Genomic DNA, 144179 nt, shown 5'->3' with positions numbered 1-144179 from the left:
AGAGGATGAAAAGCTAACAAATGCAACTCAGAATACTTCCTCACATCTCAAATGAAAAACTATCTAGACAATTCCATAAACTCCTTCTTCCTCATACCTGCTAATGTATAAAACTCAGGAAGTGTTATCACACTATCACACAGACTTGTATGGTCTTGAAACATTTACCTAGAAAAGTACCACCCACTTCCACCAACTCTCGCCTCACACCATATCTCACTTAAGGATTTTCCTCTAAAGGTGTCATTAATGCCAGATCACAACCTCACAGGAATTTCAACTGTGCTTTTAAGAACACAGAGCTACACAGCTGAGAAAGAAAAAAGACCCATAGTGTATTTTACAAATCTTCCGATTCTTAAAAATCAAAGAAAACTCAAAGTAGCAAGGCTGTCTACAACAAACTTACTGTATATCTAAATCTCCTTGGCAGAGTATCTCCCAGAGAGGACTGAAACTATCCTGCTAGCTTTGGTGGGTGGACGGGTAGACAGCCGACCCTGGGATCTGCTTATTCTTGCTTACCTGGCCTTGCTTCCAACACTCCCGGAATATCTTCCAATTGTTTTTGTTGCTGGGGTCATGAAGACACAAAAGTCTTCCATCACAGAGCCAGGAATGAGAGGTATGGGGGTCCAGCACATTTAACCCCATCACCATCTCCTTCACTTCCTTTTGGGTATCAGTCAAGTTACAGGCCCGCTTTGCAGCATCTGAGGTTTTCTTATTTTCTACCACTGAGGCAATGATGTGGTCAAGGAAGTTGGGTAGGCTGGCCTTGTTCTTCACTCCCTGCCAGACACAAATCCATCAGGTTAGTATGACTAAGGCACCATCAGTAGAGTATTAAAAAACAGTCTCACAGTTTTATTCACATGGAGTTCTGATCTACCTGATTCAATTTCATAGAAGTTACTATGAAGTCTTTTGTGGTTGGAAGGGGAATCTATTAAGTCAGTATCTTACATTTTCCTAGCCTTCATATTCTGCTTTTTATTTGTGAAAGAAAAGGACAGAAAGATCCCCTCTATTGCAAGAGATTTAAGAAATATCTCTGGGGACTTCCCTGATAGTCCAGTGGTTAAGATTCTGTGCTCCCAATGAGGGGGCATAAGTTCAATCCCTGGTCAGGGAAGATTCCACATGCTGCATGGTACAGCCGAAAAAAAAAAAAAAAGAAATATCTTTGGCATTGAGGCCCATTTTAAGTATATGCACGTAGACGTCAGGGATCACAAAATGCTATAGCTGAGTGAAAAAGAAAGATCATTTACTTTGAGGGTTATACATTTTTCTCTGGCCAGCATGTTCAAGGGATATAATACTTCAATTAAGTAACTGAGGTGACTTACCAAGGCAGTGACTTTTTACTAGGGAGTGTACCCAATAAATATTTGTATCCAAGAGAACTGTATATTCTGAAAGTAGTCTCCCACTCCTCAGTTTGTCCCCTACCAAGAATCTCTCATTTGTTTTGGCTGGTGGGAAAGCTCAGGCCCAGAGGTGAAAGTGACAAACCTAAGATCACAGATGTGAAGGAAGGGGAGGGCTTCTGTAAACTGGAAAGCCCAATGACTTAAGTATCACTAATTATTATCTCTATAAAGTATATGTAACCATATACTTTATAAAATCTTTGGAGAATTTAAAAAGAAAAAGGAGAACTGGGAGTCCAAGCCAAGTACAAATAAAACAGAGCTCAACGTAATTTTGGAGGTCATTTATCCAAAAGAGAAACAAATAACCCACACTGTACAGGGCTCAACCATCATCAAATTTCAGTCAGTCATAAAATACAATGAGAAACATGTTTATGTTTTTGTTTGAAATGATCTCTGAAATACATAAACTGAAAATAAAGAAGCAATGTATAAAAATATCTGTGTAAAAAGAAGAGGAAAAAACTATATACTGAATGTATTTTAATATCACAGAAAGGACAATCATGAAACAGTGGTCACCTAAAGAAAGGGAGGCAACAGCAAGAAGAAGCCTTTTCACTGTATCTTGTAAATTTAAATTTTATATCTTTGAATTTATTTGTTCAGTAAATGCTTACTAAATACCTATGTATCAAACATTGTGGTACTATGGCTATTGGGGGAATAAAACAGACGGAAATGGGGGAATTTCTAGCAGTTTAGTGATTATGACTTTGTGCTTCCACTGCTAGGGACCCGGTTCTATCCCTGGTTGGGGAACTAAGATCCCAAAAGCTGCACAGCATGGAGAAAAAAAAAAAGACAAAAATGCCTTTAAGTGGTGATAGAAAATAAATAAAACACAGTAAGTCAGATGATAATAGGTGCAGAAGAAACAGATATAATGGAGGATGGGAGTGTAATGGACTTTAAAAAAAGGGTGACCTAAAAAGAAGCCTTGATAAAGAGGTAACATTTCAGAAAGGAGGAGAGGATGCTGATGATGAAGCAGGCCATGTGGTGACATGGAAAAGACAGCTCTCGGCGGAGAAAAGGACACATGTAAAGGCTCTGAAGAGAGCATGCCTAGCCATGTCCAAGGAAAAGCAAGAAGGTGGGTGGGGCCAGAGCAGAATGGACAATGAGAGTGGAAGTTGAGGTCAGGGAAGTGAGGAGAAGCTAGGGCTGGAACATTATAGTCCACTGAAAGGACTCTGTTTTTATTATGAAATTGGAAGCCCTTGAAAGATTTTAGGCAGCAGTGATATGATTTGATTTATATCTTAAAAGGATCATACTAACTGCTCTGTTGAAACTGACTGTGGAGTGGAAAGGGAAGAAATGGAGATTACTATAAGAATTCAGGCAACAGAGGATGTTATCTCAGACTAGAATGGGGAAGCAGGGGAGCTGATGAGAAATGGGTGTGCTGCGAATACATTTTACAATCGAACTGAAAAGATATGCTAACAGATTAGACACAAAGTGTGAGAGGGGAGTCCCAAATGACTCTTTAAGATTTTTGGCCAAGCAACTGGAAACCAGTGATCAAGAGAGGCAAAAAAAAGGAAATGCAAGTTTATAGGTAAAAGATTAGGAGTGTGGTCTTAGACACTCCTAATGTTATGTTTGAGGTATCTATTAGATATCTAAGAGGATGCCACATAAATGTATCGCCTATGTTAAAAAAAATTAGCTATCTGTTATCATCAAGAAAATAAAGTGACTCCTGATGATGACTGAAAAATTCCAATGTCTCAGTTTCTACTGATTTCCTAACATGGCACAAAAGCTTTACTACTTAAAAGGATCTCAAACATTCCCCAAACTTGATATAAAGAAAGATCTTATCAGTTGGGACTGATAATGTAGAGAACACAAGTCACTCTATACCCTCCAACCTAGTTATCAGATCTCTTTCTGATGGTTCTTCCATGGAAAAGCAGCAAAGGCTAGAGTTTTAGGGAGGACACTTACTGCTGAGGATGTAGAGAAGACCGGGGGAAAGGGTATGCCTGTGTCCAAGGGGGTTTGAGGAAGCTTTCCTGGCCCGGAGTGGAGGAGGTCTCGAAGGCTAGAGCCTTCAGTTTTGTTGTTGGAGGCAGTGGGACCCAGTAACAGACTGTTAAAAAGCTTTGGAGTCAACGGAGAGACCTTTGCAGTGGAGTTGAACGAGTCCAGCCCAAAGGGTGAATGAGACTCTTTATTGAGCACCGACCTCAGGGACCCTGCTTCTGTAAGAACATAACCGGGAATAGCATTAGGCACAAGGAATACCCAGCAGGCAACTGCCTCCTAAAAATCAGCCAAGTAGGAAAGAAGAAACTCTCCCCTCCCCTGCCCCCCAAACTACGTACAGCCTGTCTGGGCCAAGCCTGTTGAGCTATGACTATGGCAGGTCTCATGGCCAAGGAGAAGCTCTCCTACTTCTTCCTTTCTTTTCCAGATCTGTATTTCAAACTTCCTTTTGTTCCCATTCATCTTTCGTCTCCCTCACTTTCTAAGTCAGTGTTTCTTCAAGTAAGTCTCCAGAATACTTGTATTGCAATCACCTGGAGTGCTTGTTAAAAATGGAGATTCTCATTTGATAGTTCTTGTGGGGCACAGGAATCTTCATTTTTAACGATTCCCCAGGTGATTCTTGTGCCCATCAAAAGACAAGTCTAGCCCTCCTGGCTAGCAATACTGGCTTAATAATAGGGCAATCTGGGAAGATTGTTAAAAACCAAATTCTGACTAAAGAGATTTGGGGTAGAGCCCAGGCATGTGCCTTTTTAAAAAAGCTCCACTTCTAGAAAGAAGTTGAAAGAGAGTCCCTCATTTTATGTGATTGGCCAGAGAAAGCAAGCAGCATGTTTCAAAAATGTGGATGGTAATGTGTGAGTTTGAAGGATTCCAGAATAACTCAAGTGTTCCACCCACAGGCAGGGCAGAGACTTGTGTTAATCTCACCTTTTGTTTCTTCTTTAGCCTTCTGAGTTGCTAAATCCGCCAACCAGTGCAGGGCAGAGGAGGGTGGGGCTGTGTCAGGGCAAGGGGGCCTGATGGCTTTTAGCTCACTATTGCTATTTGATGTCGAACTGTCTGCTTTCAGAGGCTCATCTGATCTGCTGTCAGTACTGTCGGCTTTGGGAACATGGTCTGTCTCTGGTTGTGTTCCCGGTGCAGTTCCTCCTCCGCTTGAGAAGGTGGTTTCATTTCCAGAAGAGGCACTAGGGTTTATGCTAGGAAGCTATAGCACAGAACGCCAAAATTATTAAAGTGCTGTCCTTGTGTAGAAAAAATACATTGCAAATAGTAAGGACTGCTGACGCTAAATAAGTCTGGGAAAGCAATTTGGAATTGTCCCATAAACTGCTATTTCACTCACTCATTAATTTAACATATATTTATTGATTCCTACATGTGATAGAATCTATGCTAGGTTCTATGGCAAGAGCAATGAACAAGACAGGGTTTTTGTTTGGCATGCCTGAGGCTCAATTTCTACAATGACAAACTGGTGATCAGAACCTGACTGCACAAAGCTGCTCTGAGGATCAAATGAGATAGTATATGCAAAGAGCTCAGCACAGTGTCTGGCATACATAAATGCTCAATAAAAAGGTCATTTTTCTATTGTTAAATTTTCCAGATGATGTGTTCTAATATATCAATTCTACTGAAAATATATCTTGAGATTTCTCAGGGTTAATCCTTGTACCTCTTATTGATCACATGTAGCATGCCTGCAAAGTCCTCTGAAAGTAAGCAGTGTGTTTTTTGTTTTTAAATAATGTCTTCTTCTTAGTGGTCACCATCAAACTAGAATGACCTCCACCTCTGGCAGAAGATGGGAAAATCACTGCTGCTCTATGATCACTGCTTAGGATGGTTTCAGGTGGAATGATCCCAGATCAACGGGCCAATATTCATGTTTCTTTCCTCAGTACCTAACATGACAAGGCAGGGTCCATGCACACAGATAAGACTGTATTGCTAGCGACCTTTTCTATACTCTTTATCTACATAAAGACCCTGAGGTAGAAATCCTGACAGGATGCAAAGAATCTCTTTGTGCTACTTATCAACCAAGCCTGAATTGACAAATGAAGAGAAACTCACACGAGTTAGGGGGAATTTAAATCCCTCCAGTAAACCCTACGGGCTCTCTCTAGACAGGCTTCCCTATCCCCTAGTTGCCCAGGAATCCAAGAGTAGCCTGGGACAACAGAGGTGAAAATGGGACATTTCCTGGAACAAAGAACTTAAGTTTCTCTCAGTTTACCTGTGAGAAACACCACTTTTTCACACCATTTTACCTGTGACATCCCATTAGTGACAGCAGGTCTCAACACAGATTTGTTCTGCCGACTAATACAAGGGCAGTTTGCTTTAATTCCCCACTTGCCCCGGGCAGCATGTACCATGTCTCCAATATTGTAAAGAGCTGGAAAAAAGATAATTATAATAATAATCAACCTTGGAATACTTTACATTATCTCTCTCAAGTCTTACAACATTTCAGTGAGGTAGCAGTTTGTACCCTTGATTTCTGATGATGAAACTGAGACTCAGGGAAGTTAGGTTATTTGCTTAAGTACATAAAGTTGGTAAATGAAAGTACTAAGACTTTAACCCAAGTCTATCTAGCACTAATGTTCTGTACACATTTAACCACTAAGCTACACTCCCACCCTCCTCTAGTAAACATTAACAAGGTGTCCTTCAGCAGAAACTCTAAGGGTAGATTCCTCAAGCGTATATAAACGTTTTGAATTGTATACTTGAGATTTAGGTACTTTACTATAAGTTATACCAATGTATACTTTACAGAAACATTTAACCAATGCTTAGATCAGCAGGGAGCAGGCATCTGACCACTGCACTCAGGGAGCTCTTCTGCTTGCATACACTGGGGTATAAAAGGGGGTGGCTCCCCAAAGTGAAGGAGACTATAGGCAGGGGATTCACCAGCTTCAGTGTGTGTGTGTTAGTGCAAGTATGGAAGCTGGAAATAGACTTTCTGGAGGAAATCGCTGAAGTAAGTTGCCATGAGACCATTGATCCCTACTGGTAAGCTGCCTTCTTCATGGTTTCAAGAGCTTTGATTAGCTTCAGTTGGATTTTTTTTTTTGGCTGCACCATGGGGTATGTGGGATCTTAGTTTCCTGACCAAGGATCGAACCCAGGGCCCCTGCACTGGAAGCATAGAGTCTTAACCACTGGACCATCAGGGAAGTCCCTCAGCTGGATTTTTATAAGCCTAAAATCAAAGGTCTTTCTGGAAGCCAGGGGACTAGCTTTATCTTTCCTTTTTTTCTTTTTGCCATGTTACACAGTTTGCAGGATCTTAGTTCCCCAACCAGGCTTAAACCCAGGCTCTCAGCAGTGAGAGCACAGTCTTAATCACTGGACCACCACAGAATTCCAAGACAGGCTTTTTCTATTCTGGCCCTGCTGACCATAAGAATGTAAAATGACATCTGAAAAGCAACCAACCCCTACTCCCAGGAAAGTGAGGCAAAGTATGTGCCCTGACTGCATACAATCAATCTAACATTTCTGAAGATTCAAAGTCTCAGAGAAATCTTATGAAGCTTAAAAACAGTCAAGCTGACATAAACCATTTTACCAAATTTTATAGTGTATAAATTATAACTTAAAAATATTTTTCTCCCACCAAATCTAAAAAAGGAATTCCTTTTACCTGTGCCAGGGATTATCTGTGTGGGCATGAGATTCTCTGGTTCATGGGACTGCCCCTTTGCACACTTCAACCAGGAGAAAACCTCTTCATCACCCATCTCTTCTGTCTCTGAAACGGAAATGAATGACTTTCCTATATATGAGGGTCACAAGATGTATCTCTCTCAGTGAGTGAGAGTTTCAGACTCTAAAGGCCAGTTTTCTCACGGGTCAAAGAAGATCACAGCTAATTTTATTTATTTTTGGTTATACAGTTTGTGGGACCTTAGTTCCCCAACCAGGGATCAAAGCCATGCCCCCTACCATGAAAGCAGAGTCTTAACCACTGGACCACCAGGAAGTCCTTAACTTTTAAAAATACTGCTTCACTAAGGTATAATTTACATAAAATTAGTTCAACAATTTAAAGTGTACACTTCAAATTCAAATATGTTTGAATTTCGACAAAGATATCTAGTTGTGGAAAACAGTGAGACATTCAGAATTTAGAACATTACTATTCCTTCCCAAAGTTTCCTTTAGCCCTTTGCAGTCAATACCCTTTCCTCAACCCCTGGCCACTACTGATCAAATTTCTAACGTTAAAGTTTTACTTCTAGAATTTCATATTACTGGAAACATATGGTATGTCATCTGTCATTTGTGTTGAGATATTTTCATTCGGCATAATGATTTTAAGATTCATCCATACTGTTCCATGTATAAGTAATTCATTCCTTTTCATGTCTGAGTGCTGTTCCATAGTTTGGATGTACCACATTTTGTTTACCCACTCATGAATAGTTGGACTGCTTTCAATTACTGGTGAACAGTTGGATTGTTTCCAGTTATTGGCTATTATGAATAAAGTGCTATACACATTCAAGCACAAGCCTTTGTGTGGACATATTTTCATTTCCCTTATACATACTAGTAGAATGCTAGTTGATGTTTAAACTTATAAAGAAATAGATATACTGTTTTCCAAAGTGATGGTACCAAATTGCATCCCTATCAGCAATGTTTAATAAGTTTTAGTTGCTCCATATCCCTGACAGCACTTTGCACCCTCAGTTTTAAAAATGTTATCCAACATTTTTGGATAGTGCGGACAGTGGTTTCTCATTATGGTTTTAATTTGCATTTCCCTAGTAAGTAATGACAGTTTTTTCCATGTGTTTATTTCTCATTGACCTATCTTCTTTGATGACGTATCTGTTCAAATATTTTTCCCATTTAAAGACTGGGTTGTGGGGATTTCCCTGGTGGCACACTTCCAGTGCAAGGAACTTGGGTTTGATCCTTGGTCCAGGAAGATTCCAGATGTTTTTCCTTGTCTTTTTAATGTTCTAATTTTTTGGCTGTGCTGGGTCTTAGTTGCTGTGTCGGCTTTTCTCTAGTTGCAGACAGTGGAGGCTACTCTCTAGTTGCAGTGTGTGGGCTTCTCACTGCATTGGTTTCTCTTGTTGCAGAGCATGGGCTTTAGGGCACTCGGGCTTCAGTAGCTGTGGCACACAGGCTCGATACTTGTGGCTCCCAGGCTCTAGAGCACAGGCTCAGTAGCTGCGGCGCACGGGCTTAGTTGCTCCACAGTATGGGGGATCTTCCCTGACCAGAGATTGAACCCATGTGTCCTGCACTGGCTGGCAGATTCTTTCTAACTGAGCCACCAGGGAAGCCCTCCCTTGTCTTTTTTTGAAATTATTTATCTATCTAGTCAGTTATTTTTGGCTGTACTGGGTCTGCTGTAGCAGGGGCTGGTCTTCCTTGTGGTATGTAGGCTTCTCACTGCAGTGGGGTTTCCAGTCGCAGAGCACAGGTTCTACACACGTGGGCTTCAGCAGTTGTAGCACCTGGGCTCAGTAGTTGAGGCTCACAGGCTCTAGAGTGTGGGTTCAGTATTTGTGGCGTATGGGCTTAGCGGCTCCACAGCATGTAGAATCTTCCCGGACCAGGGATTGAGCCCATGTCCCCTGTGTTGGTAGGTGGATTCCTATCTACTGTACCACCAAGTAAGTCCTAAAATAAGAAAAAAGTCTTTTATATGTACCCACATATTTACCATGTAGCACATTCTTCATTCCTTTGCATAAATCCAAGTTTCCACATTGTATCATTTTCTTTTGCCTGAGTCACTACCTTTAACTTTGCAGCATGGGTCTGCTGGTGATAGAATGATGAATTCTATCACTTTTTCCATTCCTGGAAAACGATTTCACCCTAGAAAGATATTTCCACTAGGTATGAATTCTAGGCTAATAGGTTTATTTTCAGCACTTTAAAATCCTGTACCATTGTCTCTAGAGTATAGTTTTCTGACAAGTTAGCTATCATTCTTATCTTTGTTACATCATGTGCATCTTTTTCCTCTTGTGCTTTTCAGCTTTTCTCTTTATACAGTGTTTTTCAGTAAGTAATTAGGACGTGCTTTGGTGTGTTTTTCTTAATGTCTTTTTTATTTGAGGATTATTGTTGGACTTGTAACGTTATAGCTTTTTCATCAAATTTGGAAAAATTTTGGCTTTATTTTTTTCAATATTTTTTCTATCTCTGTTCTCCTACCCTTTCTCTTTCTGGAACTCCACTTACTTGTTTGGGAGACTACCTAATGTATCTGGTAGTTCAACAAGGCACTCTTCAACTTATAAATTTAAGTCCTCTGTCTGTACTTAGTTTTTTATACTTTTTATTCTATGTCCTCAAGTTCACTGTTTCTTCTGCAGTATCTAATATGCCATTAATCCTACCTAGTGTTTTTTTTTAGTTACTTTTCATCTCTAGAAGCTTCATCTGGGTCTTTTACATGTCTTCTATGTTACTCATTATGTTTTCCTTTATGTCCAAGCATATTGCTGCTGCTGCTAAGTCGCTTCAGTCGTGTCCGACTCTGTGCGACCCCATAGACGGCAGCCCACCAGGCTCCCCCGTCCCTCGGACTCTCCAGGCAAGAACACTGGAGTGGGTTGCCATTTCCTTCTCCAATGCATGAAAGTGAAAAATGAAAGTGAAGTCACTCCGTCGTGTCCGACTGCTAGCGAACCCATGGACTGCAGCCTTCCAGGCTCCTCCATCCATGGGATTTGCTAGGCAAGATTTGTTGGAGTGGGGTGCCATTGCCTTCTCCGGTCCAAACATATTAAAAGTATTTTGATAGCTGTTTTAAGGTCCTTTTACAATAACTCCCTCATCACTGTCATTTCTGTACTTGTTCTATCGGTTGTTTTCTTCCTCCCAGATTACTGGTTGTATTATACTGGTTGCATTATTCTTTTCTGTACACCAGATCTTTCTTCACCGAATGCAGAGCTTTGTGAGTTTTATGTTTCAGAGTACTGGATTTTGTGTAATCCTTTAAAGAATGTTTGGTTTTACTGTAGTGTATAACTAAGCAATTTGCAGATGAATTTGATCCTTCCGAGTCGTGCTCTACACTTCATTATGGCAGCTCCAGAGCAACTTTATTCTGGGACTACGTTAGTCCTACTACAAAGGGTGTGACCCCTTTGGACTCTATCCAATGTCTCTCCACTCTGGCTGGTGGGAATACAAATTGTGAGTTCTGTATACAATTCAGTTGATTGGCTTGAGGACAGTTTCCTCTGATGCATGTGCAGACCACTATATAATAATTAAAAAAAAAAATTGAGATGATTTCTCTAGATCTGGTGTTCTTTCTGTAGCACTTCAGTACACTGCCTTACTCTTCTCAGATTTTAATCTCGGTCTGAACTTGTGAGATTGCCAAACTCTATTTTAATTGCCTTTCCCTGTGGTACAGGCTAGAAACTGCCTCCAGGCAGTAAACTGGGGCAATTGTAGGACTCACCTTGTTTCTTCATTTTTCTGAGGGAGTACAGACTCAAGCTGCCTGTTGTCCAATATCTGAAACTGTGAAAGTGAAAGTCGCTCAGTTGTATCTGACTCTTTGAGACCCCAGTCCATGGAATTTTCCAGGCCAGAATACTGGAGTAGGTAGCCTTTTCCTTCTCCAGGGGATCTTCCCAACCCAGGGATCGAACCCAGGTCTCCCACACTGCAGGCAGATTCTTTACCAGCTGAGCCACAAGGGAAGCCCAAGAATACTGGAGTGGGGAGCCTATCCCTTTTCCAGTGGATCTTCCCAACCCAGGAATGAACTGGGGTCTCCTGCATTGCACTGCAGGCGGATTCTTTACCAACTGAGCTATCAGGGAAGCCCTCTGAAACTGTGGTTTTGTATATTTTGTCTGATTTTCTTACTTTTTATGATAGGAGGGCAACTTCTTCGGAAGTTTATCTTTCATGGGCAAAAGTGGAAGATCTTAGCTATGTAACATGTAGTACCTAGTGAATGTGTTAACCACTGGACATACATTATCTCATTTAATCCTTAAAACAATGCTGTGAGGGACATACTTGTATTATCTTTGTTTTATAGACAAGGAAATGAGTCTGAGGGGCTAAGTAACTAGCCCAAGACACCATAGTTGGTATGATAAGATACAGAAGTAGGATTCAGATCCCAGTAGTCTAAGCTCTAAATCAGTTACAATGGTTACACTGTATCATAGAAGAGGGAAGAATGATGAAGTCAAGGGGCAAGGAAGATTCTTGGCAGGTAATAAGATAAAGCAAAAAGAAAAGTGAAGCAAAGGATTTGAACAGACATTTTTCCAGGGAAGATAGGGCCAAAAAACACATGAAAATATTCTCAACATTAGTAGTCATCTGGGAAATGCAAATTAAAATCACACTATATACTACTTCACAGTCACTATGATGGCTATAATCAGACAGATAATAACAAGCATTGACAAGGATGTGGAAAATTTGCAATCCTCATACATTGCTGGTGGAATTATAAAATGGTGCAGCTACTTTGGAATACAGTTTGGCAGTTTCTGAAAGGGTTAAACACAGAACTGCCATATGCCCCATCAATTCTACTACAAGGTATATATTCTCAAAAAAATAAAAACATACATCCACACAAAAACTTGTAACAAATGTTCCACTATTCATAACAGCCAAAAGTAGAAACAACGCAAATGTCCATCAACTAAAGACTGGATGAAGAAAATGTAGTGTATCTATACAATGGAATATTACCTGGCAATACAAGGAATGAATTATGTGCTATAACATGGATAAAACTTTGAAAGAGTATGCTAAGTTTAAGAGGCCAGTCACAGAAGGCCATATATTGTATGATTCCATTTATATGACATGTACAGAATAGGCAAGTTGATAGAGACAGTAAGTGGACTGATGGTTACCAAGGTTTAAGGGGGGAAGGAATAGGGAGTGACTGCTACTGAATGCAAGATTCATTTTTGGAGCAATGAAAATGAAATTAGATAGTGGTGATAACTATATAAACTTGAGAATATACTAAAAACATTTGAAGTGTATACTTTAAAAGTTTTAACCTTCTCAGTTAGGCTGGAGTATTGGCACTTTTAAGACCTCACAACGTGACAAAATATAAGCTAAAGAAGGAGCCCAAAGCCATTTCTGCTTCAGTTTCCAAGTCCACACCTCCACTGACATTTTACCTGCAGCTGTATAGGACAACATTTGCTCACCACTGCGTGGTCGGCTTTTCCTGAGCCTGTAACAGTCAAGGCAGACCCCAAATCCGCATTTGCGACAAACCCAGTGGATGTTGAAGAGGGTTGTTTCACATACATCACACATCTCCCGTACACCTCGGACCGCTCGCTTCCATGCCACTTTCTCTGGTGGAAAAAGGAAGAGGAATACTGTTGGCACTGAGCATCCTGAGCGAGAGCATAAGATCCCAGATCCACTGATTCCCATTCAAGCATTTTGTCTAGCAATTAAACTCAAAGATTCATGCAGTTCGTATTTGTATAATTGTAAGAGAAACAAAATACATGGAATTTCTAATATTTCTGAGCAAGTGTTAGTGAGAATGAATGCCATATGTTGTCACTTAAGATACTATAAAATTTTCAAATTGGGGAAGCTTTAAATAAGAAGATTTTCTCTTAAAGTATAGTACAATATTCCTTGGTCTAGAAATAGGGTATAATATCTCACAGACATGGAAATACCATAAATGTGTGAATAACATGGGTTTAAGGTATGAAACACAACAACCAGTAGCACTTAATCTATTCACAAACCATAAAGTATTACTACTTACTGACACAAATTAGTTCAAAGTGAAGAAAATATTCAGAGTGAACCAAACCCAAATAGGGATCAAAATGCAAATTATGGCAACTGTGCTACAAAAATGAAAGACAAATAGGGAAGGAAATTTTAGTCTGTTAAATGCCAAAGACAGAAAGACTGAGGACTGCTAGACACAGGTATTGCTTTAGCTATTCAATTTAGCTCATATACAAGTTTTAGCAGGCTTAATTCATCCATAGAGAATGCTATCTGCCACTCATTCCACACTTCACTTTAAGCAAAAGAAAATGAGTTTCCAACTAGAACTGCCTAGAAGATAAGCAAGAGCGGGCCTTACGGTGTGGCTCCACCATCATCATGGCCTCCTTCTCAGACATCACAAGTTGGCAGAACTGGTCTCCAACATTGGCCAGAATGTATTTTGAGGTTTCTAGGTCTATTCCTTCTGCTAGGGAAGAAGAGGGAATCCACAGGTTCATGGCATCAGGGTCACTTTGCTGGGGACTCAGAAACCCTTCCACTCGGAGTACCCCTTTTCGAGTGAAGATCAACCTGAGATAGGAAGATACACAGTCAAATACACAGTAAATAGCAGCACCCATGGAAACCAACACCCACTTAAAAATCCTACGACCTAAAAGAAATTAAGTGAGACTTAATAGGAATCAGGCGGAGTTAAGAACTTGCACCATATTCGACCAACACAGTATGCACTAATAGAAAGGCTTATTGTTAATACTTATTAGGTCCAGGTTCTTTAAAGAGCTGTCTACCAGTTTCTCTAACCACTTATTCCATACCAGCAACCACACCAGTAAATATGACCAGAGAAAAACACAGATCTGTGCTCACTGTCACACTTGAAATGCCTGTCGACTTACATCAGGTGAGCCTTTAATGCTTGTTTAATATCTTCTTTTCAAAACTTCAGTATTATTTTCCTCACGAGGACCTTGCTAATTATTTCATTCAAAAATTCCTGCAAGGAGCCAGAAGAGAGAATTCCCACAAGCTCCCACCACACTATCACACATTGCTATACCTTCCCCCAGGTACTCCATCTCATCTTCTGCTACTGTGGATGAACTAGCTCCCAGTAAAGACCAATCTCTCCACTTTTGCTCTACACCTTATCCTCTTGCATAGGCATCCCTTCACTAATTCTCTGTTCTACATCTATTTTCCTCTCTTTTTGTCATTGTTCAGTTGCTCAGGCATGTCTGACTCTTTGTGACCCGATGGACTGCAGCATGCCAGGCTTCCCTGTCCTTCACTGTCTTCCTGGAGTTTGCTCAAAGTCATGTGCATTGAATCGGGGATTTTCCTCTCTACTGAATCACTCTAGTCAGTATTTGAATGTGCTATCTCAGTCCCTTTGATCCCACATCCTCCTTCATTTATCTGTTCATAAGAGCAAAGTTTCTTAGGAGATTTGTCTATACTGATAGTTACCAGTTCCTTTCTCCTTTATTTTCTTTTTCTAAATTTTTATTTTTACTTTATTTCACTTTACAATACTGTATTGGTTTTGCCATACATTAACATGAATCCACCACAGGTGTACTTGAGTTCCCAAACATGAACCCCCCTCCCACCTCCCACCCCTATTTTCTCTTAAACCACAACATTCAGACGTTCTCTCATCAATCTACCAAAACTTTATTTTGGCTGTGCTGTGTGGCATATGACGTCTTGAGTTCCCGACCAGGGATGGAACCCACATCCCCTGCAGTGGAAGCACTGGACAGTGAGGGAAGTCCTAAAACTGTTTTCGACAAGGTCATTCCCCACTGTTAAATCCAAAGGTCATTTTTTGTCCTTAACTGACCACACCCAATCACCAGCATTTGCCAGAGTTCATTATTCCTTCCTAGAAACACATTCTTCAGTTGTCTTCCAGAATACCTCACTGGCGGTTTCTTCTCAGTCTCCTTTACTAGTTCCTCCTCATCCTGATTTCCCTGGTAGCTCAGACGGTAAAGATTCTGCCTGCAATGCAGGAGACCTGGGTTCGATGCCGGGATCGGGAAGATCCCCTGGAGAAGGAAATGGCAACCCACTCCAGGATTCTTGCCTGGAGAATTCCATGGACAGAGGAGCCTGGTAGGCTACAGTCCATGGGATCGCAAAGAGTCAGACATGACTGAGTGACTTCACTTCACTTCACTTCCTCATCCTGAAACAGGAGGGAAGAGGGAGGGCACAGACTTTAAAAGAATGACAACAGTCCAAGGACACGACGTAAACTGATGAGAACAAACAGGTCCAAGATGTCAGAGTGACTTCCACTAGAAGTTTGAGCCTCAGTATACACTCATCATTCAGCTATGACCTAAATCAAATCCCTTATGATTATACAGTGGAAGTGAGAAATAGATTTAAGGGACTAGATCTGATAGATAGAGTGCCTGATGAACTATGGACAGAGGTTCGCGACATTGCACAGCAGACAGGGATCAAGACCATCCCCATGGAAAAGACATGCAAAAAAGCAAAATGGCTGTCTGGGGAGGCCTTACAAATAGCTGTGAAAAGAAAAGGTGAAAAGCAAAGGAGAAAAGGAAAGATATAAGCATTTGAATGCAGAGTTCCAGAGAATAGCAAGAAGAGATAAGAAAGCCTTCTTCAGCAATCAATGCAAAGATACAGAGGAAAAGAACAGAATGGGAAAGACGAGATCTCTTCAAGAAAACTAGAGATACCAAGGTAACATTTCATGCAAAGATGGGCTCGATAAAGGACAGAAATGGTATGGACCTAACAGAAGCAGAAGATATTAAGAAAAGGTGGCAAGAATACACAGAAGAACTATACAAAAAAGATCTTCATGACCCAGATAATCATGATGGTGTGATGACTCATCTAGAGCCAGACATCCTGGAATGTGAAGTCAAGTGGACCTTAGAAAGCATCACTACGAACAAAGCTAGTGGAGGTGATGGAATTCCAGCTGAGCTGTTTCAAATCCTGAAAGATAATGTTGTGAAAGTGCTGCACTCAATATGCCAGCAAATTTGGAAAACTCAGCAGTGGCCACAGGACTGGAAAAGGCCAGTTTTCATCCCAATTCCAAAGAAAGGCAATGCCAAAGAATGCTCAAACTACCGCACAATTGCACTCATCTCACATGCTAGTAAAGTAATCCTCAAAATTCTCCAAGCCAGGCTTCAGCAATACGTGAACCGTGAACTTCCTGATCTTCAAGCTGGTTTTGGAAAAGGCAGAGGAACCAGAGATCAAATTGCCAACATCTGCTGGATCATGGAAAAAGCAAAACAGTTCCAGAAAAACATCTATTTCTGCTTTATTGACTATGCCAAAGCCTTTCACTGTGTGGATCACAATAAACTGTGGAAGATTCTGAGAGAGATGGGAATACCAGACCATCTGACCTGCCTCTTAAGAAATCTGTATGCAGGTCAGGAAGCAACAATTAGAACTGGACATGGAACAGACTGGTTCCAAATTGGGAAAGGAGTACATCAAGGCTGTATATTATCACCCTGCTTATTTAACTTATATGCAGAGTACATCATGAGAAACGCTGGACTGGAAGAAACACAGGCTGGAATCAAGATTGCCAGGAGAAATATCAATAACCTCAGATATGCAGATGATACCACCCTTATGGCAGAAAGTGAAGAGGAACTAAAAAGCCTCTTGATGAAAGTGAAAGTGGAGAGTGAAAGAGTTCCAGCTTAAAGCTCAGCATTCAGAAAACGAAGATCATGGCATCTGGTCCCATCACTTCATGGGAAATAGATGGGGAAACAGTGGAAACAGTGTCAGACTTTATTTTTGGGGGCTCCAAAATCACTGCAGATGGTGACTGCAGCCATGAAATTAAAAGATGCTTACTCCTTGGAAGAAAAGTTATGACCAACCTAGATAGCATATTCAAAAGCAGAGACATTACTTTGCCAACAAAGGTCTGTCTAGTCAAGGCTATGGTTTCTCCTGTGGTCATGTATGGATGTGAGAGTTGGACTGTGAAGAAGGCTGAGCACCGAAGAATTGATGCTTTTGAACTGTGGTGTTGGAGAAGACTCTTGAGAGTCCCTTGGACTGCAAGGAGATCCAACCAATCCATTCTGAAGGAGATCAGCCCTGGGATTTCTTTGGAAGGAATGATGCTAAAGCTGAAACTCCAGTACTTTGGCCACCTCATGCGAAGAGTTGACTCGTTGGAAAAGACTCTGATGCTGGGAGGGATTGGGGGCAGAAGGAGAAGGGGATGACGGAGGATGAGATGGCTGGATGGCATCACTGACTCGATGGACGTAAGTCTGAGTGAACTCTGGGAGTTGGTGATGGACAGGGAGGCCTGGCGTGCTGCGATTCATGGGGTCGCCAAGAGTCGGACACGACTGAGCGACTGAACTGAACTAAACTGATACACTCATCATAACACATCAGCAAAGTGAACTGACACAACCACCAGTGCCATCACAGTTCTGAGGCCAACCATCAAAGACCAAAAAGAGGGCACTGGCCCAACTCCTGGAAATCCTTGCCCTTTCCTAGGATGACAGAGGATGAGATGGTTATATGGCATCACAGACTCAATGGACATGAATTTGAGCAAGCTCTGGGAGTTGGTGATGGACAGGAAAGCCTGGCATGCTGTAGTCCATGGGGTCGCAAAGAGTCAGACACGACTGAGTGACTGAATTGAACTGAATTTCCCAAAATAGTTGGAATAATCCCCCCATTCATTGTTGTTGGTCAGTTGCTAAGTCATGTCCAACTCTTTAGGACCCCATGGCGTCACCACATGTGGGATCTTAGTTCCCCAACCAGGGACTGAACCTGTGCCCCCTGCAGGGGAAGTGCAGAGTCGTAAACACTGGACTGCCAAGGAAGTCCCCCATCAAGTCATCCTATTTAAATTGTAGCCTCTCTAGCCTCTCCACATATCAATCCTCTTTCCCTTTTTTATCTTCCTCATAGTTAAACTTGTTTTTCTATTATCTGCATCCCTTACAAGCCTCTGGAGGGCTGGAATTAGATGGTTTTGTGTACTGTTTAATCCTCAATGCCCACAACAATGGCTGGCACATATTAAATTTTCAATACACATTTGCTGAATAAGCGAATCCATGCCACATGGATAAACCACTTGGATTTCTTTATTTAAAAAACTAAGGACTCTTGAATGATTTATTAGAAGAAATTCCTCTTCTAAGTTTATCAAGCAGAAGCAAAGTAAGTAAATAGGTATTATTTGGTAAAAGCAAGGGACATGTCAAGGATTTTCAACAGTTACCCCTATTTTAAAGAAGGTTCACATTATCTCCTAATCTTACTTCCCCTTCTTTCTTAGGGGACTTAAATTACTCTAGCACTAAAGAGGAGTAACTGGTTAAGCAAATCTATAATACACAATGGCATCCTTCTGCTCACATCACTGGTTTCAAATGGAATTCAAGTTAGGAATAAGAACACAGTTCAGGGGGCAGCAGGTGAGACTGTTAATTTAAATTCTCTTAAGGACGAAGTCATGTATCATTTCACAACCTAAATAACTAATGGGATGGCAGAAACTTAGCACAGACTCTAAGAGCAACAAAGTTTAGGAAAATAAGAAAAAGATGCTGAAATATGTTTACCAATTCAGAGAAAGAGTGGAAGTTATGTATCACTAAGGAAACTGGGAAGGAGATGAAGAGAGGAGTTTGGGTACCTCCGGAAGTGAAAGAAGCGGCAGGCCACAGTGGAATCATCTTGTTCCTGTTCCTTAAACTTCCGATACCGCTCCAGGCGGCACTCACGGCACTTGTGCAGGTGAGGGGCTACATTGATGCATGACCCATCCTGTAGGAAGGGCTCTCCGGACTGCTTCAGCTTCTTTACTTTGCTCACATCTTTCAGCACTGACTGGCCCACTGTGAGAAGGCAGAGACAGAAATGGTTGGTCATAAAAGGTTTAAAAGAGATGCAAAAACATAATTCTCCTGAGGACAGACATTGTCCTGACCTGAGTCACTCCTCCTTGCACTGGATGGGCATGAGCCCATCAGGTCCATCCTTGGCAGAAAAGGGGCAGAGGAAACAAAGAGGCTTCAACTGGGAAATAAAAACCATGGAGAATTTGTGGGAAGTACCCCATGACAATGAAACAACTCTGAGTATGGGTGAGGAAAACTCAAGAAGGCAGAAGGTAGCTTCTTGCCACCAGCCCCTCAGGATATGACTGTTCTACTAATCAAGAACTCTTGGGGCTTCTATGGGAAACCAAATCCTAATGAGAATGGTGACTTGCCATTTTCTTAGACACTTGTCTTTACACAATTTCAGGCGATAACCTTACTCCACAGGAGTTAACGGCTTTTGAAAGAGATTTAAAACCATAAATATGTGACAGACAGGAGCAAACTGAGGAGCGGTTCTCTTGCTTCATCAACTCTACTAAAGGCTGCTATGTGAGAATAAAGACTAGCACTGAGTAACTCCCCTAAGTTCATTAAAGGGGAAGGACGAAAGGCAGGAGAAATATACTAAGGGAGGAAAGAGTTCCTGACCAAAATTAACAGACTATCAAGACTTTGTGGGATTATCATTAACAGGACAGATATCCCTCTTACAGAGCTGGTTTAGATCAACCCTAAGTTGAACCAGATGATCTGATGAGGGATCCCTACTGCACCCTTTGGACTATGTAATTCTATGAGATTATAGGACTTTCCATCAAAAAGAGGGCCTCTGCTGCCCAAGAGCACAGCAAGCATTTGAAGCAAGTGCCAGAGCCAGGCCCATGGATAATCTCAGCAGGATCACCTTTCAAGGGAGCAGTCCGAGGCCGGCCCTTGGGGGCCTGCTTCCCTTTGCCTTTTCCCAGCAACAGCTCAGCACTGCGTTCCCCATTGGGGCCCAGCTTCCCCATCAGGTGTTCTGGAATCCCCTTCAGGCCGGTCTTGGCTTGGAGCTGCTCCTCAGAGTCGCTTAAATCTGACAGGTCACTATTGGTACTGGAGTCTGAGTCCTGTCTGCAAGCCAAGCTTCGCTCATCCAGTGAGAACCTTTTCACAGCTTCAAAAGGAGCTTTGTTCTCCTGTGAAAAATCTGCTGGGGAGGACAGAAAGCTGCCTGAGTGCCTGCCAAAGACGTTACTGAAGGTTTTAAGGAGAGGATTGTCCTGCTGCCCAGGCCCCACAGTTGGCCTCTCCTCTGTGGGGCTAGAGGAGAGAGTAGGCATCTCAATGGGCTGGGTGAGGCCGCTGGTGGGTGAACTGGAGCGGCCATTCCCCATGGCAGAGAGGCTTGGGCCCCCAGTGGTAAGAGCTGAGCCCAGAACACCAGACACCAGTTTGGAGGAGTCAGTTGTGATGAAGAGGGTTTTCTTCTTTGCTAAAGATGCTGAATCTGTAGAGGAGTGAGACTCGGGCCAGCTGGGTGCTGCCTTGGAGGTGACAGTGGTAGCAGAGGAAGAGCTACCTGATGCCGGAGATGCAAAGCTGCTGAAAGGGCTATGTTCAACTTTCTCCACAAATGCCAAGAAAGGGTTAGAAGGCTCTTCTCGGGACAGTTTAGGGGGCTGTAAAAATAGATTTTCATGACTGTCTGGGGTGCGGGCATGTAGGAGGCTCCGTGGGAAGGCTGGCGTGAGGGTGGGCATGGACTCTGCAGGCACTTTCCGATCCACAGAGCTGCCAGCCTTAGAGCCTGATTTAGTGTCTGCTCCAAGAGTGGATCTTCCTTTACAGAGGCTCTCAAGGCTTTGTTTAAATGAGTCTCGACTGGAGGAATCATCAGCCAAATTCTCTGAAACGGTAGTGAAGTAGTTACTGGTGGGTAAAGTTTGGGACATGCATTGAAAAAACAAGTTTTTGGAGAGATCAGAGTCTTTCTGAGACTCTGGTGCTGGGCTACAGCCAAAAGAGAAGCCCAAAGGTTTGTTCTCTGTGGCAAGAACTCCATTGGACTGGCTCCTTCCACTTGCAAAAGTCAAAGCTTGTGATGAACCCGGGAGAGATGCTCCAAATCCAGAAGAGGCCAGGACAGAATTCCTTGAATTCTGAAAAGAAGATAGCCAGAGTTAGTGATGTTGGCTTCCTTGACAATCTTTTGATACCTTCTTGGACCTAGGCCAACATTTCTTATGGGTCAATCAATTTTTCTCCCCTACAATTCCGGGAAAACTGCTCTTATAACTGTTACTTCACCAGGAAAGAAAACTGCCACAGACAACACAGAGGGGTCTTTAGCAAGGTGAGACGGAGATGGCAGGATGAAATGATACCCTTGGTTGTTAGCCAACTGACTGTCAAAGCACCAGGAGGCTGTGTAGGCTTCTAAGTTATCTACTTAGGAATGAAGACTCTATCAGGGAACTGAAGAAAAGGGTTCCCGAATGTAAATGAGCTTTTAGTCTGAAATAGAGTGAAATATTACTAGTGACCCTATAATATTAATCTACCTCAAAGACCTTAGGGGCTATGGTTAAAGTTTTGGTTGATTTAAGTCATTGCAAATCGCCCACTCTTACAAAAGTGACTTCAGCCCTATGAAAAGCTCATCGTACATTAAGGAAAAAAATCTTTGTCGAAAATTGCTAAGATGGACTCAAATCAACTTAAAAGCTGAATTATCTGTTTTTCTTAAAGTTAGACCTAAAGGTGCTAAATTTAAGAGGCATACCAGTTACTGAACACTTCTGTTATCATTAGGATTTAACAAGTCTCCAAAGCGGAAAACTGTAGATACTGATAATACCCACCAACAAAAGCACTCAGCGTAACAAACTGGAGAATCAAAAAAAAAATCGCTTTTTTATACCTTAAAAATGCTAACTTCCGCATTTAGATAAACAAGGATGTGTATATAAAAGGGGTTAGAATCACTTTCATATAGTATATCACATACTCATATACAGAGAAATATCCATAGGTAGGTACAAGTACTTACATAACACTTATATTCACTTTAAAGTATTAGAAATAAAAATTATTTCATGACTGCTTAATAGATACGGAGTTTCTCTTGGAGAAGAAGAAAATTTCTTTATGTAGTAGTGATGCATAACATTGTGAATATATAAATGCCATGATACTGTACACCGCAAATTGTATAAATGGTAAATTTTATGCATTAACTTAATTTTTAGAAATGTAACATATACCAGATAAATGAAAGGGTGGTATTAAAAAAAAGCGAGATAGGGGGAGAGTTTCTTCAACTATGTAAGAGGAGTCTACATTAGGACTTTCTCTGAGGGTGGCAAAGAGGCATGAGAACCAGGCAGGCCTTTTAATGGCTTGCCTCCAGGTGACATCAGCTACAGAGACCAGTTCAGGGCATTTCAATAACTTAGTTCATTCTCCTTTTTTCTTTTCCTTCCCACTAACCAAAAACCACTGACTTAAAACTCCTCCAAAGAAAAAGAAGAGAATAGACAGACACAGCACTGACGCTATGCTGTTGTTTCACTGGCTGGGTCTGCCCAGGTCCCTTGACACCTGTGTGACTGCAAGGAATGAGCATAAGGATCTCTGGTTTCACTACTAAAGTTACCCTCTAAAAATAAACACACATATGGACTTCCCTGGTGGCTGAGTGGTAAAGAATCCGCCTGCCAGTGCAGGAGACATGGCTTCCATCTCTAATCCAGGAGGATCCCACATGGCCGTGGAGCAACTAAGCCTGTGCATCACAACAACTGAGCCTGTACTCTAGACCCCAGGAGCAGAAACTACTGAGCCCATGTGCCTCAACTACTGAAGTCTGAGCATCTAGAACCCATACTCTGCAACCAGAGAAGTCACCACAGTAAGAAGCCCTTGCACTGCAACTAAAGGAAAAGACAGGGCAGCAATGAAGACCCAGCACAGCCAAAAATATTAAATAATAAACAAAATTATATAAAAAATACACACATGAATGAAAAATAATTGGATGCTCTTTCATTTTCCTATAACTGATTAAATTTCAAATCTTTTTCTTCTAAGAAAATGATGACAAACTGATTTCAACACAATTTTTAGGGCAGGAAGTTTCCTGGGGGGCTGTGCCCCTGGTTCATGATGGAAATATCCATTTCTGTACTTTTAAATCATATCCCAAGAGAATACCTAGGCTAACCCACTAGTAAAGTTACTGATACAGTCACAGAAATTTCTCAGACCTGTTTGGAAAATGCCCTCTGAATCCGCACTTCATCTATTCAGCTTTGCTACTCCAAGAACAACAGTATTCAGTGGATCTCTTCGTGAAGCATGTAATATTTGCTCTGTTTTGTAATCCCCATTTACATCTATTCTGCCTTTGACATGGACTTAATTTTAATCAATTTGGGCAATATGATGACTTAAACAGAGGAGAAATCCACATAAGATCTCCACCTAGTTCTCTTGGGAATGCTGGTAAACTAACAGAGGACAAATCGTGAAGAGTGTAAACTTTGCATTTACAGGCCTTCTCTTCTGCCTTGGCACTTCACTTCCCTCCCCATCCCTGCACACTAGAGATTAACAAACTGGATCTTCTACGAAGGGAAGAAGTCAGATGAAATGTATATGCCATGTTTTATATGACACTGTTATAAAACAATTCCATTTTAGGACGTGAGCTCCTTCAAATAGCATTTCAATTCTGTTTATAATATACAGTACTTAGCACACAGTAGTTTCTTATACATAATTTATAAAAGTCATTTAGTATTTTATTTTTATTTCATATTCCAGTTTGAATTAATAGCCAATTTGGAAAGAAAATATGACCCGCATCATTAATCATACTTTGGTGACCAAAATAAGAGCCAAAAGACTGTAAGAACTGATTTGATACTGTTTCAAATTTGACTGGGGAGCCAACTTGATGTTAACTTTATTTAATAAACGTTGCATTTCAGCAACAATATATGTATATCAGATAAAGAACCTAGCAAGCTGGATACTACCACAATTAATTCCATCAAAATTTCCAGGTAAGGCTTAAAAGATTAAGTTAAGAGGGGAAAAAAAAAAACCTTCTATGGTCATATCAAAGTGGCCCAGCCTCAAAGGAAAATATAGAAAATGATGAACTGAAAATGTGTTGGTAATAGTAGCTTTCACATAGCCCTAATTATAGTGTTCACTGTTTCCAACACTATAATTCATTAACCTTGCCTCTCAAAGGCCTGGTGGAGGCTAAACCACTACACGAACTAAATAGATAACTGAGTTTAAAAGATTCCCCATTGGATCTATTTTAATGACACATTAAATTGGATTGTATAATCAAGTTTTGATTAGCCCAACTGTTCAGGTGACTTTTAAGAGCTGAGAAAGTTTTAAGAATATACACATTTCTCCAATAAGCAGTGAAGGACTACCCACAGAATACAATTTAAACACATCTCAGAAATACTCCTTCCCTATGGCATCTGAGATGCTTTTTAATGTGCTAAGAACAAAGTAGGGTGAAAGTGTGAACCCACATCTTGCAAATCTGCCCCTGAAACAACTCACCTCTCCTGGGGCCTGCGACCAGCTGCCTTTCTGTTTTTCCGGCCCAGTCCCTGTTGCAAGGCCAGTGTCTGAGATCCTCACCGTGGTTGGGGTGGAGCTGGCGGTAGTGACCACAGCTGCTGAAGCCACCATACACTGGCCAACTTGTTCCAGTGTTTTTCCTGCCTCTTTATTTTCGGCTCCACCCACCTCTGGGGCCAAAGGTGTCTGACCTGTGGCTGTAGAATACGGAGTGAAAGGCAGAGGTGTGTCCCCACCCACAGGCTCATCCTGCACCACCAGAGTCCTGCCGTTTTCTTTGGTGTAAGTGGCAAAGCGAATGTTGCGGTTAATCTGGGGGACAAATGTAGTCGGTGGCTGCTTGGTTCTCTGATCCAGCCCTGGCTCTCCACTGGCATTCCCACCTTTCCAGGGCCCTCGGCTTGCCTCGCCTCCATCGCTCCCATTACTGTCTACTTCACCCCTGTCTCCTTTCAATTTCTTTGATGCAGGGTCACACCCAGAGTCCGAAGCACTTTTCCTCCTCCGGCCATCTTTCCCCTCTATGCTCTCTCTCTTCTTCTTTCCTTTGGAAGATTTTACTGCTTTTAACGTACCCCCCTACAAAACAAAATTCAAAAAAGATTTATTACAAGGGACTTTCCATCCTGTGAAAACCATAAACCATTAGCTCTTTCCCATCTCTAGAAGCAGACAATCAAAGCTGGGACAGATTGCCAAATTCCAATGCCAGCTCTAAGACATACCCTTTGTTAAAAAGCTCCAATCTTCCTGTGATTCAATTTACACACACATTTTCAAGGTAATAGTTACTAGAGGTTAACTCACTTTGCAAAACTTCCCTTAAATGAAATGTACTCCTTTCTTAAATGGACTTTTTTCAGGATTTTAAAAATTTATGGAATATCTTTTATAAAATGGACTGATGAAGCTAGTCTGGGAACTTATTTGCCCCTTAGTGAAAAAAAAATCTGCTTTATTTTATATTTATCTCCTTGTTTGATAGAAACTGGCAAGTATTGAAATATAAAATCTCCTCTATCCAGCAGTCACTAAAAACTGGTGACAACTTAACAATAGGAAAAGGAACATTTATGAGTCTGTGACCAGAGGAAAAGTGAGCCCAACAGAGACAGGTTTGAGTTGCTGTTATGGACACTATAAAGAACACAAATAATTTCTAGGTCTTATTTCAAAGCATTAGATACAAACAGGGGGGAAAACTAAAAAGGCAGGCTACCATAACCAAAAACTCAAATCTCTTAGCTCTTTTAGTAATTTCATCCTATCTCAGGAAATCTTAAAATTTAGCCTTATTTGAAAGGTGAAGTGAAGAAGTGAAGTCGCTCCAGCATGTCCGACTCTGTGACCCCATGGACTGTAGCCTATCAGGCTCCTCCGTCTATGGGATTTTACAGGCAAGAGTGCCGGAGTGGATTGCCATTTCCTTCTCTAGGGGATCTTCCCGAGCCAGGAATCAAACCCGGGTCTCCCACATTGCAGGCAGACGCTTTACCGTCTGAGCCACTAGGGAAGATTTGCAAGGTCAGTAACCTTAAAAGACACAGAATTAAAAGGGGACAATTCCTATCTCTGAGTGAAAACTCTTTCCCTGAGAAGGACAAGAGGACAGGGGCTTGGGACACAGTTAACACTCTCTCAGGCAACTTATACCTGGAAATTCTTAGATTGATATCCTATTATTTCTTTTTAGCTGCATTTAGCTAACTTTCAGATAGTTTCATTTAGATAATGTGCTGGGGTGGCAATAAGCTAGTGACATAGTTATGTGGCTGTTGTTATTTACCAGCTTGATTAACCGATTCTTGATTAATCTTGATTAATCTACCCTTGAATACATATAGATTCTTTGTAAAGATCTGTATCTTTGCTGTAATCAATCATTATTATACCTCTTATAACTGAATTTTTTTCAAATTTTTCATTTCTTCTTGCCAGTTTTCTCTTCATTTTTTTCTGCCTTCCTTTTTTCCCCCTTAATTTCCTTCTGAAAACCTTAACCAAAGCTCAAGATTTACTTTTTTCTCCCATACTTTTGGTAATATTAATCTAAGTTCCTAAATCTTTCATTTAAGAACTGTTTCTGTTTGTTAAGAATTATTTTCATTTGATCAGTTAAAAATCTTTTTACCCCTTCTTCAACCTCTATCATCACTCAGTCTTCAGTGCTGTGAAATATTTAAGTACGATCACTGAAATCTCTCCTTTCTTGCTCATTCTTTCCAAGGAAATGAGGTGACCATGGATCTCTAAGAAGCGTTACTGTGAAACTTGGCAGATCTGTCAATAATTGTATTTTGCTAGCCAAGACGACAGTCACATCATGGCAAAGCTAAAAAGAGAAGAATCAATGTCTGTTGCTGAAAACCAAAGATCTCACCTGTAACTCCTTCAGCCAACTTACAGAGCCTGGCTCACAGCAATTTCCCTGAGCAACAACGTATATGTATGTCCTACTTATGGTGAGCTACTCACATGTGAGTAGATTAGAACACTGAGACCAGTACTCTCTAGCTATATATGGCACAATCTAAATGTACCTAGCATATAATAGGTGCTTAAAGAACAAATGAAATTAGGAAGGAAATAAAAAAGGGACCCAATACAGCATCAAAGTAACAAGTGTTTTTCAGCCATGTAAACACAGTCAAAAGACTTATCCTATTTGTAATAATATAATATGTAGTAAAGAACTATTAAATTTTACCCTGATTCTTCTTTTCCTACCCTAATCTTGTTTTATCAAGCCAAAATGACTGGATAGAGAAGAGGAAGAATTGTATACCCAGCAGGAGCAGCCAAGAGAGCAATACAAACACAGGTGCTAAGAAAACTATGAAGAATATATGGACAGATGGCTGTCCAAGTCAATGTCCTACTGAAGGAAATTCATACAGGATTCCTTAATTGGTTCAGGCACTGATTTATAATATGTCTTTTGATGGGTTACGATAATTCTGAATGAACCAAGAGTCGGTCTGATTCACAGAAACTATGGAGTAATCCACTGTGTGCTGAGCACTGAACTAGGCACTAGTTTAGTTTGAACTCTTCTTGGGATACGAAATTTCAGATTTCCTTGGAGCTCACTACCACCTGATGGAAAGAAAAAGAGGATGTAGTTTCTTCTCCATTTCTTATTACTGGGTAGGTCATGAATATTACTACTACTTATTATAGCTTTGTCTATTGCACCTTTTAAATATACCTGTCCTAAAAAAATGTAAGAAAAAAGTAGGCCATTTTAGAACAGTTAGGCAACATAGCCATGATGAAAAGGGTTTGCTCAGACTAGGTCTCTTTCTCAACATTACCCTCCCTCAACTAGACAAGACTGTGGTGAGAGCAAGAAATGTACAGTGGTCAGAGCTTGAAACCCAAAGCTATTAACATGGATAACACACACATAATGAAGTCTATGTAACAAGATAATGCAAGCTCATGAGTCTGCTCAGAGACTCACTCCATTACTGTACCTCGCTCTGAGGCGCCGAGTTATCCACGAGCATCACATGGATCAATCTGGGATCTACGGACTTGATCTCACCACTCTACAGAAGGAGGGGGATAGAAATTAGAAAAAAGAAGAAAGATTTAATGCCTGCCCACCAAAGACATAATTATGTAATTTTTCTTATGTAATCTATGCAATTTTCTCTATTTATTTCTACTTCCCTGCTAGAATGAAAGCTCCATGAATAGGGATCTCTATTATTTAATTCACTGCTGGAATAACAACATTTGAAACAAGGTCTAAAATATGGTAAGCACTCAAATATTTGTTAAATGAATGAATGAAAAAATTGAGTTCAATGCCCAAGTGTCTCTTTTAGGGCTACTAATTTCAAATTCTGCATCTCTAAAACCTTCCTATTCTGTAATCAAAAAAAAAAAGAACTTCCCTGGTGGCTCAGTGGTGAAGAATCCACCTGCCAATGCAGGAGACATGGGTTTTATCCCTGGTCCAGGAAGATCCTATATGCTGTGGTAACTAAGTCTGTAAGCTACAACTGCTGAGCCTGTGCTCTAGAGGCCAGGAGCCACAACTACTGAGCCCATGTGCTTAAATTATTGAAGCCCTGCCAGTGTCAGAGCCAGAGCTCTGCAACAAGAGAAGCCACCACAATGAGAAGACTGCATACTGCAATCAGATAGTAGCCCAAAGACCCTGCAGCCACGAAGACCCAGAATAGCCAAACTAAATACAAACAAATAATAAAATATAAAAGAAAAAAGAAACCTTCAGAAAAAAAGCTAAAGGTTTCGGCAGGGGCCTATTTGACAGATACTGTCAGATTTAATGTGTACATCCTTTGACCTGGCAATTACACACTTGGGAATTTATTTCAATAAATAAATAATGTGAAAAATGTATAATGATATATGCTCAAGGATAGTCACTGAGGCATTATTTGTATTAGTAAAATACTGGAAATGATTTTTAAATGTCCATCAATTTTAAATTAAATTAGCTATACTACATCAATTCAGTGGATAGTATGCATCTGATTTTAAAGGATGAAGTAGATTTCTATATATATTTATAGAGAATGATGCTAAAAAGTTAAAAACATAAATCAAAGAACTATGTGTATCATATGATCCCATTGTTAGTACAGTATGATTTATGCAGTTCTTACCTAAATAGACAGTATAAAAATATCATATACACACATAGAGAGAAGGTATTTGGAAGCATACGGAATATATACCAAACTGTTAATGGTGGTTACCACTGTCAGGAGTAATATTTGCCTATGAGAAGGGATGGCTTTCACTAGCTATTTTATATATATGCGTATCACTTGAAATTTATAAATGAAGATTGAATAATTTAATAAATTAAATAAAGAAATGACTAAAATCATTATGCTCATATTACATGTGACTGTAGAGGGCAAGTCTGAAACCAATTCAAAGGTGTTATAAATACATATGTGTTTGCCTCAAAATACTCTTGTTTTTGATAGATAATTCTCCAGGTAGTTATAGATGCTATGTTTTTTCTAATTATTTCCTTAGAAAACAATTCATTTTATCAGCATGTAGGGGAGAGTGGCATAAGTATTATAGAAGCAAATGCTAACTGATTAGATTTTTAAATAATAAACATTATAAATATGATAAAATAAGAATAGCACTTCACATCTGTATACTGTTCTATAGATTTCAAAGCACTTTTGAATACATCATCTCAGTTCCCAAAACACATACTGTGAGGCCAAGGGTGGTTACCTAATTACCTCTAATTTACAGATGAGAACACTGAGGTTGAAAAAGTAGAACAACCTTTCTCAAGGTGATAGAATCAAAAGTGATAAAGCCAGAGATGGAACCCAGCTCTTCTCACATGTAATGAAGTGCTCCCTTTCTCCATGGCACCCTTGGTAAGGGGATGGATGGACCTCAGACAAAATAACACAGAGCCTCACCTCAGTTACAGACACCTCCATAAGACGGGTGATGGAGTCTTGATGGCTTACAACACCACAGAGCCAACTTTCTTCTCCCTCTGGCTGGTATACTTTGACCCTGTGACCCTGAACACTGTAGGGACCTAAAGAAGAGATCAGTCAGTACTGATTATTTTTGGCTAAGCTGTATTTCATGACTGTTCCTTAAAAAACAGAAACAGAAAGAAGACTTATTGGCACTTTTAATCCTCTTGTATGGAGTTGAATAAATGAGCAATTTCAGATTTACTATACACAGCAGTTTAAAAATAAAACATAGCTTTTCCCAGTGATTTTGGTAAATTTTATTTGGAGATTTCCTAAAATATCCTAGGTTCTGACACCTTATCTCAATATTTCAATTCTAGAAGTAATACAGGAAAGAGAAAGGCAACTTACAAGTCAAAAACTATAGATAATATGAAAATCCACTCAGATCTATCTGACATATACATAAAAAAAGTAGGCCAATAAGTTGAATGTACTATTTTGTTATGTTAGCATAGGAATGATACATAACCATTTGCCCTTTGCTATCTTACTTTCAGTACAGTAGGTGGAGAATTCAATACATGAGGTTTGCAGCCTCTGCTCTAATAACAATCTGAACAAATATAGCACCTGTCTTCCTAAGAACATAGAGTTTCAAAGATATTACTTTATCAGCAGGTAATATTACCTTACAATTTCAGCTGGCCCTCCAAGAACAAGAGTTTCTCTCTCCTACATATCTTATACATTTGAGACCATATAGTTAAATCACTGCTTATTTTAATTATCTTTCAGAGCTATAATTAAGCTTAATTTTTCTATACACATTCATATATATCTCTACATCTTATCCTGTCCCTTGATTTCCTTCTCACTGCTATCTATTTTTCCTCACTTTCTTTCCTCTCTCATATCTTTCCTTGATTATTAAACATCATTTCACACTGATACTTCCCTTCTCCAAAGAGGCCAGTTTTCCTACTTTTACCTATTTAGATTTAGTTTGACAAAAGAGAACTAAGAGCCCTACTTCACTGAAAATCATTATTATCATGAGGTCAGGAAGGACAAAGAGCAAATGTACAACATGAAGGGAAGGATAAATGAAGCCAGAGTCTCCCCTTTGTGTAGAATCTTGGGCAAAATCTGTATGTAAAATGAAAAAGTTAATAAATCTCTTTTGTTTTCATTCTCAAAAGTTAACATGCTCTTAATGTGAATGAGTCTGTGGACACCTTCCTTTATGAACATACCTTACACTCTAAGTTGTTATTTGTTGGTGTTAACAGTCTTTGGTCTGCTGAACCTTACAAGACAGTATGCTCAACAAGGGCAGAGATTTTCTAGCTTGTGGTTATATCCCCAGTACCTTAACACTGTGTCGACTGCAAGGTTAGTCCTTAATAAATATTTAAGAAATAAAGACATTTTTAAAAAGACAAAATTGCATATTATGAAAGATAATACAAAAAGGAAATTGGTTTGAGGGAGATCCTATTTTTCCAATCCATTCTAGAGATCCAGCTAACTGTTACCTGTGACACTACCCACAAAAAGAAGATAAGCACAGATGTTTAAGAGTTGCATGGTGTTTTCACCATTCTATCACTTTCAACATTGGCCATACACCCGATTCAGAATTTAAGGACAGAAGACAATCTATTCTTACCTCGGCTGAATATCTCTTGTAGCTTTTGGTCACTGATCAAAGCATTAACTGTGTCTCTCAGAGCAGCATGTTCCAAAAGAATCTGGTTTTGGCTATCTGTTCCCATCTAGTAAAGATAAAAAAAAGAAAAAACTGAATACTGAAATAAAGAGCAATAATATCTAACCAGAAGAGAAAAGGTATACTCCTGAGGAGCTCTACATCAGCATATATCAAAATGTTCCAAAGAACCCTAGTCTGACTATAAGATGCTCTACAAAAGTTAAAGATGCTACGATCATTTAGGTTTAGGAAATATTATACCTCCCTTGAACAAGGTGGGAAGAGGGCAGGACATCAACTGCTTCCCCAGCCCATCCAGTCAAAAATCTGTGTATGTTTGACTCATCCAAAACTTAACTCCTAATAGCTTACTGTTGATTGGAAGCCTTACTGATACATAAATAGTTGACTGACATATATTGTGTATATCATACATATTTTTCTGTATTCTTATAAAGTAAGCAAGAGAAAATATTAAGATCTTGAGGAAGAGAAAATACATTTACAGTACTATGCTATATTTATTGATACCCTATGTTCATGACGTCTGTTTACAAGATGAATTATCTGTCAGTGCACTACATCGAGACTGCCTTATTCAGGGCTTCCCTGGTAGCTCAGTGGTAAAGAATCTACCTGCCAATGCAGGAGACATGGGTTCGGCCCTTGATCTGGAAATATCCTACATGTCACCACAACGATTGAGCCTGTGCTCTAGAGCCTGTGGTCTGCAACTACTGAGGCCTGGGGGCCCTGGAGCCCATGCTCCGCAACAAGAGAAGCCACCACAATGAGAAGCCTGCACACAGCAACTAGAGAGTAGCCCCCACTTGCTGCAATTAAAGAAAAGCCTGTACAGCAGCGAAGACCCAGCATAGCCGGAAGAAAAAAAAGACTGCCTTATATAAAACAAAGCACTACAGATGTTAAAAGTATTACTAACACTAGACATCTAAATGAAAAGACAGTGAAAAAAGTTCATATTAATTTACAGGTACTATATTTATTGACAAAAATCCATACACTAAGTGGACCGATGTAGTTAAAACCTGTGTTGTTCAAGGGACAACAGCATACTGTATCTTTCTACACACAACAGTACGTCTAAAGGCTCTGAGAAGACATGCAGAAAAAAACATGTTTAGGTAAATGTTCTTCATACTTATTTGACCATAAAACATTTTATTCCCTGTAAATCTTGTTATTTTGATACTTATCCACAATGCACTGAGTGCCTATTCATACAAGCACTAGGATTACAAAGATGAATAAAACAAGACTGATGAGAGGGAGTGAGGCCCAATGAGTCAGGAAGACATTTCAACAACAAAGAAATCATCATTAATATTTCACAAAACACAGTTTAGTAAACATTGCTCTTGGCTGCCTCAATAAGACAGCAAAACTCTTGGAAGTCTCTAAATTTTAATGTTCAGACAATAACTCTTATGAGAAATAAATATTATCATCCATAAATTCTGAAACTCTAACTCAGATACTAGCTTGTTTAAACTACTAACCTATCCCTTTTTTGTAAATAAAAATATACCTAAGCTCTTCAATATTTAATGTTGGTTGGAACCAGCCCAAATTCCCAGCCTCCCTGCCACTGGCAAAGGTATAGGCCCTTCTCAGACAAGTTACAGAAGCAACCATCTCTGGGAAGTCAGTACTTCTGAGGAACTGTGGTCTTAAGTGTGAAGTGGTTTCAGGGTGAGGTGGGGGTGTGTAGGGGAGAAAAGAACCCTCAGTCACCAAATGTACTTTTCAAGGGAGCAAAGAAACTTTAAAAGCCACATGGATTTTAAAAAAAAAAGGCACATGGAATTACTGGGAGAAAGTACTTGCTTCAACATTAAAAGAGAAGAAGAAACACTCTATTTATAATCAACAGAGAAATTAGCAGGGAGAGAAATAAATTCAGGACCAGACCAACTGATAAGTACCTGGAACAAATGCAACCCATTAGCATCTGACAGGAAACGAAGCTCTCGATCCAGAAGGTACTCAACCGGAACCACAGAACCCAAACCGAGTTTATCTACCAGGGGAGTGAAAGTCTGTGAAATACAATGACAAGAAATAGATTAGTACTTGGTAGAGAAAATAAATAACAATTAAACTGAATATCTAATTGCAGAGAAAATATCCATTATTAACATATATCTTTCACCTCAGTAAATACAGATAAGCTAAAGCATAAGTTCTGAGAGTCATTCCTAACCCACCATCTGCCCTCAAATAATCATATGAAGCAAACTAGAGCATAAAGGCAGCTCAATAGCCTTATTAACAGCTAAAAAGGATAAGAAGAATAAGAAATTCCTCATTCTCTTTTGCAATCTAACTAATCTTGTCAGGCTTCAAGAGGGTTACATTACAGTAAGCTCTCAGAAAAAAGAGTTACACCATTATCATCTCTAGAACTCTTGAAACCTTTGTGAGATTTCTAAAATGATGAGTGATATAAAAATGCATGGGTAAATTCATATTTAGTGTTTCATAAATAATCTGCCTACAAAAGTCACCCAGGGACCAAGATCAATTTGAGCTGCTTCTAAAAGTTCAACTGGAAAGTGGCCTTAAAAACAAATGAAAAGAGCTCAGTAAGTGATGATATGTATAATCAATGGGTTAAAAATGTTTGTTTTGAGCATTATTTAATTTGGTTAGTCATAGGAGAACTAGATTTTTGCCTTGTGAGAGTCTGAGCTAAGAAGTAGTACACAAAGTGTCTATGCTTCTAACTTATCCAACTAATAAATGGGTGATTTAAAATGCTAAAAACAAAAAACTCATCATAAATAGTTTGATTTAAAAATGGGCATATCACCTGAATAGATATTTTTCCAAAAACAGACAAATGGGCAACAGGTACATGAAAAGGGGCTCAACCTCACTAAATTCAGGGAAATGCAGATCGAAACCACAATGAGTAATCACCTCACACCTAAAAATGAAAGACAAAGAGGAGGGGACCCTTGCACCATCAGTGGGGATATGAAAAGACAAACACACCAAGTACTGGAGAGGACATAGAGAGGGGGACCCTTGCACCATGAGTGGAATGTAAACTGGCACAGCCACTACGGAGAACAGTACAGAGGTTCCTCAAAAAAATTAAAAACAGAAACTACCATGTGATTCAACATCCTACTTCTGAGTATTTATCCAAAAGAAATGAAATCACTATCTTCAAGAGATATCTGCATCCTCATGTTCACTGCAGCAATATTTACAATAGCCAAGACAAGGAAATGACCTAAGTGTCCAGTGATGAATGAATGGATAAAGAAAATGTGGTGCACACACACACACATAAATATTATACACAAACAAATATTGTTCAGCCATAAAAAAGGAGGAAATTCTGCCACTTACAACAACACAGCTGAATCTCCAGGGCACTATGCTAAGTCAAATAAGTCAGACAGAGAAAGACAGATATGGTATGATTTCAATTACATGTGGAATATAAAACAACTGAACTCATAGACACAGAATATATCGGTGGCTGCCAGGGGTAGGAGGAGTGTGGGAAATGGGTAAAAGTGGTCAAAGGGTATAAGCTACAGTAATAAGAAGAGTAGATTCTGAGGATCTAACATACAGCACGGGGACTATAGTTAAAATGCTGTATTGTATACTTGAAAGTTGCTAAGAGAGCAAATCTTAAAAGTTCTTACCATGTATGTGTTGTGAGAAGCAAATTAGATAATATGTAGGAAGGTACTCTATAAAACAATGAGATTATTATACTTTATTGAGATTTTTAGAATGTTCTTGTTCTGCAAAGCTAAAAAAGAAAAGTTCTTACCACACACACAAAAATGTAACTATGTGAGACATAGAACTTTTAACCTTACTGTAATTATTTTTTCACTATAAATATAAAATCATCACATGTACACAGACTTATACAATGTTATATGTCAATTCTATCTCACTAAAGCTGGAAAAAAAAGTTTCTATGGGAAAAAACAGACTTTAAGAATTACATTGTTTCATAATATTATTATGAGAAAAGAAAGGTAAAAAATTATTTAGAAACAAAGTATCAAATATTACTTAATATAAAACATTTCAGAAGGCATAGGAGAAGAGATCTCTCCCAATTTTTGCTTTAGTAACTTCAGAATAAAAGCCTGTTAAGAACAAAGCATTAGAGTCTGGGGAATTCTAAAGAGTTCAGCTATTGCATAAATACCATGTTGAATAGGAATAAAGCCCAAATATGCTTCTAGCCAATAAAAGTCACTCACCAGGGCTGGCCACTGTGCAATTGAGACTCGAGTGCCCTGGATAAGGACTGGGTCCTTCCGAGGTGCCCATACTAGAGACCCTTCCAGCAAAAGTACAATAACTTCTTCAGCGTGAACTTTAACCCAGGAGTGCTGCTTCCAGTTACAGCCATCAAATTCTACAAAAATCTGGAAAAAGAGACAAAAAGTCATCTTAAGGTTACATTGGAAAAATCCCACACTATAATATAAAAACAAACACAAACTTCCTGTTTTGAAAACTTTTAACTTGTTTTTAACTTCTTTTAATGGATTTCAATAAAAACCAATCTTACTTCAGAGCCAGGAAGTTGGTCTCATCCTCACTCTGAGAAGAGGCTACAGAGTTAAGGGGGCATTAGTTATTTACAGTTATTAATTTCTAGCCATGATCCTACTGAGATTTATAACTCTTAGTTTCCAATTTACATCTAAGTACACTAACTGGGGGCTTACTATGTATAAGGCCCCTATGCTAGGTTCAGGAATACAGAAAGGAATCTAGAACACTGGTCTCCAGGAGCTCATAGTCTAATAGGTAGAAAGACAAATTTTTTACACTTCTATTGTGAACTTTTAAAATTAATAAAGGCTAGAGTACTTATAGCCCACTTCAAAGAATTTTAGTTGGCTTTTGGGAAAGATGCAAGAAAATGATAAAATATAAATTTGCAAATCAGGACTAAGCAAACTACAACAGGAAGTCACTATTAGAGTATAAAAAGAGGGAAAACTTATGAAGAGAATAAGGATCTATACAGCTCTATGACTGAGGGATATATGATGAATGATGGATTACTGATTTGGCTCTGAGCTTCCTAAAGGCCAATCTGAAAATGGAGAGGTCAGTTGCATTGTCTTCACTGTCTAAAAGGAGAACACAAAGCAATGTCTCATGGAAGCAACACTTTCCCAACCACTTGGCTCTACAAGAAATTTCTCCTATCATACTTCCAAAGGTAACAATGTAGGGCAATTAAATTCATTACACAAAGTTCTAGGTTTATTACTTGTAATATGCTAAGTAAGTTTCACATCTACTTAAAAAAAAAAATCATGGGAAAATAAGGCTCAAAAGGGGAAGCATGATTTTTACAGAGAAAGAACATTAAACTGCATGATTTTTACAGAGAAAGAACATTAAACTACATTACATTTAATATATGAAGGGGCTCATTCACATATTAATATGTGTTCTGCGGGAATCATATACAACTTTAGGTAACTTGCTGACAACTGTAAAGAGTTGTATTCAAACTTGCATTTAAGTACAGACTCAGGAAACAAGAAAGGGAGTAATGAACAAAGCTTGGGGCTTATGTTCCTGAAGGCTTGGATTTCCGTCTTAACCTTAAGGTGTTAGTTTTAACTGAAAACTTGAGCAAGTCACTCTTCGCTTCTCAAGTCTTGGTTTCTTCCTTTGTGATAAGACATACCTCATGGACTGGTTGTGAAGACTAAATCAAGTAATAGATTCAAAAGTACTTTGGTCAACTGTAAAGCACTATTTGGGCAATAACATGCCATAAGATAAAACAAATAAGGTATAGGGAGTGTTCAGAAGCAGGAGAGATCACTTCAGGTATGCAAGGGAGTGATATGGGATGAGGTTAAAAAAAAAGTCCCAATCAAGTTCTAGGATGGGCAGGAGCTACAGCACACTGTGGGGAAGGAGTGGGCAATGAGACTAAAAAGATTAATAGTCAATGTGGAAGACACCAAATGTTGGGATAAAACTTGGGTTCATCCATCTGCCAATGGGAGATACGTATATGTGTGGGTGAATGTGTATACATGCAACTGCCAGTAAAAGGTTTCTGAGGTCAAAACATAAGCAGAACAGTTTGTTTCAGGACAATCCAGCTCAGTGGATGAAGATGGCTTAGAGTGGGAGTGGGGTGGGGAACAGGGGGTGTTCTTACATGACCTAGAGTGGGAGCCGTGAGACGAGGAAGGAAGTGACCAGGGCTCATGAGAGTTGATGATTCATATCAATAAGCACGATGACTGGCTGGAATAAGAGTAAGGGAAAACTCAAAAATGACTTGGATTTTGAACCAAAGACTAGGAGAACAGCAGTCCCATTACTGTTCAGTGGTGTCATAACTGATGTCCAGAGGAGGCAATGGCTGAAGGCCTTCCAAGTCATGAAAAGGAACAGAGGCTGTCGAAACCCTAGGTCGAATCTGACCTTGAGTGACACAGTGCTTTCCTGGGCATAGCTTAGAAAACCAGAGGTTGAGGCTCTCTGGTGCCTGACAGCTAGGTGCCGTGTACAGTGGTAATCTGCCAACTACTTTAAAAATCAACATGGTGCTGGTGCTGAATCGCTTCAGTCGTGTCTGACTCTGCACGATCCCATGGACTGTAGTCTGCCAGGCTCCTCTGCCCATGGGATTCTCCAGGCAAGGATACTAGAGTGGGTTGCCATTTCGTCCTCCAGGGGATCTTCCCAACCTGGGGATCAAACCAGTGGCTCTTATGTCTCCTGCATTGGCAGGCAGGTTCTTTATCATTAGTGCCACCTGGGAAGCCAACATATGAGTCACAAAATTCTAAGTCATACCAACATCCAAATACAGAGACAACACTAAAAGAAGTCATTGTATCAAAGCTGTAATGATTGTAATTCTTTATATAGTAATTTGAACATTTTAAAAGTTAGTATTCAGGAATTCTATCATAACACATCTGAAAACACCATGGGAGAGCTGAAATATTTGAAAGCCATATTTCACCTAATTTAAGGGCAATTATTTCCTAACCTGCCTGGGCAAAGGAATGAAGTATTGAACTTGGCAACCACAGTGCTATATGTTCTGGGATCAAACAACTGCTCTAGGCTAGCAATACAAATTTGTTTTGAGAGCAATATGGAATGTGGATATATGTAAACATGCTCTACCAGTATTCTGGCTTATTTCTGGCCCTAGCACTCTGTTCCATCTCCTAGCTAGAGATGGAAGGAGTTAGAATATATAAGGTGACGAATCATTTCAGGTCAAAGTACACAGAACATGAACTCTTTAAATGGTAATGGCCAGGGACTTCTCTGGTGGTCCAGTGTGGTTAAGATTCCACGCTCAGAATGCAGGATGCCCAGGTTCTATCCCTGATCAGGGAACTAGATCCGACATGCCAAACAAACATTTTTTTTTTAATGGCAGTGGCTAGGTCACAAAACGGGAAGAAGGGATATAAGCTAATGAAAATCAATGGTAGTGCTTGGACTGAGTTAGAGATGGCCAAGGCAGGCTGATAATCTGAACAGAACAGAACTAAAACAGTTTATTTTTTTTCAAGTATTTCAAAAATTTCTACTATTAGAGTAAAAGTAGCAAAAAGTATTATTGTACAGCTAGAGCCTAAGGACTAGATGTGTAAAATATTTCCTTAGTTAAGGAGAGTTAGTGGTAAAATGCTTACTTTCATTTCAAAATCCCTTTCATGGTCTATATGTAATGCACATTCATTCAGTGACATTAAAATGAAATAAATTTTTTAAAAAATCAAGTAAGTTAACCTAAGTTTGATAAAACCAGACAGTAGTAGTCTGAGTAATACAAACTTTCATGCTAACCACATAATTATGTAATAATCAGTTTGGATTCTGGTCCTAAGGCCATTCTTACTACAATTAATAAAGGTATTAATTTATTCACTCACTCAACAAAAACAGAATGCCTCAGAAATATGCGTGTGTGTGTGTGTGTGTGTGTGTGTGTGTGTGTGTGTGTGTGTGCATGTGCACAGAACACTTGCCAGGGCCAAGAAGATCAAGGTGAATAAGGTAGCACTTGGCAGGAAGCAATCAAACCCCAGATGAGTGAGCCAACAGAGAGGTACAGAAATTATTACAGAGGCATGTAGTAAGAGCAGTAACGAAGACTGAACATATTAGAGAAGGTATATGCTTTGGGAAACAAGAAAGGATTCATGGAAGAGGTAGTGGTACACAAACTGGATCTCAAAGGACAAACTGTATTCTTCTGGCAGAGAAGGGAGAGAAAGACTGCAGCAGGTGCCAAAGCAGAGAAACCTAAGAGCAGATTCGGTGTTCTAGGAGGAGGATGTAGCAGCTAGTAAGTTAGCTGTAAAGTGTTCTGTTGGCATGTTAACGGATGATAAATTGAAACCTGATGGCAAAGGTTCTTGTTTGGTCAGCAGAGTGGGGGTTCTGTTGGTATGTCTGAACTCTCCAGTAGTCAATCCCCTCTATACCCTTCAGTCTGTCGCCCAGCTATTTCTCACAAGCCTGGCCCTGGACACATGAGAGTTTATGTTGTCTTCTATAGGCCTTGGGGGAGCGTTTGACTGTTTTAAGCGGGGTAGGGGAAATGATGATGATATACACAGACATCTTTCACGTGCATTTTAGAAGGATAATGCCATCTGAGGGGAAAATTTTCTCAATACTCAGTTTAAATAGGAAATCAAAATAGAAATTACAAAGTATTAAACATCCTTTATTCAAATTATGGGATAAGGACGTTTTAAAAATGAGATGTATCTAATAGATGAACATAGAACTCTAAGATATACGGAAAAAAGCAAGCTGCAGATTTTTTAGGGAGTTGGGAGGACAGGAGGAGGGTTGGGATAGGAGGAGTAATAGTATTATCTGATAATAAGGTAATACCTTATCAATAAATGTTCCTTTTTTGTCCTTAGACATATTATTTATATAATTAACTTTTTTTTTTTAAGGAAAGAATTAACTTTGGGATCAGGTTTGAAAGGAACTCATAGAGGCAAGAAACTGGAGATGAGGAGACTAATTATAAAGTGATGAAAACCCAGGTTAAGAGATGTAAAAGGCCTAAACCAAGGTCTAGATCAAGACTGTATGAAAGAAAAGTATATTTGAGAAATTAGAGATAAAAGCAACAGGATATGGTAATGACTATGAGAAGGTAAGGAAAATGGAAACTTCCAAGGTTCCTAACTTTTCTTTTCCAGTTTTCCTAACTACATTCTAAATGAAATACGAACTGTTACAAATGATATTAGAATTCCAGGTGGCACAGTGGTAAAGAATCTGCCTGCCAATGTAGGAGGTGCAAGAGACAAGGGTTAGATCCCTGGGTCCAAAAGATCCCCTAGAGTAGGAAATGGCAACCTGCTCCAATATTCTTTCCTGGAAAATTCCATGGATAGAGGAGCCTGGTGGGCTACAGTTCATGGGGTTGCAAACAGTCACATGCAACTGAGCACAGAAATAACCTGAATACAAACTCAAGTGTGTGTGTGTGTGTGTGTGTATATATATATGTAAATGGTTTTAGGTGCAGCGGAATCAAAAAGATGTGGATTTGCATCCCAACTTCCTCATTTCTTAGCTGTGGGAGCAAGTTACTTTAGCCTCTTTGAGCCTTACTTCCTTTGTCTATTAATAGGGACAGTAAATACCTCACAGAACTGTGGTAGAATTAAATAAAATAATGTGAAATGCCTAGTGGATCTTGGGCTTCTGATAAATATGCATTTCTTAAGCGAATTCATAACTGGTCAGAATATAAACTGGAATGGCTTAAAAGGAAAAAAAACTGTCATATATTAAGAATCTTAAGTATGTGTATATCCTGTATTTCCATAATAGCATTTCTGGCAATAATCCTAAGAAGTCATAGTAAACACAGAACAGGCTTTATTCACAAAAACGTTCATCACAGAAATATTAATAAAGCATAAAATCTGAAACAATTTCAGTATCCAATGAAAGAGGAGCAGTTAAATAAATTAGCCAGTCAATAAAAACTATAAGATTTCTTTGAGAGCATTTATTGTTTCTTTCAGTTACGAAAGCAACACATGTTACTATGGAAAATACAAAAAATGACAAAAAATTAAAATCACCTAAAATACAAAATTTTTTGGTAATACATGAAAATAACTGACATATTCAGTTAAAAGAAAAACTCAAAACTGAAAATACAGTATGAATTCAACTTAAAAAAAGATTAGACTATGTACCAAACATAGCAGTTTTTAATAGGTTGTGATTCTACAGGGGCTTTATTAAAATAACTTCTACATTTTGTATACCAGACATGTTATTACTTGAGAATCAGAAAAACAAAACACATCTAATAACTCTGATGTAAATCACAAAAACCAACTGACAATGCACCTTGGATGGGGGTCCCAAATATAAATCCAATCATATAACGAAGAAAATCAGTCGTGAGTCAGTATCAGTAAAAATATACAAAAGAGAAAACCTTAAAGATCAAGTTAAATACAGGGGGCCACCGAGTAGAAAATTCATAATAAAATAAAAAATCAGAAATAAAAGTTAACATAATACTGGCTTCTAAATATTCTACTTAAAGTGAATAGTTCCCTGTTCTTGATGAACTTACAATCTAGAAGGGCAGATAAGCTATATATCTTGTTATGTATCTATACCAAGAAAAATTAATAAATATTACAAAAGAAGTATCTCAACAAGTGATAAAGGAAAAACACTGGGATTTAGAAAGACTTGGAAGAGGTGTTCATTTCTCTTTATAGGATTTCAATGGACGACAAAATCAAAAGCAAAGGGTAAAGGGGGTATAAAACACGGAAGCCAGAAAGCACTAGGAAAGCAGAGGATCAGCAAGAGTGCATGTTGTAAATATCCATTTGGCAACGCCCAGCTTTCCTTGTCTGATTCTTTGCACGACAAGGATCCCTCTTATCTGTAATTTGGTCTCCTGAGTAGACCAGGAGGGGGCTCTGTGCAGATCTCTGGATAGGTTTATCTCCCATTGTAAATTAATAACCTTACATGTGGATTTACAAATCAGTCTCAAGAGTTTGGTTAGTGAGAATCAGTTCCCTAGAGCCTGATTACCCCTGAAGACACAACCCCCACTCCACCCAGAGCTCCTGCCCTTGCAAAACTAAGCGAGGTCACTGTTCAATCAGGCAGGTTTTATCCAACTGCAGAACAAGGGTAAAAGACACTTTAGCAGTAGGAACAGTGGGATGAGGAGGGCTTAAAAACCACCAACCTGTCAAAAACAGTGGAAAACTGAGAAACAGCAACAGGTGTTGTGTCCCCCAGGCCTTGAGGAAGCAAAGCCTACTGGAACCCACTCCAGCTGTTGCTGAGAAAATCACTAACAGAAAATGCCATGTTAGTTACCCGTGATTTAGGCAGGTGGAGGGGAAACTAAATCAACAAGAAGGTGGAGAACAGAACTAGGCAAGTGAGTTCTAAAGAAGGGAATGAGTCCTTGACAGATGGAGAGTTAGTGAAACAACTCTTAGAAATAAATGCATAATAAACAAGAAAAAAATCTGACTGTACAGTGAAGGGAGAGGATGCTGGACAAAATGACCAGTGTACAGTGTGACCACTGGCGGACATACTGTAGTCTTGAAATAAATAGAATGCAAAGACAGTAAGATAGAAGTATCAAAAATGACATACACACATAAATGAAGACAAACTTTAAAAAGCAACTTACACAAAGCACTTGAGTGCCTAAAAAATTCAATAGTGGCTCAATGTTTCAAAAACAGACCTCCTGCTGTAAGGGGAGAGTTAGGATGAAAAGTGTGTGTAGATGGCCTCACACTTAACCATTATATATTCTTTTGGACCATCTCATTTTTATTTAAAGTTCTCTAAACCATACACTGATCCACAAAACATATTCTACTGACTTTAATAAACAGCATACTACAATATTATTCAGATTTTTATTTAGCTTAGGGATTATAAGCAAGAAAAGAACACTTATGGATAATCATTAAAGGCTGATCTCCTAATTCAGTTAGGGCTGAAGTTCTATGTGTGAACTTAGGTTGAGAATAAATAATATTAAATTGTACACTGGAAATTATTACATTATCTAGAAACAAATTAGACAGCTATTTTAAAGTCCACCTACCCTGACGCAAAGAGGAGAGTTTGCAGGAAGAGTTTTTTCTTTTTTTAACAAAAAGCAGATATGCTTTCACCCCTCTTGGAAGATTACCAGACGGAAGAAATATGGTACTAGCCTGGACACTCCCACATCTATTACATCAACTCAAATCAAAGAAAAGGAGTACTTTAGAGCCCACCTTTCCTCTAGATAAAGATGAAAAAATTAAAGGGTTAAAAAAATTAAGGCAGATATGCTTTTACTCCTGTTGCAAGTTCTGGATAGCTGAGATAGGTAAGATATACATTCAAAACAATTCATGACTACTAAAAGCATAATTGAATTCTATCATATAGAAAGAAAAGGATGGTTTAGTTAATAAAATTGGTGGTGTCAAAGTGGTTCCTACTCAGTAGGAAAAGTTACATTGTCCACCACACATGCCACTTATAAAAATATTCCAGATGGACTAAAGATCTAAAGATAAATAAATGAAACATTAGAAAGAAAATTTGAAGAATATTTATACAGGCTCAAGGTGGCAGCGGTGAGGGTGGGTGTCTTCTTCCCAAGCAATTAAACCCAGAAGCCATTAAGAAAGGTCTAACAGACCTGACGATATGAACATTTTATTTTTCTATATGGCAAAGCAACCCTTAAACAAAGTTAAAAGACAAATGAGAGAAATGATACTCTTGACAGGTAAAGGGATTAATATGCCAAATACAGAACTTGAACAGAATAAGAAAATTTCCATTTTTTCAAACAGGCAAAAACTTGGCATAAATAACTCATAAAAGAAATGTAAGAGACTAATAAACACAGAAAAAGATCAGTGGTCATGAAAATGCTAGATACTATTTTTCACTCATCAGATTGCAAAAAATGACAAAGACTGATGACACCAGAGATGTCAAGGATGAAAAGAAACAAGCACTGCCTGCATGTGGGTGAGAGTATGAAATGCTATAATCTCGTAGGAAAATAAACTGGCATTACCTAATAAAATAAAAACATATACATGTACTCCTTAACCCAACAATTTCACTCCTGGATGGCTAAACTAGAAATAAAACCATGATTATATAAAGACGTATGTACAAAGATACTAACTGCATTGTAAGTGCTAAAAAATTTAAAATACCTTGAATGTCCATCATAAAGGGAAATGATTGAATAAATCATTGTACATCCATTCTATAACGTAGTTATCTAAAATGATGAGTAAGGTCATGGGTACCGATGCCCATGGTCTAATGTTAAATGGAAAGAAAAAAAAGACACAGGCTACAGATACTGCACAGTACGATAGCATTTGCTTAAAAAAAAAAGAAAAAAAACCCACCTTTTGTGTAGAAAGAAATGTTTTTATATTTTTGTACCAGTATTAAGACACACAAGGCTTCTTCAACAAGTGGAAGCTGCTAAAGGATGCAGATTGTTGACCTTCCTGTGTATACTCTTGGCATTCTAACATTCTGCAAAATGCAAGTTTTGCTTTTATTATTCCAAAAAAGAAAAATCTATGTTTTTGTATGTCTGTGTATTTACCATGCCTACATATGTGAAGGTCCCAAGGTCTCTGTCACTTCTATGGACCAATAACGATCCAGAACACAAAGAGGACATAGTGTTAGAAAGGCATAAGAATCCATAATACTAATTTTGCAACTAGATTTTTTTTCAAATATAACAAGCCTATTTTGAAATACAAATAAAGTTACCATTACAAGGAAGAGTGAAAGGAAAAAAGATGTTTAACTACTTAATTCAAAATCTCAGTAGTTATTTCTCAGCATAGCTTTGGTGAGGAAAATGCCCAGCTATCAAATTCTTTTCAACAAAACTCTTGATCAAGATCCTGACTTATGGCTTTAATAATGCTTTCAAAAAAAGGGGGGGAGGGTTCATTAATGAATCAGGACTGTATTTTGAAAGATTTCTGGATCAAAATTATTTAGAAAGAGGATATTAATGGAGCCTAAAATTGCAAAGTGTTTGCAATCACTTCAAAAACTCATTCATTCAACCCTCAATTACTCATCCTTAACAGGGGGCGCCCTGCCATGCATTTCTCAAAACCAGGCATGCCTGAAAACATCTTAAACATAAGTGAATGAAAATCTGTCCAATCACAGGCCAGCTGCTTGCAAACTCCACCCTTGAGTACAGGAAGAACACTTTTGATTGGGAGACAGTTGTGTTTACTACGGTTGTGTGGTGCAAAATTGGAAAGGCACACATGCCAAGGGTCCAAAGGAAGTCTCTTTAATGAAAAAGGAAAACAAACGGACAGTTCTGATTCTATAATAGTTGTTGTCATTAACTGAACCTCATCATCACAGCAGCAATTCTTGAGCAACTTTGCAAGCTAGTAAAATATTTTAAAGGCTGAGTTTTGTTGTCGCTTTTTTCTCATCTATGTTCCTTGATTATACATAAGCCTATTCTTAAAACCCCAAACTGCCTTTGCTTCTAAATGGATACAGCTCCATCCAAGACCTCAACACAGTTGTAACACTTTGTTTTGAATCACTGAAACTTTTTACTTGGTTTGAGAAACCAGTTCCATGGGCCCAGTGGCACAATTCTTCAGTATTTAGCTTAGTAGGTGTCCAGCATCTCCGTGAGCTTCAAAAACCACGGCCCTTTGGGAGCTCAGCAAACAACAAAGTGAATGGGTAGCCATTTCAGGTGCAGAGCTCATTAGCAATTCATCTGATGGAGGAAACAACTAGAACAGAAAACTTCGACTGAAAGGCTAGGACAGACTAAGTTTTTAGGTCAAAATATGCATTTAATGGTGGATCTTAACCTAAGTTTTGCATTCAAGGTGGTAAATTACTGGATCTAAGCGGGACACCTCTCCCCCAGTCTTAACCTAAAAAGCAGTCTTCTAAAGAAATCGCAAAGGAATTTAACTCCAAATCTCCTTGCTTAATCATCCTCTTCACCTCATTATATTCCTGATATCTCTTTAAAAATTCGCCCCACTAAAGCCTCATAACTGTCCAAGCAGCCTTTTTGTTAAAGCCAAAGCCAGCCACAAGCAAAACAACCCAGAAGACCTATATGGGGCGAGGCGGGGAGTCTAAAACCACTGATCGATAGGTAGAAAATGAGTATCAGAAACCTGCAATGTTAACATCAAATCTTACAAAATGAATTCCCGTTTACAGCGAAAAAAATATCTGCAAAAGCAAGTTCATCAAGAAAATTTTCCTTCTGGCTGCGATCTATTACAATCTAAAAGAATCCCCCTATTCTTCACAGCCTTATCTCAACACAGAACCTAGGGCCGCTATCAGAATGAGGAACTAAAGAGGCTTGCCAAAGTTCAAAGACAACATTTTGTCGCTACATTAACAAAAATAACGCATCACGGACACGAATGCTAGTTAAGTTCTATTACTGAACAACTTTAATCACAAAATACACCAAGACAAGTATTCAAAAGTGGCCATGCCCCAACACAAAGTTTCAAAACAAAATCTCTCCCAAGGTTTGGGGGAGTTGCCCAGCTCGGAGATAAAAAGCACCACCCAACAGCCCCATTTGGCTGCTAAGACAGATCTCAAACTTATCAAAAGCAGCCACTACGGCAGCTCCTGTCACCCAGAAGCGCAGAGAGAGAGGAGCCTGAAGAGAGCTGGCCTTTCTGGAGACAGCCTGGTCGAGTCTGGCTCAGACAAGGAGGAAGTAACTGCCAGATAAAAAAGCCCTGAGCAGCTTCAACTGCAGCCTCTCGATCTCCCACAAGTGCCCACATTCCCGCCCCATTCGGGGCTCGGGGAAGAAGGGAACAGGGCGCAGGTCTCTCACGAGAGGCTGGAGACTACAGGTCCGCTTCTTCCAGGGGGCAGCGGCACACGGGCAAACTCTAAGGGGCCCCGGAACCCAGGGTGCTAGAGCCTGCTCGGTATGAGTGTTGGGGGGGGACGCTGAGAAAGGGGTCGCTCCGGAGGCGGGGCCTGCCGGGTGGAGGCAGCATTTCCTAGAGCCCTGGCTGTCCCCCGGGGTAAACCAGGGCGCGCACCCCGACGCGGAAGCCATGCTGGCCAGAGCTCGGGGTGCCGAGGAGCCGGCGGGGGGCGCTGAGGAGATCTGGGGGCGCGGAACTGGGTCACCTCCACCCCACCGCCCCCTCACAAAGGCCCCCGGGGAGGCCGCCCGCAGGCCGTGCAACCCCGGCCTCGAGTGCCCGCCTCGGCCGCCACTCACCGCTAGGTCCTGGGGCACCGCCCCGCTCATGGCCCGCACCGTGCCGGCCCGCCAGGCCCGAGTGCGCAGCGCAGGCCCCGGATCTCCGCCCGCCGCCGCCGCCGCCGCCGCCGCCGCCGCGGGGACCGAGGCCGAGGACGAGCCCGCGGTGTCCGCGAACAGAAGCAGCAGCCGCTTGCCCACCGGGGAGGCTGCCGCGTCCGCCATCGCCAGGGCCGGCCGGACCCGTGCTCCCGCCCGCCGCCTCCCACCACCTCCGCCGCCGATCTCCCGATCCGCCCGCAAGGCCTCCCTCCGCACCACCCGCGGCCGCGGCTCCCCCCCACCCCCCCCAACAGCCACCACCAACCACCGGCGCCGCGCAGCGCCCCCCGTGGCCGGGAGCGGAGCCGCAGCCCGGGCCCCGCACAGCGCCCCCCGCGCTTCGGAGCGGGGCGGCAGCTCCGGGCCCCTCGCAGCGCTCCGCCCCAACCTCCCCGGGGCCTGCAGTGCCCCCTGCGGCAGGGAGGGGAATTGCAGTTTCGGCCGGGGTGGGGAAGTGGGCGGGTCCTTCAGTCTCCTTTGGCACCATCCTGGTGCCATATTGCCCTTAGGGGGCCCCTTTATTTGAGAATGTTTTAGCTTACCCTCCTTGTATACCAAAGACTTTAACTGGGGTGGGTGGCTGAGGGGCAAGTTACCTAAAGAATTGATATTCTGAGATAAGAAGTTAGTGCCCCAGTACCTGATTGATTTCCAAGACTGAAAATAGCCACTACCCTCCTGTCCTTATCTTTTGGGAAACTTCCCATTGGTCCATGGGACACAATCTCTTTCTTCTCACTGATCCATAACATGGTACCATTTCATTATATATTACCAATACTTCATAGGTCCCTTTCCAACTGACCAACGTTTTATACCCATTGTATGTGATAATGCCATTTTATACTGGCTGAAGGCCAACGTGCTTCCAACATCTCAATAGTCTGACATATCCCAGGGGAGCTTCTTCCTGCTTCCAAATCAGCCAATGTTATTAAGTCCAGGTGTTTCTCAATTCAACTTTTAAGGGAACTGGAAAGAAACCAAAGTACATCTTACCATGGAAATAAGTGGAGCTGGGGACAAAGAAAACCCCACCACTCCTATCTGAGTTCACAGGCATGGAAGATTGATACTCTTGTCAGAAAAGTGGCTGTAGAGAAGGGGAGATAGTGAGATATTTTTTGCCTAGATTTTTGTTTAGACTGGGCAATGAGAAATCTCAATCATTGACATTGGTCACATTAGAGACTAGCACAAGTTCCATAATCTTATGGATGCAGAGTATACATGAAAGTAGATACAAACCAGGAAAAGGTATGGTATGGTATTAATCCATGATTACTACCCTAAAAGTACCCATTTCTTTCACTGATCTGATCCACAGACAATTAAGAGCAGTAGCATTCTTTCCAGACTTATGTGCCTACCCAGAAATCTGTCCATAATCTTCTGTACCTTTGACCTACTTGCCTTGTAGCAAAGGTTGGGGGCCAGAGGGAAATACCAGTTATTGGCTCCAGTCAAAGTACAACATCCAGTGAAGCCATTCTAGAACTAACTCTATGGAGCACCGAGGAAACATTTCTTTGGATTTTTTCCTCTCCTTATTCCTTATAATGTCCATTTCCCATAGCCAACCTGAGGCCTGATTCAGTTTTTCTGGGCCGAGACACCTCTTAAAGCACACTCCTCACAAACTAGTTGGTAGGAGAGAAAGAGGGATGATCCATACATGACCTAGCTGCCTTGTAGATTTTCCATTAAAATTCACTGCTGGGATTTTCTCCCTCGTGGAGCTCTAATTACTGTCCCACTGTCCAAAGCTGGCTTCTCACAGCACCAGACACAAGTGGTGTCTTTGTGTGTAAGCTCAGGAATGGGAAAGCAAAGATTAAAAAAAAATTAATTCACAAATATGGCAACACTTTTCATAAGCCAGTAAGTTTTCAAAGTATTGGGGTTACAACACTGAATAAAACAAAACCCTCATAAAGTTTATATTCTTTCTTATGCTTCAGCAATGGAAAATGAAATCACACTAGCCTTCAGAGAAAATAAACAGTAGAAAAACCCAAAGAAGAAACTGAACAGAAAGGAAAAAAAGGAGAGGGAAGTAAGTTTAGATGTTCAGGCCTTAACCCTGCTCAAACAGTAGGTGAAACATAGCAGCAGTTTTATACAAAGAACGAACCTCTAATTCTGAGATTCTTTAACCACATGCTATAGCCCTACCCCCTCAAAGCCCTTCTTACTTTGTTTCCAGGATAGGTGACAACTCCCACTCTTTTCAGGGTGTATTTTCATCCCCTCAAAGTTCCTCCTCCAGGTAGTCAAGCCAATCCTGTCTTCTTGCACACTTCATTGGTATTCAGTGATGAGTGTCACCAATTTGAAGCAGGAAACTGGGTCGGAGGCTAAGCAACTTGACTCTTCTTGCTGCCTGGCAAGTCAGTGCTACAACTGGTAAAGAAAGGCTATGCCTTAGGGACAAGAGGCTCCTGCCTAGCTCTAAGCAACTACACTTCACCCACACACATTGGAAGAATGCTAACGGAGGGAGAAGAAAGGGTGGAATAGAAAGGTCTAAAGAGAGAGAGTGAACCACACAGCTTCTTTCAGCAAATGAACATTCCAAATTGAAGCATTAGGGAAAATACCACCTTCTAGAGCAAAAAAGCAGCTCTGCTGCTAGGGTAATTTTCCAAAATCAGTATTTTCAGGATGGAGAAATTGCTGAGGTCTTTAGACTTTGAATTCTGACAACTTTATCTCCAGCTCTCCACAACATAATGTATGAAAACTCTGAAAAGACACTCCTGGACAAGGTCCGTATCATGCCTTCTCCATACTTCCCAAAGCCTACAAACCATTCTAGACAAGTTTCTAATTGTACCATCTAGCATTTCTCAGGGAGGAAGAATGGATTAATACTTGACTTCACCCGGCTGGAAGTGAGAGTGACAGGAGGTAAGAAGAGATGGGTGTAAGTACCAGGGAAACAGGAGACCAAATCAGACTGCCAGAAATAACTGAGGTCTTAACAGAAGCTGGGTCACAGGATATAACTACTGTGGCTGCAAAGGGCCCAGGGACCAAATACTGTCCTCAAGGGGCAAAAGTTCAGCCATGTCATAGAAGAAGCAGCTGGAAGAGTTGGGCAGCCTTCTCCCCACTTCCTCCTTGCCTTTCTTTGTGAAGAAAGGAAGACAACACTGTAGTACACAAGGTTGCTTGGGAAAATGGATTATTCTAATAAAACTTTATTTTTTCAAACACAGCCACAGAGGCAGGACCTCATGTTTAACACACACAGACTTACGGATTTTTTTTTTAATATAAAACAAAGTTTACGAAAAATTTTTTTCCACTTTTTGTATTTGTAATCCCATTAGCACAGGGACTTTGGCAGCAGGTGGGAGTGAAGGGCAGCTGGAGCTGCCAGTGGGCAGTCACCGGGCACAGGAGGAGAGCACCAGCCTGGGAGTGGCTTCACTCACACACGCAGGAATACTCACCTACTGATCAGCCACACCACACACACAACACAGATGCAGATGTCTACCCAGGGTCAACCACTGCAGAGGTGTGTTCCACTCTGGGTAAGCCCAATATGTGAAAATCCAAATTGTCAAAACAGCTAAAGTAGAGGGAGGTTGCTTGCTTTACAAAAGAAGCAATCACAGGCTGCTTTTAAATGGTCAGCAGTCCAAATGCTTTGAAAAATAGCATTTGGTTTATACAGAACTGTTGGAACAGATCTACCATGTAAAGCAAAATAAACCACTTCTTGAAAAGGCTTGTCCAAGGGCCACAGGTACTTAGATTAGGAAGCAAAACAATAGCTCCAGCTAGTTTAACTTTCCTGATCTCAAAGTAATGGAATTCAAATATGGCATCTATACACCTTCTCCCTTAGGGATGGTGCCCTAGGGCTTTGAGGAAGCCAGGGTGGAGGCAGAAATTATTGCCCTCACTTCTTCAGCTTTGGGCCTGCAGAGAACCCCCTCACATTACCAGTGGCCTACTGTAAGCTGGCACAATCTGCAGCAGAGAGCCCAGGGATGAGGATGGCCCAGGAGGAAAAGAAGCTGGCACCAGGGAATTTATGGCCTAAAGAGGGAGAACAGAAAGGGGAGGGATAAAACCAAGGAGGGGCAACTCCTGGGCTCACAGTTTTCTTGGATTCTCCAGAGAACCTCTCTCAGGCCCCTACAGACCTGGTAGCTCACTGGTAACTCGTGCTAACTAGCAGGTGATGGGCAGGAGTCCTGGAGGGGTAGACCTCTAAAGGCAGGAGGCTGAAGAAGACATAGACATCTCCTCGGGAGTGGAGGCAAGGATGCTAGGGCCTCACTGATGCTCCTATCCAACATGTGGGAGACCCAGAAAACCACAGATTCAAATCCATAAGGAAGAAAACACATGAGCAACTGGTCCTACAAAACCCTGGGAAAATGCCCTTCTTCCAATAAACAGCAAGGGCAGGTCTAATTTGGTCCTGCAGGGTCTAAGCAAAGCTGGACAAAGCCTCAAAAGCCATTATGGCGGTAGCTTCAGTATGCATCTCCCCTGGAGCCAGCCCTATAGAGCTTCTGAAATCCTTAAACCCATCAGTGTGGCCACTGAGACCTGTTGCCAGGCCCAACTTGTGGGTGTGAAACAATAAAAGAAATTCAATCCAGCAACAGCAAACTCCCAGCTGCTTCTCACAAGTCTGCTTTACACATTCTCAGCCAATCCCTCAGTGAGCCTCAACCTCCCTGAGGTCTCTAAGGGCCAATTAGAGGCAAATAAACATTTCCTGGCAGGAGTGGAAGACAAGCAAACTAGTAAATGCTGACATCCCCTTCCTCTTTCTCAGCCAACTCAGAAAAAATGGCTAGGCCTGGATCTTATAACGAGTTTCTCTACAGTCTGCTTCCAAAGGGCAGTGCTGGGGTGCACTCACCTATGCCTGCTGGGGACTGAATACTACTTCTGCTGGTCAGCCTCCATACAGGGGCTTCCTTCCTTCCTTCTTCACCCTCAAAGGGCAGAAAGAGGGAAAAGAGGTCCCATCAGTAGGGAGGGAAAGAAAGAGATGGAGCCCTTCAGCCCTGCCTTAATTGCCCACATGTGCTTGCATCTACTGAGTGAGTGAGACAGGCAACTTGTATCCACCCTTGGCAATCTGATAACAAAAAAAAAAAGCCAGCTCAGAATCAATATGCAGCACCCTCTCTAGCCAATACTAGATCTATCTAGGGGAGATGTGGGCCTGAGGAAAAGACCATTAGTTGAGGACCCCCAAATAGAATCCTCTGCAGAGCCACTGTTGCTAACAGATTACAAGCTTGCTTCCAGAGCTCCTTAGAACCCCAACTCCTAGAACAAGCCTGCTGTCCCGTGAAAACCCAAGATCCTGGGAGTACTGTGGTGCTCTGCTGTTAGGGAGCAACTGCCTTCCTTCCCTAAAGCTACCCAAACACACCTTTCCTCGAGCACTCTCATGCACTCACACACTCTCACACAATTTCTCCAAGGAGGCTGAATGAACCCCCGACCCTGGCCAAATTCTAAGACACAAGTGCCCTTTGAAGCAAAGGGGCTAGTGAAATTCCCCGAGCTGGGGTCAGCAGACCCCTTCCGTCCCTGCCCATTGCTTTCTCGGTGGCAGGGATACTCACACTCAGGGCCGCCATGGGAAGGGTCTGCTCTGGGGCTGTCCCTCCCGCCACCAGCTCCGTTTATCTTGTCCCGGCCAGTCTCTCGGCATGGTCGAGCTTCCTGGAGCGAGAAGATTTCCGGCTGCCCTGAGTCGGAGCCCTCCATTCACCCCCATTCCCAGGCTGGGCCCCCGGCCTTGGGACCTCGACACTTGTTAGTAGCCATAAGAGAGTCAGTCTGTGTGGCCCCAGGAAGTAGCCTCTCAGTTTTAGTTCTCCTCAATCAGATTCAAGTCCAGGTCCCCAAAGTCCTGCTGGCACAGTGTCCGCTTGCTTAGCGCCTGCCGCCCCCACCGCACGGCCCCCTCCTCTTCCTCTTCACTTTCACTCAGCACCTGGGAGGAACCCCCAACGGGGCTGCAGGAAGCAGAGAGGGGTGGGGGGCTGCAGGCCATGAACCATGGTGGAGAGATACTGCTGCCTTCCCGGGCTGTTTCTTGGAGACAGAGACCTCCTGAGTATGGTTTCTGTCAAACAAACAAACAAACAAAATTAAGGCAAAGAAAGATGTTAACTTCCCAGAGAACCCTGCCCAAGCTGTATTTCAAAGTACCCCTCTTGGTTACCCTTGAAAGCAGGAGTCCTATGTGTTAAGGTGAGGTCATGAACTCCCAGATAAAATTTTGAAAGTTTAGTGTACATGCATATTTTTTTGAGGAAAAGAGCCCATAGTTTCTATCAGATTCAAGATTAGAAGCCTGTTTATAAACTTCCAACTAGCAATATAGCTAGTGCCTAGTCGGAGTCTGTTACGTATATTCAATAACATTTGTTGATTGATTGAACGAATGACTATGAATAAGTAAGTTCTCAAAGCGGTTTATGACCCAGTGGTCTAGAAGGAAGAATATGAAGAGTGGGCAAGTGCCTACAACAACTGTACTCACATTGGGAAGACAAAAAACACTTGTTGAGTGAATAAGTGACGCAGCAGCCTATTCTGCTTAAGCCCTCACAGGCCCACGTGAAGCAGTGAAGGGCAAGGGACAAAACCAGCCTTGCATGAGAAGGGGCAGGGCACTAATGATGGGGCTTTTCTGACCCATGCATAAAGAGGGAAGATGCCTCCGGTAGGACAATCTGGGATCTCTGTTGGAAGGTTTAACATGGGTCCAATAAGTTTCTCTGGAACTCCCAGAACAGGAATTTCACAGGACACAGGACTTTCAATGCTAACACAAGGATAATCCTGGGCAAACCGAGATGGTAGACAACCCTTAGCCAAGGCTCAGGCAGACAGGAGTGCCAGGGGAGGCCATGTCAGGAGGGCCTGGAGCTAGAGGACACCTTACAAGTGAAAATGGAACAGTCTTCGCTACTCCCATCCTAGCTTCCCTGGTCTCGCCGGTCCCACCTGATTCATCTTGTCGAAGTCCAAGGAAGGCCGCAGCCGCCGAGGGTCCTCCTCATGGCGCCGCTTGACCCCAGCTTTGCGGGCATCAAGATCACAAGGCTGTGAGCGGCTTCGGGGAAGATTGCGCAGGCCTCGAGGTCGCCAGGGCAGCTCTGGGGAGGATGCAGGGGAGCTCCGGGCAGAGGGCAAGAAGCGGCTTGCCTGTGGGCCCAGGCTGGGTGACAGGGAGAAGCGGCGTTGGGGTGGGCAAGGTGACAGGGACTCAGCATCACTCTCCCAGGAGCCACTTTGTGGGGAGGCGGCAGAGGGATGAGAAGAATCTTGGGCTAGGGCCAGGCTGAAGAAAGGGGGGCTGTATGGTCTGTGGGCTGGGGCACATTGAGACGAGGCACTGGGAGCTTGGAGGAACCTGAGGCTGGAGACCCGCTTCGGGGGGCTCTGGTGAGGCACCTGTGGCCCACCCCCTCCACCACTGCCCCGGTGCTTGATGGGAGTCCACAGCTTGGAGGGGGCGGGCCGCCACACTGGCTGCCAGCGAGACAGGTCCACGGGCACTGAGAGTGAGCGGCAGTGCCTCTTAGATGGAGGGGCAGGGGGCACAGGAAGCTTTTCTGGGTCTGGGGGCTCAGGGCTTAGGACTTGGGAGAGGGACTGCTCCTGTGGGGAACTTCCTGGGCTGGGTGGTCTGAGGTGCAGGCTCAAGCCTGAGGGGTGGTAGCTGAGGTTGAGGCTATCCTGGAACTCGGCACAGGAACAGTGGGGCAGGCCCCTCCAGGAAGCACCTTCTGGAAGGCATTCATAATAAAGACAGAATTAATGATAGCTAATATATTTTCAAGAGCTTACTATGTGCTACAAAACATAGTGAGCTTTATGTGAGGTTTCCCCTAAACTTCATGAGTTAGGTACTATCACTACCCCCATTTCACAGATGAGAGAAGTTCCGTAACTTGCCAACAGTTATGCAGGAATCAAATGACCAAAGCAGGGTTCAGAACCAGATTTGTCCGATGCTAAAGCTAGGTCTTTTACCCAGCAGACTATAGTGCCTCCGTTACGAGGAACCACCTGAAACTAAAAATATAGAATCATAAACTGCCTGTGAATCCATGTCAAAGGTAGAATGAGTCAAGAGAAGCAAAGGTGTGTGTGCCACGCTCATCTTTCACTCCACTCCACCAAGCTCTACTTTGCTCCCCCAACCCCCAAGCCCTGAGTTGCGGAAAGCTGGCCTACACTCTCCGTCCTTAGCCTTTACCTTTCCTATGTGTCAAAGCACCAAGACAGGGTGATCAAGCAGGTAAGAGATCATTTGTATTCTTAGTGAAGGCAAGGGTGGGGAGGGTACAGTGGGAAAGGCCTTTGATGGTGCTTGTGTTCCTCTGGGTCTGGCCACCCACAAGGAAACACTCAACATACTTACATGGAAAGATCTTCTAGTCTTATTATGATTAGTTTAAAAAGAAAGTTCCAAATATACAGAATCCAACCTTTTGTATTAAAAGAGTGTGAATTAAAAAAATTTACATTTATATTTGATTCTATTTGTAAAAAAACAAAAACAAAAACTCTGGTTGAATAGACAAGAAACTAATAACAGGAATTACTTTTAGGGAGGTGATAGAAGCTCGGTAGATAGAAAAGGAAGGGGCACTTTTTTCATATTAACACTTTTCCTATTTAAAAAAATTTGAAATGTGACTGTATTGCCTACTCAAAAAATTAGATTACAAAAGTTCCTACAAGGCTAGAATAAGAGCAAGGTAAACAGATAACTCCCATACTGGTGCAATAAAATGGAGACAAGCACCAATCTCAGAAGCTGACCCTGGTAAGAAAATTGTGGAGGCAGGCTAGCTAGACCTGGTTATGGAAAACCAATAAAAGAAACATGTGGATGGAGGCATGGGCATACACACACATAAACACATCATGTCTTACCAGACACAAGCTGGAAAGGGTTCCCACAGTTGGAGATGTCTGCATGATCAGGCAAAGGCTAAGAGACACAGAATATCCATCATGATTCAAGATAGGACAGAGTTCCAGGAAGCCCTTTCAGCTCACCCCGGCAATTCATGGGCTATAGGGATATTAGGGACATCTAAGTGTTCTCTTCTTATCCTCCCAAAGTTAGTAAGTAAAATAATTCACATCTTCCAGTATCTCAAACCCTTCTCCACCCAAATTTTAGTGGCCCTTCTCTTAACAGTAAGAAAAACCCTGCCCCCTTCCTTTTGGGCTAGGTTTTGAGCCTTTAGCGGGCACATCCAGTACAAGTACCATGATTCATACAACACAGGACAAGGGTGAAGTAGTAACAACAAATAGCCTCAGAAAAAAGGGCAAGGGGGTCTTAGAGAAGTGGGAAGACTGTCTTTTACCAGACTGATGCTGAAGCGTGTGCATTTCAGCTCATCCAGAGTTTGCTTCTGTAGCTGCTCAGTGATCAGGGTTATCATGATTCTCCCCAGGATTTGACTTGCACACTTTGGAGCAAATGATGGATGTCTTCCCTGTTGTTCTTCCAGACCTCACTCATGAGCTGTCTTCTGCCACTGCAGCACCATTCTAGCACCATTGGGACTTCCCTCTCCAGTCATGCCTGCTGAGTCTGCCAATTACAGATGGATCAGCCCCAAGTGATATTAGAGATGTACCTACTCCAGAGATGGAAAATGCATAGCACACATACCCCAGCATCCCTATGTCAGGCCTCTGGCACACATCATTAACTGATCACAGCTCTTTCCGGCTAAGCCTAAACATAGCCTCGGAAACAGTCTCAACTTGGCACTCCGGATAACCAGTATAATAAAATGGAGTTAGCAAGCAAGTTGAAACCTATTTGCCACTCCTAACCTGGTTCGTGCTCTGCTCTGCCTACCCAAAATACCAGCACCACTTAAAAAACAGCTCAAATGAGAGAAATGCCCACATTGTTATCTCCTTCTTGATTAGTCCAATATTTTATCTTCCAGTCAAAAGCAAGGAGAGGTAGCCTTTTCCTAAACTACAGAAATAGTAACAGTGCAGTGGCTGCAGGAATGACTTTCTACTTCAAAGCAGAGTAAACAAGGTATTATATTCTCCTTCACCCTCAACAGCGGATATTACATTATTGTTCTCCAACAGATACTGTACATATTCTCTTATATGAAGACAAGAAAATGCTACCAGGGTAATTCCATTCACATTTCAACTCTATAGATGTTAAAAACAACAACTCTAACTTCATTCAACTAAGTTTTTAGCCTGATTTGACTCAAAGACCATGAATACAATTAATCAAGACTCTTTCTCATGGTCAATTACAGTAGAAGCAAACTAATTCTATCAGAAAACAGGCTTCAAGCCCACACAATTGCCTGAGGGACCTCAATCAACGGAGGAGGGGAAGTTAATCTAACATTTCCATACTGTTCTGCCTATTCCCAGAAATGACCAGCAGGCAGACAGCAATCAGACAGTGTAAGTAGCATTTGCTAGCAGAGAGAACAAACTATCAAGACATCAAATCTGGATCCGATTTGCTGTGATGGTCTTGGCAAATCATTAAACTTTTCTTTCCCTCAGTTTACCCATATGAAAAATGGGCAGAATAATCTTAATCTGTCACAGGGATAATGTAATGCAAAATATCAAAACATAAGAAGTATACCACTTGGCCTGAACAAATCAGAAGTCCACACAGACTGCCGTTTCTCACCCTTCCTATTTGTTGCTCTACAAAGCCTCAGGGTGCTACAAGTGATAATATTAAGATGAAGAAGGCAATTGGGTTGATTTATTTGGCTGGGTATCAACCTCCCTCACTCACATGCCAAGAAAAGCCCAAAAGGCTTGACCTTGAGGGCAGATAACTTTCAACCCTGGCCAAAAAAAAAAGGTGGAGGGGGGGAATCCTCTCTACTAGATTTCCACCTCAGAGGGAGGCAGACCACAAAGAAAAGCAAAGAAACACACTTCGATGTACTTGGAGTTTAGGCAAAAAGGAGGCAGGAGAAGTCAACCACCACGATAGTCAAATAACGTTTTCATGCATAATTATTATTACCACCCTGAAGTCCCAGTTTCCTGAGCGCTCCTGAGCGCTCCCTTCGGCTGCTTCCCCCATTCTTGTAGAAGCTAAAGCTTGTATCACTTCTGCTCTTGGTTTCTTAACTCTGGCCTCAAAGACCAACCAGAGAGGAAACCTAAGGCAGGCTTTTACCCCCAGAGACCCCAGGCCTCAGGCTGACCAGCCATGAGAAGCACGGAATGAAGCAAACTCTTTCAAGGTTTTCATGAGGCATTTGGCCAAACAGCAAACTTCCAGCCCTCTCTGGGATCAAGAGAGTGATTTTGTGTTTTTCTGCATTTTAATTGTTGGGATGTGGCCACACACGGCGGTAATTAGAACAATGCAACTACCACCACGCAACTGATACTTTCAGTCTGAGTTTCCTAAAACAGGCCAGGCTGAGAGGGGGAACAGAACGGAAGCCATAAGGAATCAAACCAGGACACAAAAGAAGGCAAACCAGCTCCGCGAGGGGCCTCCTCTTTCTCAGGCAGGCAGAGAAAAAAAGAGTAAGAAGCCCTCTCTTGCCGTCTTCCTTCCCCTTCCATTTTGTGTATCTGAGGGGCACAGACAGCCCTGAACGTTCACTAAACAAGTTAAAACTTCTCAGCTTAACAACTGGCATGGGGCTGAGCCCAACACAGAGCAGCAGGCCGCTAGGCCCTCCCTCAAACCCCACCAGGCCCAACTCCCAATCCAGGCTTTCTCTGCACCATCACCTGTCCCTCAAATAAAGGTTGGACCCCCACCCCACTGGGTGGCAGTAACCCCTGACATAAGGGTTTCAGGGATGCTGAGGTTGTTCTGAAACCTGGATAACCTAGGATCAAGTCAGGCCAAGGAAGAAGAGAGTCAAAAGCCCCTGGAGACCTTCCCCCTAGGTCCCAGTCCCACACTCTGGGGGAGACTGAAGAAAAACATGAGGCAGGGAGGCACACGAACAGGTATGTGGGGACCTGAGTGCTTTTTCTCCATATGGCACCGGTGGGCATAGGAGTGACAAGTGGGAGCACCCCTCCCCCCACCCCAATGAAGAAGCAAAAGGCTAGGCCCCCCTCTCCAATCTTCAACCTCTCCATCGGTTGCTCTGCCTGTCCCCGCGGGGTGGGGCATGGGGCGTCCGCTAGCCCCTTGGGGTCGGGGGGGGGGGGGGAGAGGGCGCCACGGCACGCTCAGGGGGGCTGTCGCTCGCCTGTTCCCAATCAGCTCCCATCATCTGGCCGCGGGGAAGCGAACTCAGGACACAGGGGACGAGAGGGTCTGGGACTTAACACTCCGCCACCCCCTCCCCCACCGGGTCCCGTGCTCTCCCCGCGGAGGCGGCCAGCGAGGCCCTGCCTCGCGGGCGGACGGGCTGGGGGAGGGGAAAGAGGGAAGGAGGGAGGGACGGTCTAGGTGCCCGCCCCGAGGCCCCAGCGCCACCTGCCCTCCGCCACCTACCGCGGCTCCTCCAGTTCCCAGGGCCGCGGCCGGAGCAGCTCTGAGCGCTCGGTTCGCCCCACGGTGCCCTTAAAAGGCGCCGGCGTGAACCAACGGGCCCCTGAGGAGAGTGGAGCGATCGCTCGGGTTGGGAGAACCCCCCCTGAACCGTCCGCGGAGGCTTGAGCCCCGCGTCGTTTTTCTCGCAAAGTCTCTCTTGGATAGCGCCGTCGGAAAGAGGCCGGGCTCTTTACTTTAGCGATGAGGGTGGTTTCCTCCCTAGGAAGTCACCCCCTGCAAAATATTGCAGAAGGTGGACTGGGCCAGTCGAACGCAAATCTCGAAACCCGCGGGGGAGGCCGTGTTGGTCGAAGGTAAACAAAGCCATTGCTCCTGCCCTCTGTTACTACATCAGCCCACGTACAGCCCCCAACTCGATTCCGGCAGCGTAATGGAATTAGCCAGGGTTCCTCTCACCTGTTCTCCTGCCCCCACTCTCTACGGCCTCCGCTCTGAAGGAATTCCCCTTCCCCCAGCAGAGGACCCGTCCGCGTCGTGAAGGCTTCTGGGAGGCGTAGTCCAAGCTCCGATTAGGGCCTGCTCTGAGTCTCAGGAGCCCCTCTTCCAGCTGCCGGATCAACCTTATAAACCCAGGACCTGTAACGGTTGCGGGCCGTTCCCACTTGTTTGTGTAGTTAGCTGTCACTCAAAATACTGTAAATCCGACGAGGGCCCAGGGCTGTTCACTCCTTCTCCTCTCTTTATGCCCCCACCCCCAGCAGGATGAGGTAATGGGATTGTGATTATGACATCATAGGCGGTTCAGTTGCTTGCGTGGGGGAGGGGGGAGAAGGGAAAGTACGGTGGTTACAGCTGGACCACTTTCTTTAAACCTTTCTGGGAGGGAGGAAACAGGTCGCTGGGGGAAAAGATATTGATAGTGCTATATTTCCTCTTCAGGAAGAGAAAACCACCTTTTATTAAATCTCCATCGCTACCACTACCTCCTACTCAGCCAAAGTTTAAGTCCTTTTTGAAGAGACTGAATGTAGCAGTTGGTAGGTGAAGAGGTTGTGAAACAGCTAGGTGGTTTCTGGCTCTTAAGTAAATTTGAGTATCAGCTACCAAAGAAGGTTTAGACAGAGGGTAAAACATGGGAAAAGGAGAGGTTTTAAACAATGCCTTCGTATTATGATCTTTTTGTGGGACAGAGTTTTAGATTTTTAATCAATTGGAAAGTAGAAGTACTGCAAGTAATCTTCACTATTACATTCAGCAAGAAGTCCCCCGAAAGACACGTTTTCCCTAAATATTTTATGCACCACTGAAGTCTGGGACAGATAAGTAATCGTGACCAGCTCAAAGGTAGAGCCAATGGTGGGGATCTTCCTCAGAAAGACAGGGAAGGCAGGAAGCAGGAGTGACCAAATCTGCAAACTGAAAAAGAAGAGTAAAGGAAAAGTGAAGTATTTATCAAGAAAATACGCAGAGCAGGGGGTTGTGCACATTTGCTTGCCCTGCACATTTCTCCTTGGCAAAAGAAGGGGCAGGGACCATGAATTGTAGAGGAAATGATTTCCAGTAATTGCTGCTATGGAGCGCTTATGTGCCAGGCACCGTGCTGCATACTTAAAATATGTATTCTCATTTTTGTTTACAATCATCAAATGAGAGAAATTTCCTTGTTTGACAGATGAAACAGCAAGAGAGGTTACGTAGCTACCCATGTGGTGGACAACGGTCATATTAAAAAGCTGTCTGAGACTCTAAAGCCCTTGGTCTTCACCACTAGGTAAATCTCCCTTTTTATTTAATAATAAAATATCATGCTTACTAAAGCTAAGTGATTGACACCATTTCATCAAGTATAAAACAGTGTCCCCAGTGCAGCCCAGCCTCTTCCCCATTTCTAACAACTAGATCTCTTTATCCCGCTTTTGGTTCAAGGTTGTTTTTTTTTTTTTAACTCACGTTCTGCATATCTTTCCCCCTGTTGTTCCATTTTCTTTCTTTTGTTCTTGGGCTACTACCTTGAACCCTATCATAATTGTGACCTCCTGGGCTAGACCCCATCTCTGACCCTGCTCCAGTGGGTTTCAACAGAGGACACTACCTGGGCTCCCTCCTACTCTTCATCCTGATTCTCTGAGGGTTCCAGGGCCTGGAGCCAGTCATCCAAAGGGGTGGAATCCATTGGCTCTAAGAGATTGTCCATTCCGCACCTAGGAAGGCAGCAGAGTCAGAGAAATGTGCACTTCAGTCAGACTCTCCCTTTTCAGCCAGTGAAAGTGAAACCTCTGCAAAGTGGAGAGAGATAAGGCTTAGTCCACCACTCAAGGAAGGAACAAGGAATAGTGCACACACCCCTCAGCCTGCAGAGGCTGGCTGGGAGGGTCCCAGGAATGTAAGGCTCTTCTCCACTTCCTGATCTGGGCATCCCAGGAGCGACGGCTGTACCTCCTGTTCTTGTTCGGTGTTTGAGGGTGAAGTCCTGGCTGTCGCTGTGCCCTGGCAATGACAAATGTGTCAGACTAAGGTCAAAGCCAAGGGGCACAGCTTATTGCTTATTATGGTGAATTAGGAGACTCATTAGGGATTTCCTGAAAATGAGGTAAGATCAATGTCCTCAACCCAAAGAAAATGTTTAAGTTAGATTAAATAGCAAACTTCCCAACTCTCTAATATTCTTTCTTCTGGGTAAGCTAAATTAGATATTCCAAGTCCCTCACTAGTCAAGGTAGATACGGAAGAAACTACTTGATATCTCTTTAAAACATATTCTACCTTTTCATTCATTAATTTGTATATATGCTTGTAAGCTTACATGTAATTAGGCAGGTATGTTGTAATTAACAGTCAGATGGAGGCATGGGCCTCCCAGGTGGCACTAGTGGTAAAGAACCCTCCTGCCAATGCAGGAGATGTAAGAAATGCAGGTTCGATCCCTGGGTTGGGAAGATCGGAGGGCATGGCAACCCACTCCAATATTCATGTTTAGAGAATCCCATGGACAGAGGGAATCCCCTGGGGCTGGGGTCCATAGGGTCGGAAAGAGTCGGACACAACTGAAGTAACTTATCATGCACACATATGCATGAGGTGAAAATGGAAGAAAAAAAATTTATTAGCAAACACGAATAGAGCTTTGAGAGGTCTTATGGGCCAAGTATAACTTATTCCATTTGAAAAAAAAAATCTTGGAAATTTATTTGGGGGACTAGATTACAGGATAATTTAGTAATGTTGCAACTTTGTGGGAGCGTTCAGATTTTAGTATCTTTCCATCACCTGACATTTAACAAAAACCATGTGTTTGACACTCTTGTGACTACCCACAACTGCACTCACTTGGGGACCTGCTGCAGAAAGCACTGGTAACCAGGTGTGCGCTTGCCATAATCTATCTGCTTTTGCCGCCGCTGTAGGACAGCTGCATCTGTCTCTAGCTCCCACCTATAAAGACGTAGACAGTGGTCCCATGAAGTGTTATGATAGTCATCAAAGCAGAAACCAGCTCTTCCCACATTCCCTTAATCTCCAGCCTGATTGTCAAACTTACCTGGCATGGCAGGGCTCTGTACTGACTCCCACATTCATCATCTCTATCCTGGAGGATAAAGTCTCTTCACACACCTTCTTTCTGGGGAGGCAGATTCTACAGATGAAAAGGATATTAGGATAAAACCCAGCTAACTATACTATACCTCTCAGCCACTACACTACCAAGATCCTGGCACCAGATAAAGGTTGTATTCCTGACTCACTGTCTCTCAAAATTAAAGGTTGCATTTCTAATTTGTTTCTCAAAGTGTGGTCTGTAAGCCATTTCTATGGGTAGCTTTATGGGTGCCTTGATAATTCCTCAGCCCCACTCTCAGTTCAGTTCAGTTCAGTCGCTCAGTCGTGTCCGACTCTTGGCGACCCCATGAATCGCAGCACGCCAGGACTCCCTGTCCATCACCAAATCCCGGAGTTCACTCAGACTCATGTCCATCGAGTCAGTGATGCCATCCAGCCATCTCATCCTCTGTCGTCCCCTTCTCCTGCTGCCCCCAATCCCTCCCAGCATCAGTCTTTTCCAATGAATCAACTCTTCGCATGAGGTGGCCAAAGTACTGGAGTTTCAGCTTTAGCATCATTCCTTCCAAAGAAATCCCAGGGCTGATCTCCAGAATGGACTGGTTGGATCTCCTTGCAGTCCAAGGGAGTCTCAAGAGTCTTCTCCAACACCACAGTTCAAAAGCATCAATTCTTCAGCGCTCAGCCTTCTTCACAGTCCAACTCTCACATCCATACATGACTACTGGAAAAACCATAGCCTTGACTAGACGGACCTTAGTCGGACAAGTAACAGCCCCACTCTAGACCTATTGAATTATCATTTTGATAAGTTATATTTTAAAGAGCTTCCAAGGTTATTTTAAACATTTTTTACTATGGAAAATAAATACTCAATAGCATAATTCTCTGCTACTCAAAGTTTGATCCCCGGACCAGCTGCATTAGCATCAGCATCAGCTGAGAACTTGTTAGAAGTGTAGAATCTTGGTAACCAGATCTACTGAACCAGAGTATGCATTTTAGCAAGATCCACAGGTGATTAGTATAAAGATTAAACTTTGAGATCACTGGATATCATGGACCTCCTAGTTACCCGTGACCCAGTACTCATGGCCAATCTTGTTTCATCTATACTCACCACCACTCCCACAGGATTATTTAAAAGCAAATCCCCAACATTAATAATAAATTCTTAATACCATCTAGACAGAGGATGAGAGCGATGGTTGGATAGCATCACTGACTCAAGGAACATGAGTTTGAGCAAACTGCAGAAGATGGTGAAGGACAGGGAAGCCTGGCGTGCGGCAGTTCATGGAGTCCCAAAGAGTCAGACACAACTGAACGACTTAACAATAATAACCACCTAGTCAATGTTCAGATATCCATAAACAACCAAAGTTTGGGATCCTTTGGACTCTGATAAGGATTATGCCATGACATGATTCTACTTTCCTTGAAAAGAAATTTCTTTTACCTCACAAACCTAGTGTCTCAGATGCTGCCCGCTTAAAAGGGTCACGGGCCCAGGAAAGCTCTTGGAAGGGGCCAGTGCTACTCATCATAAATACACACACCTGTCTTGCCGCAACATCTGCCACACTGGCTGCTTATGTTCCATCTATAGAGGAAGGCTAGCAAAAATAAGGAAAGGTCCACGTAACGGCACGAGAAAGAAGCAAGGGAAAAAAACACAACCCATTTAAAACACCCTCTCACATAAATGAATTCCTCCAGGTATTATCCTAGGGAGTGGTCGTCGCTAGCAAGGTGCAATTTAAATGTCCCGGGGTAGAAGGGGCTGAGGGGGCAGAAGGAAAGGAGAGCTCAGAAAGGTTGTGGTGATTGGCCAGAGGAAGAGCCAATGAGGCGCCAAGCTCCCTATGGGGTGGGGCTTAGCTAGGGGCTGGCCCAAAACTGGTGGTCTAATCGGAAGCCTGCTGGCCTGGGGGGCGGGGCAAACCTCCTTCCGAACAGCTCACGCCCCCGGTGATGTAGGAGGCAAACGATTGGCTCAGCGGGTATAGGCGGGTACGCGGAGGTAGGCGGACGCAGTTCTGAGGAGAGCGTGATAGGTTTTTGGGAAGGCGGAAGGTTTGAATGGTCAAGGCTTTTGGCTGTTAATCTTACTCTTAGGCTGTAACTTCAACCTTCTGCTGAGAGAAGCGGCGAGACCAGACCCTGGCCTATCTGGTCAAGAGGCATAGGTGTCTGGTTAAATCGCCTCCTTTACCTCAGATTTTTCTTTAATTCTTCTAGAATCTTCGCTTGTGTCTGATTTCCCTGCTTACTTTCGTTCCTCCTGAAGGCAAGTCTCGGACTCAAACCTGCGGTAAGCCGGGAGCTGTGTCCTCCACAGAATCACGGGCCTCGCGAACGGTGTTTAGGGAACAAAACAGGCATTATCGCGAGTTAGGAGACCTGAGTTCCTTCCTGTCAGGAGTCATGAACTGTGTGGCCCCTAACAAGTCAAAGGCCTCTTTTAATTTCATCTTCAAAACCCTGAGGTTGCCTTTCGGTAAGTTAAGATTCCAATGGAAAGGCTAAGCCGCTTCCGGCAAGTGCTATTTCACCTTCAGGCCAATCTGTAATTCACCGTTTGGGAATGCCCCCTTCTCCAGTACTGGTTCACTGGTCGCAACTGTAAAGGATGGAGGAGGTTGTGTAGGTGACGTTTTTCCCTCTCTTATGGTTGTTTAGTAGAGTCCGACTCTTGCGACCCTATGACTTCAGTCCACCAGGCTCCTCTGTCCATGGGATTTCCCAGACAAGAATACTAGAGACGGTTGCCATTTCCTCCTCCAAGGGATCTTACCCACTCGGATCCAACCCACGTGTCCTGCATTGGTAGGCGGATTATTTTACCGCTGAGCCATTTGGGAAGCCTCGTCTCTTAGCTAGGTTTTATTTTTTCTTAGAACTCGGAGACCATGTCTGCAGAATTCTCATCCAAAAGAGAGGAGGGAAGCCTTGCCTCAGGACCTAGTTTTAGGTCCAATCAGAGGAAGATATTAAACCTGCTCCTTGAGAGAGATGCCTCCTTTTCCATCAGTTCAGATCTCCCTACAACTCCAGTGGAGAAGAAACTTTTTGGTGACTCTGCAAACCTAAGCATTTTGTCTGGGTAAATCTACTTTTTCTTTTCACATCTCCTTTGCTCTTCTAAACAGTTTTTGGGCTTTTTAAAAATTATCCTAGTTCAGAGATAAGGGTTAAGCTACTGCCCTTGACTAACCATTTGACAGTTTTGAGTCTAAGGCTTCTTTTCTGTGACACAGAAGTAATAATCTCTTACTATCTTACTGGGATCATATAGAATCAAATGATGAGGAAAGTCTTTGAAAACTATTGCATCATATAAGTTGTCACTTTATAAGTACTACAGTTAACATTACTTTTGTTGTTGTTTAGTTGCTAGTGCCCAATTCTTTTGCAACTACATGGGCTGTAGCCCACCAGGCTCCTCTGTCCATGGTATTTCCCAGGCAGTAATACTGGAGTGGGTTGCCATTTTCTTCTCCAGGGGATCTTCCCAACCCAAGGATTTAACCCACATCTCCTGCATTGACAGATGGAGTCTTTACCAGCGATCCACCAGGGAAGCCCCTATTGTACTTTAAATTCTGGTAATGCCATACTCTGATGCCTCAACTAGCCAACAAAGTTGGAAGTCAGAGAAGTACTGAAGACTCCAAGGAGAAATAAAATCTGTGTGCTCATGGTGCTCAGGGCAAGAGATGAGGAGTCAAGACCCACCTCAGCCATTTTCTTAAATTATCTTGATTTAACATGTTGTTGAGAAAATGAGGTATTATTGAAGTAGAGAAAAGGTGGGCTGTTTTTCTTAGGCTAGTCTGACGTGTTTTCAGAAATCAATTAGATTTATTTGAAGACTGTTTTATGTGGTAGTCAGGGACGGGTATTTCAAATGAAGAGGATAATGTAATCTTTGCCTTTTAGGATATTATAACCCAGTGGGAATCTTGATGTACTATTATGTCTCAACAGAGGAACCCCAAAACGTCGCCTTGATCTTTCGAATCTTAGCAGCGGGGAGATGTCTGCCACTCAGCTTACTGCTTTTGCAGACCTTGATGAAACTGGTAGGGAAAAGGGAGGTAAAGGCCTCAAGGGAAAGAATAATTGTTAGGGGAGAGGACAGTAGTATGATAGAGATGGAAGGTGGTAAAAGTAGATAGAGGGCCTTGAGGATGGAATTCTTCAAGTACCTAGAGGATTTTTGAGAAGAATAATTCAGCCAATGGGAAGAGAATTGACCCGAATAGGAGTCACTTTGCATTGAGAAAGTTAGACAAGAAGGAATATTTTGTTGATTGATTGTGTGAATGAAAGTGATAGTTAAAGATAAAAAGTTTTATGCCTCAGTCTAATTTCAGCAGAGACAAAGAAGCCAACATAAAGAAATGCTTTGTCAACTAATTCTTATGTGTTTTTATAGGGTGTGTACCCCAAAGGAATGTGTTTTACTAGTCAACCATTTTAGTATTTGTTCTAATTTCATATTTCCTGAGTGATAAATTTTCCTTTCTACTGATGAAAAAAAATCTCTGTAGGTTAGCGTAATGCACTATTTCCGAGAAATTTTCCTTTATGTGACATATGCAGATTTTCAAGTTTCCATGAACTTGTACCATGGTACCTTGTATCATGAAGCTGGTATTTATCAAGAGCCTTTGTATTTAAAAGCTCAGCTTTTGAAATTAATATGGCTCACTAGTAATGAAAACTAGAAGGAAAGACAAAATACATGAACAAGAATAACTCTTTACATCTGATTGCAGGTCATTTGGAGTCTACAGGACCTGAGCAAGTACAGTTAGCTGGAATGTAAGTTCTTTTGCTAAATGAATCCCATACTAAAGTATTAAAGCCTTCTCAGCACTGGCCTAGGGATTTTATCCTATGCAGACTCTATAGCGAATGTCTCACCTTAAGTGTAAGGGGGCTTGAAGGCATAGGTTCTTCCCTTGAAAGATATTTTAAGTTTCCAAAATCGAAATTGTGTTGGAGGGACTTCCCTGGTGGCACAGTGGATGGAAATCCGCCTACCAATGCAGGAGACTTAGATTTGATCCCTGGTCTGGGGCAATTCCACATACTGTGGAGCAACTAAGCCCATGTGCCACAACTTGTGAGCCTGTGCTCTAGAGCCCATGAGTCACACCTACTGAGCCTGCATGCCGCAACCACTGATGCCTATGTGCCTAGAGCCTGTGCTCTGCAAGAAGAGAAGGCACTGCAATGAGAAGCCTGAGCATTGCAATGAAGAGTAGCCCCTGCTTGTTGCAATTAGAGAAAGCCTGCAGGCAGCAACAAAGACCCAATGCAACCAAAAAATAAAATAAATAAAAAATAGTAGATTACTTATGTAAAAAAAATAGTGCTGTGAAAAGGAAGGCTATTTATTTTAACCCTCACATACAATCAGTATGGTCTTTAAAATGGAAGAGAATGGTATACTGAACTTAGATGGAGGCTATCATCTGCATGTGAGTAGTACTAAATCTTAGTGGTCAAATGTGCAGCAGAGGGCAGGCTCTGGAATCAGAGTGTTTGGATTCCAGTATCTTACTGCTTCATGAACTTATTTTGACAAGTTTCTTAACCTCAAGGGACCTCAGTTTATTTGTAATAAAGAAATAATAATAATGGAGATAATAGCACTTTACATAAATGACTCCTGTGAGGATTAAATGAAGATGTATACCTAATACATATGCTGCATTTTACAATGTTTTTTATTACTATTGAAGATTCTTTATTGAAGATCTTAGAAAAATATTCAGTTAGAGAGTACTCAAGGAATGAAAAGTAGTTTTAATTCTTAAATTTATCATGAATTTTCCATTTGATTGTTTTAATATTTTTATAACTTTATTCTTCAAAGTTTAGATGAATTAGCTGCCTCTTTGTGCACTAGGGAAGACTCTCCATGAGTATTTTTAATCAATACATGTGAAAATTTTACTTTATATTGCTTTTATTTTCTTTGAATTGCTTATATGTCCTAACTCAGACTGTATGAAGTCTGGGGAGGGAAGATGGAAATTCCTAAAAAATAAATATTAACTCCCAGTAGTCCATGCTGAAAAATTAGCAAATTGTAAATTGTGTCTACATAAGATATAGGACAAAGTCATCATCTTTGATGCATAGCTATATATATAGTTATGCCAGTGAGGTCCTCATCCCCAGGATGTCATTCGATGTGTTGTTATTTACCACAGAGAACACCCTATATATTGGTATTGGAAGAGACATCAATTAGGTACAGGTCTCCTAGAATGCAAGAAAAGAAAAGTGGGATGTCCTGAGTCACTGAAGAATAACCAAATCGTGTTTGGGGTTTGAATGACTGGCAGTTTTTCTTTTTTTTGATCTACAGGAATTACCGCCAACATCTTATAAAATGTAGCCCAGTGAGTAACTCATCTTTCTTGGGTTTGGGTTTGTCAGGTGGGAGGCAGAGGATTTCCAGCTTAGCTTGAAGATGCCGGATGTTCTTTGAAAACAATCTCTTGTAGGCACAGCTGTTTTGTAGCACTCCGAATGCCTTGGACCATGGCCGCAGGAAGAAAGATACAATATGTGGCTCATCTGCAAATAAGGAAAATGTGAGTGTTTAATGGAATCCTAGGTCCATTAGTAGTTTTATTCCTTTGAGTAGAGCAACTCATCAGTATCCCTATGAGACCTAGAGCTGTCTGTGCTTCAGTGTGCTCACAAGGAAATTGCAACACTAGAGGAAAAAAACAGTTCTTTATAGTTTGTTTGTTTTTTTCTATTTAAGGTTTGATCCTAGGATGGAAACCTGGCTTCCAGTCTTCCACAGCAGGTCATCATTATTACTCTTGTTCAGTTGATTGTAATGTAAAAAGTTTAGGACTTAAAAAAAAAAACACAGGGATAATTTACATAACTTGTTCACATATTTATTGCATGGCTTCACATACGAGTCTAGGTTTCTTCATTTCTTCTTATTTCCCCCTTAGTCTAGCTTCTTAGCCCCTATTCTGAGGAAGTCATTGTCCTTTTTTATCTGAGTCTTAGATCATCCTTCAGTTCCAAGTTGAAACTAGCTTCTCCAAAGCTACATAGTAGCTAAGATAATTCTCTAACTAATCCCTTCACTAATCCCCTTTTCTAACCATCTTTTTGCGTTTTATGTCCTCGCATCCTTTCTTCCAGGTCAGTATGTATAAAAGATAGCTGCTGTTCTTCTTTGCTCACATTGCCTAAGTTATGCCCATGTTTTTTGGCTGTCCTAATCAGCTTTTTCTTGAATTAGTACAGTTCTACTCTCTGTTTATAATCGCTATTTAAAAATTTCATCATTCCTTCCCCTGTCAGGCTCCCTTTTTCCTCCCTTCCTTTGGCTTGTGATCATAAAATCAGTACCCTCCAGAGCGATTCTACACACCATACATCAAATCCAAACCATAATTTGTATTTTCAGGATATGTGGTCAACCTTGATTACATGTACTATGTTTTGTGAGGGTTATCCATGGCTTCATCAGATGAAATGTTTTTTGGCAGAGTCTACTGACACCTCTTCTTTCAGCCAGTGTAGTTTTTCTTATGCAGGAAAACAGCACTTAAAAGCCCCTGGAGTGGTGGGTACCCAGGTACCTGAGGTCTCCTCTTTCTATACTGGTGAGTCACTGGACATCATCCTCAACAATCAGCTGAGGTGTTGTGGAGTAGAGGATTGCAGATCTGGATTTAAATGGCCCTTTGAATTTTCTAAGCTGACTTGAGTGAGAAAAGGGGTTGGAGAAGTAACCTTTGAACAAGGAAAGAGAGGAGATATGTCCTCTAATCTTTTTATGTTAAATTTTAAGAAGAATAAATTCTTAGGCCTTTTAAAGCATTTCTCCTTTATTCTTTAAGTGTTTCCCTACTCTTTCTCATGGCTTGCAGGTGGCTCATTGGGTAAAGAATCTGTCTGGAATGCAGGAGATGTGGTTTCAATCTCTAGTTGAGAAGATCCCCTGGAGGAGGGCATGGCAACCCACTCCAGTATTCTTGCCTGGAGAATCCCATGGACAGAGGAGCCTGGCTGGCTATAGTCCTTGGGGTTCTCAAGAGTCAGACACGACTGAAGCAACTGAGCATGCATGTACCCCTCTTTGTCAATTTTAAAAGCACTGCATGCCCATGTGAAAACTGTGTAAAAATATAGTAAAATAAAAAAGAAAATAGCTACCTCATAGAGAAAAACCACTATTAACGTTTACCTCATTGCTTTCGATCTTTTAACCATGTGTATAGTTTTACAAAGTTGAGGTCATATTGTATATATAACTTTATATTCTATTATTTTAAATAAATATTAAAACTCTTAGTAAACAGTTCTTAATGGATACTTTTATTCTAATAATTGAACTGTAATTTATATAAGTACTTCCTGATTGTTGGGCACTTATGGGTATATATATTTTGCTTTTATAGATGATGCTATCGTAAATTCCTGAGCACAAATTTTGCCTGTTAACAATTTTTTTATTGAGGATTAGTACAAAATATTATAATTACTAGATTAAAGGGTTTAAATACTTTTAAGATTTTTGATACATATTGCCAAATTCCTTTCCAAATAAAGTTCTAAGAATTTACATTTTCATGAGCAATCCATAGCTCATTTGGATAAATGATTTGTTATCACTTTAAAAAATGTGCTAATTAGATGGGTAAGATGTTTTATTTTGTGTTAAAAGTAATTAATAATGATTTCATGTCCCTTAGCCATGCCTATTTTCTCTAATGAATGATTGTGTCCTTTGTTCATTTAGCTACTGGAGTTTTAAGTTACACAGGTGCTCACTTGTTATTGTGTTTGTTTAATTGAAGTATATTTGATTTACAAGGTTGTGTTAGTTTTGGGTATATAACATCACTTGTTTTTAATAAACTATGGACTTGATATACTCCAAAGATTTGGATCCTAATCTCAGCACTCTGGGAAAGGCATTTTAATATGCCTCATACTAAGGAGATAAAGTTGAGCATGTTTCAGATTTTTCATATCTGGGAGTAAGGCAAGACTTAGAGCATAGTAAATTGCTAGATAGCTGTTAGTATATGTATGTGTAATTTTTTTTAATATAGTAAAATATATATAACATTTATCATCTGAACCATTTTTGTGTACAATCCAGTGGCATTATGTTCACAACATTAAGTATGTTCACTATCCATTTCAGAATTTTTTTATCATTAAAAACAGAAGCTCTCTGCTCACTAAATAATGGTGGTGGTGCTTTAGTCTCTGAATTGTATCTGACTCTTGTGACCCGCCATGGACTGTACCCCACCAGGCTCCTCTGTCCATGGGATTTCCCAGGAAATCCTGGAAATACTGGAGTGAGTTGCCATTTCATTCTCTAGGGGATCTTCCTGACCCAGGGATTGAACCTGTGTCTTCTCTGTTGTAGGTGGATTCTTTACCACTGAGCCACAGGGAAGTCGCCCATTAAACAATAACTCCCCCTTTTCTCCCTCTGGTAACCTTTAGTCTACTTTCTGTCTCTGTGAATTTGACTACTCTAGGTACTGCTTTATGTAAGTAGAATAATATATTATTTGGCCTTTTCTGTCTGGCTTATCTCACTTAGCATAATATCTTCAAGGTTCATTCATACTGTAGCATGCTTTAGAATTTCATTTCTTTTTATGGCTGGATAATATTCCATTATATGGATATACCACATTTTGTTTATGCATTAATCTGTTGATGGACATTTCGTTTGTTTCTAGCTTTTAGCTATTGTGAATAATGCTGCTATGAACATTAATATAAAAATATCTGTTTAAATCCCTACTTTCAATTCTTTGGAGTATATACCAAAAAATGGAATTGCTGGATCATACATTGTATGTTTAATTTTTTGGTAGAACCACCATACCAGTATCCATAGCAGCTACATCATTTGACGTTTCCCACAACAATGTACATGGTTCCAACTTCTCCATATCCTTGCTGACACTCATTATTTTCTGTTTTTTTGTTTGCTTATAGCTATCCTAATAAGTACAAAGTAGTATCTCTGTGGTTTTGATTTGCATTTCCGTTCAGTTCAGTTCAGTCGCTCAGTCGTGTCTGATTCTTTTTGACCCCATGAATCGCAGCACGCCAGGACTCCCTGTCCATCATCAACTCCCGGAGTTCACTCAGACTCACGTCCATTGAGTCAGTGATGCCATCCAGCCATCTCATCCTCTGTCGTCCCTTTCTCCTCCTGCCCCCAATCCCTCCCAGCATCAGAGTCTTTTGCAATGAATCAACTCTTCGCATGAGGTGGCCAAAGTACTGGAGTTTCAGCTTTAGCATCATTCCTTCCAAAGAAATCCCAGGGCTGATCTCCTTCAGAATGACTGGTTGGATCTCCTTGCAGTCCAAGGGAGTCTCAAGAGTCTTCTCCAACACCACAGTTCAAAAGCATCAATTCTTCGGCGCTCAGCCTTCTTCACAGTCCAACTCTCACATCCATACATGACTACAGGAAAAACCATAGCCTTGACTAGATGGACCCGGCAAAGTAATGTCTCTGCTTTTGAATATGCTATCTAGGTTGGTCATAACTTTTCTTCCAAGGAGTAAGTGTCTTTTAATTTCATGGCTGCAGTCACCATCTGCAGTGATTTTGGAGCCCCCAAAAATAAAGTCTGACACTGTTTCCACTGTCTCCCCATCTATTTCCCATGAAGGGATGGGACCAGATGCCATGATCTTCGTTTTCTGAATGTTGAGCTTTAAGCCAACTTTTTCACTCTCCTCTTTCACTTTCATCAAGAGGCTTTTTAGATCTTCTTCACTTTCTGCCATAAGGGTGGTGTCATTTGCATATCTAAGGTTATTGATATTTCTCCCCCAATCTTGATTCCAGCTTGTGCTTCTTCCAGCCCAGCATTTCTCATGATGTACTCTGCATATAAGTTAAATAAGCAAGGTGACAATATACAGCCTTGACGTACTCCTTTTCCTATTTGGAACCAGTCTGTTGTTCCATGTCCAGTTCTAAGTGTTGCTTCCTGATCTGCATACAGATTTCTCAAGAGACAGGTCAGGTGGTCTGGTATTCCCATATCTTTCAGAATTTTCCACAGTTTGTTGTGATCCACACAGTCAAAGGCTTTGGCATAGACAATAAAGCAGAAATAGATGTTTTTTTTGGAACTCTCTTGCTTTTTCCATGATCCAGCAGATGTTGGCAATTTGATCTCTGGTTCCTCTGCCTTTTCTAAAACCAGCTTGAACATCAGGAAGTTCACGTTATGACTAGTTATGTTGTGCATCTTTTCATATGGTAGTTGGTCATTTGTATATCTTCTTTCAATAAATGTCTGTTCAAGTCCTATTTGTTCCTGTTGTTATTGTTGCTATTGTTTTTGTTGAGTTTTGGAAGTTCTTTATGTATCTTGAATATTAATCTCTTATCAGTTATGTGATTTGCAAAAATTTTCTCCTATAGGTTACCTTTTCAGTTTCTTAATAATCTTTGATGCACAAAGGTTTTTAATTTTGATGAAGTCCAGTATATCCTATTTTTCTTTTGTTGCTTGTGCTTTTATATAATATTCAAGGAATAGTTGCCAAATCCAATGTCATAAAGCTTACCTCACCCTATTTTCTTCTAAGAGTTTTATAGTTTTGGCTCTTGCATTTAGGTCTTTGATTCATTCTGAGTTAATATTTTTATATTGTTATAAGGGAAGAGTCCTAGATAGTTTTTAATATTGTCAATATACTTTGTAGGACAATGGAAACTTGGTGGAAAGTGAAATGAAACATCTGGGCAGTCCCATTACTACAGTTTCAAAATTACATAAAAATCCAGAGCTAGCAGAATATCAGGTAGAAGAGGTACCAGATGAATTGATGGAGTTTTCACTGGAAGATCAAGAAAAGACCAAGGTAAAATACTCTCTGATGGTATCTTTGTGTTTTTCAAGTTCCTTCATTCTTGGATAAATAAAATTGTGTCTCTAATATGTTGCAGCCACTGGACTATGTGGTAGGTCTGAAGAGATGAAGATATGGTCTCTATACTCTAAGGGTTACCTGACTGATAGAGTGTCAGGTCATCATGGGAATATTACTGCTGGTGAGAAGGTTTGTTAGCAGTTTGAGTAAATCACCATCAGTGTAACCTGGTGTAAAAGATAGCTCCAGAATAATAGTAATAGATGAAATATGTTTAGGATGATGTTTCAAATATTTTAGAGTATACCTTTTTGTCTTTTATCCTCTCCATATCACTAAGAGGAATATATCAAGCCTGTTATTAGCAATATGCTAATATGTCAAAGATGCTTTCTTAGGCATTTAGATTTTCTGAGTCAACTTCCTTTCTTTGAAACAAATATGTACAGAGTTTTGCTTTTTTAGGTGGGATCCAACATTCTCCTGTCAATGGTTGTTCAGCAGTGAGTTGCAATTTTGGAGTTCTTGCAGGAGAAGATGAGCATACATCCTTCTACTCCGCCATCTTTTCATGTAGGCTGTTAAGAAAGTTCTAGGACCCACAACAGATTTCCCAACTTGTGGATCTGGCAAAGGGACTGAGAACCTCCAGGAAATTTGACTTTAGAGGCCAGTGGGATTTGATTACAGAACTTCCACAGGAGTGGAAACAGACTCTTGGAGGGCACAGACAAAACCTTGTGTGTACCAGGACCCAGGAGAAAGGAGCAGTTTCTCTACAAGAGACTGAGCCAGACTTGCTGTGAGTGTCCAGGAGTCTCTGGCAGAGGTGTAGATCGACAGTGGCCTGCTGCATGGTCAGGGGCAATGAATACAACAGTGCAGGCATAAATCCTTTTGAAGGAGATCACCATTATCTTCATTACCCTTATAATAGTTTGGTCTCAGGTCAAACAACAGGGAGGGAACACAGCCCCATCCATCAACAGAAAATTGGATTAAAGATTTACTGAGCATAGCCCTTATAAAGAAGCTGAGCACTGAAGAATTGATGCTTTTGAACGATGGTGTAGGAAAAAACTCTTAAAAGTCCCTTGGGCTGCAAGGAGATCAAACCAGTCAATTCTAAAGGAAATCAGTCCTGAATATTCATTGGAAGGACTGATACTGAAGCTGAGACTCCAATACTTTGGCCACCTGATGTGAAGAACTGACTCACTGGAAAAGACCCTGATGCTAGAAAAGATTGAAGGTGGGAGGAAAAATGGAAGACAGAGGATGAGATGGTGGGATGGCATCACTGACTCGATGGACATGAATTTGAGTAAGCTCTGGGAATTGATGATGGACAGGGGAGCCTGGTGAGCCACAGTCCATGGGGTCACAAAGAGTCGAACGCGACTGAACTGCACTGAGCATAGCCCGACCCTTCAGAACAAGACCCATATTCTCCCACAGTCAGTCTCTCCCATCAGTAAATTTCCACAAGCCTCTTGTCCTTATCCATCTGAGGTCATAAGAATGAAAACCACAATCACAGAAAACTAACCAAATTGATCACATGGATCACAGCCTTGTCTAACTCAATGAAACTATGAGCCATTGCCGTGTAGGGCAACCCAAGACAGACGGGTCATGCTGGAGAGTTCTGACAAAACAAGGACCACTGGAGAAGGGAATGGCAAACCACTTCAGTATTCTTGCCTTGAGAACCATGTTATCAGTATGAAAAAGAAAAAAGATAGGACACTGAAAGATGAACTTCCCAGGTCAGTGGATGCCCAATATGCTACTGGAGAAGAGTGGAGAAAAACTCCAGAAAGAATGAAGAGATGGAGCCAAAGTGAAAACAACGTCCAGTTGTAGATGTGACTGATGATGGAAGCAAAGTCCAATGCTGTAAAGAACAATAATGCATAGGAACCTAGAGTGTTAGATCCATGAATCAACGTAAATTGGAAGTAAGGGGTCAAACAGGAGATGGCGAGCGTGACATTTTAGGGATCAATGAACCAAAATGGACCAGAATGGATGAATTTAATTCAGATGACCATTATATCTACTACTGTGGGTAGAATCCCTTAGAAGAAATGGAGTAGCCCTCAGAGTCAACAAAAAAGTCTGAAATGCAGTACTTGGGTGCAATCTCAAAAATGACAGAATGATCTCTGTTCATTTCCAAGGCAAACCATTCAATATGACAGTCATCCAAGTCTATGCCCCAACCACTAATGCTGAAGAAGCTGAAGTTGAATGGTTCTGTGATGACCTACAAGACCTTCTGTGGGCAGGAATCCCTTAGAAGAAATGGAGTAGCCATCATAGTCAACAAAAGAGTCTGAAATGCAGTACTTGGATGCAATCTCAAAAACAACAGAATGATCTCTGTTCGTTTCCAAGGGAAACCATTAGATATCACGATAATCCAAGTCTATGCCCCGACCAATAACGCTGAAGAAGCTGAAGTTGAATGGTTCTATGTAGATCTACAAGACCTTTTAGAACTAACACTCGAGAAAGATGTCCTTTTCATTATAGGGGACTGGAATGCAAAAGTAGGAAGTGAAAAAACACAGGCAAATTTGGCCTTGGAATATAGAATGAAGCAGGGCAAAGGCTAATAGAGTTTTGCCAAGAGAATGCACTGGTCATAGCAAATACCCTCTTCCAACAACGCAAGAGAAGACTACACATGGACATCACCAGCTGACCAACACTGAAATCAGATTGATTATATTCTTTGCACCCAAAGATGGAGAAGCTCTATACACTCAGCAAAAACAACACCAGGAGCTGACTGTGGCTCAGATCATGAACTCCTTAATTGCCAAATTCAGACTTAAATTGAAGAAAGTAGGGAAAACCACTTGACCATTCAGGTATGACCTAAATCAAGTCCCTTATGATTATACAGTGGAAGTGAGAAATAGATTTAAGGAACTAGATCTGATAGACAGAGTGCCTGATGAACTATGGATGGAGGTTCGTGACATTGTACAGGAGACAGGGATCAAGACCATTCCCAAGAAAAAGAAATGCAAAAAGGCAAAATGGCTGTCTGAGGAGGCCTTACAAATAGCTGTGAAAAGAAGAGAAGCAAAAAGCAAAAGAGAGAAGGAAAGATACAAGCATCGGAATGCAGAGTTCCAAAGAATAGCAAGGAGAGATAAGAAAGCCTTCTTCAGTGATCAATGCAAAGAAATAGAGGAAAACAATAGAATGGGAAAAACTAGAGATCTCTTCAAGAAAATTAGAGATACCAAGGGAACATTTCATGCAAAGATGGACTCAATAAAGGACAGAAATGGTATGGATCTAACAGAAGCAGAGGATATTAAGAAGAGGTGGCAAGAATACACAGAAGAACTGTACAAAAAAGATGTTCATGACCCAGATAATCACGATGGTTTGATCACTCACCTAGAGCCAGACATCCTGGAATGTGAAGTCAAGTGGGCCTTAGGGAACATCACTACGAACAAAGCTAGTGGAGCTGATGGAATTCCAGTTGAGCTATTTCAAATCCTGAAAGATGATGCTGTGAAAGTGCTGCAGTCAATATGTCAGGAAATTTGGAAAAGTCAGCAGTGGCCACAGGACCGGAAAAGGACAGTTTTCATTCCAATCCCAAAGAAAGGCAATGCCAAAGAATGCTCAAACTACCACACAATTGCACTCATCTCACATGCTGGTAAAGTAATGCTCAACATTCTCCAAGCCAGGCTTCAGCAATATATGAACCGTGAACTTCCAGATGTTCAAGCTGGTTTTGGAAAAGGCAGAGGAACCAGAGATCAAATTGCCAACATCTGCTGGATCATTGAAAATGTAAGAGAGTTCCAGAAAACCATCTATTTCTGCTTTATTGACTATGCCAAAGCCTCTGACTGTGTGGATCACAATAAACTGGAAAATTCTGAAAGAAATGGGAGTACCAGACCACCTGACCTGCCTCTTGAGAAACCTGTATGCAGGTCAGGAAGCAACAGTTAGAACTGGACATGGAACAACAGACTGGTTCCAAATAGGAAAAGGAGTACGTCAAGGCTGTATATTGTCACCCTGCTTATTTAACTTATATGCAGAGTACATCATGAGAAATGCTGGGCTGGAAGAAGCACAAGCTGGAATCAAGATTGCTGGGAGAAATATCAATAACTTCAGATATGCAAATGACACCACCCTTATGGCAGAAAGTGAAGAGGAACTAAAGAGCCTCTTGATGAAAGTGAAAGAGGAGAGTGAAAAAGTTGGCTTAAAGCTCAACATTCAGAAAACTAAGATGGCATCCGATCTCATCACTTCATGGGAAATAGATGGGGAAACAGTGGAAACAGTGAGAGACTTTATTTTCTTGGGCTCCAAAATCACAGCAGATGGTGACTACAGTCATGAAATTAAAAGACGTTTACTCTTTGGAAGGAAAGTTATGACCAACCTAGACAGCACGTTGAAAAGCAGAGACCTTACTTTGTCAACAAAGGTCCATCTAGTCAAGGCTATCGTTTTCCAGTAGTCATGTCTGGATGTGAGAGTTGGACTATAAAGAAAGCTGAGTGCCGAAGAATTGATGCATTTGAAGTGTGGCATTGGAAAAGACTCTTGAGAGTCCTTTGGACTGCACGGAGATCAAACCAGCCCATTCTAAAGGAGATCAGTCTTGGGTGTTCATTGAAAGGACTGATATTGAAGCTGAAACTCCAATACTTTTGCCACCTGATGTGAAGAACTGACTTATTTGAAAAGACCCTGATGCTGGGAAAGATTGAGGGCTGGAGGAGAAGGGGACGACAGAGGATGAGATGGTTGGATGGCACCACCGAGTCAATGGACATGAGTTTGGGTAGACTCCAGGAGTTGGTGATGGACAGGGAGGCCTGGCATGCTGCAATTCATGGGGTTGCAAAGAGTCGGACACGACTGAGCGACTGAACTGAACTGAACTATGGTGTCTCCTGCTGAAGATACCTGGGAGGTAAAAATCATACAAAGGGGAATTCCCTGGCAGTCTAATGGTTAGGACTCTATGTTCTCACTGCCAAGGGCAGTGTTAAATACCTGGTAGGGAAAATAAGATCCCAGAATCCTTGTGGCATGGCTGGAAAAAAAAAATAATTTGCACCTGGAAAGGAAAAAAAAAGAAATCTTACTACTAGGGACTTAGAAAAATGATCGTTGCTTGTTCAGCAGGCTTGGTAAGCTGAATATACAGAGTCTGAATGAGCTAAAGTGTTAAGAAAGATGGTTAAGCAATTATCTAAAGTGATGCTGTTCAGTATAACTTTCAGAGATGATGGAAATATTTAATATTTGATACAGTATCCACTAGCTACTAGCCACATGAGGCATTGAGAACTTAAAATGTGGGTAGTGCCACTGGGAGTTGGTGATGGACTGGGAGGCCTGGCGTGCTGCAGTTCATGGGGTCGCAAAGAGTCAGACACGACTGAGCGACTGAACTGAACTGAGTGCCACTGAGGAACTGAATTTTTTTTCTTAGTTTTAATTCATTCAAATAGCCATGTGTGGTTTATGTTTCTATAATGAAGAGCACAGATCTAGAACTCCCTATAAAGTATGGTCCCTGGAGCAGGAGCCTAAGTATCAGGTAGGAACTTCTTAGCCAAACAAATACATGGGCCCCACCCCAGATCCTAAAAGATGATACTGTGAAAGTGCTGCACTCAATGTGCCAGCAAATTTGGAAAGCACAGCAGTAGCCACAGGACTGGAAAAGGTCAGTTTTCATTCCCGTCCCAAAGAATGTTCAAACTAGTGCACAGTTGCACTCATCTCACAGGCTAAGAAAGTAATGCTCAAAATTCTCCAAACTAGGCTTCAGCAGTACGTGAACCGAGAACTTCCAGATGTTCAAGCTGGGTTTAGAAGAGGCAGATAAACCATAGATCAAATGGCCAACATCCATTGGATCATAGAAAAAGCAAGACAATTCCTGAAAAATAGCTACTTCTGCTTCATTGACTATGATAAAGCCTTATCAACTGTGTGGATAGCAACAAACTGGAAAATTCTTCAAGAGATGGGAATACCAGACCACTGACCACCTTACCCACCTCCTGAGAAATCTGTATGCAGGTCAAGAAGCAGCAGTTAGAACTGGACATGAAACAACAGACTGCTTCCGGATTGAGAAAGGAGTACATCAAGGCTGTATATTGTCACCCTGCTTATTTAACTTAGGTGCAGAGTACATCGTGTGAAATAACTAGGCTGGATGAAGCAGAAGCTGGCATCCAGTCCCATCACTTCATGGCAAATAGATGGAGAAACAGTGGAAACAGTGAGAATTTAGTTTCTTGGGCTCCAAAATCACTGCAGATGGTGGCTGCAGCCGTGAAATTAAAAGACACTTGCTCCTTGGAAGAAAAGCTGTGACAAACCTAGATGGCATATTAAAAAGCAGAGACGTTACTTTGCTGACAAAGATCAGTCTAGTCAAAGCTATGGTTTTTCCAGTAGTCCTGGATGGATGTGAGAGTTGGATCATAAAGAAAGCTGAGCGCCAAAGAATTGATGTTTTTGAACTGTGGTGTTTGAGAAGACTCTTCAGAGTCCTTTGAATTTCAAGGAGATCAAACCAGTCAATCCTAAAGGAAATCAGTCCTGAATATTTATTGTAAGGGCTGATGCTGAAGCTGAAGCTCCATTACTTGGCCACCTGATGTAAAGAACTGACTCATTGGAAAAGACCTTGATGCTGGGAAAGATTGAAGGCAAGAGAAGGGGAAGACACAGGATGAGGTGGTTGGATGACATCATTGACTGGATGGACATGAGTTTGAGCAAGCTCTGGGAATTGATGGACAGGGAAGCCTGGCATGCTGCGGTCCATGGGATCACAAAGAGCTGGATATGAGTGAGAAACTGAACTGAACTGACCCCAGATCTGAATCAGAATCTTTGTGAGTGGGGCCCAACAATCTAGTTCAATAGTTCCTCCAGGTGATTTTGATACACACTTAAGTCTGCGAGCCACTGCAGTATAAATTGAAGTTTAAAAATGTATTTTTTATTTTTTAAAAATTAATTAATTTTAGTTGGAAGATAATTACTTTACAGTATTATGGTTTTTACCTTACGTTGACATGGATCAGCCATGGATGCACATATGTCCCCCCATTCTGAACCCCCTCCACTAAATTAAATCCTGTTTTCTTTCAATTTCCTTGGTTTATGGGAAAACAACAGAACCAAGATAACAATCCAAAAGGGGCAGACTAGGTATTGGGAGAATTGACAGTGACCTTCCTAAATTAAACATTTTTGAGGACTTGCTGATTATGGAGAGTAGATCTGTGGAAAAAGCAAGTTAAGGATAGTTAGCATGGGGAAAATGCTACTAGGCCTTTTGGAAAAAAAACAAAAAAGCCCATTGTGAAATGAACCTTAGTGTTGCTCTTGAAATACAAGTTAGTCTTCATATTTGTAAAATGTTGGCATTAATACAGACAAGTCTCAATAGTTATTAACATAATAAAGTTGAATTTAATGTTGATTAAAAAGAAATTTCTTTTGTTTTCAACTTTATTGTTTTAAATTTTTCTGAAGTGTTTAAACTGCTTTTGTGAAATTATAAGTACAATAACAGTGGACAAAATTGAATCCTGCTTTGCTGATTGATGATCTTTCACAGTCTTAGAAACACTGTTCATTTTGAATTGTATGATATAAACATTATATGACAGTGAATTTAAAATAGACTCACCCCAATAAACACTCTGAAATTTTGTTTGTTTACATGGAAGAATAACATGTGGCTGTTAGGTATTTATTTTGTTGATCTTTAATAAATATTAAATCTCTTTATTGGCTTGTTTTCTTGGATTATTACTCTTATAAAGTAATTTTTTATTGAGAGCCTACTGTTTAAGACTGTGCATTGCAGTAGATTTTAGGTTAGAAAAAGTGTAGGGATTTTCTGTTACTGGTTTATCTCTTTGATGCTAAATGGAATGGGATACCTTATAAAGCAAGGACATTGGTATAACCTTTGTGATTTTTGATTCATTTCTTTAAAAAAAACCCTGTTGACACTTGTTAAGGGTCAGGCACTGTGATACAATAGTGAACAAAACAGACTAGGTTTATGCCCTCTTGGGGTTTATATTCCTGACATAAAGACACGAAAACCCAAAACCAAAAAACATGTTCATCAACTTACTAGATGAACTTAGGTCGAGTTCTTGGTTGCAAATAACAGAAATATATTCTAGTACCTCAGGCAGAAAAAAGATTTTTCCGGAAGATATTGAGGAACTTGGAAAATTACCAGGAAGTTTGGAAAATAAGATGAGGCCCAGCCAAAGTGCTACTATAGGAACGTTGTGCTCTGGATGCCACCACTTGCTGGCTAAATGCTAAGTGCCACTATTACTGGCCCCCTGCCACAGAACATAACCCACCTTGCTGCTGGACTCTTGATCAGGGACATTGCTGCCACCCAGTATATTGTCCATTGTGATGCAGCATAAAAACATCTTAACCAATGTGGTGCTTTTGTATTGTTCCTCAAGGTTCAAAATCCAGTCAAGAATATGAAGTTGACTATAAGAGAACGGAAAAGGGATTATCTGTCCCCTTTTGTCTTCTTATCAGGAGGCAAGGCTGCGTTCTGTCTAATTTGAGATTTTACTAAAATAGGATGGTTAGTAGCCAAATTGCAAATGACTGTGATAGAGACAAAATAATTTAACTATTGCAAATTGTCTAAGTGTAATGTAGGAAACAAAATGAGGACCAATATAGCGTCTTGACAGAAGACGCTATTACCTCCTTTAAATGGAAAGGCCTTAGGAAAGGCCTCCTCAAACAGGAGATACTTAGTTGAGAACAGATTCATGAACTGTCCCAGTTTCCCTGAAACTGAGGAAGTTCTCAGGACATGGGACTTTCATTCTAAAAGTGAGAAAGTCCTGAATCAATTAGGATGAGTTGATAAGGAACTATCGACTCCTTCCAATCCCAAAGAGAAGCAATGCCAAAGAATGTTCAAACTACTGCACAATTGTACTCATCTCACACACTAGCAAAGTAATGTTCAAAATTCTCCAAGCTAGGCTTCAACAGTACATGAACCAAGAACTTTAAGATGTTCAAGATAGATTTAGAAAAAGGAAGAGGAACCAGAGATCCAATGGCCAACATCCATTGGATCACAGAAAAAGCAAGAGAATTCCAGAAAAACATCTGCTTCATTGACTATGAGAAAGCTTTTGACTGTGTGGATCACAATAAACTGTGGAAAATTCTTAAAGAGATGGGAATACCAAACCACCTTACCTGCCTCCTGAGAAATCTCTATTCAGGTCAAGAAGCAATAGTTAGAACTGGATATGGAACAACAGACTGGTTCCAAATAGGAAAAGGAGTACATCAAGGCTGTATGTTGTTATTCTGCTTATTTAACTTATATGCAGAGTACATCATGTGAAATGCCAGACTGGATGAAGCACAAGCTGGAATCAAGATTGGGGGAGAAATATCAATAACCTCAGATATGCAGATGACACCACCCTAATGCAGAAAGCGAAGAGGAATTAAAGAGCCTCTTGATGAAAGTGAAAGGGGAGAGTGAAAAAGCTGGCTTAAAACTCAACATTCAAAAAATGAAGATCATGGCCTCCAGTCCCATCACTTCATGGCAAATAGATGGGGAAACAGTGAGAGACTTTATTTTCTTGGGCTCCCAAATCACAGCAGATGGTGACTACAGTCATGAAATTAAAAGACACTTGGTCCTTGGAAGAAAGGCTATGACCAACCAAGACAGCATATTAAAAAACAGAGACATTACTTTGCCAATAAAGATCTGTCTAGTCAAAGCTATGGTTTTTACCAGTAGTCATGTATAGGTGTGAGAGTTGGACCATAAAGAAAGCTGAGCACTGAAGAATGGATGCTTTTGAACTGGAGAAGACCCTTGAGAGTCCCTTGGACAGCAAGGAGATCAAACCAGTCAATCCTAAAGGAAGTCAGTCCTGAATATTCATTGGAAGGACTGATGCTGACGCTGAAGCTCCAATACTTTGGCCACCTGATGTGAAGAACTGACTCATTGGAAAATACCTTGATGCTGGGAAAGATTGAAAGCAGGAGGAGAAGGGGATGACAGAGGATGAGATGGTTGGATGGCATCACCAACTCGATGGACATAAGTTTGAGCAAGTTCTAGGAGTTAGTGATGGACAGGGATGCCTGGTATGCCGCAGTTCATTGAGTTGCAAGTTCAGACACGACTGAGTGACTGAACTGAACTGATAAGGAACTGTACGTGACAGGAGTTGATAAGGTACCATACATAACTAGATTGTTCCATGACAAGGGAATATTGTTAACTGCCAGAGTCCCAAGGTGAAAAGATCCTGGTGTGTTCAAGGAGCTGAGAAACCAGTGTGAGTGAGGGAAAAATTTCCCTAGGTAGGAAAGGAGAGGTAGGTAGGAGACAAAAAGTGCAGAGCCTCTAGGCTATGGCAAGTTTTTCAATTTTATTCTAAATAAATAAAGTGGGAAGTTATTGAAGGGTTTTAAGCAAGGCACTAGTATAATCTGATTTATAAAGACCACACTTGTTGCTGGAAGAGGAAATGGATAAGAGTTGGGGGAGGGGAGAGGAAGGAGTTGGAAGTAGGTAAGAGTAGGAAGCAATTGCAACAATCCCAGGGAGATTGTTGGTAGCCTGAACTAAGGTGGTGGCTGTGGGACAGAGAGAAGTGGATGAATTCCAAATACACTTTGGATATAGAATTAACAGGACCTGGTGGGTTGGATATAGGCTATGAAGGAAGGATGGGTCAAGGATGACTCTAGATATATGAAGTTTGAAGTGTCTGGTTTCAAAGAAAAACAGAAGCAAGCAGTAGAAAACTACCTTTTCTCACCAAATATAGCAACCCATCTTCTATGGTATTCATATGATCTGCCTTTCCTCTAGTTACATGAAACAAAATGTCCTTGCTCAGATCTAAACTCAGCCCTTTCACCCATTTACACTGCACCCTTTGCATTCGTTCATTCAATGATCCTGGGGTTACAGTAGTGAACATAGCAGAAGTCCCTGCTCTTGTGGAGCTTACATTCTAGTCAAGAGGTAATAGACAAATCCCAAATATATTTATAATTGGCTGGTAGTAAAAATACTATGGTAAAAAAAAAAAGTGGAGTAAGAAGAATGGAGAGTGCTTGGATTACAATGTGGTAGAATGGGAGTTTATATATATATATATATATTTGGCTGCACTGCATGGCATGTGGAACTTTCTTAACTAAGAGTTGAACCTGTGCCCCTTGCAGTGGAAGCATGGAGTCTTGACCGCTGCACCACCAGGGAAGTCTGGGAGTTGATCTTTTTGGTAGGTTGCATAGGTTAGAGAATATCTCTCTGAGAATGACCAGACTTCTGAAGCAGCAATGGAGCCAAGCAGCAGCTATCAGGAGGAATGAGTTCTTCCAGGCTGAAGGAAAAGAAAGTGAGTGCCTCTGAGGTGGCAGAATGCCTGGCATATTCATGGAAGAGCAAGAAAGCTGGAGCAGTGAGCACATGCAGAGTGGTAGATAAGGGCAGAAGGCAGGTACCTGGACAGATCATATAGGGCCTTATGGTCTGTTGTAAAAACTTTGCAAAACCTCTGAGTCAGATGGAAGCATCTCTTCTTGTTTGCTCCTACAGTACTTCTCTCTCTTCCTCTCTCCTATATTATCTATTTTCCTCTTTCTCTTAGATTGATAGTTATCAATTTTTTTTTTTTTTGTATCAGGATTCCTTTACAATTGTAATTATTGAGAACCCCTTGCCTGTACCTGATCTTACAGGAAAAGCATCCTGACTTTCTCTATTGAGTATAATGTTAGCTGTAAGTTTCTCAAGATGTCCCTTACCAGATGAGGAAGTTTCCTTCTTTTCCCTAGTTCACTGAGATATTTTAGCAGGAACAAGTACTAGATTTTGTCATGTGCTTCCTGTGTATCTACTGAGATGATCATATGAGTTCTTTTTCTAACCTACTAATACTGTGAATTACATTTATTGATCTTTGTTAAAACAACCTTGCATTCCTTTGATTAATCATTAATGATATATTATTCTTTTTATGTATTGTTGGATTTAATTTACTAAAATTTTGTTGAGAATTTTAACATCCATGTTTGTGAGCAATATTGATCTTCATTGTTTTGTTTTCCTTATAATGTCTTTGGTATTGGTATCAGTGAAATGTCATCAATTGGAAAGAATTCTCTCTTTTTCAGTTTTCTGAAAGAGTTTGTATAGGATTGGTTTTCATTTTTTAAAATGTTAGGCAGAATTCACCTGTGAAGGTGTCTGGACCTGAGTTTTTCTTTGAGAATTTTTTTTTTTTTTAAGTTATTGTATTGTATTTTTTGGCCATGCCATATGGCTTGCAGGATCTTAGTTTCCCAACCAGGGATTGAACCTGCATCCCCTGCATTGGAAAGTGGATTCTTCATCACTGGACCACCAGGAAAGCCCCTCTCTATTGTTTTTCTATTCTCTACTTCTATTCTCTAATTTTGCTCTAATCCATTATTTCCTTCCTCCTGCTTGGATTTAGTTATTTCTAGGTCATTGACTTGAATTCTTTCTTCTTTTTTAATAGGTACTTAGAGCTATAAATTTCATCTAATCACTGGTTTAGCTGAATTTTTACCCAAGTTTTTGTATGTTATATCTTCATTCTTGTTCATCTCAAAATATTTTCTGATTTCTTTCATGATCATTGTTGACCCATTGGTTATTTAGGAGTGTGTTAATTTCTACATTTGTGAATTTTCCAGATTTTTTTCTGTTATAAATTTCTAATTTTCTATTGTGTTCAAAGAGCATACTTTGTATCACTTCAATTCTTAGAATTTATTGAGTTCTTTTATCAATATCCTAGTATATAGTCTATCCTGGAGGCTGTTCCATGTTTATTTGAGTAGAATGTGTATTTGAGAATACTGTTGTTGGGTACAGTATTCTATAGTTGTCCTTTATATCTAGTTGGTTTATAGTATTACTTCAGTTTTCTTTTTCTTAATATTTATTTATTTTTGGTGGTGCTAGGTCTTCATTGTACTGTGTGGGCTTCTCCTTGTGGTGGCTTGTGTTGTAGAGTACAGGCTCTAGGGTTCTTGGACTTCAGTAGTTGTGGTACATGGACTTAGCTGCTCTATGGCATGTGAAATCTTCCCCAAGATGTGCAGGTTTATGAGATCAAGCCTGCATCCACTGCACTGGCAGGCAGATTCTTAACCACTGGACAACCAGGGAAGTCCAGTATTGCTTCAGGTTTTTGAGCTTTCTAAAAATGAAAGTGAAGTCGCTCAGTCATGTCTGACTCTTTGCGACACTATGGACTGTAGCTCACAAGGCTCCTCCATCCATTGGATTCTCCAGGCAAGAATACTGGAGTGGGTTGCCATTTCCTTCTCCAGGGGATCTTCCTGACCCAGGGATCAAACCCAGGTCTCCTGCATTGCAGGCATACACTTTAATCTCTGAGCCACCAGGGAAGCTGGAACCATCCTAAATTCTGCCATCACTGGTTTTGCCATTCTCACCAGAGCATTTGTTGTTCCTGCAGCCTAGAACACTTCCCCTGGGCAAACATGATTTTCTCCCTCATTTCAGTCTCAGATCTCCACATTTGTCAGAAAGCCTTTCCCGACAAGCTTCTAACCCCAGTATTTTTCCTATCTTTTATCTTTTCTTTTTCACTTTATGGCACTTATCAGTATATGAAAGTACGGATTATGTTTATTTGTCTCTTCCACCCTCTTATTCACTGCTATGTCACCTGGTATGTACTTGAAAATTGTCTAACAGGTATGTAAATATGGAAGTCTGGAAGTAAGAACAGAGGTCTTGAGATAGAAATTTGAGGATCATCATCATAGAGGGAAAAATCTAAATTAATGAGTAGGAAAAAATCACCTAGAAAAAAGGCCAGGTCCTAGCTCTGAATCCAACATCTATTCAAGGTTTGATAGGTGGGGAAACTTGACAAAGAAGACAGGAGTCGGAGAGTTAGAAGAATCACAGTTTTTTCAGTAAATGGTTGCCTATACAAGGACTAAACTCAGAAACTAGGTAGTGCCACTGAAGCTAAAGAAGAAGGAAGTAGCCAAGTCAATGGAAGCCACTGTGTGATTCAGGATGATACAGGGCTAAAGAAGTGACTGATGTTACAAGAAGATTATTGATAACCTTGATAAGAGCAGTAGAGTGGTACAGACAGAAGCCAAGTCTATGTGTGTTAAAGAGCATATAAGCTATGAAGAAATGGTGATGCCTCTTCAGTTTATGAAATAATTATCCAGTTTAAAAATCTATAGATAGAATTGAGCTTTTTTCTTTCTGGTCTTTTCAGTGCTTAAAAATTCCCAGATTTGGAAAGTGTTCATTAATTCCTTAAACAATGAAAGCCGTTAGTTGGTAGATCTAAGACAGCTGGTCCTGGGATCTGCCCTCACCAGCTTCTGGACGCTGGGAAACTCCTGACTAGCTAGACAAAGCTAAAGTATCATTATTGTTCCTCTATGACTTAGCACTTATACTCTTTGCAGTCATTTGCCATTTGTTTTTATGTAAATGTATTGGAAATAACCTATCAAAGCACTAGTAGCTGTTTCTGTTTGTTGAAATAGTTTTCTGTGAACGTTTATTTCTGGCTTCTTGTCCTTGGACTATATGAAACCCAAAAAGATGTTTATCACCCTCATTATTGCCATCATAATAGCTACCAAAAACCTAAAGCTTCAGTGCAACAGAATAGAGATTTGAGAAATAGACCTATGCATGTATGGTCAATTGATAATAGATGAAGATACAAAACCAATTAAATGCAGAAAGCATAGTCTCTTCAACAAATTGTGCTGGAGCAATGGAAAATCCATGTGTAAAACAAAAACTTCAATCTATACTTCTTATCTGGAGAAGGAAATGGCAACCCACTCCAGTATTCTTGCCTGGAGAATCCCAGGGACGGGGAGCCTGGTGGGCTGCTGTCTATGGGGTCGCACAGAGTCGGACACAACTGAAGCGACTTAGCAGCAGCAGCAGCATACTTCATATCATATATATAACTTTACACAAAATGAATCATGGGCCTAAACATAAGAGTGTAGAACAGCTGAATAAAGAAACAGGAGAAGAATGCTTATGACCCTATGTTAGGCAAAGATTTCTTAGATGTAATGCTAATAAATGGATACATTTCACTTAGTAGATAGTTAATTCAAACTCTTTAAAATAAACTCTTTGCTTAATAATTACAGTGTGTTCTAGAGAGGCTCCTTTGGTTAAAGAAATAAAGATTGACTAAGGCCAGCAAATTTGAAATTTTGATCTAGCTTTCTCCTGCATTCTTCTCAGGGCAAAACTGAAGTAATACGAAGGGAAGTCATTCATGGAGGCTGGGTAGCCTGCTTCTCAGTTCTTTACCACATCTCCTCAACCACTATACCTTTGGTTCATCCATCCATTCATCACTGGTGTCATGATCTTGACTGTATCTCTTGGCTCCTTTTAATAAAACTTCGGCTTTTACTGCTGCCTAATTATTTTGACATTTTCCAAGTTCGACTCTCAGAGAGGGAACCTGATTGACCCAGATTATGTTTACGTATTTTTGACCACTAAATAGGAGTGTTCAGTCAGCAATATGGCCCAGTCACCAGTGGCTTGCAGTAGGATTGTGGAGACTATAGGGTGTTGACTGGCAGGGGTCCAAGGGAAAAAGTAGGTATAGAATGTTGGTATATCACATGTGATCTGTACCTTTATCTGGTACCATGAACAATCAAGTTTTCTTTAGACAGGACCATGGGTGTGACAAATACTGTTGTGTAGATGTAGTTATTGTGTTGTTGTACAGTAAATTACTGATGTTCTTACTTTCTTCTCCCAGAAACCATTGACTATCAATATGTTTTCCAATTTTGACTCTCTTATGGCCTAGCCTGCTTCAAAATCAATCCATGGCAGTTAGTGAGATAAGTATATAAAGAAGGAAAACAGAGGATAAGAATCTTGGATTAGTTTAAAGTTGCTATCAGAGATCTTTTAATATATCCCCCTGCATCTGGATATATAACACCCATATCATATCTTTCAAAGAGACAATTAGTCTATACTTCTGTACTTAGTCTATTCCTGGGTGAGCAGCTCCCATGGTATTTAATCCATTTTTTTCTTCCTGATAGGCTTCATAGTATCAATCCTATAATGGTCATCCTGATTTTTTTTTCAATTTATTTATTTTAGTTGGAGGCTAATTACTTTACAATATTGTAGTGGTTTTGCCATACATTGACATGAATCAGCCATGGGTGTACATATGTTCCCCATCCTGAACCCTCCTCCGACCTCCCTCCCCATCCCATCCCTCTGAGTCATCCCAGTGCACCAGCCCTGGGTACCCTTTCTCATGCATCGAACCTGGACTGGTGATCTGTTTCACATATGATAATATACATATTTCAATGCTATTCTCTCAAATCATTCCACCCTCACCTTCTCCCACAGAGTCCAAAAGACTGTTCTATACATCTGTGTCTCTTTTGCTGTCTTGCATATAGGGTTATCATTACCATCTTTCTAAATTCCATATATATGCATTAGTATACTGTATTGGTGTTTTTCTTTCTGGCTTCACTCTGTATAATAGGCTCCAGTTTCATCCACCTCTTTAGAACTGATTCAAATGTATTCTTTTTAATGGCTGAGTAATATTCCATTGTGTATATGTACCATAGCTTTCTTATCCATTCATCTGCTGATGGACATCTAGGTTGCTTCCATGTCCTGGCTATTATAAACAGTGCTGTGATGAACATTGGGGTACACGTGTCTCTTTCAATTCTGATTTCCTTGATGTCTATGCCCAGTAGTGGGATTGCTGGGTCATATGGCAATTTTAGTTCCAGTTTTTTAAGGAATCGCCACACTGTTCTCCATAGTGGCTGTACTAGTTGCATTCCCACCAACAGTGTAAGAGGGTTCCCTTTTCTCCACACTCTCTCTAGCATTTATCGTTAGTAGACTTTTGGATAGCAGCCATTCTGACTGGTGTGAAATGGTACCTCATTGTGGTTTTGATTTGCATTTCTCTGATAATGGGTGATGTTGAGTACCTTTTCATGTGTTTGTTAGCCATCTGTATGTCTTCTGTGGAGAAATGTCTGTTTAGTTCTTTGGCCCACTTTTTGATTAGGTCTTTTATTTTTCTGGAATTGAGCTGCAGGTGTTGCTTGTATATTTTTGAGATTAATTCTTTGTCCGTTGCTTCATTTGCTATTATCTTCTCCCATTCTGAAAGCCGTCTTTTCACCTTGTTTATAGTTTCCTTCATTGTACAAATCTTTTAAGTTTAATTAGGTCCCATTTGTTTATTTTTGCTTTTATTTCCATTACTCTGGGAGGTAGGTCATAGAGGATCCTGCTGTGATTTATGTCGGAGAGTGTTTTGCCTATGTTTTCCTCTAGGAGTTTTATAGTTTCTGGTCTTATGTTTAGATCTTTAATCCAGTCTGAGTTTATTTTTTTGTATGGTGTTAGAAAGTGTTCTAGTTTCATTCTTTTACAAGTGGTTGACTTTTACAAGTTTTACAAGTTGACTTTTACAAGTTTTCCCACCACCGCTTGTTAAAGAGATTGTCTTTTCTCCATTGCATATTCTTGCCTTTTTTGTCAAAGATAAGGTGTCTATAGGTGTGTGGATTTAGCTCTGGGCTTTCTCTTTTGTTCCATAGATCTATATTTCTGTCTTTGTGCCAGTAGCATACTGTCTTGATGACTGTGGCTTTGTAGTAGAGCCTGAAGTCAGGAAGGTTGATTCCTCCAGTTCCATTCTTCTTTCTCAAGATTGCTTTGGCTATTTGAGGTTTTTTGTATTTCCATACAAATTGTGAAATTATTTGTTCTAGTTCTGTATTTCCATACAAATTGTGAAATTATTTGTTCTAGTTCTGTGAAAAATACCATTGGTGGCTTGATAGAAATTACATTGAATCTATAGATTGCTTTGCGTAGTATACTCATTTTCACTATATTGATTCTTCCAATCCATGAACATGGTATATTTTTCCATCTGTTTGTGTCCTCTTTGATTTCTTTCATCAGTGTTTTATAGTTTTCTATATATAGGTCTTTTGTTTCTTTAGGTAGATATATTCCTAAGTATTTTATTCTTTTCATTGCAATGGTGAATGGAATTGTTTCCTTAATTTCTCTTTCTGTTTTCTCATTGTTAGTGTATAAGAATGCAAGGGATTTCTGTGTGTTAATTTTATATACTACAACTTTACTATATTCATTGATTAGCTCTAGTAATTTTCTGGTGGAGTCTTTAGGGTTTTCTATGTAGAGGATCATGTCATCTGCAAATAGTGAGAGTTTTACTTCTTCTTTTCCAAATTGGATTCCTTTTATTTCTTCTTCTGCTCTGATTGCTGTGGCCAAAACTTCCAAAACTATATTGAATAGTAGTGGTGAGAGTGGGCACCCTTTTCTTTTTCCTGACTTTAGGGGAAATGCTTTCAATTTCTCACCATTGAGGGTAATGTTTGCTGTGGGCTTGTCATATATAGCTTTTATTATGTTGAGGTATGTTCCTTCTATTACTGCTTTCTGGAGAGTTTTTATCATAAATGGATGTTGAATTTTGTCAAAGGCTTTCTCTGCATCTATTGAGATAATCATATGGTTTTTATCTTTCAATTTGTTAATGTGGTATATTACATTGATTGATTTGCAGATATTGAAGAATCCTTGCATCCCTGGGATAAAGCCCACTTGGTCATGATGAATGATCTTTTTAATATGTTGTTGGATTCTGTTTGCTAGAATTTTGTTAAGGATTTTTGCATCTATGTTCATCAGTGATATTGACCTGTAGTTTTCTTTTTTTGTGGCATCTTTGTCAGATTTTGGTATTAGGGTGATGGTGGCCTCATAGAATGAGCTTGGAAGTTTACCTTCCTTTGCAATTTTCTGGAAGAATTTGAGTAGGATAGGTGTTAGCTCTTCTCTAAATTTTTGGTAGAATTCAGCTGTAAAGCCATCTGGTCCTCATCCTGATATTAGATTCTATTATTTCCTTTTCCCTTGCATTCTGCTTATTTTGCTGTTTTTCTCCCCCCATTAACCTCTTTTAAGCCTGAATGATAGTTTTCCTCTTTCACTCCACAGATTGAAAAAAAAACTTTTTTTAAGTTTTCCTTTTTTTCCCCGTGAAGGGAGTTCCAAAAAGCAAGCTTGAATTTGCCTACATGGGAAACTATTTACATAGCATTTACATTGTATTAGGTATTATAAGCAGGCTTCCAAGGTAGCATAGTGGTAAAATGTCCACCTGCCAATGCAGGAGATGCAGGAGATGTGGGTTCGACCCTGGGTCAGGAAGATCCCCTGGAGGAGGGCATGACAATCCACTCCAGTATTCTTGCCTGGAAAACCCATGGACAGAGGAACCTGTCAGACTACAGTCCACAGGGTTGCAAAGAGTCAGAAACGACTGAAGTGATTTAGCATGCATGCATGAGTGTGTGTGTGCATGCACACACATGCACACCCACATATTATAAGCAATCTGGAAATGATTTAAAATATACAAGAGGGAATTCCCTGGGTTAACCACTCTGCAGTTCAACTGCATGGGGCATAGGTTTGATCTCTGGTCAGGAAACTAAGATTTCACATGCTGTGCAGCATGGTCAATAAATAAATAAATAAAATAAATGTACAGAAGGATGTTCATAGAATATACTACATGATTTTAAATAAGGGACTTGAGCACCCCCAGATTTTGGTATCTGTGGGGGTCCTGGAACCAGCCTCTCACAGATACCTCACAGTTGTCTCAAGGGACAACTATACACTCTTGCTTCTTAGTACTTTTCACCTAGGCTAACTTTTTTGGCTTGTTATCTTCAGCTTTGTTGGGATTCTTAAATCTTGATAGTCAGGGTCTTAGGATCCCATAGAGAAGCTATCATATGACTAGAGGAATTAAGCTTGCATTTGCTTTTTTCTACAAGTATTGTCATGTATGATGATCAGGTTGAGAATTTGGCTGGAGTTAAAACATCTTAGAGATGGAACATCATGGAGTCTGAGGAGAAGGTGTTAATGAGGAAGGGAGGACAGGTTCCTTACCTGGGGCATTGTTTCTCAAACTTAAGTGTTTCTAGGAATCACCTGGGCATCTTGTTAGAGTGCAAATTTTAATTCATCAGGTTTGGGAAGAAGCCTAACATCTGGGATTCTGCATTTCTAACAATCTCCCAGGGGAGGTTCACAGTGCTGGCCTGCAGACACACTTCAAGGAATAAGAACTATGGGGTTTCATGTTTCCAAACAGCCACCTCTGAACTGGAGCTCCCTGTATCGCTCCTCGTCATTGCCAGACAGCTTGAACAGTCCAAGTCTGAAGCAGGTGGTAAAATTCAAGGACAGCACAATACCAGATAAAGTAAAAAAGAAGTATTGTTCAAACCACAAAGAGCTCGGAAAGGTAAGACTTTTTTTTTCTTTTTTTTTTTTGTCAGAAACTTTTTAAAAAGACAGTCTCTTTAATCTTTATCTCATCTTCTCCACCTTTCTGGATTGGGGGGTTGCTTTGGCATAGCTTTTGGCCTTGTACTTTTACCTTTATCTCCTCTTTCCATTTTCCTTTTCTACATCTACACCCATATATAAAGTATTTAATAATAAATATGTTATATTATAATTTTGGAAATGATATCATTGTATTGTCTTCCCAACCACCTTTTTTAAGATCTGAGAGAATACAAGGGAACTCTGATTAAGAAGGACATTTATTGCTGTTTTATAGGCATTTGGACAAAAATAACATCATAGAGCACACTGGTTTGCTGGAAAGCAAATTCTGAAAAACTTAGCCCTCATCCTGTATCTCTCTTTTAAAAAAGAAATCTCAATACATTTGGCTATTTTATAAAATCAGTGTATGACATTATAGAAAAATAGAAAATTCAAATAAGCAAAAAGAAGCCATTGCAAAATGTGCGTAATCACATAGGCCAGAGTTAATTACTGTTAATAATGTATAGCCTTTCAGACTTTTTTAAATGCAAATATATTTTTTCTTTTATTAAAGAGGCATTACAAAATACATGTTTCGGTGATGACCCAGAGAGATGTTATGGGGAGGGAGGTGGGAGGGGGGTTCAAGTTTGGGAATGCATGTACACCCGTGGTGGATTCATGTCAATGTATGGCAAAACCAATACAGTATTGTAAAGTAAAATAAGGTAAAAATAAAAATAAAAAAAAATAAAAAAGCTTATCAAAAAAAAAAACCAAAATACATGTTTTCTAACCTACTTAATGATGTCTTATTTTCAAGTTAATGAAGTTAATTTACAGCTTACTTTTTATTCCTTCAGTTCAGTTCAGTTGCTCCGTTGTGTCCAACTCTCTGCAACTCCATGAATCGCAGCACGCCAGGCCTCCTTAATAGTAATCAATAATGTGTGGATATGATTTGTTTAACCAAGATCCTGTTACTGATCATTTAATTTATTAGTAATTTTTCTCTATTGTAAACATCCTTAATAGCCAAATCTTTCTACATATCTTTATTTTCTTAGTAAAACAAGTAGAATTATTAGATCAAAGAGTATGCATATTTTAATGAATCTCCCAACATTCCTTCCTTCCCTTGGTTTTTAAACCTTTAACATGAGGATTGGGGTGGGGGGAATCTTGTCTTTAGGGCTTAGGTCTAAAGAAAATAGTCTCCCTCTGTGACATCAATATGACTCAGATGCTGGAGGAAGATTCAAACCAGGGGCCTCTGATTGGTGATTTCTCCAAGGTGAGTTTGGTTGCACCAGTCTTATATTTCATCCTGTATTTTGGATCTGAATCTTATCTGCTTCCAGAGGACACTAAGTTTAATTAATATGCGTCTTTAGCAAGTACTCACTGATAACCTGAAGGTGCTATAGTAGTAGATCTAGGCCCTAAGCCTTTCATGAGAAAGTGTCCCTTATTCACTCTGGAAATATCTACAGAAGTGGAAAAAGTATGAGGCTTTCTTTTTTTTCTGTTTTTTGGTGGTGCCCTATGGCATGTGGAACCTTAGTTCCCTAACCAGGGGTTGAACCTGTGTCCCCTGCAGTGGAAGCACAGAGTCTTAATCACTGGACTGCCAGGGAAGTCCCAAGTATGAAGCTTTCTACTCTTTTAAAAAACATATTTAAAAATTATATGAATCATATTTGGTGACTACAGAAAAGATAGAAAATGGAATCTACCTCAGATCTTACCAGAGTATTATTGTTTGTTTACTATTTTTTTGGTGTATATTTCTGGTGTATATTTTGGTGTATATCTCTATTTATTTTCACAAAGACACATGTGTGTACACAAATACACTTTTTGTTTTTCCATGTTTGTTTTTAGGTTTTTATTCCATCTCCTTTGATATATCGGGAACATCTTTTCATGTCAATAAATAGTTCTTCATCATTTCATCACTTTTAATAGCAGCACACTATTTTTTTTTTTTGGCTGCCCGTAATTTCCTGATAAATCCTTTCTTGTTATTTACTTCTACAAATTTTCCTTATGAACTGTACCAAGATGGACATATTTGCAGCTAAATCTAAGAAATTTTAAACATTCGTAATTAGCTCTTTAGGTTCAGTTCTTAGAAATGGGATCGTTGCATATGCATATTGAGACCATTGATTTCTGAAGGCATGTGGGGTTTTAAATGTCATTTGGATAGGACAATATACGGGTCATGATTTCAAATTTGGATATAGAGAACTTGCTGTTTTTTTAGCTCTTGGGTATTTCTAGGTATGTGCACTGCCAACCGTGTCAGGGAAACACCAAGATCTGAAGTACGTCAACCCAGAAACAGTAAGCAGATTTCTGGAGATGGTAACTGGTTACATAAGCTGCCATCTGGTCTGTTCTGTCCCTAAAATCCCCACTTCCATTTGTATTTCTTTCACTTTGTTCACTCATGTGGGCTCTGTATTCAGCTGAAGCTATGTTAAAAAACTCTCTTATATGTCATCTTTGTTTGTAATTAAGCAAATGATATATAATTGCTACCTAAGAAAGGAAGGAGGAAGGGGAAGGGAGAAAAGTAAAAATCACCCAATTAAGCTGGCCTTACATCCTGGTTTACATGTTGCAATTCCATTTATGCCTATTGCTGCATATTGTGCTCTCTGTCACTCTCAAAAGTATTCTAGTTTGTGCAATAATTATTTTGTCACTTTACCCATAGGTCTCACCATCAGAGATAAGCACTAGTAAGACTTTCCTTATGGCCTTACAGATTTTATTCTGATATAATAAGTTTTATAAAAATAGTATCATAATCATGTAATTTTATAGTTAGCTTAGTAAGTCATTGTAAACATCTTTCTATATCATTTTTTAAAAAATCTGTATTATCCCTTTGATGGCTATGTAATATTCTGTTATATTGATAATATATAACTTTTTAAACTAAACCTCTTTTATTATTTAAGTTATTTATAATATTTTGATAATCTAAAGCAATGGTGAGATCAACATTATTGTGCCCTATCTTTATGTATTTCTGTTTACTTAAGATGCTAGAAAAGAACTTGCTGAAAATGTAATTACATTTGTTTTTTTTGTAAGTATTTACAAAGTTTCCTCTGGAAAGTTTGAACCAATTTATATAACCACATGTAGCTCAAGTTTCCTCCTCTGGATATCAACCCTTTCCTTCCATATCCCTTTTGAGAAACTTGCTTTCTAATCTTACAGTGGAGAGTGGGGAATCATTTCTCATTTCTTCTTATAAAATTGAGACCTCTAGCTGCTACCTGTGCCCTTACAGAAATCCTTGGGTGTCTTCTCAGAGATTGATTGCAGCTGTGTCTTCCTCCAAATAAATAGCTTGAATCTTCTCCCTTGTGTCCTGGCAATACCGACTGTTTTGGTTCTCCAAAAGGCCATTGCCTGTTTTATTCTCTTACTTGCAGAGGGTTGATGGGGGGCGGTTGCATCATTGCTATGTTTCAAATATAGGGGGACTTTGGAGGCTAGGCGTACAGTGGGATCCTGAGTGACTAAAAGGAGTACACATCAGGAACTGGGTGACTGGCTCTTCTCTCCTTCCAAAGAGGCAGGGTATTCAGTCATAGTTTCTGTACAGGTGGCTGCCTTACTATCAGGGGAGTTCCAGGGTCTGATTGAGAAGTTTTATATCATCGATTGCCGCTATCCATATGAGTACCTGGGAGGACACATTCAGGTAAGGTTATATTGAGGACTTAGCAGGGGAGGGACTGGAGATACCACTTATTAAGAAGTCTAGGCAAAGGGTCTTGCAACCTCTGGAACCAGGGCAGACATTATACATTTGGAATACATCAAGGTTGTTAGCCCTCATTCCTGTTGTAATTCTGTGAACCTTGAGCAATTTACTTTCCCTTTCCCTCCTAGACCAATCTGCTTCTTTGCTATAGGAGCCAAAAGCTCCTACCTGGAAATAAAAACATTAATCCAGGGACTGAGCAGCACTTTGCAAACACTTAATGCTTACAGACAGTTCTCACGATAATCCCTACACTTCAGGCAGTTCCGTTCTATAAATGTTTATTGAGCACCTAGTATATAACCAAGCTCCATGCCAGGCCCTGGAGGTTGATACAGGTAGATTTCCACTCTGAAAGTACTTAATAGTCTAGTCTTCCTGAACTAAATATTTCAAGATGGTATTCCAGTTATTTCTAAGTGTTGGCCCCATTCTCTCACCCTTAAGGAAATACTTAATAAAATTATTTTACAGGGAGCATTAAATTTGTACAGTCAAGAAGAACTGTATAACTTCTTTCTGAAGAAACCCATTGTCCCTTTGGATAACCAGAAAAGAATAGTCATCGTTTTCCATTGTGAATTCTCCTCTGAGAGGGGTCCCCGAATGTGAGTGTCTACACACGGAGAGGGCATGGAGAGGGTGATGGATCTTGAGTTGGGACTTACAGCCAGGGAACCTTCCCAGCCCAGTTCAGAGACTAAATGAATGAACGATTTCCACTGTAGTTTAAAGAATGTTAAGGAGGTGGAAGGAAGAAGTTTCTACAATTCAAAGGTTTGAAGTAGTGAAGGAAAAGGGATTTGGAATTAGGTACCAATGGAGGAAAGGAGAAAGAGCGGTCTTACTTGCACCTTGTTTTGCAAAAATAAGATCTGGAGCTCCTTTTGAGGGTTACGAAAGTCTATTCTTCCTCCCCTTCCCCAGTGAGTGACCCATGGAATCCTGAACTTGCTTTTTCCCATCTCACCCATCTCTGGATTTTCTCTAAAGGTGCCATTCTCTGAGAGAAGAGGACAGGGCTCTGAACCAGTATCCTGCACTATACTACCCAGAACTGTACATCCTCAAAGGGGGCTACAGAGACTTCTTTCCAGAATATATGGTAAATCTTGGATGGGGCATGTGGGGCAATGGGGGAGCCCAGACTTGGGGGAGCCAACTTTAACATGCAGCTCCCAGGGCCTGCAAAGCCCTCTGAGAAGAAAGTGCTGTTCCTTCTAAGCCACTCCCTATAGCATCTCTATTATACCTCGTGGGTAGACTGTAGGCATCAAGAGGATTCCTTACTCTGTCCCTTGCCTTTCAGGAGCTGTGTGAACCACAGAGCTACTGCCCAATGCATCACCAGGACCATAAGGCTGAGCTGCTGAGGTGTCGAAACCAGAGCAAAGCATGGGAAGGAGAGCGGCAGCTGCAGGCACAGATTGCCTTACTGGTGAAGGATGTGAGCCCATGATATCAGGTCATCTACTGGCTGCCTGGGACTCACCAAAAGGCACTGTAGAAACCCTGAGCAGAAAGAGGCCATCTTCTATGCAGCCTCTTTTCATTCTAAGATGTTAAAAGATGTCAGCAAACCAACAGGCTGCCAAACTAATGAAATCCCAGGCGTGGGGATTGGTTACATTTTAGTAGAGCTGCTGGCTAGTGAGGAAGTCCTTGAGCTAGTTCTCTAAGGTTGGAGCCTTGGGTTGCATGGAGATTTATGTTGCTTCAGGGGGCTGTTGCATTCCTCTTCCTAACTACTCGCGTCTTCTCAGAGGTCAGCCAGATCTTTCTCCTGGGCTCTGGCTATGCAAGAGAGAGTTGAGAGAATTGTCCATCTTCTTTCTCTATATTTTCCTTCTTTGTCTCCCTCTCTCTTCTTTTTTTAAAAATGGAAATATAAACATTGATGAATGAGAAAAAATCCTAGAAGATGTATGTGAGGAAGTAATCACCACATTTAAACTCCTTCAGACAAAGATGTAGCCATCTCTATTCATAGCTGAGGCCAAAGTGCTTTTCTCCAGACCATGGTTCTCAAAGTTTGGGCCCTGGTCCATCAGCATTATCTGAACTTTGCTTGAAATGCAGATTTTCACAGCCCACTCCAGACCTGCTAAAGCAGAATGTCTGAGGTTAGGGCACAGAAATCTGGGTTTTAAAAATCTCCCTTTCAGGTGATTGTGATGCATGTCAAGGCTTGAGAACTGCAGCTCTGGAATTAAAGAAAACCTTTTAAATGGAATTCTTCAGCGGTGTTCCAGACTTTCCTTTCCTATACCATTCCATGGTATGAATTGGCTAAAAGTGTGCCCCAGACTCAATTCTTTGTGGTATCAAGACTCATAAAACCAAAATAATTGCCATTCTGTAAGACCAAGTAATAGGTCTGAGTTGCATTCCAAAGGTTCCTTATCTACAGCCTCAATAGAATTTTTTAAAATATTTATTTATTTATTTTTGGCTGCACTGGACCTTTGCTGCTGCTCGGGCTTTCTTCTAGTTGCAGAGACTGCGGGCAGTGTGTGTGGGGGCTACTCTATAGTTGTGGTGCTTCTCATTACAGTGGCTTCTCGTTGGAGAGTACAGGGTCAGTATTTGTGGCGCACAGGCCCAGTTGCCCTGCAGCATGTGGAGTCTCCCAGACCAGGGGTTGAACCTATGTCCCCTGCACTGGAAGGCAGATTCTCAACCACTGGACCACCAGGAAAGTGTGCCTCAGTGGAGTTTTGACTTTTCCCATTTTCCAAAGTTTTTTTTTTTCCACTCCACTTCATGTTTCACAGAGACAGATTTAGGATGGTTGGAAGTAGATGTCTGTGCCATATGAAGATAAGAATGAAAGAAAAGAAAAGTACCAAGCAAGATCAGTTAGACTTCAGAAAGATATTTAATTAATCAATTAAAAAAAAATATGGCCATGCCGTCTGGCATGTGATATCTTAGTTCCCCAACCAGGGAATGAACTTGCATCCACAGAAAGATATTTTTAAGTTACACTCTTCAGCATTACCCCAGGCTTTCCTTTTTTTAGAGCTCTTTAAGGTGAGTAGGTTTTTGTCTGTGTAGTCAGATACAGCCCTTGGCCTGGACGGCAGTGGAATTGCACATTGTCATTCTGTGGCATTAACCTGGTAAGTAGTGATAGCTCAGGACTAGAAATGGACAAAAGGTTGTGAAGCCTAGCCTGAGATAGAATGGAGACAAAAATGACACCTTCCCAGATCTGGAGTAGGGAGACTTTAAAAAATGATTGGGAGGGAAGAGTGTGCCTGAGTAACTGATTTTTGCAAGGTTCAAGAACGCTCTTCTCACAGAGTGCTGCATGCTTGCCTCACAGCAGAGGGCACTGCTGTATTCTCTAAGGCAGCCACTGCAGCCTGCAGTCTCTACTCCTAGCTTGAACCTGCCTGTCCTGAGCCCTTGAGCTCAGAGCTCAGAAGGGCCGGGGGGAAATGGAGAGAAGAGCTGCTGCTTCAATAGGTGGAGGGAAAGATGCTGTTCTTTTGTCCCATTCCACACACTTCCTCACAACAGGCAGGAGCTTAGTCACCTGAGCAGGAAACTGCTTGAAGCACCTCCGCTTCCAAGTGTGAGGAGGGGTCCCTGACTCACTGCCTACCCTAGTGGGTCATTTCCTATAATTCTTCCCAGAAAGGGAGAAGCAAGCCCCTACCTGGGAAGAGACTGGTGCACAAGTATTCACATTTCAGTGATCTTAAATGGAAGTTCTGAGTTGTAAAACATAAAACTAGGGCTTAATCAGCTATCTACTTTGTGGAAAATTATATTTGCCTGAAAAGCTACATTTTCCCATATAGTTTCTTGTAATATCTTCCCACTGTATAGGTACCATGTCACGTGATTCATGTTATTTTCAGAAACAATAATAAATAGTAGCTAACAACCTTTCAGTTGTTTACTGCTTGCAAGTAAACATTTATTCATTTTATATAAATAAACTAATTTTCACAACAATCCTGTGAGGCAAGTAAGTAGTCACTATTATACATGTTTTACCAATAAAGAAACTGAGGAACAGAGAGACTGAATAACTTGTTTAAGGTCCCACAGCTAATGAATGGCAGAGTTGGGATATGAACCCAGGCAGTATGGCTCCAGAGTCTGTAATGCTAATGGATTTTGCTGTTACCAAATCCTCATCGGTGGAATGATGTGTCTTTCTAAATTGGCATTGTATTAGGTGTTAAATGTGTAAGTGCCTCAGTTATAGGTTCTTGAGAAGTCAGGGCCATAGGGTTGCTTCAGCTTGGGAACTGAAGCTAAGGGCAGATACTAAGACCCCAATCTAGAAACTTTTGCATGAGGCTATGAAGGGGTTAGCTCTGTGCTGGTGTCCTTGTACTGACTGGTATTCATTCAGCATGAAGTCAAGTGATAAAGAATGGAAACCTTTTGGTCTGAAAACACTTCTGGTTACAATCTCAGCCCCAGTACCTGGCTGACCTTTGCTACAGAGAGGGAAGCATTTCCCTTTCCTTACCAGCCATATATAAAGTGAGAGGCATGGAGGATCTTCTTTCCCCATTCAGTTCAGAAAAATGTGAGAGACTCACTAGTTTCTTTCTAAGGATGTCAATTCTAAGTACCACAAGCATTCAAACATGTCACAGTTCCTGCCCTTAGGGTAGAAATGAGTCTCTTCATTCCCATCCCTACAAGTACTCTGGCCCACTAGCATATTCAGCAAAAGGAAGATCTAGCCTCCAACTCCAAATCTGTAGGTTGACTGGTAAGGGTTGGCTGAGTTCATAGAATAATTAACTCCTGCTGTGATATCATTCCGTGTGTGCTATGTGCCTGGCACTAAGCTAAACCCTTTACTCACTATATACTTGTTTAATCCTCAAAACTGTTATACAGAGTAAATACTGCTATTAATTTTTCAGATGAAGAAACTGAAGCACAGAAAAATTGAGTGACATGCCCAAGGTCACACAGCATGTGTTGACAATGTCAATTGAAACCAGGTAGTCTGTAAAACTTGTTCTCTTAACTGTTTTTCACTGAACTGCTAACACCCTGGATTAGCTAAGGATAGCAGCAGAGCAGGAATTAAAGCCCAACAGTGAGAGAGGGCTTGATAGAAGGCAGAAAACCAAGATTACAAATGAAAGTGGAGTAAGATATAGAGCTTTGAGCCCCAATCAGTGGCTTGCAAAGCCCTCCCAGGGCAGTTTGTGTCTTAATCATTTTTGCACCTGGCACAAAGCTGGGCTCATAATCAGCCTCAAAAGACATTATTGAATTGAATGATGGTTGAGTAACATCTTTGTAGAAAGGATTGGCTCATTTGTCATTATCCACAAGGTTCCCAACAGCAATGCTGCTTATCTAGCAGGTGTTGGCAGCCACAAAGGACATGGTTGGTGGGGAGAGAGTGTGCTGGAGGAGCTGTCAATATTAGTCTTGGAGTCATATTTATTTGCAGAGGCTTCCTCAACCCTCCACTAGCCTTGGTTACCAATCCTCATTAAAGGCCTGATGATGTCAAGCTCTTTACCACAGTGCCCAGACAGAATTATGCTCCAAGCATCTCATTTACTCTCAAACAGAGGCTGGTCTTTTATGGGTGGCTTTGGATATTGCTTTCAGCCCATCAAGTTGACCTTGTTCCTTTGGCTTTCCTGGTTCCTTTTGTGGGGAGAACATTGCATAGACCCACTGAGTAGGTACCCTGAGCAAATGCCTTTTCTAAGTCTACCATCCTGTCCCAAACTGATTTGCCTTGGTTGCTGAAGGAGAGAGCAGAGGTGACACCCCTTGATCACCTCCCACATCTTTGTTGATTCATAGCACCCTTTCCTAGCATCCCAATCACCTGATATTGTTACATTTTGCCTTGTAAATCCCATTTTGGAACTATTGCCAGAGTGAAGCGGAGAGTGGGGTCTATCAGCTCCCCAGCCAGAAGTTTCCTAATCTTACTGGAGGGAAGGACTTGGGAAAGGTACACAGAGGTAGGGTGGGACTGGTGGGGGTTGGGGGGAATAGGCCCTGTATAAAAGCTCAGTAGCCAGATGTTCACTTTCACAGCTCTCCTGTAAGACTGGCAGGGCAGATATAGATTAAAATGAAGCACAAACTCCATTTAAAGTGCATTACAGCCCAGGAATCAGCTCCCCCTGGGCAGGAGAAGGGAGGAAAGGGCACAGGAGGCCACATAAGTCTCTCTCCTTATCTAGCACCACATGTCTCTCTCCTAGCTTTGTGAAGGGTGATTTACACCCTGGCTGGAATGACTCTCTTTCTGAGCTGATTACATTGGCAAATGCCCCCCAGAGGCCACAGCAGGATGGCCATACTCAGAAGCAGCAGCCAATAAATCTCAGAGGTATATATTGCACTTCTCAGTACCCTCCCTCCTGGCCCTCTGCCAGGTGGGCTGTGGAAGTAGGAGAGAGCTTGGTTGGAGGAATTGGGGGAGGACACCCTTCAATACCTTTCATTACCATCTTCCCTAAGTACTGTTTAGTTCTCAGTCTTACAAGCCATTCTGCCTCTGTCTTTATCCAGGGAGCAGGTGGGAACCAGCCCAGTAAATTGATCTAATAAATAACCCTTATCTTTATGGGTAGAAGTCCTGGGTTTCTTCTAGGTATTTGCTCTTGATAGAGTAGCTTGCTCTCCTAACCCTCCTCTAAAAATGATAAGGCTCCTAAATGATCTCTCCAACCACCTTTCTTAATGATCTTTCGTCCAGGGAAATCTCTGCAGTTTAGTCTGAGGGAGGTTTGATCCTTCCATCCTTCCTCATGACACTGAAGGGGCTGAATTTTGGAGGAGTCTAGTCTGGCAAAGGTCCTGGGATCTGGCCCCAGGTCTGTCCCCAGCAAGGTCATTTCACCTGTCTGCAGAATCTTGGGGTTAATAATACAACGGAATCCCACCCCTGAAGATACTGATGCGGGGAAATGATATCAGAGATGTGCAAATTCTAAGGGGAAAAAACCCCCAAAACTTGAAATGCAAGTGCCCTCGTGCGTTTGTTACAAGATCTCATTTGGGGTGGTTGTTTCTTGGTGGTAGAGCGGATTCCGGAAAGTGAGATAGGATGCTTTTTAAAAAAAAACCAAATATTTGGACCCCCGAGATGGCGAGTTTCCAGTGGCAGCTCCTACAATGACTTGGTTGCTCCACGGCGCGTACCCTGCCTGGCTCGCCCCAACCCCCGCAGCCCTCTAGGCCTAGTAGGAGAGGCTGCGTGGTGCGTCCGTTGGCTTTGGAGTTGGAGGGCGGCGCCCGGGACCCTGGTGGGAGAGTGTCGGCTCCGCCCTCCCTGCGAGGAGGGGCGGGAGAAGTGGTGGGAGGTGCCGGTGGAGGAGCCCGGCTCACAGAGCTCCTGTGCTAGGAGAGAGGGTAACGCCGAGTCGGGTGCAGGCAGAGCACCCGACGTCGACAGCCAGCGCGCGCACCCCACCATGGCGCGCCCGCGGAACCCGCGACCTTTGCCGCCTGCGCTCCTGCTCGTGCTGCCGCTGCTGCTCCGAGCTGGTGAGTGTCGTTGGAGCCGCCCCGGCTGGGGAGCGAGGGGATGGGGCTGGTGGTTACAGTAAGTGGGGTGCTGGCACCAGAGCCCAAAGAGGTCTCAGACTGCACACTGCTACCTGGTGCCGGGCGTCCGTCTGTCCTAGCCTGGAGAACTGGAGAAGGAAGCCTAGGGTGTCAGGAAGGGCTCGGTTCTACGCCTAGTCCAAGCGTCTGAACTTGTAGATTGAGTGTCAACCGTGGCCAGGGCACCCAGGCATCTCCTCACTGCCGGTTCCCCCTCTTCCCTCTTTTGATGTGCTCCTATACAGTCACGGAACAAGCTGCAGCCAGGCCACTACCAAGACAGCATTGCTAGGAGGCGGGTAGAATCAGAAGCAGGACGCCTTTTGCTCCACATGGGCTTTACGACTTCCACCCTGTGTGAAGACTGGGAAAGTGGCCACTAGGTACAGATGACAATATTGAAGTTTTTGTTAGAACTAACTTGTCACTGTGAACTCCCTGGTGGTCCAGTGGTTAGGACTCTGAACTTTCACCCCCCAAAAAAGAAAGAAAGAACTGACTTGTCACAAATTAGGGTTGAAAACTGCTGCCCAGAAATCGCCAACACTATTACTGAGTGGTTGAGAATATTGCTCACCATCAACAAACCCCCTCTTCAGGATGAACTTTATTATTATTTTAATTGGAGCAGAAAACTCACTGTTGGGTAAGATGGCCTTTCTGTATAGGCTGCCCAGCACAGTGCCTTGCCCTGTTATAGATCCACAATAAGTGTTTGTGTAGTACATGGTGCGAGGCCTGATTTTAGAACTATGCCATTCCCCTAAGAAATCTCACTGTGGGGCTCCCGTCCAGAGCCTGGCTGGAGGGACTCATGAGGCAGAGACCAGGTACTTATCTGCACATGACCTCTTCCACAAAGTAGGACTGCAGAAGTGCAATCTTGGCTGAGAGACAGATAAGGAAGGAAGGAGGGAAAGTACTGACCTGTTCAGACTGACTGTCAGTAAATCAGAGCAACAAGACATCACTGATCTGATTGAGCTGCCCAGGAAATTTCACTACCCTAACAGTATGGCTGTATGTCAGGATCTGGGTAAATTTTCAACACCTTCATCATGACCAATTTAGTGGAACAAGTTACCCTCTGTTAGTGATGAAATTTAACATGACCCGCACCTTCTTTTGTGCAGCTGCAATGCCCCCAGATCTACCACTGCTCAGACTTGGTGAACTGTATCAGCTAAGAAATTAGAGAGGTTTACTTTTGAAAATTGTTATGACTCAATATTTAATATTTAGTCTAGTTAGAGCAATGAGACTTGAACCTGCTACATTTCTTTCAGCAAGCACTTTCTGGGTACCTACTAGAAGTAACATCTTAAACATGCAGCATTTTTCAAACTGTTTAAATCCATGTCCCTTTTTTGATAAAGATAAAAATCTTATGTCTTCCTTAAATAAATTTTGAAATTTCAAAAGTCCTTTTGTTCATCTTTCACATATAAAATTGTTATATATGCTTTTTTGTTTTTGTTTGTTATCATTGTTGTTTTGGCCATGCCATGATCCTAGTTCATGTTTTGGCCATGCAAGATCCTAGTTCCTTGATTAGGGATTGAACTTGGGCCATCAGCAGTAAAGGCACAAAGTTTTAACCACTGAACTACAGGGAATTCCTGTCACACATGCCTTTCTGAACCACAGGTTCCCTTTGGAAATTCTGATACGTCCCTAAAAGGGTCCCATCCTCTCTCTTTCTTATCCCCTGCATTGAGAAATTCTGGTTTAGTCCAATCCCCTTTTTAAAAATCAAAATTATGGACTTCCGTGGTGGTCCAGTGGCTGAGACTCCATGCTACAAATGGAGGGGGACCAGGTTTGATCCCTGGTTAGGGAACTAGATCCCACATGCTGCAGCTATAATCCTGCATGCTGCAGCAAACATTGAAGAGTCCATGAGTTGCAACTAAGACCCAGTACAGCCAAATGAATAAAGAAATTTTTTAAAAAGTCAAAATTAAGGACTTCTCTGGTGGTGCAGTGGATAAGAATCTGCGTGCCAATGCATGTGACACGGGTTTGATCCTTTGGGACGATTCCACATGCCACAGAGCAACTGAACCTGTGAGCTACAACTACTGAAGCCTGCACACTCTAGGGCCCTCAAGCCACAACTAATAAGCCCCTGTGCCACAACTACTGACGCCCACATGCCCTAGAACTGACAAGTCACAACTACTGCGCCTGCATGCTACAACTACTGAAGCCTGTGCATCTCGAGCCTGTGCTCTGCAACAAGAGAAGCCACCACAATGAGAAGCCAAAATACTGCAACAAGAGAGTAACCCCCATCTCTGCAACTAGAGAAAGACCGCATGCAAAAATGAAGACCCAGCACAGCCAAAAATAAACAAATAAATAATGACTAAATAAATATAGCAGTGTGTACATGTCAAAAAGTAAAAATAAATGCCAAAAAATCCACAATGAACAAAATACCAAAATTTTAAAGGAAAAGTAACAATGCCATGTTGAGGCATATTAGAGCCTGAAGCAAAAGGAAAAACCAGTACTGCTCACCCTGCCCTTTTTTGCACATTGGATATGGCATCAATTGTCAAACTTTAAGGGGCATCATTCTCTCTAGTGAATTTGCTAAAATTCAGATTCCCAGGCATTATCACGAGAGATTCTCGTTTGGTAGTTTGGAGCTAGGGCTCAGAAATGTACATTTTAATAAGTAATCTAATTGATTATTATATGATTGGAAGAGACTGTTGGACTAACTAAACTTGGAGGCCCCTCCTAATTTTGGGACTCTAATTATAAGTAGAAGGTGCTCAGAGAAGTTATTGGGGTGGCTCATAAAATATCTGTTATCTGGTTATTTTTAAAATACTAGTGGGAGCTTACAAAGAAAAAGCACTGTTCTAAACACTGGTAACAGAGTGGTGATAAGATAGACATGGAAATCTAGCTGGGAAGAAAATTTTAAAATGGAGTAAAAATATATCAAATGGTGATAAGTACTATGCAGAGAATTGGAATAACAGTATGTTAGAGTAGCTGGGGGTCTATTTTACTTTGGTTGGTTGGGGATAGCCTTTGTGAGATGCCACTGAATGACCAGAAGGGTCCAGTCATGTGAAGATCAGGTGGAAGAGCATTCCAAACAGACAGGTTAGGTGGACACAAGCTTGTATCGTTTAATGGCAACCAGAAAGAAGGCCAGTGCAGATGTAGGGAAGTGGGAGAGGAAGAAAGAGCTAGGAGGGAAGGTTAGAGAGTTGGGCAGGGCCAGATCTCTACAAGGCTTTGTAAACCAGAGTTCATAAACTAGATCTTAACCTAAGTGCAGTGGAAGCTGGTGGAAGGATTTAAGCAGAGAAATTAGATGATCTGATACACAGTTTTTAAGTTGATCAGTTCAATCACTCAGTCGTGTCTGACTCTTGAGACCTCATGGACTACATGCCAGACTTCCCTGTCCATCACCAACTCCTGAAGTTTGCTCAAACTCATGTCCATTCAGTCGATGATGTCATCCAACCATCTCATCCTCTGTCATCCCCTTCTCCTTCTGCCTTCAGTCTTGTCCAGCATCAGGGTCTTTTCCAGTGTTGGTTTTTCACATCAGGTGGCCAAGGTATTGGAGTTTCAGCTTCAGCATCAGTCCTTCCAATGAATATTCAGGACTGATTTCCTTTATGATTGGCTAGTTTGATCTGCTTGCAGTCCAAGGGACTCCCAAGAGTTTTCTCCAACACCACAGTTCAAAAGCATCCATTCTTTGGCATTTAACTTTCTTTATACTCCAACTCTCACATCCATACATGACTACAGGAAAAACCATAGCTTTGACTAAACGGACCTTTGTTGGCAACATAATGTCTCTGCTTTTTAATATGCTGTCTGGGTTGGTCATAGCTTTTCTTCCAAGGATCAAGCATCTTTTAATTTTCATGGCTACAGTCACCATCTGCAGTGATTTTGGAGCCCAAGAAAATAAAGTCTCTCACTGTTTCCATTGTTTCCCCATCTATTTGCCATGAAGTGATGGGACTGGATGCCATGATCTTTGTTTTTTGAACGTTGAGTTTTAAGCCAACTTTTTCACTTTCATCAAGAGGCTCTTTAGTTCCTCTTTGCTTTCTGTCATAATGGTGGTGTTATCTGCATATCTGAGGTTATTGATCTTTCTCCTGGCAATCTTGATTCCAGCTATGCTGGAATATCCAGTTCAGTATTTCACATGATGTACTCTGCATATAAGTTAAATAAGCAGGGTGACAATATATCCTTGACATACTCCTTTCCCAATTCGGAACCAGTCTGTTGTTCCATGTCTGGTTCTAACTGTTGCTTCTTGACCTGCATACAGATTTCTCAGGAGGCAGGTAAGGTGGTTTGGTATTCCCTCTCTTGAAGAATTTTCCACAGTTTGTTGTGATCCACACAATCAAAGACTTTATCATAGTCAATAAAGCAGAAGTAGATGTTTTTCTGGAACTCTCTTGCTTTTTCTATGTTCCAACAGATGTTGGCCATTTGATCTCTATTTCCTCTGCCTTTTCTAAATCCAGCATGAACAACTGAAGTTCTCAGTTCACATACTGTTGAAGCCTAGCTTGGAGAATTTTGAGCATTACTTTGCTAGCGTGTGAGATGAATGCAAATGTCTGGTAGTTTGAACATTCTTTGGCACTGCCATTCTTTGGGATTGGAATGAAAACTGACCTTTTCCGGTCCTGTAGCCACTGCTGACTCTTCCAAATTTGCTGGCATTTGAGTGCAGCACTTTCAGAGCAAAATCTTTTAGGATGTGAAGTAGCTCAACTGGAATTCCATCATCTCCACTAGCTTTGTTCATAGTGATGCTTTCTAAGGCCCACTTTAGTTTGCATTCCAGGATGTTTTGCTAAGAGAACAGTTAAGAGATGATCCCATATAATGCTGCTGCTGCTGCTAAGTCGCTTCAGTCATGTCCGACTCTGTGTGACCCCATAGACGGCAGCCCACCTGGCTCCCCCATCCCTGGGATTCTCCAGGCAAGAACACTGGAGTGGGTTGCCATTTCCTTCTCCAATGCATGAAAGTGAAAAGTGAAAGTGAAGTCCCTCAGTCGTGTCCAACTCTTAGTGACCCCATGGACTGCAGCCTACCAGGCTCCTCCATCCATGGGATTTTCCAGGCAAGAGTACTGGAGTGGGGTGCCATTGTCTTCTCCCATATAGTGCTAGTTAGCATTAAAATTATGTTATATTCACACAATGGAATGCTATACAGCAATGAAAATAAGCTATTTGCAACTATACTTAACAGTGTGAGTGAATTTCAGAAACTTCATATTAAACAAAAGGAGCCAAGACACCAAAAACACATGTATGATTGAAAAACAGGCAAAACAAATTAACTAATGTCAGAAATCAAGATGTTGTATTTGCTTTGTTAGGAAGATGGTGACTGGCAGATAGCTTCTGGCATGCTAGTAATGTTCTGATTCTTTATCTGGGGATCTGGTTACACAGGTATATGTACTTAGAAATTCATTAAGCTATACATTTTTGATTCATGTATATTTCTATGTTATACTTTATTAGCAAACATGATATACAAATGACTAACAAAAACATGAAAATATGCTCAATATCATTAGTTATTAGGGAAATGCAAGTGAAAACCACAATGAGATACTAGCTTACACCCATAAGGATGGCTGTAAAAACAATAAAAAACAGAAAACATGAGTTAATAAGTATGTAGAGAAATTGGAACCACCCTCATGCACTGCTAGTAGGAATGTAAAATGATACCAGCTCCTGTGGAAAACAATCTAGTGGCCCATCAGAAAGTTAAACATAGAATTATCATGTGACCCAGCAATTCCACTTCTAGAGAAATACCCAAGAAAAATGAATACAGGTGTTCACGCAAATACCTGTGCATAAATGTTTACATAGCACTATTCACAGTAAGCCAAAGATGGAAACTACCCAAATGTCCATCAGCTAATGTTTACATAAACAAAACAAATTATGGTATCCATGCAATAAAATATTATTCATAAGAAAGAGTGAAACACTGATATATACCACAATGTGGGTGAATGTCAAAAAAAGTATGTTAGATGAAAGACACTAGATATAAAAGTATATATTTTATGGTTCCATTTACATGAAACATGTAGGATAGGTAAGTGTGTAGAGACAGCTGACTACCAGGGGGAAGTGAGAATGGAGAGTGACTGTTTAATGGGTATGAGCTTCCTGTTGGGGTGATGAAAATGAATTGGATTTATGAATTGGGAATGAAGTGATGGTTGTACAATACTGTGAATATACTAAATGCCATTTACTTGTGCCCTTTAAGATGATTGATTTTATGTTGCATGATTCTTCTCTCTCTCTCTTTTTTCTAAATAGTTTGCATCTTTTGACTACCTTCATCCAGTTCTTCCTTCCCACCCTCTGCCTCTGGTAGCTGCAAATCTGATTTCTTTTCCTATGAGATTGTTTGTTTTTGAAGTATAATTGACTTACAATGCTATGTTCCTAGTGAACAATATAGTGATTTGCTATTTCTATACATCTCAGAATGGTTACCAGACATGAATTTTACTTCAATAAAAATGTTTCACAACCTAAAATAGTTTATTAAAAAAGATGGATGCAACAACAGAAAATGGTAATTATGTGAAGTGAAAGATTTGTTAACCAACTGTGGTGACATTTTACAGTATATACATGTATCAAATGATCATGTTGTACATCTAAAACTTAAAAAATGTTGTATGTCAGTCGTATCTCGATAAAGCTGGAAAACAAAAAAGATGGCTGAATGGTAAGGAAGAATGAATTTCGAAGATGGAATCATGGAGACCAATAAGGACTCTCAAGTAGTTCAGACAGGAACTGATGGTGGACGCTTACTCCTTGGAAGGAAAGTTATGACCAACCTAGATAGCGTATTCAAAAGCAGAGACATTACTTTGCCAACAAAGGTCCATCTAGTCAAGGCTATTGTTTTTCTAGTAGTCACATATGGATGTGAGAGTTGGACTGTGAAGAAGCCTGAGTGCTAAAGAATTGATGCTTTTGAACTGTGGTATTGGAGAAGACTCTTGAGAGTCCCTTGGACTGCAAGGAGATCAGCCCTGGGTGTTCTTTGGAAGAAATGGTGCTAAAGCTGAAACTCCAGTACTTTGGCCACCTCATGCGAAGAGTTGACTCATTGGAAAAGTGATGCTGGGAGGGATTGGGGGCAGGAGGAGAAGGGGACGACAGAGGATGAGATGGCTGGATGGCATCACTGACTCGATGGACGTGAATCTGAGTAAACTCCGGGAGTTGGTGATGGACAGGGAGGCCTGGTGTGCTGCGATTCATGGGGTCGCAAAGAGTCGGACACAACTGAGCGACTGAACTGAACTGAGCTAAGGAAGGAGTGATAGATATGGAGAGAAATGGAGAGGTTCCAGATATGTAGTGAAATTGACAGGATTTGCTGGATTGAACATAGGATGTGAAGGAAAGAAAAGAATTCAGAATGACTCCTAGATGTCCTGCCTTGAAAAACTGGGGGATGATGGTGTGTTGTTGCCACTAGACAGGGACCCTAAGGCCTAGAGCGCAGGGCCTTTCTCCAGGGCTGACCTATAACCAACCATGATATTCTTGAGTAAGTAACAGAATCAGTAAAAGTGCCCTACCCCAATCCCAGCAAGTTCCCACTATAAGGGTTTTTATTATATATATTTTTTAAGTTTTTAATTTTGTTTACACTATGTTATTTTTAAGTGACTTTTTTTTTTTTTTGGCTGTGCTGCAAGGTTTGCAGGATCTTAGTTCCCTGACCAGGGATTGGACCTGGGCCTCAGCAATGAAAACACTGAGTCCTAACCACTGAACTACCAGGGAATTCCCTTAAGTGACTTTTAATGGAAACTGAGAGTTGTTGCTAACTGTCCTTTAGCACTCCCGTGTACATTCTCAACTCTCTGGTTATGATGCTAGCCCTGTTCATGGCATAACTCTGCTCAGGGCCCTCTTCCCAGTACCTGGCAGGGTCATCAGGCTCAGCTTTGAACAGTTGTTCCCCTTCCCTTCCCAGGAGGCTGAGCAGCCTTTCTTTATCAAACCTCCACCCTTTCTTGAGCCTGATCTCTTCTGTCCAGATTGTGACCACGGCAGGCCCTCCTGCTGGACTTCTTGTTCCCCACTAAAGGCCTCTGCTACCCCAAAACTTTCCTGCTAAAGATTTCATCCAGAATCCCCTCATCCTACCTTATGACTCAGTTTTCTCAGACAGCTAGTCTGACCTTATGTGAGCCTCTCTTGACCTCTCTCCCTCCATAGGGGACCACCTCCCCACAGAAGGCCGACTCACAAACAGCTGTATCCAGGCCAGGAGGAAGTGCCAGGCCGATCCCACTTGCAATGCTACCTACCACTACCTGAATTCCTGTGCCTCAAGTATAAGCACCTCATCACCTGCAGAGGAGCCTTTGGTCCCTGAGGACTGCATGGAGGCAGCACAGCAACTCAGGAATAGCTCTCTGATGAGCTGTACATGCCATCGGCGCATGAAGAACCAAGCTACCTGCCTGAACATCTACTGGACCATACATCCTGCCCGCAGCCTTGGTGAGGCTCCCATCCTAGAGTGGGCTAAGCTAGGGAAGATGGCTCTTGGGAGTTCATTTTTAATCCTGTTGGATATGGGCCACATGGTAGATTCTGACAGGGATGATAATGAAGCTCTGCATTTGACGTCGGTAAGAAATGCAAGGAGCAATTGGCTGTATCCTTTTGGGTCCCAGAATACTGCCCTCCCTTCCCACTACTTCCCCCTTTCTTTTACCTGGAAACATGTGGCTGCCTCTTGGAAGATCTCTGAACCAGGCTAAGGCCCAACATGGGAACTCCTGAAACAGATGGATATGGAGAGGAAGTGGAGGGAAATGGTCTTAACCCATAAATATAACATACAAATACAAGATAATCCATAGGTTCAGAGAGGCTGGGAGGCTGTGTCCTGGTGCAGCCTTTAACAGAGAGGATACTCATTAACCAGACAAGAGATGGTAAAAGACAAAGGGCACTGGAAGACCAAAGAGGAGCTTCCTCTGACTTTAAAGATCCCTTTTTATACAGTCAATTTTACTGGACTATGCCGCAATAATGAAATGGGGTCTTGTAAAACAAAGGTTAAGTTCTTACTCAGGTTTTGTCTTGTCTGTGTCATGTGTCCTTTTCGTTCTGGGATCCAGTTCAGCCTCTATCTGGGATGTTCCTTTCTGACGGCAGAGGGAAATGAGCACTGGCAGAATCATTCAATGCCTTTAAAAGTTTCTGCTCAGACATCACATGAAATACTTCTGCTCACATTCCATTGACAAGCAGATCACACGGTCAAACCTGATGTCCTCTCCCAGGGGACTCTAAAAATCTCATGGCAATAAATGAGGATGTGTAGTCTTACAGGAAGGGTAAAAATAAGTAGAAACAGTAGTGCAATCTACTGTAGTTCATCGCTTGGTCAAAACATTCATTTCCCTACCTTCCACAAGCAAAATATAACTACTCACTATCTAAGGAAGGTGCCTAAGTATTCTATTTAAGCAGAACATCAGACTCCAAGATCCCCGACTTGGATATTATCTTGTGGCAATTTCTGTATAATGTCTGAATGTGTGGTTCCTCTTAATCTAGAAACCTATATACTAAAAAGTCATCTGCTTCCCATATATACTCAATATGTAGTAAACAGGGACAGGAGAAGCACAACAAACTCAGAAAGAGAAATAGTGGGAAGCACACAGCAGACATTGATTCATAGCAATTCTGAAGTCCTGCCACACAACTGATACAAGGGCTGTCTTCCCTGGGAGTAGGAATTGCTCTTTAATAAGGCCCTGCTTTTGCTCATTGGGGAGCAAAAGTCCAGGAGTTTCTCAGCCCTCTGGGACATCCTTTCTTTTCCATTATTTTCTTGGGCTACATCTGAAAAGGGCATTGGAGACTATGACCTCCTTAGGGACTGAATAGCATTCTCTGCTTGCTTCTTAGTTGAGGAATGTTGGAGCATCTTAAGTCTCAAATAGTCAGAGTCTCTTTTAATCCAGGCTGGTGGCTCTTAGCAGTACAACTCTCTCAATACATAATTGTGTTTTATATCTTTTGATTTCTGTCACCTCGTGTGCCAGTAGCTGTTCCTATAATCCTTTTCAAGACATACATCTCTTTCCAGACCTAATTAGAGGTACCTTGCCCTTATCAAACTTCTGTGCCTGAGCCACTATCTCAGTCTTTTTTCCCTGAGCATATTTGTCCAACTGGCAGGATTTATTGGATACTGTCTTAATCGATGCGATCTCCACAAAGGGCATGATAGCCACGAACTTGAATTTGTCTTTGCCCCAAGGCTGAGTTGTAATTGAGCTTATTACTCAAAGCACTTTTCAGTTTTATCTTTTACCATTAGAATATGAGAAGCAGTTGCATTTCTTAATCCTGCAAGTCCTAGAATTTCCATATTCTTTCTTCTCTGTTTGCTCCTTATTGGTAAACTGGTCAGTTCTCTAAGCTTTTATCTTTCTTGTGGTACCTGGCCAAATATGAGCATTCATGACATACTAGTAATCTTCCTTTTCTTAGCTTCTTCCTCTTAAAGCACAAGTGCACTGGTACATCATCTTCCTTCCAAGTTATTGCAGGCAACAATTTTACCAAACATTGTGCCACTGCATAATGAGAGCTGCCAGCCCCCAATAACAGCTTATTCACTGCCCAGTTCCAAAGCTAATACTGTTTATTTTAGATTTTGTTACTCCAGCACTGCACTTCTAGATACCAATTACATGTTTAATAAGAGTTTCCTAAATTATTCAACCAACCGCAAAATGCTTGGCTTTCACCAACAAAAATGTAACTTTTGTTCATGTTACACACATCTGCCATGGGCTTCCATGAGTTGGCTTTGTTTTTGCTCTGCCTGTCTTCTTCATTGAGGATCCAGGATGGTAGGTGGAAAAGAACCACAGCAGGACCACGTGGTAGTTATTAAAAATTCTTCTTAGAGGTGATTAAGTCTCTGAAGCTCACAATCCACAGACCAAGGCAAGTCACATAGCCAAACCTTACAGTAGGGTGGGAAAGTACAGTACTCTCCTAGGGGGCCTAGAACATGGCAACAGGTAAGGATATATAATCATCCTCCAGCAAGCAACTGGAAACAGTAATACAATATACCACTCTCCTTGTTCCCTAACTTCCTCTCCTCATCCTAATCATCTCACTTCTAGAGCTTCACCTGAACCCTCTCCCTAAATCCTCTTGCCTTCCCCCTCTTTTCCCTTGGGAGCTCCCAGGTCTCCCCAGGCATTCAAATCATCCTTTCCAATTTGCTTGATACTATCGATATCCCTTCTCTACTGAAGACATACTCACAGAATGTCCCTGCAAGCTCACCTCTGTCTTTAAACAATAGCTTTTAACCAGCATTTATTAAGCACCTTGTGTATGAGCTATGCAGTGATTTTTTTTAAATTGAGGTACGGTTGGTTAACAACATTGTGTATGCAGTGATTTTATAAGATCCTGTACATCTCTTTCAGGAGCCCACTGCCCCATGAGGGCATCTGAAAGAGATGTGTTTCCTTTGAAATCATTGTCTCTCCCTTCTCTGCTTTTCTCAGTCAGTTTCATTCTGGGCCTGGTCACATTTCCATCACCTCAGCGTGTGATAAATCTCCATAGCCAAGTGGCTGGTCCTGGAACAGAGTTCACCATGGCCCCTTCCCCAATTGCAAGAGCAAACAAGACAGAATCCCTTTACTTGTTTACATACCCACAGGCGATATGTGTAGTAGTTAAGAGTGGAGACTCTGGAATCAGATAATCCAGATTTCAAATCCCGGCTCCACTTATTAGCTTATGTGAGCCTGAGCAAGTGAATTAAACCTCTTTTATCCTCAGTTTCCTTTTACCTACCCAAAGACTTCTATGAAGACTAAGTGAAATTGTATATATATAAATATATAGCATATTTATATATATAATACCATAGTACCCAGTATACAGTGTGCACAACAAACAGTAGCTTTATTATTCTTACCATTAAACCAAGTTTATTCATCAAGCCTAGCCTGTACCTTAATGGCCCTGTTTTTTTTCCTCTCTTCCGCCCAGGATGCAGCTAGTTGGGTAGAGATTGTGCCTTTGCCTTTTCCCCAGGAGCTTCAGCCCCTCCTACTCTCATCCTAGCCCAGTCCTCAGGATTCTGATGCATTCTACCTTGTCTCTAGGTGACTATGAGCTGGATGTCTCTCCCTATGAAGACACAGTGACCAGAAAACCCTGGAAAATGAATCTCAGCAAACTGAACATGCTCATACCAGGTGTGCAGGGCCAGCTGGGGCTGGAGTATGGGAGGGCCTGGACCCTGCGGGAAGGGTGGCTAGTGGGGAACACAGCTGGGTAATAAGAGGGGAGAGTTCTAGACTGCCAGGTGACTAAAGAAGCCCTGTCATGGTGAGAGTCTGAGCTATGGGGCATTATCTAGTCTCACAAATCAACAAAAAGCAATAGTTATTAAGGAGATAATCGAAGAGAGCCTGTTAGAGCTTCTAGCTTCCAAAGGGTGGATCACTACAAAGGGTTAGAAGGGAGTGGCAGCAGTTCCAGGGAAAAAATGTGCTGAAATGGAGTATTTACCCTAATTTGAGGCAGCCAGGAAAGTAGCTTGTGGTCCCTGAAGACCAGGAAATTGCTTGTTTTCAACCATTCTAATGGGATGGGCGAGGTGTTGGGCAGGGAATGGTGAGAGAGAGTGTGACTCCTCAGGAGTGATTCAGGGTGGGGAGCCATCTGTCTGGCAAGGACTATGATGCATGTTTTTCAAGAAAGTGAGGCTGTTGTGTTAATTGGAGAGGAAGACACACATGCACTCTCTTTTTGAGAGAGATGTGAGATTTGTTGTACAGTCAGTTCTTCATATTAGAATTTTGAGAGAAAAGTATAGAAATTTCTATATTAGAAGCTCTAGGTTACAAGGAATCTGGGAATAACCTATTCCAGTTACTTCATTGTTCTGACTGCTGAAATATTCTGTTAATAGAAATATCACCATGATTTCCCAAGACTCAGAGTATGGGTTTTTTTATGCATGCATCAATCAAAGAAAGATGGACAGAATACAGATACAGAACCAAAATCCTAAGTAGAATTTGGTTGCATCTGTTGCGGACAGTTCAGAAAGTATACTTTTCCACGCCAGGAGGATTGTGGGATCCTAGTTCCCCCACCAAGGATGGAACCCCTCAGAAGTGAAAGACTGGCGTCCTAACTGCTGGACTTCCAGGGAATTTCCCAGAAAGTACTTTAGAATGTTGTAGGGCCTCTTGGTTACAGTTTCCACCATGGGATCTCACTCATTGCATAGGATTGTAAAAAGGATTTGGTTAGATGTATGTGGCTTAAAAGCAAACAAAACAAAACAAAAAAACCTAGGCAAGCAGAGGAGCAGGACTGGGGAGGCTCATGAATACCAGTGTTGTTTGAGGCTAGAGGGCAAGGCCTTTTTCAGGGCAGTCCTCCCTGACGGTCATGCCCTCCCACTACCGCCCTTGATAAATCAGAGGCTGGGCTGCAGGTCTGTGAAGAGGACTGCTGACTTGCTTCCCCTCTCCCCCCAGACTCGGACCTTTGCCTCAAGTTCGCCATGCTGTGTACTCTCAATGACAAATGTGACCGGCTGCGCAAGGCTTACGGGGAGGCGTGCTCTGGGTCCCGCTGCCAGCGCCACACTTGCCAAAGGCAGCTGCGCGCCTTCTTCGAGAAGGCCTCAGAGCCTCACTCGCAGGGCCTGCTGCTGTGCCCCTGCGCGCCTACCGATCAGGGCTGCGGGCAGCGCCGGCGCAACACCATCGCCCCCAGCTGCGCGCTGCCCCCGGAGGCCCCCAACTGCCTGGAGCTTCGGCACGTCTGCGTATCCGACCCGCTGTGCAGGTGCGGGTGCTATATGCTGGGCTCTAGTGAACGGGGTGGGTGCCACTCCTTCCGGGCTTCTTCCTGGGCAGGGTTGAATCTAACCTAGCCCAGGGATCCTGGACTGACTTCACCACGTAGCTACTCTCGATACCTTTTGAAACTCTTTTCTAGGGGTAAATGTGTGTGTGTGTAACACACACACACACACGGTATAAAAACCTTAGAAAATATAAAAATGTCTTAAAATATCACCCCAAACCCATCACCTGGAGTTAATCTAACATACTTTGGGGAGCATTTCCTTCCCATCTTTCTTCTCTATAGATAAACAAAATCAGACATTTTGAGAGTATATTTGTCTTGCTTTTCTTCCACTTAACGGTACATATCTGGTGAGCATTTTCCGATGGAAGCAGTATGGAATAGAGATGAAGACAAGCTCTGAAGTCAGACATATGTGAATTTAAATCCTTGTCTGTGTGACCTTGCATCTATCACTTAACTTAAAATTCTGTCACTTAACCCAAGGTTCCACTTGCTGCTAAGTCGCTTCAGTCGTGTCCGACTCTGTGCGACCCCATAGACGGCAGGCAGCCTACCAGGCTCCTTCGTCCATGGGATTTTCCAGGCAAGAGTACTGAAGTGGGTTGCCATTGCCTTCTCTGAGGTTCCACTTACTCCTCTGTAAAAACTGGGATAATAATGCAGACCTCTAGGGATTCTGGTGAGAGTTAAATTACATAATTTATGTAGAGAGTTAGCTTACTGGTGCAGTTAAGTAAGCACTCAGTAAATGATGGTGCTTATTTTGTCATTTACTGTTCTTTAACAACTTACTTTTTAACTGTGTACATTGTATTTCACCTTATAGATGCCCCATATTTTATTTAATAATTTCTCTATTTATAGATATTTAGGTTGCTTTCTTTATTGCTATAAATAATGCTGCAATAAATATTACTGTTATTCATTCATCTTTGTGCACAAATCTAATTATTGCTTAGGTTGTGTTGCTACAAATGTCATTACCAAATCAAAGAACATGAAGAATTGTAAGGTGTCTGATCAAAATTTAAGCAAAATTTTAATCTGGCTTACTTTGACCTTCTCACGCAAACATTCATCAGATTGAAGTTATCATCCTTTTAAGTGATATTTGTTGACAGTGAGAGTCACACCAACTTTGTGTTGCAGCTTGGTTCTACCACTTAGTTCTCTGTAACCTTGGGCAAGTCACCTCTCTTGAGTCCCACTTCCTCTTCTGTAAGATATTACATAATAAAAGCTCTTAGTTAACATAATATTAACACTTAGTAATTACTATGGGCAAAGTACTGTTTTAAGTACTTAACATCTAGTAACTCTTCTAAAATTCACAAGAACTCTGTAAGATTGTTGTTATTATTATTTTTTTTATCATCCTCAGTTTACAAATGAAGAAACCACAGCAGAGAAAGGATAAATAGCTTACTCAAATTCACCCCTAGATAGTAAGTCAGGTTTGTTAATGAAGTTTAGAATGAAAGAAGTCTGGCCTAGAGTCTGCTCCTAAAGGCTCTGCTATGCTGCCTGTTGTTATGCTGGTAGCTGTTACTATTACTATCACAATCACATAACAAGTGCTGGGCTAGATGACTAAGATATTGTCCCTCCCTTCAAGGAGTTTGCAGTTGAATGGGGATGACAGAGAAGTAAACCACTGATCTAACACAAGGCAAAATGTAAGGATAACTGCACATATTTATAGAAAAATATATTCATAATTCCATTGCCTAAAGATAACCAGCTTTACCTATTGTAGGATGAGTGTTAAAATAATAATATCTAACATTTATTGAATACTCACTGTATACCAGGACCTAATAAATGCTGTACATTTAATGCTCTTACTCCATCCTCACAAAAATCCACAAGGTAGTGCTATTTTTGTCTCTATTTACTGTCAAGGAAACTGAGGTTAAAGGAACTGCCTGAGGTCTCATAATTAGAGATTTTGGAGCCCAGGTTAAAAGTGATATGCTGTGGAGACTGGGGTGATAGTATATTTGACTGTGACAGGAGCAGGTCTCACTCAGGAGGAGGCCATGGCTCAGGTTCTGAAAGGCAGAGGATGATTTGGCATGAAGATAGGCACGTCAGCTAAAGGGGCAGCAAGTTGATGGCTGCAGGCCAGGCCAACAGGGACTCTTGAAATTTCCTTTTTTCCAGATCACGTCTGGCAGATTTTCAGACCCACTGCCATCCCATGGACATCCTAGGGACCTGTGCAACAGAGGAGTCCAGATGTCTGCGAGCATACATGGGGCTGATTGGTGAGGCTGGGGGATGTGGGTAGGGAGCCAACAGGTTGGCCAGCCTGGCGGGTGAAAATGCTCTCAAGCTGAACCCAGATGGAGTGGTCCTGAAACAGGTGGGAGACGGATGGGAGCTGAAGGCGGGGTTGGCTTAGTCACCGATAATCTTCTCTTCACCCCATAGGGACTGCTTTGACTCCCAATTTTGTCAGCAATATCAATGCCAGTGTTGCCTTAAGCTGCACCTGCCGAGGCAGTGGCAATCTGCAAGAGGAGTGTGAGCGGCTGGAAGAGTCCTTCTCCCACAACCCCTGCCTTAGTGAGTGCTTGCCATCTGCTCCCAGTCCCTGTGGCTGGTTCAGCTCGACCCCAGGAGAGTGAAGGGGTCAGCTCTGTGGTCCAAACTGGTTCCATCCATCTCCTGCAGATGGAGCAACCCCCTCCTCAGCCCTTAGCATAGGCTTACATCTCCCCAGCCTGGGCCTTTCTGCCTTCTCCCATTCCCTAAATGACCACCCTCCTGCCCCTGCCAAGCTGCCTCTTCACCTGTCTGAGCCCCAGGGACACTCTTCAGCTCAAGGAATAGCAAGCAGAATGAGATAATATCCCATTCCCACCTGCCACACACCCACCCTCATATATGCCAGGATCCCTGAGACATTTCCTTTCCTTCTTTTGGAGCCTAAGAAATCTCCAACATCTGCCTGCTCTCTGTCTTCCTTCTCTCCTCAGTGGAGGCCATTTCAGCTAAGATGCGTTTTCACAGCCAACTCTTCTCCCAGGACTGGGCAGCCTCTACCTTTTCGGTGATGGAACGCCAGGTAGGGGCTCCTCTGTTATACCCCTTCCTGCCTTTTCTGGACCATCGGGGGAAACCCAGACAAGGGGGACAAGAGACTGGGGGTGGTGTGAATTCCTTTTGGTCATGAGGACTGTAGGCCTCTAATGGACACCTCAGGGGAGGGGAACAGGCCTTGATGGAAGCTGAGGTGGTGCAAAGGGTGGAGCTGACTCCATTTCATTTTTTCCACAGAACAAAAACCCTGCTCTGAGGCCACAGCCTTGGGTGCCCACTCTTTTCTCCTGTACTCTTACCTTGATTCTGCTCTTGAGCCTCTGGTAGCTGGACTTCCTCAGGGGCCCTCTTCCCTTCTACCACACCAGCTGACCTGCTGCCTGCAATGGGTAAGGAAGGAACAGCATCAGGAAGGAGGTTCAGTCTACCACGTGGCAACCCTGACCTATGTCCAGTCAACTCCAGATGAGGTCATGGTAGAAGCTGACTAGCCGAGTTCTCATGCCCTTCACTTCTTTTTTTATTTTCTTGTTGTTTGGCTGTACCACACGGCTTGTGGGATTTTAGTTCCCCAACCAGGGATTGAAGCTAGACCCTCCCAGTGAGCACTCAGAGTCCTAACCACTGGACTGCCAGCGTCATTCCCTTCACTTCTTCTCGGGCTGCCCCTTCTTAGGACTTCAGCGTATCATCTGGTGGTATCCAGCTCTCCCGGGTTCTCTCCTTCTTTCTTTCTCCTGCCCACCCAGGATCACTCAGGCTCTAACAAATCAGTCACACTCTCTGCATTCTCCAGGTAGGCAGAGTTGGGTGTTCTGAAGTGACCTGGAAAGACATTCCTCATGGTAAGGAAAGCTGGAGGAAGACTCCTATCTATCCCTTGATTTCTCCTCTGAGTGGGGGATGGGAACCTACTGCCAGCCCTGCCCCAGGATCCTACACAACACTTGAGCATCGGGAGCTGGAGCATTTGGGCCTTGCTTTCTTCCTGCTACTGTCCTAGAGTCCCCTTAGCCTCTTGGATTATGATTAAACATTTTGACTTAAAACTTTTCTGTTTTCCCATTGTCCCACATTGTGAATTTATATAGAATGAGGGGTGTTACAGACACAAGAGCACAGGCCAGGTTATCTAAGAGACACAGTGACCCTGCCACCAGGTTCTATGTGACCCCGGGGCAAGTTTCTCAGCCTCCCTGTGCACTTGACATGGAGTTGGAAGAAAAGTAACGTGTGTGAGGCTGTGGACCAGGTGCTAGTCCCAGCTGCAGCCTAGGATCTGCTACTCCCTGTACGTCTGTGCACATGAGAACCTATAGGTATGTATAATAGTTTGTAAGTAAGATCAGGCACTGCCTGTCAAAGTGTAAGTCACAGACCCCTTTCAACATCCATGAGAAGAGCTTGAAATACATCATCCTTTTCATTAGCTGCGTGACATGGACTTGTATGAATGCATATTCCTACATACATAGTTTATTTAACAGTTCTGTATTGATGGATATTTGTTTGTCTTCACATTTTTCTCTGAGCCAAGTTTTAAGGCAGCGAGGAGGTGACTGGGGGTAGCATGTGCAGAAGAGTTGCCAGAGCAATGGGTGGCATAGGGAAGCCACTCTCTAAACATTCTTGTATCCACATACCCCTGTCCCAGGAAATGCCCAGCCAACCTGCCATCCGGTACACTTCAGTGGGGTACCTGGTGGACCTTCCTCTTTCTCCCCTCCCAGGAAGATCTCTGAAGCATCAGGGGCTCTCCATTTGCTTTGGTTCCATTATCATGGGGCTAAGGAGTTGAATGGTACAGTCATTCCTTGCTAAGTGCTTGAATTAGACTAATAGGTCATCTGTACTTTTCTCTGAAGGAGGTCCAAATTCCTGGTAAACAACCAGACCACTCTCCCAGCCTAGGGCCCAGAGCCAGGACTGGTGTGGGGGTGCACAGTGGCTGGACTGAAGCTTTTAATGGTATCCTGGCTGGCCAGGGTGGTTAATGGCATTAGACTAGTTTCTGGGTAATGAGGTGGGAAGGTCTGCTGGCAGCAGTGGTAAGCAGAGAATGCTGAATTACAGGTCTCTGCGTGGCTGCGGTGGAGCAGACTGTCTTTTAAACAGCTATCTTGAAATTGACCCATTCAATCTTGTATTCATTCAGCAAACCTTAGCAAGTGCTTGGTCTGTTCCAGGCTGTATTTTTCAAGATCTGTCCCTTCCTATTCATGAGCTAGCATTTTGGTGAAGGGGCAGCCTACCCCAGGACTTTGGCAACTGGACCTCGGCTTTAGGCACTTGGGACTTTTCAGTTATCCTGGCTGATTGTAACACTCAGCTGTTTGACCTTGTGAAATACTCTTTATCCCTCTGAACCACCATTTCCTCATCTCCAGTAGGGATGCCAATAAGAGTACTTAAAGGGTTGCAGTTTTGCTTTTGCTTTTGTTTTAAATAAATACATTAGCAATTTAATTTCAGTTAAAAAAAATTAGCAACATCAACTAATGTTTATATCAATTTAAATGGTTTTGGTTGGCAATGTTTTTGGCTTCTTATTTCTATAAAAGCTTATAAGCATGAAAATTTTATGCTCATTTTTATCTCCATGTATATTTGTTAGATAATAGTAAAAATATTTAGAACTAACAGGGTTGTTTGAAGACTAGAAATAATTGTAACATTTAACATAGTGCCTGATACAGGATGAAGAGTCAATAAATGGCAGCTGTTACTATTATTACTTCTGGGAGGGGATCTGTGGGTACTATGTATTCCACTCCCAGCCCTGGAACCATGGCTGGCTCTGCCATGGTGATGATGCTGCCTCTGCCTCCAACTAGGAGCTGAATTCTGGGTGGGGCTGCTTCTGGGAGATTGGCTATTCAAGCTCTGAACTCCAGGATGGAAACCAGAGCTCTGGGTTTGTAGCTCAGGCCCTGAGGGACCTTGGACCAGTTGTGGAGTCAAAGACAGTGTCTCAGTCAAGGATCTTATGGCTTCAAGTAACGGAAGATCTCCTGGAGGAGGAAATGGAAACCCACTCCAGTATTCTTGCCTGAAAAATCCCATGGACAGAGGAGCCTGGCAGGCTATATAGTACATGGGGTCACAGAGTCCAACAGGACTTAGCAACTGAGCATGCACACACACAACAGAAACATTAGAATTACTTAGTAAAAAGGGAATGTCACACGATGTAACTCCAGGAAGTTCAGCTGGACCTTGGCAAGCTAAAAAGTCAGGAGCCAGTCTTCATCTCCAACTGTTGAAGGCCTAGACATCATGGGCCATCGACTTCATTCTCTCTACAGACCTACTTCCTTCGCATAACCTTCCAGGGCCAGCATCTTCAACCAAATGACCTCCCATCCCAGTTCCAAATTCATGAAAAATCTGACTGTGCACAGGTTTTAGACTGGCTTTTCTGGATTGAGGGTCCATCCCAGGCCTATCAGCTGGGTAAAAGAAACACAGACACACATGCAACTAAAGTAATTACAGGGTCCCAGGCCTCTTAGCCAAAAGCAGTTCTCAGAGAAGCAGTGTGTCTCAGCAAGACCCAAGAGCATAGACACTTGGCAGGGACTTGAGGTAGATTTTAATCACCCAAGGTACAACTTTACTTTTTCTGTGGCTTCCTTCCTGGTGTAGGAGTGTCTTCTTTGAGCTTCCTTCTTGGATGCCCTGAAGGATGGGAGTTAGGGACAGAGGCCCAATGTTGTGGCTCCTTTGGGTCTGAGAACTATCCTGAGAACTAGATGGAGGTTCTTTATGGCTGCAGAAGGAGGCTTTGCTACTGTGGAGCTTGCTAGCTTTCTGGTCCTGACAGTTGAAGAGTGAAGCAAAGTGAAGGGGATCAGAGTATGCCACTTTAAAATATGCCATTTTGGCATAAGGATTATTTTGATCTGAAGGCAATTAAGAACCAACAACAAGGTCTCTGTCTTCCCCTTAGCTGCCTGAAAGGGCGTAAATGAAGATGAGGAGTCAACACCAAGATAAGCTTGCACAAACAGACCTTACAAAAATAACTGTTATTTCCAATTAGTTTCCCCCATATATTTCTTAGTTTCTTCTGCACAATTTATTGTTCCTTGGGGCCCAAACTCTCTATCCTTTGTTAAAAGGGTACATAAGGCCCCTAGTCTAATCTCAAGTCTTATACAAGTTTCATTTCTTTTCTGTAAACTCCCATGTAGGTGAATATTAATAAAAACTATACCTTATCTCTTGTTAATATGTCTTTTGTTAGCTTAATTCAAAAGCCTCCAATTACTAACCTTAAGAGAGTAGAAGAAAAGGATTTTCCTCCCCAACAGAAGCATTGCTACTTCTCTGGCTGATAACCCTCCATTTGTGCTTCTATATCCCATCTTATTTCCTATTTGGAACCAGTCTGTTGTTCCATGTCCAATTCTAACTGTTGCTTCCTGACCTGCATATAGGTTTCTCAGGCAGGTCAGGTGGTCTGGTATTCCCATCTCTTTAGGAATTTTCCACAGTCTATTGTGATCCACACAGTCAAAGGCTTTGGCATAGTCAATAAAGCAGAAATAGATGGTTTTCTGGAACTCTCTTGCTTTTTCCATGATTCAGCAGACGTTGGCAATTTGATCTCTGGTTCCTCTGCCTTTTCTAAAACCAGCTTGAACATCTGGAAGTTCACGGTTCACGTATTGCTTAAGCCTGGCTTGGAGAATTTTGAGCATTACTTTTACTAGCGTGTGTTCAGTTCAGTTCAGTCACTCAGTCATATCCGACTCTTTGCAACCTCATGAATTGCAGCACGCCAGGCCTCCCTGTCCATCACCAACTCCCGGAGTTCACCCAAATTCATGTCCATTGAGTCGGTGATGCCATCCAGCCATCTCGTCCTCTGTCATGTGAGATGAGTGCAATTGTGTGGTAGTTTGAGCACTCTTTGGCATTGCCTTTCTTTAACCCTGAGTTTTCCAAATTTGCTGGCATATTGAGTACAGCACTTTCACAGCATCATCTTTCAGGATTTGAAATAGCTCAACTGGAATTCCATCAGCTCCACTAGCTTTGTTCTTAGTGATGCTTCCTAAGGCCCATTTGACTTCACATTCCAGGATGTCTGGCTCTAGGTGAGTGATCACACCATTGTGATTATCTTGGTCATGAAGATCTTTTTTTTACAGTTCTTCCGGGTATTCTTGCCACCTCTTCTTAATATCTTCTGCTTCTGTTAGATCCACACCATTTCTGTCCTTTATTGAGTCCATCTTTGCATGAAATGTTCCCTTGGTATCTCTAATTTTCTTGAAGAGATCTCTAGTCTTTCCCATTCTATTGTTTTCCTCTATTTGCATTGATTGCTGAGGAAGGCTTTCTTATCTCTTCTTGCTATTCTTTGGAACTCTGCATTCAGATGCTTATATCTTTCCTTCTCTCCCTTGCTTTTTGCTTCTCTTCTTTTTACAGCTATTTGTAAGGCCTCTTCAGACAGCCATTTTGCTTTTTTGCATTTCTTTTCCATGGGGATGGTCTTGATCCCTGTCTCCTGTGCAGTGTCACAAACCTCTGTCCATAGTTCATCAGGCACTCTATCTATCAGATCTAGTCCCTTAAATCTATTTCTCACTTCCACTGTATAATCATAAGGGATTTGATTTAGGTCATATCTGAATGGTCTAGTGGTTTTCCCTACTTTCTTCAATTTAAGTCTGAATCTGGCAATAAGGAGTTCGTGATCTGAGCCACAGTCAGCTCCTGGTCTTGTTTTTGCTGACTGTATAGAGCTTCTCCATCTTTGGGTGCAAAGAATATAATCAATCTGATTTCAGTTTTGGTCAGCTGGTGATGTCCATGTGTAGAGTCTTCTCTTGTGTTGTTGGAAGAGGGTGTTTGCTATGACCAGTGTGTTCTCTTGGCAAAACTCTATTAGCCTTTGCCCTGCTTCATTCCGTATTCCAAGGCCAAATTTGCCTGTTACCCCAGGTGTTTCTTGACTTCCTACTTTTGCATTCCAGTCCCCTATAATGAAAGGGACATCTTTTTTTCATTTTAGTTCTAAAAGGTCTTGTAGGTCTTCATAGAACCGTTCAACTTCAGCTTCTTCAGCTCTCACTCTCATTCCTCTCATGGAATCTCGGGTTCTCAAAAATTCGCGACTCTTTTCAGCACCTCTGCTTCTCTCAGGAGGAAGCTTATTCACATGGGAGACTTGGTCCAGTAAAGTTCCATCCTCAGAGCAGAGCTGGTCAAGGCTTTATCTGACATACTGTGGGAGTTGTGGGGGTGGAGGAGAGACAAAGACAATAATAATAACTAATATTTATTAAGAGTTTAATGTGTGCAAAGCACCAGGCTAATGGCTTAAAGAGCATTATCTCATTTACTTTTCAGAAGTATCCTCTTTTATTTTCCTTGTTTTACAAGGGCATTGTAGCAAAGCTAAGCAACTTGTCCAAGGTTACAGGGCTAACATGTGTCTGATCCAGGATTCAAACCTCAGTCTCCCTGACTCCCAGGTGCAATCTTAGATCCAGTGATCACGTTTGTTGGGGTGAGATCCCACTACCTAAATTTCAACAGAAATCATGATGAGCAGCGTGGGGTCAGAGGGCTCTTTTAGGCTATAAACATGACTTCCTCAAAGAGAAGGTATTTGGACTGGATCTTGAATGAATAGGGTTTATCAGGTAGAAGTTGGGGAAAGGGCACCCCCAAAATCAAAGTGGGCAAATGCAAGCTGGAAAGAGAGGATGACAAGATGTCTGCTGTGACTGGAATTATTTGAGGGAAGGTGCTCTCAGGTCTTCCTGTCACTTAACTCCATATCCCACTGTCCTGGGGAGGGTTCTCCTCTGGGGACATACCCAACTGCAGAGCTGCTGTTGTGAAAGCCAGGCCCTATGAAGCAGGCAGGAGTCTTGGGGAACTGGTGTGCAGAGTTCTGGCTTGGCATGCTTGGCATCTCTGGTCATAGGGAGCCCCATAGCTTCTTGACCCCTCGGTGACATCCAAGGGCACAGAGGTCATCACTGTATAGGTGAACAGATAAAGTGAGACTCTGTCTGGCCTGGAACAGTGAAAAGCAGGAAGGGATAGCCCATCCCCTACAGAGGGATACCAGCAAATGACCACTCCCCACCCTTCCCACCCCTCACACCCGTGATCTTCCAGTTGCTGTAGTCAACTGCAGTGTCAGGGCATTCATTTCAAGAGTCTGGTCTTCCCAGACTTTGGTTGGCTTTGGGGTTCCCATGGAGGCTTCTGCCTGCTGTACCTACTGTGGAGTAGGTATGGCAGGCAGTAGGCGCATGTAGAAATGAAGACAAATTTTGTGATGGAGATAAACAACAGAGACATCATTATTTGAGCACTTGATATGTGTTGAACATTGCACTGAGAGTTTTGCATGTGTATCTTTTTAAAGCTAAGTTGCCTCATGGGCTTGTCTCCACATGGTATCATCTGGTATCCATAATATTTGAAAAAATTTAAATAATTATTGTGCAGTCTTTTGAAAAAAAAAAAAAACACAGCAAAACCGAAATCCTTTCCCCCATCTGTCTCTCTCTATTGTATACACAAAGCAGCAGCCATCTCCACAGAATCTCTTCTCTCTCCATGAAGCTCAGAGGAGAGATTTACAGCATGAATATATGTAGTTAATATTTTGTCTTTGTCTCACATATGTAATACAGTTTAAATTTCCTCATGTCTCTCTAAGGGCCGACACTATTATCCCCATTTTACAGATGGAGAAACAGATGTCCAGAAATGAATTATTGCCCAAGGTCACATAGCTAATCACTGGCAAGTATCTTTTAAGCAGAATTTGTGCTTGCTGTGAAAGTGCATGTGATCTAGGGTCTGTGAGGCTCTTGAGGAAGAGGCAGTTCATTCATTGTGGGGGGCTTCATGGGGAGGCAACATTTGAGTAGAACCTCAAAGGATAAAGAGAAGCTCAACAGATAGAAAATGACAGTAGAAGTGTTCTTTAGGAAGGCAGGAAAACCTGAGAGGTGAACATAGCAAAGTATGGGATGTCAGAAGAGAGGCAATCTCATTTCTCCCTATCTCATGCCTCCCTCTCAGTAGTGGTGGGTCTGGCATTTAGGAGACTTGCCTCATTTCCCAGCTTTGCCCCAGGCACATTCTGCCTGTGCCCTTTAAGAGCCTCCATCACAAAGCCTCCTTGTGTCTTCTGAAAGAGAGCATCTAATTCACACTGGTTTCCTACCCACCATTCCCCTCCCTGACATAGGGGAAGAGAGAGAGATGTAGTGATGGAACACAGAAACGAACCCCCTCTTAGGCCAAATCAAATACACTTATTTCTTTAGGAATTACATGTCAAGAGTGTCTTAGGGAACGCAGCTCTCTAGCTGTTCAGTGGAAGCATGTTGTAGTGAAAAGAGCACAGTGGAAAGTGGATTCACCCTTTGCATCTCAGCAGAACTACTTATCAGCTAGATGACTTCAAGCAAATTGCTTAACTTTGCCAAGCTTCAGTTTCTTGATCTACAAGAATTATGGGCCTTATTGTCAAAAAGTGGTGTCATAGAGGGAGAAGAAATGGCTGGCTGGGAATATACTGATCTGATAGTTACTTTAGTACTGGGTGTCAGGGACTTGTTAAATCCAGATTTCTCCTGCAGGAAGTGGACAGTATAGGCCAGAAACTTGCATTGTTACTTCATGTGTTTAATTTTTAAATATATTTTTTCATATTCTCCCTTAGCCCAGAAGAGATTTGAAGTGGCTTATACAAATACACAATACCACAAAATGAAAATAAAGGCACAAAAACCAAGATGGAGAGAGAACAGTGAGTGATAGATCATTTCAGTAATCTGTAATGCGTGTGAGCAGATCTTGCCCAGATGAATACCACTGGCACAGAACCCTTAGTATTAATATATCATGTTTGCAGGCAGTAGAGCTTAGAAAGTATATCTTAATGGAGCTAAAGGTAATACTTCTATTTTAGAAATGAAACTGAGGTGAAGTCCTGCCCTGGTTCCAGCATATACTGTGCGTGTGCCTGCATGAGGGAGCAGGAGAAGAAACCCTTTGTAAATTATACAAAGTTTGGGTCCCCTGTGTTTGACAAGAGACCAGAGGCAGCTGCCTCTTCTTTCTCTGCTGCCCAGGGAATCACAAAACCTGACCACCTGATTGAAATGGCCAGCCAAGAGAGGGGAGGCAAAAGAGAATAAACAGAAATTAGCATTTCAATAAATTATCCTGCCACTGAAATGTGTGGAGTGTTTGTTATTCAGCCTGCTCAGCCCTTCACATTTAGTATATTTCATATTAATGTTGTCTATATTACATGTTAGAGGGAGCTAGCCTAGGAGCTAAGGGCACAAGCTTGGGTAAGAGGGGTAGAGCCTTGTCTTCCTCACTGGCTTGCTGCAATCCTTGGTTGATTATTGCCTATGTTCTTTCACCTGCGGACCCCACTTTATCCCTTTCTTGGGTCGTGGTAGCGAATCTGTAAGCTAAAGCATGACACAATATTAGTATGCAGTAAACAACATAAACAGCGGCAAAAGTTTTTTGCCTTTTAAGGATGGCAGGAACATCCAAATCTTGAAACACTATCCCCGCGCCACCTCCACTACCCCCACCTCCCAGGCCCCTCGGTTTGGTTAGGGTGGTAACAGGCGCGGGTTCTCCCCCCCACCCCCACACCCCCTAGCAGGCTCCGCGGGGCGGGAGGCAGGAGGGGTGGGAAGCCGCAGGCGGCGTGCAGAAGAGGCGCGCCGCCTAATGCAGTTGGCAGTTAATTAGAGGGAAAGGTTATGTCATTAACGGTGGGATCGATGCAAAGGGAATTAAGAGGCTCTGGCAGTGCTGCTGCCGCGCTCTGTGCGCGGGCCACAGGCCGAATTCAAGCAAAACTCAATACGCATTAGCGCACTATCTGTGGCTGCCCCGGGCGCGGGGCGGCAAGCGCGGGAGTTGCAACATCCAAGTTGGGCGGCCCGAGCGGGACCCACCCGGTGCCTTGCTGGGAAGCGCCAGTGCCCCAGCCTGGGCTGCCCGGAGCCCCTGCGAGGGGTGGGATGAGGGATGTTCCCCCCTGGGGAGGCTGGGGGCAAGGTGGCTGCCTCTTCTCCAGAGGCCCTCCCGTGACTTTAATCACAAGGAAGCCAAGTTGACTTTCCCAGACTAGGCCAGGCCTCGGTGTAACTCACCCTCCCAGTGCTGACTTCTTCGTGGCCTTTATCATAGCGTCATTACATGGTGCTCTGTACAACATTTTTATCAATGTGTTTTCCCCAACCAGACTGTCAGCTCCAGGAGGGCAGGGACTGTGAGGGTCTGCCTTGTTTAACTGCACTCACAGAGCATGGCACATGGCAAGTGCTTAGTGAATACTTGCAGATGGAGTGGATCTCTAAAGCAACCCAGTGAGCTGTAGAGTGAGGAAACTGGGCCTGTCACTTCATTTCCTTGTGCCTCAGTTTCCTCACTGTATCAACTCATTGGGATCCCTGCACAGACTCTTTCCTTGAGCAAATGACCTCCTCTGCCTGAATCTTATTTTCCTGTCTAGGGAAAATTAGTTGCTGCTGCCTCCAAAGTATGTTCCAGGGACTGTGTTAACACTTAGATTTGCTCCTTTAATTCTCACAACACTGTAAAATAGAGATCATTTTATAAATATGGAATTTGATCATTTTATAAACATGGAGGTTTGCCTGTTCACACGCAGATCCATTGCTCCCCTACTGATAGTCCATGTCACAAATGGGTTTCCCTGCCAGCAGGCTTCATAACCCAGGCTTCCTTGTCAGCTGAATTTTGTTTGGGAGCCACTGGCTCAGGATTAGGGGACTGAGGACAGGAGGAACCAGTACGCCTTCAGCCTTGGCAGCTTCTGGGCTCCGTCCCCTTTCCTTTGACCTCCAGACCAGGGATGGTAGTGGCTTCCTGTTCTTGCTAATCTCTGGGTCACCTCACTTTCCTGTTTGGCTTCTCAGTTCTTCTATTATGTGAGTGGTCATAGTATTAAATTGTCTGTATTAAATTCCCTCTGTATGAAATACTTAAGAGTGAATTCATTTTCCTGATTACTCTAAGAGTCATGATTGGAATCCAGATCTGTCTGACCACAGAAGTGCACTTAAAGTTTTTGTTTCTTTTTTTTAATGGAAGATGATAGTGGGGCAGGGCACTAAAAGTGATAACCATTTAACGACCTGCCCAGAGAGCTCTTCCCAGGTCCCTTTTGTGAGAGAAATTAGTTTTAGAGATGGTTATCCACTCATAAAGCCTATTTATAATTTATTGTGTTTAAGAAATTCTAAAAAAAAAAAGGAAATCCTACTTTGCATAGCTAAAATATTATTTATACCCATAAACAAAGATTACTTACCAGAGTTGTTCTGAAGATTAAATGAACTAATGTATGCCAAACACCTGGTACATGGTGGATGTTCAGTGATAGCTTTAAAACCTGGATAATTTTTAGTACCTTCAGTTTTCTCAGCTTGGTGATCCTGGAGTGTGGAGGACAGCAACTCTGTCTTTCATTCTCTCACATTCTCATTGCACAGTAAATTAACCTTGCCCATTGGAACAGTGAGTGAGAAGTAGTAGTCAGATGGCTGGCCTGGCAGCTGCAATACACAGAAGATGTGTGCAATGAATGTTAGATCTAAGACAATGCTTCTAAATCAATTGGACCACCCTAGAGACTTGGCTGGCAATGAATGAGGGTGTGAGGTGCTTTTGACACATGCATCCAACATCTGATTTGAGCAAAGATGTCTGCTCAGTGGTCCCGAGGGCAATTTTCTCCTGATTGATTTGGAACTTTCAATCTTAATGGAAAAGAAGCCAAGTATAAAGGAGGTAGTTTTCTCCATGGATCAGAAATCTTTGTGCTTTCCTTTCTAAACTTGGGTACCATCTCCAGTTAGCTGCAAAGGGGCTACAGAGGCCAAAGTTTACTAAGGAAGGGTGTTTAAAGGTGGGTGTGGGAGTTGGGGAAAGGAGCTTCTTAATCCATACAACTCCCAATGACTAGGGAAAACCAGGAGACCAGAAACTGCCCTTGATGCATCCTGGTTGTAGACAGTAGTTCAGGTCTTCAGCTAACATAGCCTAGAGCCTGGGGCTGGGAATCCCACCTGTGCTCTTGGCCAAGGCACTTCATTCGAGCCTGCCTTGATCACTGCATAGGTTGCTGGGGCCTCATATGAGTCATTGATGTCAATGCAATTTAAAGGAGTTTATTGACCTTACAAATATATTTAAGGTTATGGTTTTAAGCTAGATAAGTAGCTGAAAAACTGCTTTTTACCATAATTGCATAAGCCTCCTACTCCTAGAAGTTAAGAGCACAGGATTTGGAGTCAAATAGACCTAGGTTCCAATCCTAGCTCACTGTGACGTGACTACTTCCCACTTACCCTTTCTGTGCCTCAGGTTCATCTATAAGACACGAATGATAATACCTCTCGGGAAGGGTTGTGAAAATAAAATAAGATACTAAGGTGAGAGCTTAAGAAATGTTAGCCATGTTAGAATTGTTCACAAATTTATCTGCCAACTAATATTTTGGGACAGAATAGGGAATCTGGACCATTATAGTCTTCAGGATTTTCTAGTATACATGCTTTGGTTTGTCATCTATGGTCCACTTCTCTAGTAACTGTTCCCAGTCATTGTTGTTCAGTTGCTAAGTCATGTCCGACTCTTCGCGACCCCATGATCTGTAGCATGCCAGGCTCTTCTGTCCTCCACTATCCCCTGGAGTTTGCTCAAATTTGTATCCATTGAGTCAGTGATACTACTAACCATCTTATCCTCTGCTGCCCCTTTCTTCTTCTGCCTTCAATCTTTTCCAGAATCAGGGTCTTTTCCAACGAGTCGATTCTTTGCTTCAGGTGATCAAAATATTGGAGCTTCAGCTTCAGCAATAGTCCTTCCAATGAATATTCAGGACTGATTTCCTTTAGAATTAACTGGTTTGATCTTGCAGTCCAAGGGACTCTGAAGAGTCTTCTCCAGCACCACAGTTCGAAAGCATCAATTTTTCTGTGTTCAACTTTCTTTATAGTCCCAACTGTCACTTTCATACATGACTACTGGAAAAACCATAGCTTTGACTATAAGGACCTTTGTCAACAAAGTGATGTGTCTGCTTTTTAATATGCTATCTAGGTTTGTCCTAGTTTTTCTTCCAAGCAGCAAGTGTCTTTTAATTTCATGGCTACAGTCACTCTCCATGGTGATTTTGGAGCCCAAGAAAATAACATTTGTCACTGCTTCCACTTTCCCCCCTTTTACTTACCAGGAAGTGATGGGACTGGATGCCACAATCTTAGTTTTCTTTTGGATGGTGAGTTTCAAGCCAACTTTTTCACTCTCATTTCACCCTCAACAAGAAGCTCTTTAGTTCCTCTAGACTTTCTGTCATTAGAGTAGTATAATCTGCATATCTGACCTTGTACTTTGTTTAGTCACTCAGTTGTGTCCAACTCTTTGCAACCCCAGGGACTGTGGCTCCACCAGGCTTCTCTGTCCATGGGATTTCCCAGGCAAGAATACTGGAGTGGGTTGCCATTTCCTCTCCAAGGGATCTTCCTGATGCAGGGATCAAACCCATGTCTCCTGCATTGCAGGTGGATTCTTTACCACTGAGCCACTGGGAAGCCCATGATCTGTGTATCTGAGGTTGTTGATATTTCTCCCAGAAATCTTGATTCCAGTTTGTGATTCAACCAGCCCAGCATTTCACATGATGTACTCTGCATAGAAGTTAAATAAAAGGGTGACAACGTACAGCCTTGTCATACACCTTGCCCAATTTTGAACCAGTCAGTTATCCCATGTCTGGTTCTAACTGTTGCTTCTTGACCCTCATACAGGTCTCTCAGCAGACAGGTCTGGTACACCCATCTCTTTAGCAATTTTCTACAGTTTATTGTGATCACCACAGTCAAAACTTTAGCATAGTCAATGAAGCAGAAGTAGATTTTTTTTTCTGGAACTCCCTTGCTTTTTCCATGATCCAGTGAATGTTGGCAATTTGATCTCTGGTTCCTCTGCCTTTCTTAAACCCAGCTTGTACATCTGGGAGTTCTCAGTTCACTTACTGCTGAAGCCTAACTTGAGGGATTTTGAGCATAACCTTACTAACACGTGAAATGAGCACATGAAATGTCCCCTTGCTATCTCCAATTTTATTGAAGAGATCTCTAGTTTCCCATTCTATTGTTTTCCTCTACTTCTTTGCATTCATGAAGAAGGCCTTCTTATCTCTCCTTGCAATTCTCTGGAACTCTGTATTCAGTTGAGTGTATCTTTCCCTTACCTTTCCTTGCTTCTCTTCTTTCCTTAGTTATTTGTAAAGCCTCTTCAGACCACTTTGCCTTCTTGCATTTCTTTTTCTTTGGGATAGTTTTGGTCACTGCCTTCTGTACAATGTTATGCACCTCCATCTATAGATCTTCAGGCACTCTATCAGATCTAATCCCTTGACTCTATTCATCACCTCCACTGTATAATCATAAGGGATTTGATTTGACTTAGGTCATATCTGAATTGCCTAGTGATTTTCCATGCTTTCTTCAATTTAAATCTGAATTTTGCAATAAGGAGTTCATGATCTGAGACACACTTAGCTCCAGGTCTTTCTTTTACTGACTGTATAAGCTTCTCCATCTTTGGTGCAAAGAACGTAATCAATCTGATTTTGGTATTGACCATCTCATCTGGTGATGTCCCTATGTAGAGACGTCTCTTGAATTGTTGGAAAAGGGTGTTTGCTATGACCAGCATGTTCTCTTGACAAAACCGTTAGCCTTTGCACTGATTTATTTTGTTCTCTAAGGCCAAACTTGTCTGTTATTCTGGGTACCTCTTGACTTCCTGCTTTTGCATTCCAATCCCCTGTGATGAAAAGGGCATCTTTTTTTGGTGTTAGTTCTAGAAGGTCTTGTAGGTCTTCATAGAACCAGTCAACTTCAGTTTCCTCGGTATCAGTGGCTAGAGCATAGACTTGGATTACTGTTATGTTGGATGGTTTGCCTTTGGAAACAAACTGAGATAATTCTGTCGTTTTTGAGATTGCACCCAAAAACTTCATTTTGAACTCTTGTGTTGACTATGAAGGCTACATCATTTCTTCTAAGGGATTCTTGCCCACAGTAGTACATATAATGGTCATCTGAATTAAATTTGCCAATTCTCATCCATTTTATTTCACTGATTCCTAAGATGTTGATGTTCAATCTTGCCATCTCCTGCTTGACCATGTCCAGTTTACCCTGGACCTAACATTCCAGGTTCCAGTGAAATATTGTTCTTTATAATCATCAGACTTCACTTTCATCACTAGATATATCCACAACTGAGTGTTGTTCCCAGCATTGCTCCTGGCTGTTGGCTCAGCCGGAGCTATTAGTAATTGCCCTCTGCTCTTCCTCAGTAGCATACTGGACACCTTCCAACCTCAGGGGCTCATCTTCCAGTGTGATATATTTGTGCCTTTTTGTACTGTCCATGAGTTTCTCCAGACAAGAATGTTGGAGTGGTTGCCATTTCTTTTTCCAGTGGACCACATCAGAACTCTTCACTGTGACCTGACCATCTTGGGTAGTCCTGCCTGGCATGGCTTATAACTTCATTGAGTTACAAAAGCCCCTTTGCCAGGACAAAGCTGTGATCCATGAAAGGGGTTCCCATTCATAGTTCTTCCCAAATAGCTAGACCTGGACAGCCATGTTTGTGCCATATGACCCTGTCCTCTTGGCCATTTTTGGTTGGACCTCAAGTGAACACTTAAGCTGGACAAATCAGATTCCTCTCCTAGGAAGTGGGGAGTCATGTAGAATCCAGAACTAGTACAGCTGATGGAGGAGCTGAGGAAACTGATGTGGAGAAGTACAGAAAGATATACAAAGAAGAGGCAATTTATCTTGTAAAAATGATGGAAATGGCCTTGTTCCTGATGATTTTTCAGTTCTATAAGGCCTTGCTATGCTAATTTCCTGTGCTTGGAGTCTATGCATTTTGCACACCCAACTGCTAGTGCCCACCTTTTCTTATACTGGCACAAGTGCACCTGTTTTCCTTGCAACTCAAAGAGACTATTCTAGGATAAAGGTATTGTCCCTTTATAAGATAAAACATATTTCTTTAAAAACCTGAATGATTTTCTTAGAAATGATCTTATACACTCAAAACACACCTATACCTCAGTTAACTATATGCCATGTGCTAAGTTGGTTCAGTCGTGTCTGACTTTTTGTGACCCTATGGACTGTAGCCCATCAGGCTCCTCTGTCCATGGGATTCTCCAGGCAAGAATATTGGAGTGGGTTGTCATGTCCTTCTCCAGGGGACCTTCCTGACCTGGGGATCGAACCTGCATCTGATATGTCTCGTGCATTGGCAGGCGAGTTCTTAACCACTAGCGCCACCTGGGAAGCCCCTCAGGGCCTTCAGTTAACTAGTAAGCACAAATCAGTAAGAGCAGTTATAAACCAGAGTATCAACCACAAATTAGTTGAGAAACCTCTTTTCCCCCCATATTTTCTTGAATATCTTGTCATTATACTGAAAGTCTCAAAATGTTTGATTTGCAGCAGCACCTGGATATTCCAAAAAAATTCCATTATATGATCATGTAGTTTCTAAAGGGATGTTGAGGACCTAAGGGTGGTTAGGATTATAGGACTGAGTGAAGGCTGAGTGCCGAAGAATTGATGCTTTTGAACTGTGGTAATGGAGAAGACTCTTGAGAGTCCCTTGGACTGCAAGGAGATCCAACCAGTCCATTCTGAAGGAGATCAACCCTGGGATTTCTTTGGAAGGAATGATGCTAAAGCTGAAGCTCCAGTACTTTGGCCACCTCATGCGAAGAGTTGACTCATTGGAAAAGACTCTGATGCTGGGAAGGACTGGGGGCAGGAGAAGGGGACGATAGAGGATGAGATGGCTGGATGGCATCACGGACTCAATGGACATGAGTCTGAGTGAACTCCGGGAGATAGTGATGGACAGGGAGGCCTGGCGTGCTGCGATTCATGGGGTCGCAAAGAGTTGGACACGACTGAGCGACTGAACTGAACTGAACTGAACTGAAACCAAAGAAGCAGGGAAGGGAATTTCCTGGCAATCCAGTGGTTAGGACTCCACACGTTCACAGTTGAGTGCCCAAGTTCAGTCCCTGGTCAGGGAACTAAGCTGTATGGTGTGGCCAAAAAAAAAGGGGGGGGGGGAGAAACAAACAGGGAAAAGGAGGGAAAAGCTATCTAAGCGTATTATCTATCTACCTATCTGTAATAAATGTCTATTATCCCTATCATAAAGTGGGGATAATAATGGACCCACTTTGTATCGTTGATCCAAGTAGTAAATGAAACAGTGCATATAAAATTCTTTGCTGCCTGGCATATAGATTAAAACCCATACATTTTTTTAGCTATAATAATCATGAAAATGTGACAAAACTTGGTGCTGGAACCAGGTTTTAAAGGAAAATGCTCTAAAATCAAAATTAAAGTAAATGCTCTGACACTCAGTAGCTTTGTGTGGGTAGGTACTGGGTCTTGGTTGCTGTGGTTTTCTTAGAGCTTAGTGCCTATTCCATAAGTAGTTTTTTGAGCAACCGCTGAGCCCTCAAGAGGACATCACAGGGCTGAATAGCAGTTTGAAAGCATTGGAAAGTAAAATGGTGATTTTGAAGAGGATTCTAAATCTGGGGTAGAAGTATTGAAAAGTAGGTAGATGAGAAGAATGGAGAGGAGGAGTTCATGGACTTAGAAAGCCATCATGAAGACACACATATTCTTAAATTTTCCAGAGTCTGAGGTCATGAGCTTAGTCAAGAAATAATAACATGATATGGGTTGTATTACACTCCCTCAATTCATATGTTGAAGTCCTAACTCCCCAGTACCTCAGAATGTGACTTTATTTGAGCACAGGGCCATTTCAGATATTGTTAAGATGAGGTCTGCAATAGCCAAGATAAGGAAGCAGCCTAACTGTCCATCAACAGGTGAATGGATAAGTAAGATGCTTTATATACATATATATGTATATACAGTGGAATATTGCTTAGCCACAGAAGAGAATGGGGCTTCCCTGGTGGCTCAGTGGTAAAAGAATCCGCCTGCCGAGCAGGAGACCTGGGTTCACTCCCTGGGTCAGGAAGATCCTCTGGAGGAGGAAATGACAACCCGCTCTAGTATTCTTCCCTGGGAAATCCCATGGACAGAGAAACTTGGCGGGCTACAGTCCATGGGGTCACAAAAAGTCAGACATGACTTAGTGACAGACTTTGACTTTCATAGGAGAGAATGAAAGAATGCTATTTATTATTTTTTAAATTTGTTTATATTTATGCTTGTGCACACAGGCTTTCTCTGGCTGTGGAGAGTGGGGGCTACTTTCTAATTGCAGTGTGGAGGCTTCTCACTGCAGTGGCTTCTCTTGTTGCAGAGCATCAGTTCTAGAGCATGAAGTTCAGTTGTTGTGGTGCACGGGCTTAGTTGTTCCACAGCATGTGGAATCTTCCCAGACCAGGGACTGAACCCATGTCCTTTGCATTGGCAGGTGAATTTTTATCAACTGTACCACCAGATAAGTCTGAAATAATGCTGTTTGCAACAACGTGGATGGGCCTGGAGATTATCATACTAAGTGATCTTATCATACTAAGTCTGATAAAAGTGATATCAGACAAATATGATATCACTTATATATGTGATATAAAAAATGATACAAATTAGCTTATTTTCTAAACTGAAATAGACTCACAGACACAGAAAACAAATTTATGATTACCAAAGGTGAAGAGGGGGCAAGGACAAATTAGGAATTTGGGATTAATAGATATACACTGCTGCTGCTGCTGCTGCTAAGTCGCTTCAGTCGTGTCCGCCTCTATGCGACCCCACAGACGGCAGCCCATCGGGCTCCGCCGTCCCTGGGATTCTCCAGGCAAGAACACTGGAGTGGG

At 41.8% G+C, this 144179-nt stretch overlaps 5 protein-coding genes and 1 non-coding gene across 6 annotated transcripts in view; 2 read left to right on the top strand and 4 right to left on the bottom strand.

Moving 5' to 3' along the window:
• KDM3B (lysine demethylase 3B) overlaps positions 1 to 48419 on the bottom strand; it is a 58632-nt gene extending 10213 nt beyond the window's left edge. The window contains exons 1-16 of the mRNA XM_052643084.1: positions 48213 to 48419; positions 36115 to 36282; positions 33799 to 33912; positions 31811 to 31916; positions 30130 to 30254; positions 28174 to 28248; positions 24677 to 25276; positions 20007 to 21243; positions 18913 to 19114; positions 13567 to 13781; positions 12653 to 12805; positions 7111 to 7218; positions 5723 to 5850; positions 4374 to 4653; positions 3399 to 3655; positions 526 to 792 (exon numbers count right to left, since the gene is read on the bottom strand). Of these exons, the coding sequence (XP_052499044.1) occupies positions 526 to 792; positions 3399 to 3655; positions 4374 to 4653; positions 5723 to 5850; positions 7111 to 7218; positions 12653 to 12805; positions 13567 to 13781; positions 18913 to 19114; positions 20007 to 21243; positions 24677 to 25276; positions 28174 to 28248; positions 30130 to 30254; positions 31811 to 31916; positions 33799 to 33912; positions 36115 to 36282; positions 48213 to 48419 (4242 nt within the window). The remainder of the gene's footprint in view (positions 1 to 525; positions 793 to 3398; positions 3656 to 4373; positions 4654 to 5722; positions 5851 to 7110; positions 7219 to 12652; positions 12806 to 13566; positions 13782 to 18912; positions 19115 to 20006; positions 21244 to 24676; positions 25277 to 28173; positions 28249 to 30129; positions 30255 to 31810; positions 31917 to 33798; positions 33913 to 36114; positions 36283 to 48212) is intronic.
• A 3047-nt stretch (positions 48420 to 51466) lies between these two features.
• FAM53C (family with sequence similarity 53 member C) lies at positions 51467 to 60827 on the bottom strand. Its single transcript, XM_052643128.1, has 5 exons — positions 60802 to 60827; positions 57683 to 57912; positions 57240 to 57297; positions 55299 to 56083; positions 51467 to 54411 (listed from the first exon to the last, which is right to left on the bottom strand). Exons 2-5 carry the CDS (start codon positions 57758 to 57760, stop codon positions 54154 to 54156), a joined length of 1179 nt encoding a protein of 392 aa, XP_052499088.1. The 5' UTR covers positions 57761 to 57912; positions 60802 to 60827; the 3' UTR covers positions 51467 to 54153.
• A 2078-nt stretch (positions 60828 to 62905) lies between these two features.
• On the bottom strand, positions 62906 to 65935 carry LOC128051381 (oocyte-specific histone RNA stem-loop-binding protein 2-like). The gene is made up of 5 exons (XM_052643948.1): positions 65919 to 65935; positions 64340 to 64420; positions 64129 to 64233; positions 63145 to 63288; positions 62906 to 63002 (listed from the first exon to the last, which is right to left on the bottom strand). The coding sequence occupies exons 1-5, from the start codon at positions 65933 to 65935 to the stop codon at positions 62906 to 62908; spliced, it is 444 nt and encodes a 147-aa protein (XP_052499908.1).
• A 1330-nt stretch (positions 65936 to 67265) lies between these two features.
• CDC25C (cell division cycle 25C) lies at positions 67266 to 102099 on the top strand. Its single transcript, XM_052643947.1, has 13 exons — positions 67266 to 67465; positions 68350 to 68444; positions 69144 to 69189; positions 70748 to 70781; positions 70887 to 70976; positions 76120 to 76278; positions 96666 to 96818; positions 98043 to 98144; positions 99137 to 99199; positions 100479 to 100577; positions 101115 to 101248; positions 101634 to 101745; positions 101950 to 102099. The coding sequence occupies exons 1-13, from the start codon at positions 67272 to 67274 to the stop codon at positions 102097 to 102099; spliced, it is 1431 nt and encodes a 476-aa protein (XP_052499907.1). The 5' UTR covers positions 67266 to 67271.
• A 5920-nt stretch (positions 102100 to 108019) lies between these two features.
• On the top strand, positions 108020 to 125589 carry GFRA3 (GDNF family receptor alpha 3). The gene is made up of 8 exons (XM_052644214.1): positions 108020 to 108143; positions 116501 to 116788; positions 120451 to 120543; positions 121840 to 122152; positions 124343 to 124446; positions 124613 to 124747; positions 125161 to 125249; positions 125462 to 125589. Exons 1-8 carry the CDS (start codon positions 108071 to 108073, stop codon positions 125549 to 125551), a joined length of 1185 nt encoding a protein of 394 aa, XP_052500174.1. The 5' UTR covers positions 108020 to 108070; the 3' UTR covers positions 125552 to 125589.
• Positions 115991 to 116062, bottom strand: TRNAE-UUC (transfer RNA glutamic acid (anticodon UUC)). Its single transcript has one exon. It is a non-coding gene; the product is annotated as a tRNA-Glu (tRNA).
• Positions 125590 to 144179: the final 18590 nt, after the last annotated feature.

This window comes from Budorcas taxicolor, chromosome 7 (genome assembly GCF_023091745.1).
Source record: "Budorcas taxicolor isolate Tak-1 chromosome 7, Takin1.1, whole genome shotgun sequence".
NCBI lineage: Eukaryota > Metazoa > Chordata > Mammalia > Artiodactyla > Bovidae > Budorcas > Budorcas taxicolor.
Note: the sequence above shows the minus strand (reverse complement) of the source record. Positions and strands in the feature narration are given on the sequence as shown.

Coding starts and splice junctions, on each gene's coding strand:
- FAM53C (XM_052643128.1), bottom strand. CDS start 57,760: ATGATAACCCTGATCACTGAGCAGCTACAGAAGCAAACTCTGGATGAG. Junction 57,298..57,682: donor CACGCTTCAGCATCAGTCTG/GTAAAAGACAGT, acceptor TGTGTCTCTTAG/CCTTTGCCTGATCATGCAGA. Junction 54,412..55,298: donor ACTTCGACAAGATGAATCAG/GTGGGACCGGCG, acceptor TTTGTTTGACAG/AAACCATACTCAGGAGGTCT.
- LOC128051381 (XM_052643948.1), bottom strand. Junction 63,289..64,128: donor TTTCTGCAGCAGGTCCCCAA/GTGAGTGCAGTT, acceptor TGTCATTGCCAG/GGCACAGCGACAGCCAGGAC. Junction 63,003..63,144: donor CAGCCTCTGCAGGCTGAGGG/GTGTGTGCACTA, acceptor CTGCCTTCCTAG/GTGCGGAATGGACAATCTCT.
- CDC25C (XM_052643947.1), top strand. CDS start 67,272: ATGTCTGCAGAATTCTCATCCAAAAGAGAGGAGGGAAGCCTTGCCTCA. Junction 67,466..68,349: donor AACCTAAGCATTTTGTCTGG/GTAAATCTACTT, acceptor ATGTCTCAACAG/AGGAACCCCAAAACGTCGCC. Junction 98,145..99,136: donor TGATTGGTGATTTCTCCAAG/GTGAGTTTGGTT, acceptor GGGTATTTCTAG/GTATGTGCACTGCCAACCGT.
- GFRA3 (XM_052644214.1), top strand. CDS start 108,071: ATGGCGCGCCCGCGGAACCCGCGACCTTTGCCGCCTGCGCTCCTGCTC. Junction 116,789..120,450: donor ACATCCTGCCCGCAGCCTTG/GTGAGGCTCCCA, acceptor CCTTGTCTCTAG/GTGACTATGAGCTGGATGTC. Junction 122,153..124,342: donor GTATCCGACCCGCTGTGCAG/GTGCGGGTGCTA, acceptor CCTTTTTTCCAG/ATCACGTCTGGCAGATTTTC.